Raw genomic sequence first — 128153 nt, 5'->3', positions numbered from 1 at the left:
TAATATTCTGCTCTGGTCACTCGGTGTCAGTAATGTGACTGTAATGTTCAGTGAGACACACAAGCACCAGACTTGATCGCCGGAACAACAGGCTTTTATTGCAGGTTTGAATTATCTCACAACAGGCACAATAATCTGTAACACGAGCTACTGTTTTTATATCTACTATATCGTTTTTATCAACTATATTCTGTTATACGAGTGTTAAGGTGCGTGTAGGGTGTTGTTTCATGTCTGAAGGGTTCTAATAATGTTAAAAAACGAATTTAGAAGGTTGTAAACTGGTTTTCTGTGCTCTACGGAAATACTTTATAAACAAGGAATCCTACACCATAGAAATTCACTCATCATCTGGTTGGGAACCAATTAACCGCAATAAATGAGGGATTAATGGAAAGGTTCATTTAAATATATATAATATACACGTAAAAAAATGATGGTTATTATACTGATGTATTATTATTCTAAATGATTCTATTTTATTTTACAAAAAGTTGCTGAAACAAGATTCTTGTATTATCCAAATATAATCCTGTGATGTTAACAAAATGTGTCTTATTGGTATGTAATTCAGTGTATGTTTATGGTTGTGACTGCTGCACGGTCACAGCAGGAATTAAGAAACAAGCTAACACCATATGTCACATTTGGAGTCCATACTCAGCGGATCCCGGGCGGCGCCAGAGGAATTCTGTGCATCTGTCCCAGTCCAGCTGTGAGGAGTCCCAGCGATGCCCACTGGGGGGTTGTGTGACCACTTTGGCTGCTGGCTAAACCAACAAAGTTTAAATACAGCGGCCAGCCACACAAGTCTGAAATATTTATCAGGGACTTGACAAAAAGATGAAAAATAAATGAAAGTCTTTTTTCATGGTCTTCCAGATTTGCAAAGATCATTTCATTAATATTACATGACAATTTCATTTCATGTGTGTGCACTCGATAATTGTCCCCTTCCAGAGTGGCGTGTGTGTGACCAGTGTGGCTCTCAGCTCAAAGCGCTTCATCAAATTGTGGTCATCATCACCTTCTTAAGATTGGTAGCCACAAACTGAACAGGAATCCTATCAGTCGGGGGCGCCGCCAGTAATTCTGGGCCCCATGAAAAAAAATCACCTTGGACACCCCCACGGGTAGGTGTTGTCACCACACCTTTACAACCTTAACTGACCCAACAAGAGCTTTACATAACTCCAACTCACCAAGGTTTGCAAATGTCTTGCTTCTTATTGTTATACCGTACTACCAGCGTTAATACTTAGTGCTAATGAGTTGTCTATGCAACAGTCTGCATATACCGTAGTATGCAATTCACCATTTGACTGAGAGAAGATAACAAATGTGCTGAAGGCCATCTTTTACTCACTGCAATTTTAATTGTAAAACTCCAGAATGTTTTTAACGTGTATGTTTTTAAAAACTTACTTTTACGGTACATTAACTTTTAAATCTGCCAACAAGAAAATAAAGTTTAAATTGGAAAAATAATTTGTGTTTGAAAAATAAAAGTTTGGGTTTTTTTGTAATTCCCCCAGACTCCCTGCAATGATGCTAATGACATGTCATTGAACACAGTGTTGCTCACCTTCTTCACTGGGACAGGGAAGGGTAAAGTTATGGTGAGACAAGGCTGTTATTGACTCATTTGTTGTCAAATCTGGTAAATGGGGGCGGCACAACTGATTTAAAAATACATGCGAAACATTTAACTGTGCTGATTAAATGTTGGTTAAAAAGGAGAGATGTAGGCTACCACAACATTTTAGCACTCTAGCTCAGGGGTCTCAAACACAATTTACTTGGGGGCTGCTGGAGGTAGAGTCTGAGTGAGGCTGGGCCGCATCAAGTATTGGGAGTACGGCTGGGAATCTCGGGGTACCTCACGATACGACATGCGATACATGGCTTACAATAACATCTTGATACAGTAATAGGGTGAATCAAATAAATAATTTCAATTTATATTTTGCTGCATTCAGCTGGGATAGGCTCCAGCTTACCCGTGGCCCTGATGAAGACAAGCGGTATAGAAAATGGGTGGAATTTTTTTTACCACATTTTTTAAGTGACTCACTCACTGTTAGTTCAGTGTAGGCTTACAGTATGTGTGCATACTATGAGTAACATTGCCTTGTCACAGGCCGTATTACAGTCATCTTTGAAGACAAGTCGTGGGCCGCAAAATGTGACTCTGCGGGCCACAAGTTTGAGACCCCTGCTCTAGCTGTAGCCTGGCTAGGAGACAAAAGAAAAACTGGTCATTTATTGACACCCTTTTCGTTCCCCTTTCTCTATTTCCTTTTTTCACTCCCAGATATTATTTTTGTAGGCACTGGCAGCGTAGTTTCACTCTGCTCTGCCGCAACTGCCGACTGACAGCTGCAGCTAGGAAGCAAGGTAAAGGTAGTAGTGTACCGAATCATTTCATGTAGCTATAATTGAGGTTGTCAGTCAATATATAAGTTTACTTTTGGTCAATGCGGATATTTAACTGTCATTAGCAAATACAAGAGATTGCTTTTATCGCTTCCTGACTATATATATTAAAAAAAAAATCACAGCAACTAACATTTTCCCCCTTTACGGCTTCTCTTGAGTCAGTACACAAACACTGTGGAACGCTTGCTCACTAGGATGTGTTGCAGTAACTGGTTTTCCTGTTTTGTCCACTGCTGTCTTCATCAATAACAGGAAGAGAGGAACGCAAGAAGCCAGTTTTTAGGATACTCTGTTACCCAATTTCCGTGGACATGATTAACACATGCAGCTTTTGGAGCAGTAACATGCTCCGTCACATTTAACTGTTGACACACTACACTGCAGATGAACTTGCTGAACAATTTGTTCAATAGATTGGTTTCTTCAAAATCAAATCAACTCACACGTCTTGGCTGGAAACATTTGATTTCGTTACAGAAACACTTGAAGTAAAAACACTTTTATTAATTTTACGTACTACAGAAAAAAACAAAGCACAAAAAAATCAGTGTTAATTATAAGCAAAGTATAGAAGGTGTGTTTCTTTCTTCATAAGGCCATCATCGACCACATCCAAACGTCTTATTCCAGTCGTCGTACAGCTCCAAGTCCTTTGATGACACACTCGGCCGCACGATCCTCAGAGCATCTTGGAAGTCAGCATAGAGGATTGGCCTAACCTGATCTGCCGTGATGGTGGCTATGTCATCGAGCTGAATGCTGCGAATGGGCCCTAGCGCCGCCTCGCGACACAGCTGAGTCATGTCTGCCCCAGAGAAGCCCTCTGTGGCCGACACAATGCTTTCCAGCTCCTCCGCTCTCAGCCTGTTCTTCTCTTGAGCCATGAGGTTGGTGACTATCTGCTGCCGGGCAGAGCCCTCGGGAAGGGGGATGTACAACCTCTTTGCTAGGCGTCGGCGGGCAGCCTCGTCTATCTCTTGGGGTCGGTTGGTGGCCCCCACCACCAGGATGCGGTCCTCAGCGGCTGTGGCGGCGCCATCCAGCTGAACCAGAAACTCTGTCTTGATCCTGCGTGATGAGTCATGCTCCCCATCTGTGCGCTGGGACAACAGCGAGTCAATCTCGTCAATGAAAATCACAGCGGGCTGGTGACAGCGGGCGATGGCAAACAGCGCTCGCACCATTTTTTCCCCCTCACCCACCCACTTGGATGTGAGCGATGATGCACTAATGCTGAAGAAGGTGGCACCTGACTGGCAAGCGATGCATTTGCCGATCAACGTCTTTCCGGTCCCCGGGGGTCCAAACAACAGGATGCCTTTAGGTGGACCCCTGAGGCCTGTAAAGATGTCCGGTCGCAACATGGGCCAAACAACTATCTCCTTTATGGTGGTCTTCGCGAATTCCAGGCCTGCTATGTCCTCCCAAACCACAGGAGGCCCGTGGTCCATAATCTCACTCATGATCAACTCCACTATCTTTGGCTCAAAGTTTTTAAGACGTTCATCCAAAATCTGAGGTTCCTGATCGGAGCTGGCTCTCGCCCCGCCGTCATCCTCTTCCTGCCGCGGCATAGGTGACACAAATTTTGAAAAAGCCCCTCGAGGCCTGTTGGCTCCCAGAGACTTCTTCACGGCCGCTGCCATGGTGGAAGTCGCGCCTCTTGGGGCTTGACGGGAATGTTTCTTCTGCTGATTCACAATTAGCTGCTCACGGGCCGATTTGAAGTTGCTTCCAGGTCTTGGGTCTGCCTGTGCTTGTGGCCCCCGGCCATCATCCCCTGCATCGGTGTTGTAAAAATGTTTCCGCTTTGGTGGATTGGAGTTAGGGAAAAAGCAGGGTTGATAGCTGCTGCCTGCAGGGCCCGTGTTGCTCTGAGGACCCGAGGAGGGATGACGACACACAGGCTGAGCTCTGGCACTTGGATGAGAAGATAAGTAGAAACTATCTGATATCCCTTCAGAGGTTTCTGAGCTATCTACAGTAACACTGGCTGTATTATTAACCTCAACTTTAGGCTGAGGTGGCCAAATAAGTCTGAGGGAGGTGCTCTCTGACCTGGCTGCAGCAGAAGAAGCAGGCAAGGAGCTGCTCCCGCTGCTGCTCTCTTGTCCAACAGATATGCTAACATCTGCTGTGGCCACTAGGGACCTTTCTCCCCCTGCCTTTGCTTGAATCATCTTCTGCACGCAGGGCAACTCCAGCACGCTCTCCATGGTGAGGGACGACTCCCATTTGTCACTGTGGTTCTTCTGATTACGGGCCAGATGCAGCGCGCTCTCTGCATAGTTGTTAAGCCCCGTGCGAGGGTCATCCGAGTCCAGCACTGCAGCGTAGCGCTCTGAATAGGTCCTGAGCAGGCTGTCCATGGCGGCATCTGAGAGGTGGGAACTTGCCCATGCATACTGAATGGAGAGGATGTGGGCCCGGTAGGCATCGGCCGTCTGTTCAGGTGTACAGTTGCCAGACGAAATGTCAAAGGACCTCCTCTGCCATTCATCCAGGTGTGCGCCACTCATGCCTGGGCTGTTCGAGCCTGATGAAGAAGAGGGGACAAATGTCATTAAAAATGCATCACTTCAGCAAACCCTTGATTACCTGTGGCTATAACGCTATGATTTTACAAACACAATCTGAAACCGTATCATAATGACAAGGAATGATACACGCCAGGGGCGCAACAGTACATGCATTTGCAACCAGATTTCTCAGTACGGAACCTTTGATTCGCTACAGATGCGTGGCAATTTCCCACTCGGTACACATGAAAAGCAAGGAACAGGAAGTGTTTCTTGTGTCACACATCTACTTAATAAGCAAATACAGTGCAGTCATGGGTAGCGACTGTGCCAAGGAGAAGCCAGACCTTGAAACCCTTCTTACGTCTCCCAATTCCTCCACTTCGCCCTCCCAGTGAAATCCGTAAACAGACAAAATAGTGTGCTGGTAATGTTCAGCAGAGATTGGGAAAGACTATACAAACTGGAGCTGTTTGTGCTGCACGTCAGGCAATAAGGAACTTACTTTTAATAAAAATTGGGTCTGTCTGTGTCAGAAATAGTGCCGCAACAGCGGTAACTAATTTATTTCAATAATTACGTTGAATTTTTTTTGCGTAATTAACGCATCTATCATTTGCTTTGTCACAACACCATAACACTTAAATGTCAATGTTTTGATGTACAATGGCTTGTTAGCCATATTAGCAGAAAATTAATCAAAGTAGACCCCTGCATCCGTCAATTTTTCTGTATGCCATAAGCATATTTTAATTTATTTCGGTTGTTTCGTATTGAAAAAGTCATTAAAGCTGTTTAAATAGCTAAGCAGTTTTATATGAACTGAACCGTGATTATGGCGTACAGTTACACCCCTACTACACACAATGAAAAATCTGCTTAAAAGTAAATCTGCTATAAATATCTGCTTTTAAACTGCACAGTACTGATTCCGTGTGCTACATTGTAGTATAAGAACACCTTGAAATTCAAGCCACCTTTGACTCTCTTCACAACGCAAACCGTAACACGTGACTGACACACGCCGCAAAGCTGCCAAATAAGTACTGCTGTTAAGTCACGACTTTATGACGAAATAATAACACAACCTATACCTCATTTGGAAACGTACAATATGAAACGTTGCTCTTACGTTTGCCAAACTACTTGTTTCCCGCCACCATTTACTTCCTCCACCACCACACAACTTCCTGCCGCGTTCCGTGTTGTTCTCTTAACATCTCCACACAACTTCCTGTCGATGTTCCGTGTCGTTCTCTTAACATCTGCAGTAAAGAGTCTTCACTGAAGACTGAGAAAAAGAACCATTCCGTTTAGAAATCGCTCATACGTACATCCATATTTATTTGGGTAAAATAGCTAACAAAATTTATATCCAACTTTGAACAACAAAGCAGGACGCAAGTAGGTTTGCTACAAAACTCCGTTGGGGCTCAATTCTTGCGAGCACTATAAACATCGCATTTCTGCTCAGGTATAAACATGCTTGACTTACATTTTAGAAATATAAAGTTAATATATAGCCTGATTACAACACAGAATTAATATACAAACTTACCAAAGCACTCGTAAACGTATGTTCCGGTCATATGACGTTCAACCCAAATAACTACGTAGTGAAATCTGCAGTGCCATCTGGTGGCCTTACTGCGTAACCCGTTATATTAAACGCTTAATCACCTTTGCATTCTGGGAATTGCAGTCCGTGTGATGTTAAAAGTCCACTTGGCACAGATTTCGCAACCACGAACGGCTTGAAAGTCTTTTCACGTGTGTGTGAATTGTATTACAACGTATATTAAGCGTATATGTCACATAAAACAAATAAAAATACATATTAACCCGAATATACCCACGTGAAAAACTACACTAACCACAACGCATGGCGAATTAAGCTCTCGCCCATGCAAGACAGCAGCTGAGCTTCTGGAAAATGGAAACGCGTGTTAGTAGATAAACAACGTTTTTGTTAGTCCATGCATAACTAGCTAGTCAGATGTAGTTTTAATATATTTTTGCAGAATATATTTGTATCACGAATTAACTCAGAACCCAGACAGTTACTAATGGTCGTTTTGAGCCAGACACCGGATGCGGACAGTTTGTCGGCCCATACCGGACAAGTCTCGGGATCCCAGTCACACCCTGCAGGGTCGATGGCTGCGAAATAATAATCCATTTATATACATCTAATGCTACAACCTAATGACGACATGCCTCCTTTGTCACTGATTCGGCGGTGAAGTGAACATTTGGACTGGATATGACCGTCTCATCAACACCATGGGCAGATCAGGGGAGATAACACTGGACACTGTGCTGCTCTACCCACCAGACAAGTAACTCACTAGCAACAAAGTAGTTTGAAGTCCATTCTAATAATCTCGCTTTTCCATCCGCCGTGGGACAATGGCCACTCAAATGTACACTTTTGTCACCCGGGACGACAACAGCAGCGTTTATGCAGAAGTTTCCAAAATCCTCTTGTCTACTGGGCGGTGGAAGAGGCTAAAAAGAGACAACCCCAGATTCAATCTAATGCTTGGTGAAAGGAACAGACTTCCTTTTGGACGCTTAGGTACGGTGTGTTTTTTTTCTATTTGTCATAAAGAAATCTGGATCATGTGTCCACCCACTCGGGCTGAAACATCTGCAGTGACTGTGCAGAACGTCTCGCCCCTGCGGCATCTAAATGATGAAGTTCTCCATCAGCCCCCACATAATTGCATTTTGTTGACAAAGTGTTAATTAGTACAAGTTGTACTGGTTGTTTTGAAATATTTTCACTGGGACTTTACAGGTCATGAACCAGGACTGGTGCAGCTGGTGAATTACTACAGAGGGGCAGACAAGCTTTGCAGGAAGGCATCCTTGGTCAAGTGGGTATCGGCTCATATTTTCTCTCACGTCCCTTTTTAACCTACGACCCTTTTCTACTCAGTTATGAAAAAGGGAATTGCTTTAGCTCAAACTCTCAACCACCTTTAAATCGCCAGGCTTATAAAGACTAGCCCGGAGCTCTCAGACTCCTCCAACTGGTTCCCGGAGTCTTACATCATCTATCCCACCAACCTCAACACTCCTGTGGCTCCCGCCACAAATGGCCTCAGCCATCTGAAGAGCAATCCCAAGACAGACGAGCGAGAAGTTTTCTTGGCTTCCTTTCACTCCAAGAAAGAAAGTGGGGAGGGGACAGTGTGGATTGCCAAGTCATCTGCCGGAGCTAAAGGTAGAATAACTGACACATGTTTTGTCTGGGTGTTACAATAATTAGTTAGCAAACGGCAATCAAAACAACTTTCATGGTAAATATACATATCCTAAACTTTCTTCGATCTACCATTGAGGATGTGACCGACCAGTCTACAATTCTATATTTTCTTCCAACAGGTGCTGGTATTGTGATATCGCACGATGCTAACCACCTGCTAGAGTACATCGACAACCAGGGACAGGTTCATGTCATTCAAAAGTACCTGGAGAAACCTCTACTTCTGGAACCTGGACATCGTAAGTTTGACATCAGGTCAGTCTTTCATGCCTTTGAGAAAAAAGTGACTTTGTAACATTTATATTTGAGTAAAGCGCACTAATAGTGTATAATATGGTATTGCCAGGAGCTGGGTCCTTGTGGATCACAATTACAACATCTATTTATACCGAGAAGGTGTGCTGCGGACATCCTCTGAGCCATACAACAGCTCAGACCTCCAGGACATGACAAGCCACCTAACCAACCACTGCATCCAGAAGGAGCACTCACAGAACTATGGCCGCTATGAGGAAGGGAATGAGATGTTCTTTGACGAGTTCCGTCTGTACCTGCTCAACACTCACAATGTCACCCTGGAGACCACCATATTACCTCAGATCAAGCAAATCATCAAGTAGGTGATTTTCTTTACTAGGGCTGCAGCTAACAATTATTTTCCTCGTCAATTGTTGTTTTGATTAGTCAGGTAATCGGCCCTTGGCGGACCAAATTAATATGAACGCTTAGTGGTTTGGTCCACAACATATCACTGTTTTCCAACGTCAAAGCTGATACGTGTGAATATCTTGTTTTGCTGAAAACACAAAGATAATAGGTCTCCATTCATGGATGGCTAAGGAAAGTAAAAAATATTCACATTTGATAGTTAAAATCAGAGGATATTTACGCTTAAACGATTAAGTGAATACCAAAATAGTTGTTGATTAATTGGATCATTTGTGGCGCATCACCACAAATTAATGACTGAACAGTAATCCCTCATTTATCGCAGTTCATTTGTTCCAAACCCAACCGTGATGCGTGAATTTCTTACTTGTAAATTGAATATTTTTGTAGATAGACCACAGAAAACCCGTTTACAGCCGTCTAAATACGGTTTGTAGCATTAGTAGAGCCCTCTAGACGCTCTAGTCATTTTTACACTCGCATTATCCAATATAGTACAGTAAATAAACCATTTAAGACATACGACTTGTGCTTGTGTGTGTTGCTATAAATGTGTTCCCTAGGGGAGCTGAGAGAGGGGTAGACAGGAAGTGACGTCAGGGGTTCAGAGTTGAGTTTTAGCTTGGTGTGGGTTATGGCCGCAACAGTCGTCTGTGTTTTTATTAGGGATTTGTATCAGGGATTATTGTGCCTGTTTGTGAGATAATTCAAACAAAAGCCTGTTGTTCTGGTGAAGTCTAATGTGTCTCACCAAATATTACAGTAACATTAGTGACATCTAGTGACCAGTGTAAAAGACTACAAACAACGTCTTTGAATGCATCTTTTGAATGCCTTGTATTTGTGTTTTAGTTCATTTAGCCATTTTTATGCTAGAAAATGCTTAATTCAGGGAAACAATGCGTAACATTTTCTTAAATATGCATGTTTTGACTAATAGGCCGTATTCAACCACAAAACAGCATGATTTATGAATGAATATATTTCTGAAAAACCGTGATAAAGTGAAGCTGCAAAATTCGAACCTCGAAGAAACATTGAACGCAAAGCAAAGTAACCAGCTCATATGATGTTAGCGCGATCATCAGTGCTAATAGTATTGTTTAAAAGGATGCAAGATGTATCAAGGTCATGTCAACAGGTGCCTTATACCTTTCCTACTGGTTAAGAATTTAAATGAACTTGTTCAACATGAATTATTTAATGCGTTTTTATCAGAGCACAATTTCTAATGAATAGAAGGTGCGAAGGTTTAAATGGTCCTAAGGTTCCCTTCTCGTTGCAACTTTCGCCCTTTATTGTGACAAATGTGTTGTGAAACATGTAGTGGAAAGCGCCGGAGGCTTTTCGTGACACAAATCGTTAGGTCGTTTGATGTTTGCACAGTGGGGTCAGTCAATTTTCAGTTTGGAAAGGGGTGTGGTCAATAAGGTCATGAAAGTGAAAATCGTTGTCAAATGAATGGGTGAAAACGTATCGCTAATAGCAATTGTTGTGTCCAGAAAAGTAGCTCATGCTGTTCAAACCAGGTCAATGAATAAAACGCAGTCACTTTTTTGTGTTAAATAATAGGCAGCATGGCGTGGAGTGTTTACAGTCTTCATCTGACAGTTGGTGTTTGTTACTGTTACTATTCTCAATAGAATTGTTCTTTTTTTGTCGTTTTTTTGCAGGAGCTGTCTGGCATGCATTGAACCAGCCATCAGCACCAAACATCTCTCCTACCAGAGCTTCCAGCTGTTTGGCTTTGACTTCATGGTGGACGAGAAGTTCAAAGTGTGGCTCATCGAGATCAACGGAGCGCCAGCCTGCGCACAGTCAGTATCAACATGTTCTGTCGCCATACTACTGCTTTCTTTTGCCGTCTGCTTCTTCAGTTCTAAACACTGGAGAGTCATTACGGTTATGCTGGGATGTGGCAGCTCACTGACTGTTTTATTTCTTCGTGCTTCTCCTCTAGGAAGCTGTACCCAGAGCTGTGTCAAGGTATCGTGGACGTAGCCATTTCCAGCGTCTTCACCCTGAACAATAGTGGTGACTCCTCGTCATCGTCGCCTTATTCTTCCTCTCCATCATCCCTGTTTGCCACTAACGCTTGTTCTTCACCCAAGCTGAGAGGGCCGCTTCACGTGGGCCCTTTTACTCGACTCTAAGCATGGCAAATCATTCCCGTCCCTCTCCACTGCTGGAAGAGCAACAAACGCCGTCAATTGTAACCGGAACATTGATTGTTACCTCGTCTTTCATGCATGTCTCTATGAATGCAAGCAAGGATTTACAGAGGATGTATTTGTTTATTTGAAACATGAAAGGAATTCCTCCTGTTTTTCCCATGATAGATTCTTGGGTGGCCGAAGGATGCAGAGACGCTCCTCCGAATGAGACAGTAGTGCCTTACATATCCAGCCATGTAATAACCCATCAACATTCCTCACCGTGCTCACAGTCGCAACACAAAGAGGCTAGGAATCCCAAGTTTTAGCAAAACTGCCCTTTTGCCTCTCTACGAGGACCAAGATCCAGAATTTTCTTGTCCTCGGTTCCCCCCAAGGCACATGGATGTTTTTTCATGAAAGGAGAAACACGGAGATGTTTGCATCTTCACACAAATCAATGCTGCAACTGTATCCAGTATATACAGTATCCACACACAGGCTCCGCTGTTGTTGAAAGACATCACCGGCTCACTAAGTAGTGCAGTGTTTCCCATACGGCCCGCCACAAACAAATTTGGACCGCTACATCTAGATTTGGCGCAAGCCGATCGCCCTCGCTCATAAAGACATACTAATGGGACTGTCGATGTAATTCCGTTTCTTAACACACCTTATATGAGAAGAAGATGATATAAAAGAAGATGTAGCAGGAGGGATCAGTGTTGCCAAATTAGCAACATTGTCGCTATATGTAACGAGTAGTCAGACCCTTGGATAATCCTTTTGGAAAAAAGCAACGGGCAAAAAAAATCTAATGAAGAAACTTCAGAGTGGCAAATGTGTGTTCAAGTTAAAGAGCACGGCAGTTTGTCTTCTATTTTGTGGAGTCATTAAGATGTGACAGCGTTTTACTTTTGCGTCTTGCCTAACTGTGGTGCGTTCAAGTATCGCTGAAGAAAGTACGAAATGTTAATGCTTGACGAAAAGGTTTATCAAGGAAAAAAGGCTAAAACGTAAAAATAGTGGGCTTTCTAACAGAAACACTGGCATGAAAGCACGCATCGTTCTCAACAAGCAGCAGGTGCTGCTGTTTGTCCCTCCCCCGTGCTGACGACTTGTTTGTGACATTTATAAAAAATGGGGGGGGAAAAGACAAAAAGAAGTGAGCGAAGAAAGCTCTAAACGTTGTGCTTTTCATGGTTTCACTCACTTTTTGTCGCCAACTCCCTTACAGTGTCCATTACATTTACATGCAAATGCATTATGGCCAGTTATGCAAATGAGACAGTTACGTCACATCGCCCCCACCCATCCCGTCACCACCACAAATAGATTGCAGCCCTGTGGGAAACACTGTAGCGACATGTGTTGTTGACTATTACTTCTTCCTATCGATGTCATTTTAGTTAGCCTGGCAGATGCTGCATGTTTCCCCGTTGGTTCGTAGTTTCTTCATTGTATCTCTCCAAAACTCCCTGCTTCTCAAGTTTTACTTTGTTTGTGTCATAGGTCAAAGGACAGCTTATTTATATTTTGTGTCTTTGTGTTGACGCTCAAGAATGAAGGCTCAAAAGAATCCATTGTGTGATGTATTTTAAAGGTCACCTTCCTCCTAAATTCTATGATGATCCATAGACAACACTGTGCTTCAGAAGGATCCAGCGACTGAGAAAATACAATTCCATTCTTGCATTCATTATTACAGAGCCCTCTTGTGGCTGAAAAGGAATGATTGAAAGGTCTATAATGAAAGCAGAGAAAGACTTTTTAGGCCATTGTTTTGTCAAATTAGTTACAATATTAGTATAATTTAAGTCAAAAGGAAAAAATATATATTTGTATTGCATTTTAGTGGGATTCTCTCCTCATCAAGGGGAAAGGTGCCTTGGTGGGTATTGTGTTTTTTTTCTTTTAAAAAGCATCTGTACCTTTGGTATAAATTTGCCTCATTAATCAATCGACCTCATGAGTCCTGGATGTGTTCATCCCATCCCAACCAAAGATGAAAATCATGCTGTGTGTTCTATGTTAAATAGGTTCTCAAATCACGTGTCACGGTGACTGTCATCTGAATATGAGCTCATCAATTGTATGAAATCCAGTGTGCATTCAGGGACGTATAGGTGTTTTTGTTTGCTGTGGTGTGTTCTTCAAAATGTTGCATGGTCGTTTCTCATAAAACTATTGCTGGAATAAAAACAAAGTTGACCATTATCAAGCATCTGTCATTCAAATAAGTGCAGACGAACGTAACTCATTTCTATGTCGCATCCTTTACAGTCTTTTATAGCTTTAAACCAGCGCTTCTCAGTGGTGAACTGCCAGGAGAGGCACGGAGTACTTTCAACGTTAGTGCAGACCTGCCAACATGTTCAAATTTGTCATACTCGACATGCAATTTGACTTTTGACTACGCTCGATGCTTCACAGCTCTTGTTACATTTTCCTGGTTTCAGTTTCAAGTTCAGTCTGTAAAGTACAGATAAATACATCGCTATTAGGCAGTTTATAGTATTTCAAACGGGGGTAGGCGTGAAAACATTTCTGTCCCCCAGTGGAGGCATGACAGAAAATACAAGTAATTGAGAACCACTGCTTTAAACTGACAGAAAGCTCCTACGGCATATACTTTGTAAGACCGCAAGAGGTCGCTATATCTCCTGGTGACGTCATTATGGTGCAAGACAAAAGCACTACTGGTAGTAGTAAGTCTTGCCGGGTGCGGTGGCGCGCGCCTGTAATCCAAGCTACTGGGAGGCTGAGGCTGGCGGATCGTTTGAGCTCAGGAGTTCTGAGCTGCAGCGGACTATGTCGATCGGGTGTCCGCACTAAGTTCGGTACCGATATGGTGCTCCTGGGGGAGCCCGGGACCACCAGGTCGCCTAAGGAGGGGTGCACCGGCCCAGGTCGGAAACGGAGCAGGTCAAAGCCCCCGTACCGCTCAGTAGTGGGATCGCGCCTGTGAATAGACGCTGTAGTGCAGCCTGGGCAATACAGCGAGACACAGTCTTTTTACACCTACCCACACCTCCATAAAATTATGACACTAAAACATTCGCACTGTATTTCCACTAACATTCACAGTTTTTCCGTGTTCTACACTGCCTCCTACTGGAGGAAATTGACAACTACATGTCAAGAACTGATATGTGTGTTTATATGAGTACATTGGAAAAAAAATTCAGTTCTAGTTAATTGCTGTTTTTCTCAAGGCTAGAAATCAACTTTTAGTCATAAAATGGACATGGTCTGTTTCACGATTAAACATAGCTGTGAGTTCGACTGTTACCATTTCATTTTACCACACATTTAGCTCTACAAACCCTTTCTGACCACAATTCTTTGTCAAACATGACTGTTCACCGATGTCCGTCTATGATTTATTCATGTTCTTAACAGTTTTATTTACAGTATATGATTGATGCAGTCCATTGATTTCAAGCAGAGTAACAGGAAATGTCTTCTGACAGGATAGCTAAAGAAATGCACCGTGCATGTTTAAATAACGTCTTACGATTTATACGGTCTCCCTGTTAAATTGAGATGGCCATTTTTGTTTATCGATTATGACATGACATGTAGTTGTCGCTTTCGTCCAGAAGGAGGCAGTGTAGGACGGGGAAAACTGTGTTTCGTCACGTAATGTATAAATGTTTGGTGGAGTACGTTGTAAATAGAAAAGATTGTGTCTCGCTGTATTGCTCAGGCTGCACTACAGCGACTATTCACAGGCGCAATCCCACTACTGAGCGGTACGGGGGCTTTGACCTGCTCCGTTTCCGACCTGGGCCGGTGCACCCCTCCTTAGGTGACCTGGTGGTCCCGGGCTCCCCCAGGAGCACCATATCTGTACCGAACTTAGTGCGGACACCCGATCGACATAGTCCGCTACAGCTCAGAACTCCTGAGCTCAAACGATCCTCCAACCTCAGCCTCCCAGTAGCTTGGATTACAGGCGCGCGCCACCGCACCCGGCGAGAATCAGGTGACCCGGTAGTCCTTTTCACCTGTACCATAGTGACGTCACCAGGATATATGGCGACCACTAGTGGAGAAATAGAATGCTTCCTTAAACCATTGGTTGCTATGCACAAGACCTGCCTGCGTTTCACAATTATGTCTTCATCCATACAATTATATAAAAAAAAAAAACAAGGAACAAATGACCGTTTAATGCATTACCAATTCTAGCTTTTACAAACAATAATAAACTAGTTGAAAATTGGCAAACATCTACAAAGATGACGTTTGACCTTAGCTATCTGTATATATCTGGAAGTTGACTAGGACCACATCCTGCATGTACTTCTATCACTTTATGGGGAGTACAATTACTGATATGTAACACACGATTTAAAAAGTACTACAAAGACACAGGTAATGTACAGCCTACACATTTGGAATAATTTAACCACAAATGTATGTAAATATTGAAGTAATATCAATGATTGCAGACAGTGATTACCAAACAGATGTTTTGGCAATTTTCTATCAATAAAGGATATCCAGAGAAACCAAGTTGTCTTTTGTCTATTTATTTGAAGCTTCAAAGGCCCAGTCATACACTGAGGACCCACAAGGCTGAATGCAAGGGAGTGCAAATACAAAAAAAAAAAACACACAGAGTGAAGAAACGTGGGTGGGGGTCTTCATGCAAGCAGACGCTTCTGCTCTCAAGATAAGGGATGATAAATCAGAGAAGCACCGCCAAGAGGCACCACCAGGATACCTCTGCCTCGGTGAGGTCACTACGTGACCCTGACCATCTCACAGCAGAGACAGTGGAAGAAATACAGCATCAGCCATATCAAGACTGTTACTTTAGACTATTCATTTTGCTATCACACAGATGAGAATATTGATTAGTGTATTTTCATAAGAAGATTGGTTGCATTCCATCTTAAAAGTTCCACTTGCTAGGAATATGCTTGCTTTCAAGCAAAGGCTTATTTTGTTTCTAACTGGCCGTGTATCCTGTATGCTGCTTTTTCATTTGTTGTTTATCACATTTTGACATGTGTATATGCACGGCTCAGATCAAGGGTAACCTTAAGCCTGTTCATGTTTTTATTTTGCGCTAGCACGGCTATGTTGTAAAAAAGTGTCTATATTTGGACATTGAAATGTTACATGTAAAGCATGTCTACTTTTGTTGTGAAATTAACAGTATTTTGTCTGATAAATTTTGTCATGATTTCTACTTAGAATTAAAGAATGATGTCTGAAATTGGTTTCTAATGTGTTTTATTGAAATATTCTCACTGTAAAAAAAAAATAACTGTTGTGTAATCATTAGTGAAACGTACATTACCTTCGTGTCCGCCTGACGATGAAAATTTTGAAGAAAATAATTCCATGGAAAAACAAACCCCATGATGATTACAATGGTATATATTCATGGAATAATTACTCAACTCTGCAACTAAAATGCTTTTTTGTGTATAAAAGAGTAAAATAAGATTATTTGAACAAAAATCAAACACACCCAAATTTCATGTCCGGCCCGTTATGTACGTATACTTCGAGCTCACAGCGTAAATTGCGTATTGCTAGTAAATATTGATTTAGAAAATAAAAAGTGCCTTCTTGGGCCAAACAAAACTTGTATCCTTCTGCCGGTTATTCGCCAAATACGCGCTCAGCAGGGGAATGTGTTGTCATGTCGTGTCCGCCATTTTGTGTCAGCGTTACGTACGTTCAGTCACGATTTCGGAGAAGCAGCATCATTCAATTCGACGAGCAATCGGCGGTTTAACAACCATTGTCAAGTCTAAGGTAAGATTTTTTCATTTTTGTATATATTGGAGAAGATCTTTATGCACTTTGAAATGATTTTTTTCGTCGGGTGAGTTACAAATTTTGTGTTTATCGAGCAGTGTAACTTGTTTTGACAGCCGTTGTTTTGACCTCTCGCAGGTAGCTGTTCGTGTCCTAGTTATGTACGCGCACGAAGCGGCAAAAAAACCACAAAGTTATGTAAATTACATTTAAGAAAGAGTGAACTTCGGAGGGTTGCTATGAGAAATGGAAGATGTCTCGAGCTCTGGTATGTTGGGTGTGTGTTTTGCAATGTTTAAAGTTTGTGTTTATAACATTACCAAGGTCTATCCATGAGTTTGTAATTTTATCCAAAATGTAACACTTGGGTACCCTTGATCTGAGCCATGCACATGTATGTTGTATATTGTACAGGATTTGGCATTGGGGTTTTGCATGAATTAAATGTTCCTTTGTTCCTTGTATTTTTATAAATAAGATTTTGTGTATATGTGAAAAGCATGGAGGTCATGTGGAAGACTTCCAGTTGTTTAGGCCAGGGGCCCAACCAGGGGTATGCGTACCCCTAGTGGTACGCAATCAAATTGCACAGGGTACGTGGAAACATTTGATAAATTATTTCCAAGATCAGTAAATATTCTCAGTCATTTCATATTAAGCCAGACAGTAAAATGGAATGAGTGCACTACAAGTTTGCCCCAGCAGACAATAACCTGTGGAAAACTCTGAAAGAAAGGGCCAGATTTTTTTCATTTTAATGTTGAATTAATTTGAGAAATTAAAAAAAAGAAAATGCCTTTAGAATTAAATGTCCAAAATGAGGAGTTCGAATATAATGATTTTCATTTCATAATTAGTTGTGTTACATTCTACTTTTGGAAAATTGTCAACACATTTGAGTAAGGGGACACTCATGGTGTGACAAAAAGGCTCAAAAAGGTTGGGAAACGCTGGTTTAGGCAAGCACGTTATTTTCAAAAAACACCACTAGAGGTCAACATACATACTGATGATGTCACTATGGTCCAAGTCAAAAGCACCACGGATTGCTTTGAAATGAGAAGTGAAGTGAGAATGTGACAAACATTCAAGTATTTATTTCTGATAACCAAAAATTGCTTGGAATATCTTGTTGCATGATCAGATAATATTCAAGTTAAAGAAGAACTGCACACAGTACAATTTTTCTGTCAAAATTAAAGAACAAATACATTTAGAAATAAAAAGTTGAAGTGCATTATTGACACACATACCTAGGCTTACACATACACATACACACATACATCTACCTTTCATAGGCCGCATAAAATCATGGGGCAGGCAACATCTGGCCCCGGGCCTTGAATTTGACACCTGCTCTATAATATCTTTCCTTATACCAATCAATCCATTTTCTATACCACTTCTCCTGGACTGGTATTTACTTTCCTTTTACTATCTTTTACTTTCTCCTGGAGGAGAGTAACAACATTGTAATTGTTCTGGGTGCGCACCTTAAAGCCTTGCTTTCATTGGCTGAAACGTATGTCAATCAAGTTGTAGCGCTCTCCTCCCATTGGCCCGACCATACGCGAATCAAACACTTCTTGATGAGGTCCCCTAATAGCGATGGGAAACTCGATTCCTTTTACTGACTCGAATTTGTATAAGTCACTCACTCACGTGAATTGGGTACTTGATTGCTCAAGTCTTCCGCACATGTGGAACAAGTTGTGAATCGGGTACACCCATCAAAATTGGAATCAACCATCACAGAGCGCATGCACACCATGTTGCGCCCCCCGCCCCGACTTGTGTCGCATTTAATCACCCTCTGACATGTTGCCTGATTTCTTTTTTTTTATTTAGCTAGCGCTAGCAGGGGTGAGTAAGTGAACGAGTTAACAGAGACGAGTACCCGTTCGTCCCAATTCAGTGACACACTCATGAGTTTTGAACGACTCGTTCAATACTCGCACATCGCTTATGTCCAGCTGTCGCGTGTGTGTCACTTGATTCTCGGTACCTTAACGTAAAGACAACCATGGCGAGCCGACTTCTCTTCCGAACGTGCTCAACGACGTTGCAGTTAAGGAGCAGAATGTTGTTACAGCGCTCCATGACCACCGTGAAAGGTAAAAGTCGAGGCACACAGACCTAGCATGTTTAAGACGGGGCATTTTCAAGTGGTTGCAGCCTTAAATGCCATTTCCTGATAAATCCACCTGCATACAATCCTGGATGTAACGTCCGCCAACTTCCCTCCAAACGTTACCATTTTGTATTATAAAGTGCACTAACGAAGGTCATTTGGACTAAACTTGAGGTTAGGCCTCTGGTAAGAGTGCCCTCCTTTAGGCAGGCGTGTTTTGGTTGGGTGCCAGTGACCTGGTAGAGGTGGCATTCAAAAACAAAGTCACACTGCATTTGACACAGTAGTGTTTTCCATTGCACAATAAATCTGTATGAAATGCATTCTTGTACAATTTCCAGGAATACCAACCGATGAAGAACAAGCCACTGGACTGGAACGCCGTGCCCTCCAAGCCCTCAAACTGGGGAAGGTATGTTGTTTATTTGAAAATATTGTTTTAAACTGTACTCTTTTGTACTCATGTCTGGTTTAATGTACATTAAAAGGATCCCTACAGTATATTGAAACCTAAAGAGTACGCTGGAACCAAAGAAGACCCTCACATTGTGCCTTGTATTGGAAATAAGAGGCTGGTGGGCTGTCTTTGTAAGTGATATATATCACATATATAAAACATACATATATGTATATTGAATGAATGACTGTGTAGATTGATTAATAAAATTATGTGCAGGTGAGGAAGACAACACTGCCATTGTGTGGTTCTGGCTCCATGAGGGAGATGCCCAGCGCTGCCCCTCTTGTGGGTCCCATTACAAGCTGGTCCATCATGAGTTGCCCCATTAAATGATCACTTTTATGTCTTTGAAGCCACAAATAAATGATCACAAAGGAACTCAAATCTGCAGTTACACTGTCTCCTGACATGTCAGTGGCTAGCACTTTTATTTGTTGACCATTTTAAGACTCAGAGCCAAGATAATGCACTCCAAAGCGCAACTCTATCAAACACACGTGAAGTAAAAAGGTTAATACTGTCTCTATCACACATCATGCGCACTGTGTTAGCTCCTGCATTTAGCAGTGTGATTCACTCTGCCAACACTGATGCTTGTTTTTTTTTTTTTTTTTTTTTGCTGAAGACAATCAGTGTTGTTAGTGTGAAAGTCTTATACATACCAGCAGTTTGCTTCCTTGTAGTTGCCATATCCAAACATGACTGAAAGCACATTGTTGCAATATCAAATGTAAGTCCCCTTGTAATAAGGCATCAAACGCTATGGGAGCTTAATAAAATGCTAAAAATAACCCAAGGTAACACAAAAGAGTTTATGATGCTAAGTCTTAATGACCTCTAGTGTCTTGTGAACTCTTTCCAACCAGTGCTCAGTTCAAACAGTCTGCAAAGCGAGACATTTGGGAATGTGGAGACCTGTCGACAGTCTGGACATGGACGTCCAGACCTTTCCCAGTGAACTTATGCCAGATTGAAGCCTTGATAGTGATCTATTGCTTGAAGAAGTTTCTCCCGGAGTGACTCGGCACTGGTGTACTTCGGCAGGTCCAGAAGGTTGAAACAGGTGTGGGCGACGGGCAAGTAATGTTCTCCCCCACCGGTTGGCTGAATCACCAGTTTAAGGCTTTTCATGCCCAAAATGGGAATACGATCACTTCCGGTCAGGAACACTGAGAAGACAAATGACATCCATTTCATGTTGTGCATCTTCACTCTGCTTAAGTACTGGCTTACTACAGAGACCAATACTTACAGAGGAACTGTTTCTTCTTCTCCAAAGGAAGGTTGTGGAAGACGTCCCAGAATATCCTAATGGTGGGATGGTCTGCCCAGTACTCTCCCTTATATTCAGTGCTCTGAGGGGAAAAAAATACATGACGTTTTCCCTACCAAACTCAGACAACTGTTGTTTTTACATCTTACAATATATTTAAATGAACAAATGATTCCAAACCTTTTCAAGCTCAGTCCAGTCATAGTTGGTGTTGCCAATCACCATGCCCTGCAGTTCGTTGGGTTGGAACAACTCCAGAACTTTGCCTCCACATACCTTGTGGAAGCCTGCATAGAAGCACTCAAAGAGCGGTGCCACCGAGGTGTTGAATATGTACTCTACGTACGCACTGACAAAGTCTTGCCTGGACAGAAAAATGGTAACATCACATAATTTATATATGATTGTATACGGTACAGTACAGTAGAACTATGCATCATGGCACTGTTAGGTTTACTTTTCCATTTTGTAAAAAGGCAAAAAAAAGTGGTATATATAATGAAATCTTTGTGGTATTATATCAACATTTATTTTTTCTAATTTATAACCCTTAATGTTATACATTTTCTTTACATTGTCTCTCTGTTAAAATAAAAACGGCAAGTCAATAGTTCTAAAAATATTTACAATCAGGAAGAAATCAGATTGTTATATTTCACACCAATTCCTAAACAAGCAGAAAAAATTACCTGTTTGATTTATTAACATTGATGTTTTCACCATTAGGTACAAGTTCCAAGACCTCTGTGGCACCATAGTTTTCCTCTGTGATCTGAAAAGAAAGGGAATGTTGATTTGATATAGACACTAAGCACTAATTCCCTTACAAACACTAATTCCCTGTGAAATTACTGAGCGATGCTGTCATTGAGGTGCCAAAGAAAGAAACTAATGCACAACATATATCAATCTCTGGAGCAGTGAACTACGGTAGTGGCCCCCGAGCACCGCCAGAGCTTTCCATCAGGCCCCCAAAATAAAATTACTTAGTTCAGAATCGAGTCATGGGCTATAAAATAAGCAAAAATATGCTGTTGTAAAATCCCGGGTACTGGTAAAGGCAACACTAAATAAAACTGAATCTATTGTAAATTTCTCTTGGAAATTAATAAAGTATCAATCCACAATAATACCGGCCGATAACATAGGCTGACCGATATTACAGGACATCCTTACTTAGGATACAATATTCATTTCATTTTATTTTACAATAGCATCTGGACCTCACAGTGTCTGCTGAGAAAAAGACACATGTGCGGTCGTTTGACCCCCACTTGTGGCTGTGAACGGTATACAGTAGGGCTGACTAAACTACGTTCACTTTACAGGCAAAAGTCATGCGATTCCGATTGTTTTGCCCCTATGTGACACATCCTATGTAATCCTAGATCCGATACAGTTCATGCACTCCTGATCAAAATCTTAAGACCAGTTGAAAAATTGCCAGAATTTGAATTTTGCACATTTGGATAAGTAGACCTACAATATGCAAAAGCAAGAAGGGAGAGTGAGACAAAAAGCCCTTTGAAAAAGTAATTTATTGAAAACAACAATTAAACTGAAATAGGCTGTTTATCAGCTAATCAAAAGTTTAAGACTATCACTCAAAAAAATAACTAAAACATAATATGAACCACACAAATAAGCAGATATGAGCAAATAATCTTGATTTGAGCATTACGACCTGCAGTGTGAATGCAGCCTGCTGAATGCATCATTGCTTGCAAAAATCACATTTGTTAATGTATTCTTTCCTACATTTCATGTTTGACAATGTAAAATAGTACTTACTGTGAAGTTCAAGCAGAAGGTTTCCTCAAGGTCGTCCTCTGGGTAGTCCAGTAACAGTTGGAGACTCCTAGTTAAAAGCAAACAGATTTTTGGTATTAAGTGTGACAACAGGGCCGCACGGTGGTCTAGTGGTTAGCACGTTGGCCAACACAGTAACAGCCTGGATATCGGGAATCGGGTTCGATTCTCCCCTGGGCATTTCTGTGTGGAGTTTGCATGTTCTCCCCGTGTGCGCGTGGGTTTTCTCCGGGTACTCCGGCTTCCTCCCACATTCCAAAAACATGCAGGTGAGGTTAATTGGTGACTCTAAATTGTCCATAGGTATGAATGTGAGCATGAATGGTTGTTTGTCTATATGTGCCCTGCGATTGGCTGGCGACCAGTCCAGGGTGTACCCCGCCTGTCGCCCGAAGTCAGCTGGGATAGGCTCCAGCATACCCCCGCGACCCTAATGAGGAAGAAGCGGTATAGAAAATGGATGGATGGAAGTGTGACAACAGTCTCATATTTGAATGTATTTTTGAGGTGATGATGGAGGTCAGCCTGTACTGATGTAAAAATGTGTTTAATGCAGAGATACTGAATGACTATGTTCTTTGACCTAACCTCCCAACATCAGGCATGAGCTCCTTCAGATCATCTAACGTGGGTTCCCTCTTCAGAAGTTTCTTGTAAAGCGCCACAGGGAAGTTGAGCTCCACAATGGTGAGGTTGTAGATGGCGAGGCCACAGATAACTCCGATCAGGTTGAACAAGTCAGTGTCCTCAAAGGTCTGGAAGGAACATTTGTTGACGGTTAGTATATACGTAGATCGTCAACTACAGATGACTACTTATAACACTTTAAATGTTGTTAGTGTTATTATCATTATTATTATGATCCTGGCGGGTAGGGCTGGGCGATATGGACCAAAACTCATATCCCAATATATTTATTTTGAATATTGATATACGATATATATCCTGATATTTTTTCCTCAAAGTCAGTTTAGACAAAGTCAAATATGCATACATTTCATTAAAATTAGAAAAAATCTTATAGAAAAATAGTTGCTAAAATAAAAGTCAATTCTCTTTTTGAAATAAATTTGGAAAAACTCAAATAAAATCATCAATCTTTTGTATAACAAACCTTTAGATATGCTCAAATCCTCAGCTAATACCAACAGCACAAAAGAACAACAGATGAAATGAAGTGCCCCGATTATGAGGAAATTTCTAAATGTCAGCAGCAACTCAACATTTTTTTTTAGAAAGCAGAACCTTCTCAATCCCACTGACATATCTTCCATAGAGGAAGCACAGTCTGAGGACACAAACGCGGACAGTTCCATCACCGTGGCTGAGGTATCCGGGGTAGTCAAAACACTCTTCAATGGCAAAGCTCCGGGAGTTTTGCCCTGAATTCCTCAAGGCTCTGGATGTTGAGGGATTGTCTTGGCTGACACGTCTCTTCAACATTGCGTGGAAGTCGGGAACAGTACCTCTGGATTGGCAGACAGGTACTTTGTAGACTTGGAAAAGGCATTCGACCGTGTCCCTCGCAGTGTCCTGTGGGGGGTGCTCCGGGAGTACGGGATTGGTGGTGCGCTACTACGTGCCATTCGGTCCTCGTACAACCGGAGCAGGAGCCTGGATTTGCATTGCCAGTAGTAAATCAAGCCTGTTTCCGGTCAACGTTGGCCTCCGTCAAGGCTGCCCTTTGTCACCGATTCTGTTCATAATTTTCATGGACAGCCAAGGCGTCGAGGGAGTCGAGGGCGTCGATGGAGTCCAGTTCAGTGGCCTTAGGATCTCATCTCTGCTATTTGCAGATGATGTGGTCCTGATGGCCTCATCGGGCTGTGACCTGCAGTGTTTACTGGGGTGGTTTGCATCTGAGTGTGAAGCTTCTGGGATGAGACTCAGCACCTCCAAACCAGAGGCCATGGTTCTCAGTCAGAAAAGGGTGGATTGGTCCCTCCGGGTTGGGAATGCCCCAGGTGGAGGAGGACAAGTATCTCGGGGTCTTGTTCACGAGTGAGGGAAGGTTGGTGCGTGAGGTCGATAGGCGGATCGCCGCAGCGTCTGCAGTAATGCGGTTGCTGTGCTGGACCGTAGTGCTGAAGAGAGAGCCGAGCCGGAAAGCAATGCTCTCAATTTACCGATCCATCTATGTTCCCACCCTCACCTGTGGTCATGAGCTTTGGGTTGTGACTGAAAGAACGAGATTGCGGATACAAGCAGCTGAAATTAGTTTCCTCCGTAGGGTAGCTGGACTCACCCTAATTAAATAATTTTAATATTTTATCTTGGCTAGCGCCTCTCGAAGTCTAGACAGCGTCATAATTACATCCGGACTCACCTCCAGCCTCCACCTTTTATCTTGTAGTTATGACTATTTGTTGAACTTATCACACATCGTTCTTCCATCTCACGTTCTGACACACTGACAGGTAAGTGACCGAGTCCGAATGAGGCTTGAGTCTAATGAGTAGCCATTTAATGAAGATTAAGAAACATTTTTGCATCTCGCCCTGTTTTACAGAGCGGGATCGAACCCGGTGCCAATATGCCTAAAGGTTGCATGGAGCTCCTCTATACAGTGTACAGCGGGGCTTTACTTTCACTCATGTTCCCAAATACCTGCAGAAAACTCTCCAACTACACCAGAAAAAGTAGCCAGATTTGTCGCTAGTCGTTTTTGAGAAAATATGTCGCCAAGAGGGTTTGGAATGCCACTAGATCTAGCACGGAGGGGGGCGGGGCAGCAGACGGAAAGATACAAAGAGAACAGCGAAAATCCGGTCCATATCGATACGGACGATTTGTTTGTTTTGATATTGTACTTAAAAGAAATATTGATATTTTAAAAATATTGATATATCACCCAGCCCTACAAGTGGTATATACATTTTCCTCAATTTTGGAGGTTGCCTGGTCAAAACATCACATGATTCATGTGGGGTGTCTTAGAAGAGTCAACTATTCGACAATTTGATTCGAAGGAGTCTGATTCGACTAACTTGCCGTCGAATCATAAAGATGAGATCAAGATTGTACCATTCTGACGACATGTGGGGTGCCCACGGCTGCTGCTGAGTACACATTTTTCCAAAGAATGTTTTTGTTTTTCTTATAAATAGCCTATTTTGATAAAAAAAAAAAATAGAATTGAAACTGACGTGTGTTTAATAGAAGACCTCTACTTGGCACGCATTAATAAAATCACCCACTTCAGTGGCACAATCCATAGGAGATGAGATGAGCGCTCGCTTTGAAAGCTAGAAGACTGTCAACATCCACTGACTGGTTGGCTCATAATGGCTACTAAAAAAACATCATACAAAGTGTGGAAGTATTTTGAAAAGGTTAAAGATGACTCGAGAAAGTGGAGTGCAACTTGTGTCAGGAGCTTCTTACATATCACACAACCAACAGCATATCATTTAAAACAGGTAATGCTGTTCCACCAACTTCATTTTATATCTGGACGGTGAATTTTAATGCAAGAAATTAGGCTGTTAACTGACATTTTTGGCAAGTTGTGTTTTTTCAAGCCATGCTGTTTCTAGTCTATGTGCACTTTTCTGATGTGTGTCAACAGCGACCGTGTTTGGGGTTTGTTTGTCTTGCTCTCTGTCACTAAATACTGTAAATTCATGTATTGTTGTTGCACACCTTCCATGTTTGCTTATCTGAGAGTTTTAGCCTTTTTCTTTGCGGTGGAAAAAGTTGCAAATTAGATTTGTTTTTTGGGATCGCCATTAATCTGACTCTTCAATCAGTGTCGACTATTACAGAGAAAAATCCAATCGATACCTTGCGTGAGAACCAGATGAGCCTGGACTCCTCGTGGTAACGGAACATGCCATACTTTGGGTCCAACAGCTCTTTCATGATCAGGAGAAAGAATTCCTTTCTCACACCTCCTGCATCGACCGCCTCTTCTCCAACAAAGATAACCTGCCCAGGATTGTCACCACAACATGTTTCACAAACACTCTCAGGTTTCTCTTAATTGTTTGCAATAGATAAAAAAAAATAAACCTTTAGTGGCTTCTTGTAGTCAACATTCTTGGATTTCCTGAGAACTTCCATCGTGTCTCCGACTATATTTTCCCTCCGGACAATGAGGATGAGGCAGGGGTTTACAGATTCCACGGCAGGCAAGAACATGGAACTCAAGTTTTGCATTTGAGCCTGATCCACTGCCATCTATCCATACAGAAAATACTCATTAGATTCCATTGTGCACAATTGTAATGTTTGTAAATAAAAATGGCAGTACCTGCATTTGTAAGACAGCATCAGTCTGTAGCAGAGTTGTCTTTGCTGGTGCATCGAATACAAAGGGATACCTGCACAAAGTTACTACACCGTCATGACCCTAAGGACAGAGAGTCACAAATGAATGAGTCACAGAACACTGACTAAGTTCAGACCAGCTTTCTGACTTCAAATAAAGTGGTGGCTATAGGCTTAAGAACTCACCCCTGGATACATTTGTCCCTGAATCCAAGTGATGTAGTCATTTCTGATGTCTATCAAGTCATCCAACTCATGAATGTAGAATTTATCGTACTGTATAATGTGTGCGGCTCTTTCATTCACCTGTGGTGATAGGAAGGTGGAGATGATCAATAAGTTATGAAAAATGTAGACCAGTGGTTCTCAACTGGTTTGGCAGAGAGACCCACCATCGCCCCGTAATGACAAGCGCTGACCGAAATTACAGACATTTTTCAACTCAGATTGTTCAAATACAGTCACCCCTCGCCACTTCAAATGTTGTGGCTTCATTCTATCATGGTTTTTATTCATTAATAAATCATGCTGTTTTGTGGTTGAATACGGTCTATTAGTAAAAAAGAATATTTTAGCAAATGTCACATATTTTTACCTAAATTAAGTATTTTCAAGCATAAAAATGGCTAAATGAAACTACAAATAGAAGCCATAAGCCTGGTCTACGAGGTAACCCCTTGAACACACACAGACAGATAGGTCAGTGACACGGGTGTGGCTGCACCCCTGCCAAGATGAACGGGCTATTGTTGCAGGTATAATCCACGTCAAGCTAAAGCTCAACTCTGAACCCCTCGAGAGGTCAAGAGTCAGGCATCAGCCCTTGAGAGCAAGAGGGACACCAACTCCTTGCCCTTGAGAGCTGCCAATTCTATCTCTGTGCCAACATTTGCTCGAGAGGGACAGAAACAGCCTCACCACCCAGCTACCAAACCAGAAACTGGACAGCTAGCCATTGCCCGGGATTGGAAGATGCTAGTTGATATTGGCAACTCATCTTTCCCCCAGAGATTGCAACCACCACCCTCAGGCCAGACTTGGTGCTATGGTCCCCTTCACTAAAGGTGGTCTACATCATAGAGCTCACGGTCCCATGGGAGGATTCCACAGAAGTGGCCTATGAGCGAAACTGCACTACACAGATCTGGCAGCAGATGCACAACAACGAGGATGGAAGTCCAAGGTCTATCCAGCTGAAGTAGGATGCAGAAGTTTTGTGGCTTCTTCTACCATCAGGCTAATGAAAGACCTTGGCATTCATGGACATGCTCTGGAACAGACAATAAGATCAGTCTCTGAAGCGGCCGAAAGAAGCAGCAAGTGGCTATTGATCAAGCGCAAGGACACTTGTTGGGCTCAAAGCAGAGGGGGACACACACCTGGGACGCCAGGTGTTGCCGATGAGCTCTCTGGAGGTGTCATGGGCCTATCATCGAAACACCAATGAAGGAGGGTACCCACCTGACGACCCTAAAGAAGTTTTAAACCCACCCCTTATTCAAGTGTGTGCCGTGGGAGGAAGGGGGGAGGCTGAGCGAGGACCCGGTGGGCGGGGCAGTTTTTTTTTTTAATCCCAGGTCGGGACCTTACTGCCTAGCTCATCTACTGATTAACTCATTAGGTAAGTTTAATTATAGCAGGAGAGCCATTTATTCTGTGGACAATCTCCTTGCATGAGCCAATAGTTCAAATTGGGCATGAAACTCCTCCCAGTCCACTTTCCTGTCATACCTGGGAGTCTTCATTGAAGGCAAAATTCCCCCATGCTACACAACATTTTTTTTCCCACATTCTCCATTATTTTTTGCCCTGGCAAAGACCCTCAACCCAATGAAAACAGGTCCGTGACCCTAAAGTGGGTCGTAGTCCCACAAGTTGAGAATCACTGATGTAGACTATTACACAGTGACAAATTTCTCACCATGTGCAGGATTTCCATCAATCGCAGCGATGTGTCCAGGAAACAGGTGAAAATTCTCTGCTCTGTCGATGGGATGCCCACCTTGTGCATCTGAAGCAGATACACCACCACCCCTTTGTACAGCTCTACCAGCCGCTGGAAGACTGGGGGTTCTAAAGTAGACCACCACTTTCCTAAGGCAAACAAAATACAAGAAATAATCTGTGTCCATCAAGCAGTGCAGTTTGGTACAGTTGAGTAGTCAAAGACTTGTCACTGGTGTGCATTTTCTCTATTAAAGCATTCCTTTTGTTTGTAACACAACATAACAGTGTCAAGCTGAAGTTGTATAGCTGATGCAGCTATCACCATCCGACCAACACAAGGTCAGTGTTTTAATGTTCCACACTGCACTACAGCAAGCTGAATTTAACAGAACCACTTAGTAGAAACATAGCTAAAACATGCTTCAAGATGTCTGTAGTCCTTCCTCTTACCGAGTACCTTCAGAGGAGCTTCTTTCAGGCTGAGGAGTGATTTTGCAAACGGGATAGTGATTGTCACATAATTGTTTGGATCACTGAAGAGAGGGCATTCTGGAAGAGTGAGGTAGAGTCTCAGTGCTTCTATGTCTGGAGGGGAGTTGCTCAGTCTGGGAATAAGGTGCTTCTCCATACTAGCAGCAATCTGACAATGATGAAGAAAGTAAAGAGGTCTGCAAGCTCTGCACCAATTACCATAAATGATGTATTGATGCCTGACCTGTTGAGCAATCTCAGGGTGATCTTGTGTAATCAGTCTGTGAAACAGGAGACGGGCCATGTTCATATCTGTCCCTGACCATTTACTGCTGGTACAGTAGTGATCTGGATGACTGAGAACAGGAGAAGCACAATTAAGATGTGACTGAATAGACTAGAATATGTGGTTCTATTTTATACTGAACATACTGTACATGCTGAATAAACAGTTCCCCATTCGTAATCAATTATACAATTCAACAGTTCCCCAATCCCCATTCGTAATCAATTATAGTGGAACCTGGGTTATCATCCAACCCGGTTAACGTGTTTTTCAGTTAACGTCAAATATTTCCGCCAAACATTTGCCTCGGATTGCGTACATTTCCGGTTAGCGTACAATATGGCGCAAGTCCAAATGTGTTCTTAATCTATTTTTATCACAAGTGTCATTTTTAGCATTCTTAGCTTGCTAATGTTTTTCTAATTTTACAATTACAGTTTTACATGGGAGAGATGAACAACCTTCTTTATCAAAATGCTGGCACTTGCAACTTTCTGTGGCTCCATTTTGGGTTATTCAGGCGAGAAACACTATTGAATTCAAGAAATATAGTAACTCTTGGCAAGACAGGAAGGTGGTGTTAAAGAGGGATGTGTTGATCTCGCTGCCAAATCATGTCTTTGGGAACTGTCACATTCTCAATGAAGGTAATAGTACCCTTAAATGTTCATTTATCCCTTTCATTCATCATTTATATATATTTTTATGCATTTCAAATTGTTTTTTTACATGTACAACTATAATTGTAAAACTATAAATGTGTTTTGCGTTAACATTTTTGGTGTTCTGGAATGGATGAATTGGATTTGGCGGCCAAAGCAAGTCAACTGCATGAGTAGTTTTGGCTTAGATGCCAGATGCCCTTCCTTTCTCCTTGTCACTTCCTGAGGACGGACTGAAAAGAGCTCTGCATTGATTTCAAAGTTTCAGAATATTTTGGCACTTTTTCCATACACAGGCCTCAACCATAATTACAACCAACTGCAAAATCTACATCAAGTTAAATGGAGGATTGGAGGAAGCCTACGTACTTGCCAAAGATATCAAGAAACTGGACAAAATATTGAAAATAATACACATCTCACAAAGACGTATGCAGCTGAAGTCATCCCAAAACATGCATGTTAGGCTTTACTGGAGACTCTAAATTGTCCATGGGTGTGAATGTGAGTATAAATGTTGGTCTACATGTGCCCTGTGATTGACTGACAACCAGTCCAACCCTGCCTCTCGCTTGAAGTCATTGGGAGAAGCTTGAGCTCACATGTGACCCTGAACAGGCTAAGCGGTTGACAATAAATGAATGTTTATGACACTAATAACAAAGTACGCCACAAAGGAACATACGCCACAAAGCTGCATCTAGTCTTCATATGAAGCACGAGTTGTAATCGCCCTCGACCACCTGTGAAAGAAAACAACTTCCCTTCAAAACCTAATTACCTTGTAGATAAGAAGGATCCATTGAGGCAGCTTGCTGATGAAAATACCAGGTCTATCTCACTGAGGGAAACACAAGAGGGGAACAATCAGTGTGACTTTTCACGACCACACATCCACAAAGAAATGACTGCACCATGTTGTCCTAAGGACGAGAAGACTTTACTTGGTGATTTCTTGTGGGAGTCTTCCTGGTGAGTGGTCTAGCCATTTTTGTATCGTTTCCTCATTCAAGGTACAAACTCTTGGCTGGGGGTCTGGTATTGACACATTATCAATGTTTTGCAGGTTCTACAAACACAAAACAGAAGAGAAAATAACACATTTCCTGTCATGCAAAAATTCCATCGGCAAAAAAGTAAGTTGTTACTGAATGCTGAACTTACATTGGCAGTACAGTAGTGAGCAAAGCTTTGGTCTCCTCCAGCATAAATCCTCTTCACACAAACACTCTGATGCATACCTGTGAAGGTAAACTATGTAAATAAGTAGCATTCATTTTATAAATAAAGGATAGAATGACGCTAACACATTTTGAGAGTGAGTTGTCATGTATACCATAATTTCCAGTGTAAAAGCCTCTACTTTTTCTCACACTTTGAACCCTGCATCTTAGCAAGTGATGCGGCCAATTTATGGTCACGTTCTAATCTCACGTCATCTCCTATACTTCAGAACTGCCATTTTGCGCTTTATACACACACCCTCATAATAGAAAACGCACAAGGAAATGCATATGGTGCAGCTTTCAAGTTAAAGCAATCGATCTGGCAACTTTTCCTCAAGTCTGCCAGTGTATCCTGACAGTGTGGAGCAGTGGAAAAAAAAAAACACTATCAATGGGCTTCGACAGGCTGGATTACTGCATGATGAAGTGGACAGCAAGGGCTAATTTGCATCGAGACCAAAGTGACACAGAGCGACAAAGAGAGGGAGAGAGATGACAGCACAACACAGTGTGTGACGAAGGAGTTGAGAGACTGTTCAGTTCCTGCAGGGCAGATGAAGACAGCAACCAACCGTGTTATACTCACTGTTTGGCAAAAAAAAGCATTTATTTAATTAAAAGTTAAAAAAATCTTTCAGTGTGCTAAATATCCCACGCTACGACGTGGGCACCTGTGGTTTTTAGGCAGGTGCAGCCAATACATGTACAAATCTTTTTTTCTCTTTAAATTTAGTGGGTGCAGCTTATATTCAAGTGTGCTCAATAGTCCGGAAATGAAGTTGCTAACTCAGTTAGCGTTTGTAAATAAGTTGTGGTGTACACCATCACAAGCATACTTTTTTGCCAGACACAGCTGATTGCAGTTTTACCCTTTCAAACTCAACTATCTGTAAAACAACACAAATACTGTAGCTGTTTCCTGAGGAGACAGTTTTTCATCACAGAATTTTTCTATTGTAACTAGATGACTCACATGTATCATCGGGACTACTGGAGGGTATCCAGGGGCCTTTGACGGGGCCAGGGCTTTTTCTGTTGCAGGTAGACCGTGTTCCAAGTTGTCCATTACCTCCAAGACCAAATGAGTCCATCTTTTCGCACGAGGGTGTGAAAGCCAACGTGTGCTGCCTTTAATTGCAAAAACAAGTTGTTTTTTAATTTATATATAAAGTATGAAAAACATGTCTTTCCAACAGAGAAGTCTTACCTTCCACATGCAATTTGTGTGACTACATTTCCCATAAGCTCAAACACTTTCCTTGGATTGATTTCATGGTTTGTAGAGTTATGCCCCAGCTGGCCATATCCTCCTGCTCCGAATGTAAAGACGCCTCCTTCCTGTAGAATAAGCAACACAAGTTGTTGATGACTTTCTTATGCACAAGCTTCCTGCTAAGCTACAGTCAGTAACACCATGGTTACAGTGCAGGGACACACGTGGATTACTCAGATAACAGATTTTTAAACAAGTTATGTATGCACAGTTGGCATCTGAAAGTCATCTTTAAAATATGAATCATAAAAAGTAGTGTACAGACACACAGTGACTCAAAATTATTGTAGCTACAAACGCAACATTTTAAGATTTGGGATCTTAAACTCTCTAGAGGTTGGAGGTTTCCAGGTTAGACTTTGAACAGCAGCACAGTAATTGTATCAGTTCTACTGTCAGATAGGTCAGAAAAGATAAGATTCAAATGAGACGATTATTACATTTGCAGACTCTGACGTTGTCCAAAAACACTAACAGACGCGGTTTATCAGACTCGATCAAAACATAAAAAACTATTAGGCCCACATTGAAAAGAAAACAATTTTATAAAGTTCTAAATTTATGATAAAAACTCATAATTTCTGAGCATTAAGTCATATTATTACAAGAAAAAAGTAAAAAATAGCACAGGGAAAAAAGTCATAGAGTTACAAGAAAAAAAACTGTAATTTTGAGGAAGTAAGTCCTAATTTTAAGGGATGTCTTAGAATAATGGCCTATTTGATTCAGAGGAGTCCGATTCGACCACCAATCGCAGCTTGTAGCAAAGGGTGTACAGTATTGAACAAAAGAAACAACATACGACAATTACGTAGTCGACTCTGAACAAAATCTAACGAATCAGACTATGAAGATCTTTAGTCGAAGGCAGCCCTACTAATTTTGCAAGAAAAAACTGTAATATTCCATGTCTGAATCAAGGAAAGCTATCAGGAGGTGCAGTTTGTCATCTGAAATCCTTCAAAACATCCAAATATCACCAGTGTGAGCTGTTTTACGTTTTTAAATGTGTCTTTTCCTGAAAAAAAAAAAAAAAACTACACAAAATCGCCTCTTTGGTCGAGTTTGGTGCATCATCGTCCAGTAGTTTTTTTCAAAACATATTTAATGATATTACCTGATGAATAAATAGAACGTCTCTGTAATACGAATTCTCCGATCAGGGTTTTATGCTGCCAATTCCGATCATCCATGAGTGAAATTGGCCAATCCCGATACAATGTAAATTTTTAAATTTACTATTGGCTATATGATATGAAAAAGGGAACCATAAAATCAACTTCATTTAGACAAAAACATATTTAACTTACTTTTTCAAGAGAACATATATCACGGGTGAAACTTACAGAGGATGAGAAGCATTCTTTAAAGAGACTTTGGATACGAGATCGAGTACATTGGTGGAGCTCTAGCAGGACTTCCAGTAGTATGAAGGTGGGTTTCAAGTGAGAGAGCAGCCAGTGAACCCAGTGTCTTCCACCGCTGATGAAGGATGGTCAACTCGGCCGATGAATTCAATTATTATTTGGGTAATTTACTTTAGACTTTTGACTGTCACGTACATACGGGCGCAACATTAGCTGCCGTTTGAATGATGATCACATCGTGAGCCTCGAAAACTCACCATACTGCGTCAAGTGTTTGTTCTTCAAATGGCGTATTAAATTAAAGCTTTTTAACGTACCAGCCCGGTGAGATATTTGTCATGGCAATTTATATCACATAACAGGTAAGTCCCACACAGCAGACATGATTGTTTTGGTTTTGGCACGCCTTCGCAGTGTGATGCAAATTGGGCGGGAGACACTGGCTACAGGCTGCATGCTGCAAGAGTACGAGCCAGAGGTGATCGGCGTTGAAAGGCATTTATTGGCAAATGCCGATCACGTGCTTTTTCACGGAAATCGGCTGATTTTGGCCGATCAATCTGAGCATCCCTACTCAGCAATATTATACCTTTTCCTGAAAAAATACAACTTTATTGTATTCTCATAATACAACTTTTTTCCTCAGATTCACGTAACAATTATTTTTATTAGTCCTCTCTTCTATTTTTTTTTTCTTCCATGTCAAGAATTCCGCATGTCAGAAGACCCTACATTATACAAACTGTACTAACAATGAATTCACTACTGCTGCAGCATATTGCTTACAGTAAAGACTATATAAGTATATAACTTACCTTGGTCAGAGCTGCTGTGTGATCTTCTCCACAGGAGATGAAAATTACTCTCTGCGATCTAAGTGACTTCAGTAGGGTTGGAAAACATCGGTCTGAGAGGGAAAAAAAAAGGCTCTGTCATGTCTGATATATGAATATATTATTCATAGTGCGCTACAAAAATAGAGAGTGCCAACGGAGAAGAACAGACATGTTAAAATGGTCCTTTAACTGAATTTGCTGCCAAAAGTGTCTTAAGATTTATAAACTTCCTCACCATTGCTGTCATTGAGACCCAGCTGACCAAACTTGTTCCGCCCCCAACCAAACACGGCTCCTGAGATAGTGAGGGCAAAGCTGTGAGCTCCACCTGCTGATATCTGAGCAAAAGGAACACCCTGCAGAGACTGAATGATTTGGGGGGTGGAAATGCTTTGTCCATTTGCTCCCAGCCCAAGTTGCCCATATCGATTTTGACCCCAGGAGAAAACCTGGCCCGCTGGGAAAAAAAATTAATACAGCCCGTCATGAAGATCATCATTTAAAGCAATATAATGTATATATTGCATCAACCATCCTCACCTTTTGAAAGTGCAAGGGAGTGCCAGTAACCACAGGCTACCTGAGCGATTTGAACATCACTCAAAGTCTTGATGTTTCTGCCATTTTCAGAAAGAGAACGAATAAGAATGCTTATATTGCAGTCACGACTGGTAGATAATATATTAGCATACAAGAAAGTTTTACCTAGGCACACGAACACATTCCTCAAAGTTATTTAAGCCCAGCTGGCCATCAGAGCCCAGGCCCCATGAGAAAACCTGCCCGTTGTCATTCAAGGCAAGTGTATGCGACTCTCCACAAGACACTGCTGTTATGATCTGAGCATCAAGAGCCACAACCTGTTCTAATAGAGGACATTAAATGGATTAGTCAGTTCATCAAACATCTTTAAGACCATGTTTTTAAAATCCCCAACCTGGTTTCTTCCTGGACTTCTCATGGCCCAGCTGACCCAGATCATTGCAGCCACAAGTGTAGACAGTGCCATCATCCAACAGGAAAACGGTGTGCTTGCGTCCACAGCCCACATCACGCACTTCCTTCCCATGGAAAAAGTCACATTTCCTTGGTTCAACAACTATCTCTTCATCAATGCCACCCAGACCCAGCTGTCCATAGGAAGCATTGCCCCAACACAGCATTGTAGTCCTTCTGTGTGGCTAAATAAGCCAGTAGGGGCCTGAGCAAAAGATGACACAGGCAGACAGCATTCAGGTTAAACTCAGAAAATAACTACATACACAAAACTATTTATACTAGGGTTACCTAGCAAGGTAGCTAAATAGCGTTATAGAGCGCAATAACGTCACGCCAATACAAAACTAGGTTCGTGGGCGTGGTTAGCTTCACAACTGTATTTTGCATTTAGCAGCATTAACATGTGTAACTACTCTAGGCTCTTTGGGTAGCACGTATACAGATTAGCAAAGAAGCATACAGTAAGAATTATGATTGTAAAGCACTACAATTTAACACAGCTAAAATGACACTTCCGGATTATGTTCCAAATTAAAAGGCAACCGTCAGCGCTATTATCGGCGCTCTGTAACGAGTTTTCTGTAATGAGTTCGTTAAATTTGTATTTGATGGTCTTTATCTCAAACATGTTTGTGGTAGTCAGTTTTTTTTAGCGTTAATCCAGAAATAACCCCGGGTTAGCAAAATAATAGCAGATTGGCTTTTGGAGTAAGCATGGTTACCTTGACGCACTTGGCACGATGGCGTGAACGTTAGAATAAAATGTTCGTATTTTACAACTGCTTTTGGTATGGCATGGCTTTGAAAGGCCGCTGAACACAGTAACTGAAACAAAATACATTGTACAATTCATTTAGGTGGACGTATCGTCGCTTAACACACCACTATCTTCTTTATCCCTTAGGCATGCGTGCGTACTTTTTTAGTTGAAGGACTCGGAATTCACAATAAAATGTTGCATTTTAAAAACGAGGCGGTAAAAGGAGCACACGGCGAATCTTACGAATGGCGACGTATCTGACGACGATATTGTTGTTCTAATAGCGCCGCCAGTCGCTGTCAAAAACATAAGTAGATACCCACAGTCGTTTCACTCCACTATCCTACACTTTTGCTATATATGTCAACAACTACTCTGGGGCTGGCGCTACATGTATACGTCAAGTTGGACATGTTTATCTACTGCCGGTGTTACCTTTGGGAATAAAGGTAGTCATGTACCAGTGAGTCGCGACCAGACACGACAGTGGACTCAAGCATTCCACTTTTACGCAATACTGAACATACACACTATCTGACATTATTATTTGTTCTTTTGAATGAGTGTGTTTGACTCTGCTCGTAAAAGCATGTATACCTTTAATGTGAAGGTACACGCGCGGTAGTGCCTTTACTGACGTATTCAAGATGGGAGGAGATGTCGAGAAGTATCGACACTGTTCTAGGGGGCTGAGCAATCTGCGCATGCGCAATGTACTGCACTCTACTCTTGTGTTCAACACACACACACGCCCACAAATGAACACTGTATATGCGCGTGTGAAAAACAATGTAAATTTCTTACTTAAACCTAGTATCACAAAGTTGTTCCATAAGTATTGAGCCAGAACCCATGAACATGAACATGACGTTTTGGGATATAAAAAATACATTTTGGAATTGTGTGTACGCATTGACACACGAAAAAATGAATGGCATGGTATTGGCTCCGTTTGATCACAGCATTAAAAAGTGAAGATGATTAATAGTCACAGCATATTATGAGGCAAAACTTCCACAAGTAGCAAAATCATGAACCATTATAAGTTCATTTATTTAAATTCAACTGTACCATAAAGTCTTCATGTTCATTTTTACACAATAAAACGATTAAAAAATGAAATGACATATGCAACAAGTAGTATTACTCAAAAAAGGCAAATCCGAGCTCCAAAAATATTTGTAGATTGTGAAGCTCTGGTGCGGACAAAGATATTGTTGTCACTCTTTGACACTATTGCAACAGCCCACCACCAACAATCATTATGGCGCCACGCCCTGTTTGTCATCATCAATGAACCAGGAAGTAGTCTGCCCAAATACAAATAATACTCCACAATGGTGGAAGAATATTCTGTTATGACACCACCTAAAAAATATAATGTTGGCCTAAGACGTTTGAATAGTACTTCTGAGTTTAGCATGCTGTGTGAATTACTGTTTACACACTTCATTACACACACATCAGGAAAGCATACACAAACTAAGGGGATCCAATACAAGAGATGTAGGAAAACAATAGAACTGCATTGCATTAAACTGCCATATATGGCGAAACATTAGAAACACCTCTTACTATGAGCTGGGATAGGTGGCACCCTGGCCCCATGTAACCAGGATATACAGTATTATTTATTTATTTCATTCATTGATATAAACAACAATTTCAATTTGTTAATTTGTGTCACCACTCTGATATTGTATTCTCTCATTTTTTTATGAACAATCATTTCTTAAGGTCTTAAAGCAAACAATAACCTGCTACCCAAAAATGTTATACAATTATTTTCAACAAGAGAGGAGAAATATGACCTTAAGGAAAAAGTACATTTAAAACACTTACTGTATACGCACGAACAACACAAAAAACCTTCAGTATGTCAGTATGTGGAATGGAATTGTGGAACGGATTGAGCAAAGAACTCAAACAATGCACTAAAATGAGCCATTTGAAGAAACAGGACACGCAGTTGATGTTTACAAAGTACAAGGAGGAAGAATCACGAGCCAAAGAAGAATGACAGTGTATGCACAATGCTAATTCAAATGACAACTGCACTACTCTTCATTAATTACATTGTCTGTATTCACTCATGATCCAAGTGTGCTACTGTCACCTATAAACTTCTTCATCAGTCACTATATAATCATTATTTATTATTATTATGGTAGTTATATAGATATACTGTATCATTTATAATTTATTTATATTGATTTGCAACTTTGACCCCTACTGCAATGCATCGTTACAATGTCTTTTCTCTTATGTTGTTCAGAGTCGGCAAAGGGTACACGTTGAATACAGGAAGTGAACAAATGGATTAGCTATTGATGTGAAACGGATGGGGGTAGGATCAAATAAGCTTTGCTTCTTCCGACTCCTTTTTGTACATGTGGAATTGTGAATCGTGATATCTGATGTATTCCACTGTAATGTGCATGCATGTTCAAAATAAATCAAACCATCACCATCACCATAAGGTCAACAAAAATATTTCAAAATTATTTTTTTTACTGTTGAATGCTGTGAAAATGAATTATTGATTTACTTTGCATAAAGTATTACATTTGTCATGGAAATGGTCTAATCTCGTTACAAACCATTTCTCTCAAACATTTGAAAATAGTGGCAGCAAGGATACTAATTGGAAAAAAACATGTTCGTCGCTATTTTTGTATAGGGCAATGATATAGTTTTTACAATGTCCAAATTTGTATACTTCATCATGGAAAATGTGAAAATGGGAAAGGGGCAGGATCAAATAAACTCTGCTTCTTCCTCCTTTTCGAACACGTTGAATTGTGCAAAACGATGCGATGTTCCTCGCTGTAACTTGTTGGGCTTGTTTGAAAGAAATAAACCACAACCATCGAAAGAACACAATGGATTGGGTACATAATATAGATGGATAGATAGACGAAACAAAAAAAATGATACACAGTGAGGAAGAAATCAAAAATAGAAATGGTACACAGACACAGACATATACTGTATATATACATACATGCATACACGATTTGATGTTTGTATTATGGTTGTTTTTTTGGATAAAAGGTGCAATAAAGGTGTGATTAAAAAATTAATGCAAACGTCAATGCAACATTTGCATTCATGAGGCTGTGAAATCATAGGTCGGGTTTTCGCTCACTTCAATGCAATTGCTGGCAATCATTAAGGAAAGGAATCCCCGTCTGGAAAACAAGTGACACCCATTTGACGCAGTCAATTGCGTAAAACGTGTTTTGTCGCAGTCACATGACTGGAAAATGTAGTGTGTCCTGTTGGGCAGGTTCTCTCATTTAGTTCAAGCCTTATAGTTTGGTTCACACTGAAAGCAGATACTACTTTCTTTGCTACTTGACAATTCAGCACACAGCCAAGAGGAACAGAGATGTTGCACCTTCTTGGAGTAAGTACGAACGCTGACTTTATTCCTGTCTAATAAGATCTGATACGTCTGATATTGACGGGTAATATTCTTCCTCAATCCACATAGGTTGTTGCTGGCCTTCTCATCATCATTATGTGCTTCTCAAAAGGACTCACAGAGGCAAGTAAACCATAACAGTGTTCAAGGAGAGTTCAAATTGAACCATTGGAGTCATTCCACTGAATCGGTGCCGTTTGCTTGTTGCGACTCTCTCAAAATAAATTTAAATTTCTCTCTTTTTTTTCCAACTCTAAATCTGACACTGCACATACTGAACTATCCAAAATGTGTAATGGCCTATCTCAGGCAACTTTATTTAATTTTTGTATAAAATTTCCTAAGCCAAGATGACACATTAAACAGGACTGTCAGTAACAGGAGTGATTTTTTTGGATCATAGAATTAGCAAATACATAAAATAGCATGCTGACAGCAAGTTACAGTGATTGACCAAAAACATGTATTTTAAAAATAAACAAATTACATCAAAAACGGTACCAAATATGTAACATTTCTGAATAATTTAAATTGTATTTTATGGTAAAGTCTAATTTTAGGAATAAAGGAAGGCAACAAATGCTATTTCTCCAATGTTCAAGGTAGTTTAAATTTATCTTTTAAAATGTGTTTATTAAGTGTGCAGTCAAAATCAATGTGCAGGAAACTTTGCTTAATAAAAAATGTTTTTATAGTCAATTTCATTGTGCATGAAATTTTTCTCCGCGATTCATTATGCCATTTTATTTTATTTTAGTTGTGTGATGGTTTTGTCTGTTTTTTGCTGTACAGTGTCCTCGGGTTTCTTGAAAGGCGCTTACAAATAATATATTAATATTATTATATTAATATTATTATAATATATAATATATAATATAATATATTAATATTATTTCTTGGGGATGCAAATAACACTGACTCTGTGGAATGGCATATTAGAGTTTTGCAAATGATTGGCTGACATCGTAATCGTGCCACAAGAAAATGTGACTAACGCTGTAGCCATTTGAGGACATGTCTAATGTGGGATTTTGAAAGTGAATTATTGTCTTCAATAGGGGAAAAAAACTCCAAAATCACAACTTCCTGAATCCTACGCCAACAACAACAAGGTCAGCACTCATCATAATGCTCATGATAAATGCTCTGAGTGCTTATAACAACAAAGAGAGAATGAAGAATCGCCTGTTTGTGCTTCAACAGAGAGACCTGAGTGAAGCAGATCTGCACTTATTGGCCAGGATCCTTTCAGTTGGACTGGTGGACGCAGATCCAAATTACCTCCACCACCTAAAAGGCTACAGGGATTTGAGAGGTGTATGACCTGGACATGTACTAAAGGACGCCTGCTGTTGGTGGAGAGATTCACAGAATGGTGAATACATCAGCCTGTTTATTATGGTGCTAACAGGCCAAAAATGCTCCTACTGTACATGAATCACCCTGCACTGAGGCTCATTTTTCAAATGCTTTTTGACTGTTGTGATGTTCAGCTGTTAAAATGCCACATTTGAAATCCACCACTGCATGGAGAAAAAAGCTGTGTTAAAAAGTAAAGTGCAGACACAGGATGTCGCCAACACTTGCTTTAATAGCATACAGGATCATGGCAACACTTCTCAAGTCATCTTGTAATGTTTAACACAGCAATGCTGACATTTGCATATCTGTGGATCTGTCAATTTTGTGATTATGGTAACTGCTTTGCAGTGCAAAAAGTCCAAAATCCCTGACGGATGTTTAGCAATTTGTTTTACAACAGTCTCTGTAAGGGACAAGAAGTATTTTGCATGAACAGTTTTTACATTTGCAAAGCACTGTCACTGTACTGACTTGTTTTTTTTTGTTGCAAATGAAAAGTAATTGAGTCTAGGTGACTTTCATCTGTTAGTGCGGATTAAGGGTTTTCTTCCAAATATGGCTGTTGAGTTTGTGTCCAAGAAGGTAGAGCAAGGTCACCACTGACATGTTAAAACAAAAAAAGACCACCAGACCGACACTGCTGAAGTGCCCAAGTAGGGGATACACCCAAATCCCGACTGAGAAGTACACCCAAAGAATCCTGCAGAACATGTAGAAAGAAAAAGAGACTTCAATATCACTGCATTGACCAGATTATTTTACAATATTTAGTTTCAAATGTGAGAAACGCTAATACTGTATTCATAGGCTCTAGCCAACTAATTATTGATGCACATTTTATGTAACACAGCACCACTGTCTCAAGTGTTAAACAGTTCACATCTGTCTATGGTCTATGGTCAATTGGTCATAGATGGCGAACCCAATAGAACAACGTGTTGTGTGTATTAAAGCTGTAAGAATCACAAAACAGTTCTTTGTTGTCGTTTCACTTTACTGTATGTCAGGGGTGGCCAAACTTCTCCCACCACGAAAAAATCAAAGAATGCTGTGGTCAATTTGATATTTTACATGATTTCGTAAACCGACCAATGTAGATATGCTAAAAAGATTTAATATATTAAAGAAAACACAGCCTCCTTGTGAAGCTGTGTGTTATAGGTGACAAATTGTATTGTTAATATGAACTTTTTTTTCTTGTAATATGACTTCATCCCAAAAATATTTAGACTTCTTGCAATACTATAACTTTTTTTTCCCCAACCAAGCTGCACATTTATTTGAGTTTGAATTTTTTCCCATATTACAACTTCTGAAAAAAAATAACGACCTGTTTTTTCTTTAATATTTCAACTTTATGCTTCTAAAATATTTTTCCCCTCATAATAGGATGACTTTATGTTTTGTAAGATATGTAAAATTACAAGTTTGAGCTCTTATTTTTTAATAACTTTATTCTCTTAATATTTTGACAATATTGTCATAACATTACAGCTCTTTTCTTCGATTCTTTTAGTTTTTTTATTTTTAGAATGTGCCGAGGGCCATTGAAAAAACAGCTGTGGCCCGCAAATGCCCCCCGGGGCCACACTTTGAACACCCCTACAGTATGTGCTGGCTTGCCACTTACCAGAATAGGTAAACCAATCCCACTACACCCAGAGTAACCAGTGCATGTGTTGTTTGTGGGTAGACATGTGGCTCCACCACAACTTCTCCAAGTAAAATAGGAAGGACCAATGTATGCTGATAGAAGAGTGAAAAAATAAATTAAAAGGGAATTAATGATACAATTTGGCATGGTGTGTTACAAAATACTCATTTCCAGACCATCGCGTGGTTTATCCAAGGTGGGAAGAAGGCGTCAATTGTTGCCGGGTAGACTAACTCTCTGTCATAGGCAAAGATGGTCCAGAAGAGCAGAACAACAAACTAAACCACAGATGTAATGTAAAGCGTATTAATTTGTTGTTTAATGTAAGATATATTCAAAATGTACTTCTCACCATGCCCACAGGGAAGGCAAAAACTGAGAAAAGGACATCTTTACATCTGTTTAGCGGCGTTTCACTGTTTTTCCCACACTGGAGATCATTCACTGCAGCCAGTCCAAAAAAACCCATTTGTAGTAACTGAAAAATAGCAAGTAAAATTACTTTTTTTTTCAGTGCCATATTGTCCCAGTTTCATGCAGCATACCATACTCACTAGATTCAAAAAAGTGAGGTACTTCCAAGGTCCCCCATACACAAAGATGCCAGGTGGTAACTGCTCTCCATCCTTAGCAGCGAGGCTCTTCACAACAAAAGCATACCAGCTAAATGTTGTGATGTGGTATATTCTCTTCAGGGTTGACGTCATTGTATTTGATAGTGATACTGATTTCCACTACGCAAAATCTATCAAAATTCAAGACTACTAAGCATGAAAACTGCAACCAGTAAAGGTTGTCTAAAGATTAGCGTGACTGTGTAGCAACTCAATGCACACACAAGAGGCCCACTGTTCATTATGAAGTACAGGAGTGTGGATTTCATAAGCAGCGCTGTGCAGCATGTGACTTGATGGTCATTTCACTCTCAGTGAGCATAATCGCTTTTGCAGTTTTGTAAGAGAAGACTGATGTAAGTGTGAGGTCAAATGTTTAGTTATAAGTTGGACCACAAAGTTCAACAAATTCAAATTGTTACTTTATTTTCGCAAATTTATGTCCAACTTGAACATCTTGTTCTTGCTATTTACCTTTTTTGTGTTTACAAAGCAATGCAATTCATTCATATTAACATGTGATGGTCAATGTCCCAAATGTGTTTTTATGGCATTATCAAAAATCCAGGCTGTGATACATGTCATTCCGTCTGAAGAAGCGATTTAATATTCTTGTTAAACAATATCAGAAATTCTAAATTAATGTCCATGCAATGTCAGGAAATGTGCAATTATAATTTAAAAAACAAATCACACAAAGATTGAAAAATGACATTATAAGAGTTTTTATTTTTCATCAAGTGGTTTAGAAGAACCGTTATCTTTCAAATGTCTCTTAAAAACACAAAGTGTAATTTTGTTAGTTTCATTTGACAGTTTCTATGAAAATGCATATTTTCTGAAAAATACAAAGGCACTTTTCCAAGGACCAAAAAGCTAAGATCCTCTAAATTAAAAAATACAACCAGCATTCACTCATTTACCTCTCCATGGTCAGGCTTTGAGGTCCCTTAAGAAAAATGTCAAAAATAAAATAGGTTTTACTTCTTTTTGTGTTGTTGTGACAGGAATACGACTCAAAATGTGTACAAATAAACCCACAATGAGACAAAAGCAGTTAAGACATGAAATGAAGTCCATAGAAAACAACTGAAATAAGGTTGGCATGTGACATTTCCAGAGCTTGAAAAGATTAAATATTTTTTGTGTGTAACTTGGTGATGGTTTGGAGCTTATTTGTCAGAGATGCTTTTATTGCATTTATATATTAGTCAGCTAAAAAAAAAAATATATATATATATATATATACATATACAGTATATATATATATTTATATATATATATATATATATATATATATACACACACACACACACACACACACACACACACACACACACATAAAGGTCTATGGTGCGCTGTTCACTAATATACATCATGATTCAGTTGTCTTTATCAGGTACAGTCCTCCTGTAACTGTGTAACTGATATTGTTAAATACCTATTGTAAATTTTAACAACGATGAATACATATATAGTCACACACAAACTAATGGTATTATAATTTCAATTACAACTTCTAATTGCAAGCAGCCTTACAAGTCGCAGTATTTTCCTTCTCCTCAATGCATGCTCAGGGCAAAAACAACATGCTTTCACACATCACCACTATCTCTGCTGAAATATCATATGATGGAGTGCTTTAAGTAGAACTTGATCATTCTTCCGCTAGTGTCACCAATGTGGTAACATTTTGTTATAAGCTATGACTCATGAAAGCAACAATGTACAAGGAGTGAGCATTGGAGTTAAAATAAGACCCACTACATGGCAGAAGATACTTGACAACAAGTTCGGTTCCTACCCTTTCTATTGCTCACAACTATAGCATTAACTTGAATTAATTTGTACATAGACTTTTCACAGTTGGCCAATTAGAAATGAGAAACATGATTACATTAATATATTTTAATAAAAAAAAAATCATAAATCTAGGATCTTGCGATCATTGATCTTTAGGAATATAACTCCATTTGGCTGATTTATTTTCAGAGCTTATAATCATTACTGAATGTGACGTAATTTGATCAATCATTACACCTGACTTTTAAACACTAATGGATGTGGGCACACCTAATGACCAAATAGACACTTTTTAAAATTAATTTTAAATGAACTAACATTATGTAATGGATGTCCCTGTAGTAAAAAAGGCAAGTATACAGGGCACCTCAAACAGCTGGAACAATTGCACTTTACCCATCCGTGTCAGTAAAAACATGTTATTCCATACTAACATACATATGCACATGCACATACTTGACTGTCAGTCCATGCACGTCACACTGATAAAACATGATGGTGATTCCAAAATAACAATCCTACCCTATTTTGTTTTAGTGATCATGTACATGTCTTAGTCAGTGTACCAGGTTTCTACTGTATTTCAGTCTCTAATCTTTTGTCTCATCCTTCTCAGTTTCCCAGCTAAGGAGCCATCTGTGAAGAGGAAAGAGATAACATTTGTTGTCACAGAGGTCAAAAATCCAGCACATGTTAATGTCTGAAACATACTATAGGAATACTTTTACCCACCTCAAAGCGACTGTAAACTTTTCTCTCCTTCCTCATGCTTTGGAGTTTCTGGAGCAACTTATCACGGTCCTGAGTTGCCTGGCTGCTGCTTAGTGAGCCGATCTCCCTTTCTTTGTCCCTTTTAGCATTTTTGTCTGCTTCATCTTCTTTCTCATCATCGGTGACAGGCAACTCCTTAGTAGACTCATTCCTGCTTTGGCTATTTGCTGAAATTTGCTCAAGCAGCAGCTTTGTATCATCTCTGAGGTTGCTGCTGGAAAGCACGTTGGCTGTTGAAGAGTGGTAGCGAGACTGGCTGGACTTTGGCAGCTTGGACTGTTGTTGTGACGACAATACACCTTCATCTACCGTAACCTCTGGACATTTAGTTTGTCCTGTCTGTTCATTTATTCTTTCGCTGCAGCCAGATTCTAGTGCAGTACTCTTCTTTACTGTATTTGTGGCATCACTATCCTCAGTCTTATTCTCACAAGGCACAGACAATTTTGATTCTTGGCTGACATCAATCTGGCTGCACATATTAATATCTGCAAGGGGTGCAGCTAAATATGGCTGGCAAACTTCAGAATTATCAGCATCTGGCTTTTTGCTGGCCAGACCAGGCTCTGTAGTAACAGATGTAACAACTGAGGTAGACTGCATTGGCGCTTTGACATGAGCTAAAGTCCCATTGGTTAAAAGGGTAACATTAGAGGAACCATGCAATGTTGGCATTAAACCTTCCGTTTGGGAGGGTGCTGTAACTGACTCCGACAGAGACAAACATGAATCTGTTTCAGCAGAAGTTCTTGATTCTGTTGGGTTAGGTTCACAGAGGGAATTTGCTTGTCTTAGTGGCTCTATAAATGGGTCTGCTAGGGTGAGTGTTAGAATACTGGGTTCATGTGATGTAGAGCTAAGGCTATGAGTTAAGATGTCACCTTTGATGTCTTTTATGGGCGATGGAACATCAATAGATGACACCCAAGACTCCTCTGTTACTGGATTTTGTCCAGAGACATTTTCTAATGCAGAAGCCTTTTGGGTGAGGGGATAATGTGAAAGAGAACTTGATTTGTCAGTGTTTGTCTTTGGGATATGTTGTAATGAGGATGGGTTTGGCTCTGAATCAGAGGCATAGTTTTTGTGAGAAACATCAGAATGCTCCTGAACAGTGTCATCTACAGAAGCACTTAAAAGTGTCTGTGACTGTGAAATAGAATCGATCTGGTCTTGTGCAGACTGTGATTCTCTTTTCCTGACAGAGGTGCTAGATTTTTGTGATGTTTCTTCAGTAGACTGGGATGATCTCTGAGGGGAGACACTGACAGGTTTCTCTGTGCCTATTTTGTCACATGTTAAGGACAGTATGCTAGGTGCCGAGTTGATGTTAGAGTCATGAGGACTGGATGTAGTTTGAAGACCAGAAATGGATAGAGAGTGTTCAGAGTTAGGGATTTTTGCATCTGATTGTGTTACTATGCTAGATTCTAATGACGGGGAAGGAGATGTCACAGTGTTTTCTAATTGTGATGACTCTCGAGTTTGAATGTTAGAATTAAGCCTGGACGATGCAGAAGATGATGAATCCCCCAAACTGGGAGCAGCTAAAGTGGACTCATTAGAGGTAGACTCAAGAACTGGTGATACGCTTGCATCAGTACTAAGCTCAAGCGATGGAAGATTAGCATGTTTTTCTTGTGTTACAATGGCTTGTAGACCAGAGCTACACTCACTTAAGGCAGATTTTTGAAGCTCTGGATCTTCTGAATCACACTGAAGGCCTTCTGTTTCTGCAGAAACAGATAAAGATGCTGCTGTTTGGCTGTTCCTCATTTCTACCTCGTTCGAATTATTTGAAACTCTAGGTAGTTCACTCATTGCGCTATGAGGGATAACTGATACATTACTGACCTGGCCCTCGTGCTCGTTAATCTCATCACTGCCATCAAAAGGTGGTTCTGTGGATTTGGTTTTACTTAAATCCTTTGTGGCGACATCTGACGATAATGAGATCAGGGCTTCGGGCTTTTGGGCAGAGGTATCGCCTGTCATTCCATCATTTGAAAGAGTGCCCTCTTTTTTAACAGTAACATTAGGATCAGTTGGTGTTTTCATGTGAACCTTCTGTGTGCTCTTTTCAGCTTCTGCAGCCATAGCAGCTTTACGTTTAGCTGCTAGCTCTTTAAAAAACATCAGTCTCTTATCAGGATCACTCATATCTACAGACAATGGATTGGTGACCAAAGTCTTGGGTGGGTGGTCAGTTTTTGCCATATCAGATTCTGAGGGCATCAGTCTGGACATTGATGGAGAGAGTTTTCCTTGTTCAATATTTGGCAGTTTTAATGGCTCCTGTACCTCAAGGTGTTCTGTGGAACTCTTTGAATCTTCATTTGAGGAGTCTTTATCGTCTGGTTTATTGCTTCCTTCTTGTTTGGAAGCTTCTGGTACAGCGCTATCAAATGTAGCTGACTTTAAGTAACGACTCCATCCATAGGATTCTCTTGCGCCTGATCTTCTTTGTCCCAAAGCTTGAGAAACAAAGGGTAGTTTTGCCTGCTCTGTCTCATTTTTGTCACCTTCCTCATCTTGTTGCCCTGCTGTATGCTGCTCTAAAGAGCTAAATATCAGAGAAGATCTTAACCTCGAGCTCCTTGGTATTGCTGCGTTGTATTTCCTCCGAAATGACTCCTCCTTTCGAACAGCAGTGTTTGGTTCTCTTTGTTCTGCCTCCTCTGGTTTATCCCCCTCAGTTGTTGATGATGATTCTGAGGGTGTTGGCGTAGTTTTGGTTTCAGTTGACACAGTTTCTTCACTCTTCACACTTTCTTCAGGCAACTTCTTTGCCTGCTCTAGATCTAGTGTGAAAGCTTTGGCATAACTTGGCAACTGACTTGCTCGCGGTAGGGCAGGAATCTTAAACTCTCGGACGTTTGGAATTTTAGGAATAGATAACTCTATCACTGGTTGTGTTTGCTGTACAGGGTTGGAGGGATCCTCAAAAGGATCTGGTGCCTGAGGTGGTATCACTGGCAGGCCTTCATCTGGATTATCAAATGCACTGAGGTAAGAGTTAATTCTCCAGTTTCTCAACCCTCGTTTTACCATGGGGTCTTTGCGGTCAGTGTTAGGCTCTTGGAAAAACTGCTTGTCATCCACTGTATTTGGAGGGGTGGGAGATGCTGAGTACTTCAACCTTTGATGCTGGGATGAACTTAATGGTAAATCTGCAGGAGGTTGTAATTTCTCTGAGACCTGCTCAAAGTCCACGTTCCTGGTAGATGATAAATAGTTAAGCACAGGGTCAAAGTTATCAAATGGCTCCATCTCTTGTGGCAAGCCTGGTTCAGAATACTGATCCGCAGAATGATATTGTTGGCTCCAAAATTTCTCAGGGCCACTATAATCGACTTCTGGACCTGGCCCCACATTTGGCGGCTGACCCCTGTGAAACAGCCTTCCCCTGGCCTCAAACTCTGTTGTGGGTTGTGCAAGGAATGGATAATTGTACCTGCCATGAGCACCTTCAACATAACTGTGACGTTTCAGGACAGGGCTTTCCATCATGGGAAACTTTGAGTGCCCTTGATTAAAATGCGGCTCCATTCCTGACTGCTGAGCTGGAAATCGACTGTACACATCAACAGGACCATGTAAAGTCCTATTAGGTAGCATTCTCCAATCTGTTTCAATTTGTTCATCATATGAGGTTTTAGTCCAGTCCTCTGCATGAGTGCCAATGTCCATTGGTAGCAATTTTCTGGGCTCTCTGTACGTGAGAGAGGTTCTTTTACTTGGGTATGGCCTCCTTTGTAAGAGGCCAACATCTTCCATTGGAACAGGAACATCAGGCAAGAGTGGTTGTGACTGAGCAAAAAGGATCCGAAACTCTTCATCAAAAGTTGATACAAGCTGTCCAAGGAAAAGGTGTGCCATACAACGGTGTAGTTTCTCAAAAGACCACATAAAGCTGGATAAAAACAATGAACAGTTAGTGACACATGCTGACTGTTTGCACACTAAGTGAGGCATCAATATGTTTGTCACAATGTAAACTCCTTCTTTCTTTTTCTTAAATGTTTGCCACAGCTAGGAATGTCACCTGTAGTTTCCACTGAGTACAGCCCTGCAGTCTGTCAGCAAGAAGCGATCCATCATTTGACCTTTGAAGGATTTCCCTGAGCGGCAGTGATATGTGATGCCAGACACAGTTCTTACTCGTAGCAGCTGCAAACAAAGCATTGAATCAGAAAGACTTCAGGTAATGGCTGCACGGGTGGCCACACAGTCAGGAGATCGGGAAGGTCTGGGTTCGAATCTCCGTTGGGCATATCTGTGTGGAGTTTGCATGTTCTCCCCGTGTGTGGGTTTTCTCCGGGTACTCTGGTTTCCTCCCACATTCCAAAAACATGTATGTTAGGTTAATTGGCGACTCTAAATTGTTCATAGGTATGAATTTGAGAGTGAATGATTGTTTGTTTATGTGCCCTGCAATTGGCTGGCGACCAGTACAGCGTGTACCCTGCCTCTCGCCCGAAGTCAGCTGGGGTAGGCTCCAGCATACCCGCGACCCTTGTGAGGATAAGCGGCATAGAAGATGGATGGATGGATGGAATTCAGATAATTAACATCAAAGCTAGGGGGCAGTATTGCACCACTTGTAACAGCTCTTACGCAAAGCTTGAGAAAATGGTAGAAATTTTCTGGGTTCTCTGTACTGAGAGAGGTTCTTTGTAAGAGGTCAACATCTTCCATTGGAACAGGAACATCAGGCAAGAATTCACCTGTACCTGTACACTGTACACTACTGAAAACCTGCTCAAGTTCACCTGTACAATACTGAACAGGACTGAGAAGTAAAAAATATTAACCACTGCCCACAAGGTTATCACATTTAAGCAGACAGCCACTACATAAAGTTAATAATAATACTAAAAGTGTGACTCCAACACGAGGTGCATAATGTAATAATGGGGGGGGGGGTGCAAAATATATTTTAGTAATAGGTCAAATAGGTCAACAGGGGTCGTCATACTCCTGAATAACTTTCCTGGGAAAGTAATCAGCACTAAAAAAAGATTCTTTAGGTCACTGGATAATTTGGGTTTTTGAGATGAACTAAAGATTTCTGATATTATTATAATACAGTGGTGTGAATTTTTTTTGCCCCCTTCCTGATTTCTTATTTTTTGCATATTTAAATGTTTCAGATCATAAAACAAATTTAAATATTAGTCAATGACAACACAACTGAACACAAAATGCAGTTTTTTTTAATTAAACTTTTTATTACTAAGGTAGAAAAAAATCCAAACCTACATGGCCCTGTGTGAAAAGGTGATTGCCCCCAAATCTAAAGCTGGCTGCAGCTGGCTGCTGGGCCACCAGAGGGTGCTCAGGGAGCTCAGCATGACAGTCACTGGCCAATTAACTACTCTGCTCAGATGAAATGCATTATGGGGATGAGGTCAAAATAGTTTGATCATTTTAAACTCGTATTTATAATATTGTATACTTCTTAGGTATACTTTTTGAGTGTTAAGTTGCTGTGTGATAATTTTTGCCTTCTATCTAAGATGAAACAGTGAGTCACACTGTCATATTGAGTAATGACCTCCTGTGATTTCCAGTGGGTTGGCAAGCTCGTTATGTTTTCTCATTCCTCATGATTTGCTCCAAGTAATGAGCTGCCTGGTCCTCACGGACTTGTGAGCGGCACAGTAGTTAAACAATTAGTAGTAGTTCTGCAGGATAGGAGATGTCACGAGATTAGAACATGACCACATATTAGCCGCACCACTGTGTAAATCGCAGGGTTCAAAGTTTGAGAAAAAAGTAGCGGCTTCTACACTGGAAAGTACGGTTCTTTATAAAGCCATCTTTTTGTAAAATATGAATCAATTTCAATTAAATACCTCAAAGTGAGCGTTTTTCTCAGCAATTTTTGGGTGAGATTAAAAAACAGATTGATCAATTAATTACAGATCCAAATTAATTAATCTCTCCTTTTTTAAATCTCTTGACAGCACTATTAATAACAAGACACGACGCGTGCCATATTGTACTCTAACTGGGAAATATACATGATCGAAGGCAAAATTTTGTATAAATTTTCAACGTAAACCAACAATATGATAACTGGGGCCAACGCTAACCTAGGTTCCCACTCTATATTAATCAATATTTTATGACCAAATGAATATGCACCAGCTTACTCACCTCATAAAGCTATTTCAGTAATTTTGCTGTTTTGCTCCTGCTTTGCTATTGTTTTGGGACTTTTACAACCACAATTAAAGTCTTCTTTCTTCTTTCTGACAAGCAGGAAAGGCCTGGCTTTAATTAGCAAATGGTGAAGCTGGCTATAGGACATTGAATTGGTGGAGCAGATTTTTTTTTTAACAAATTGAAGTCATAAACTAAATGTTTTTCTTCTATTTTGGATAACACAAAGTCATTTGCTAAAAAAAAAATCTGTGTTTTTTTCTGTCTTAAAATTGAGCAACCGCAATCCAAAAAGGGGATCGTTTAGCAACTTAGCAAGTAAGCGAAATGAATAATGACATTAGGTTCAACAGTCTGGGCCTTTGGAATAGCACTAAGGATAAGGCCTGATTAAATTTTAACTAGTGTTGAGGAGAGCTGTGATGACGAAATATTCACGACACCTAGTATACAGCATGGCTCAAGAATGTCTTGCAAAATTTAAAGGACTCACTTGGATACTCTGGAGATTTACTCTGCAGTTGGACACCATGTTCATGAAGTGATGTGCATTCTGCTCATCTAAAAGAATATAGACGGCCACGTTCCTCATAGCAGCATTCAAAATATCAGCAAACACGTCGACATCAGTAAACATGTCCATCACTATGGCAATCACCTGTAGAGATAAAAACCACACGTGTGAAAACACTGTGAGGGTCATGTACTCTGCCTCCATGAAAGAACGAAGACTGACCTGCTGAGCATTCTTGATAAGTCGCCGGGCCTGCTCCTTAATACTTGGCATGTCTGGCTCAGGAGGATTAACCAGAGTGGTGACCTCTGTAGGTCCACCAAAAAGATGTAGCTGAGGCCAGCCAAGGTCCAGGCCGGGAGCGTCCAAGTCTGAGTGGATGGGCCAGTATGTGTCAGAGGAGCTTTCACCTCCAGTCTCTATGAAAGTTTGCTCTTGGTAGTTGCTCTGTTGAGGAACGTGGACCGAACTCTGAATATATTGAATCTCAGGTGAGGACAGGAAGTCCACGACATCTGCTCTTTGGAGAAACTCATAATATCCCTCCAGGTCTTCCTCAACCAGCGCGTCAATTGCCAAACGGTACTCTTCCCGATAGTGAGGAGGAAGGTAATTGGGGTGGCGGGGGTTGTCCCCTGCAGAAGAACATTGAGAGCGACGTGCCATGTTGCCGGCTGAGGACATGGTGAGGGCGAAAAAAAGCACATCAATTGAAATTCTGAACATCTTTTTTTTTTTTAACATCAAAATAAATACGAAATAATTTTAACTGCTACTCAAATTTCTAAGAGTAAAAAAATAATAATTTATGCAGCTTGTCTTCTGTTCAGGGGACAACTATACATTTTACAAGTGTCACTTTGGACGGTGAAATACAACAACATATAATTAAAGGGAAAATGACTAATTGACTACAAAGTCAACTACACAGCACAGTAGAGCATACAGTATGTCACTGCCTATTACACATTTATTGCAAAAGTCTGCCTTTAAAAAATAACAATATGGCATTTATTCCAACACTGTCACTCAACAGCATATTTTTAAAGGTGAGCGAGACAGTTGAGAACTTTATGGCAAGTTTTTTCACCCTACTTTCCTACAAATGGGGGTTAAATGAATGGGGGAGAAGTGGAATTCCAGTACAGGAGAAATCATGTTAATTTGAGGCAATGCAGTTGTACAATAACAAAATAACATATTATTAAAACAACACTCCTAGAGCAGTGTCAATGAAAATGTATCATTATTGTACGCTACCTGGCCAAAACAAATCACCCCCTGGATTTCACTAAGCAAATACAGTTCCACAGGACTGCAATCTGCTTGTGGCAGTGGTAGGTTGCGCAATCATCAAATTTGCATGGCACATGAAACGCAAAACAATATGTGTAGAACTACTAATTAACTTTTTTCTGTTGCTTCTTTTTGTTGTTTTTTCAATGTCATAAAGACAGAATTGCCAGTTAGTGCTTTCAGATGGCAGAGGGGCCCACAGCAGCACTTGTTGCTTGCTGCTCGTTACGAAGAGCGAGGCATGCTTTCATGTAAGAGTCGCCAAAAGTCCCTTCAGTAGATTTGTCACTCGTTGGTTTTTTGAACGTGAGTATCTAGAGGAGTCTGATTACTTGCCAAATATAGCAACAAAATCGTTACACAGTTGGCAACACTGATCCCTCCAGCTCTGTCTTCTTAGGTAGACTAGGTGCATTATAATGTGTTTATAAGCAAGGGTGAACAGGTAGCACCAAAACTACAAGTATTTGTGGCGGTACACCACAAATAAATGAATGGATGGGAAAGCCAGAAATTGGGGTTGCTGCAGTAAGGTCTAGGTTCAGAAACACCAGAACCTGACTACACTGAATAACCAGGTTATTCCATCAATGGGTGTCATTGCTAGGATTCATTGGGCTCAAATTGTGAGTGGGAGCATCAGACATCACTTTTTAAATATTGATTGGCCACCACAGAGTCCACACCTGGATTCCATTGAGAATATTTGGGATGCGCTGGAGAACACTTGTGCACAGTGGTCCGATCAATACAATACAAGTCATCATTACAAGATCTTGGCAAAAAAATTACTGACACTTTGAATAGAAATAAATGTGACATTACAGAAGATTGTGGAAACATTGCCACGGTCCAAGAAAATATTGTGACGTGTATTTGCCAGGCAGTGTATTTGTAAAGCAGGATTTTTTGATTCGTCTCTTGTAAATATATTATTAAAATATTATATATATTATTAAATATTGTTAGATTGTCCAGATGTACCCAATGCTTTTGGGTGTATATACACAGGCCATAATAGTCCAATTTCAAACATGTATACTCTTTCAGAACAAATGTTTTTATTATTGTCATTATGTTTGTACATGTTTATTCACGAGTCTGCAGTTACTTATTCCTACACTTTTACCCAATAACATATTTTCAAACGAGAGAGAGACAGTATTGAACTTTATGGCAAGTTTATTCGTCCTACTTTGCTGCAAATGGGGGTTAAAAGGCAAATGAATGAGGGGAGATGGAATTCCAGTACAGGACAGAGTTATGGGTGCGGCTCCTCCCTCTGGCCAAAAACACAAAGTCTCCATTCGGGAGTTGACGAAAAAAAACACATTTCAGTGTCTGCCTGAAAGAAAACAACTCTGAAAACTATAAAACTCGGGGGCTAAGAACATATGTAAAAACTGAAGCGGTACTGTAATGGCGATTGTGAGCCTCGATATTCACAACTTATGTTAGTGTTATATATTATGACAACAGGTAACAAGGTACTACTCTTGGCTAAAATGGCTTGAGACATATGTTACACTTCATGTGCATACACACGCGCACGCACACACCCACACAAAACACGCACATATAACACACACTTTGGCGTTATTAGCTGAACTTACCCCGCTAACGTAACGTTGTCTTCACGGTTCCCGTCGTTTAAACCCTAAATGGGCCATTTTGCCTTCCTCGAAGTGTTCCCTGTAGCTGCATTTCTAGTCGCGCCTCTAATTCGAGTGGGACCTGCTGAGAGAGTTGTGACACATTGTTTTTTTCTCTGAAACCCAGCTAAACCAGTTTGGTGTCAGCCTTCTGGCATGTTGACGAGGATGTTTGAAAGCTAGCAGGGAGAAGAAGAAGTCAAGGGTTTAGCAATGAAGCCCCGCCCCCAACCACTTCCTCTTTTTCAAGCTCGTCTCGTGCGTCGAGTGAACTCAGCGCGAGACCCAGCTGTTAGCTTGACAAACATCTGGAAAAAAAACAATGGTATGCTTGTACATTATTATTTTGACACTTCCAAACAATTATTATCAACTCGACTTCATTATGATAAGCATATCTAGCAGACAGCAAGACTACTAAATGATTAATAATTACTTAATTCATCATGTCATAAATTAGCATGTTGTGTGTCCACACTACAGCCTAGGTTCCCAAAGTGTACGTAGCCACAGTTATGAACATGTTGTTAAGTTGGCACCCCTTCCGCAGTGTCAATCAAAATGTATCATCATTACACTTGTAAAGGCACTATTTTTGATACATCTCTTGTATTAAATATTGTTAGATTGTACAGATGCACATAGAGTCAGTGTTTTGTAGAGAGCAGAAAGCTGTGTGAGAAATTTCAAGTCAATGGGGTCAAACTTGGGGTTTAATGACACCGTCACCATTTGGTGTATTTGTCGGAAAAATAATATCACAGCCAACGCAGTAGGGGTGCCTGTTTTGTCAAATTATCACCCTTTTGTGTGCAGCGGTGCAGGAGTAGATGAGTTTGCTGTCACAAAAAATTCAATTCTAATTCTAAAAATTAGGACACATCATTTTTCCACAACTGTAGATTAGCCTTCCTCTTTCACTTCCAATGTGATAAAGAGATGAAGCCCCCTCAGAGATTGTTTTTATGATATCGGTGTTCTTTCCTATGATTATGTCCAGCAGTGTCTATCAGGGGTCACCAACGTGGTGCCCGCGGGCACCAGGTAGCCCCCCACGACCACGTGAGGTGCCCGCAAGCCTGCTTTTCATTCAGGTTTTCAGTTAATAATGAAAGAACAGTAGAAAGAAATGCATTCTGAAATACAAAATGTGAGTTGTGCACACCAGCATTTTATTCACGTTCTGGTAAAACAAGCATATTCGCTTTGTTTGGGTTTAAAATAAGCTCTGAAAACAAATGTTACAAAAATGAGTAGCTCTTGGCCTTTTTCATTTTGTAAAAGTAGCTCTCACAAGGAAAAACGTTGGTGACCCCTGGTGTATATCAGTATCACAAAAGAGCTATACTTACTCATGCAACTTCTATACAGCAAAATCCAAACCATTTTTCCTCCTCCGGAAAGTGAATTTCACATAGAGCGAATGGGCGGTTGGTTGCCAGGGTAACTTTAGCATGCACTAGTGCACGCCTTTTCACAAAAGCAATTAATTAGCACAGCAATGCTGCACTTTTAAAGTGTTACAGTGCTGGTACACTCACAGCCTTCTTTTTCATTCAAAGCGCCATCTCGCAACGACTTTGGGGAAAGATGATCTGGTTGTGCAGTTGTATATATGCATGCAAAGCAATTGAAGTTTAGAAGACGCCAGAAAACATAAAGCACATCACATTTACTGCAGTTAAGATATGTCAGCCTTTCAGAGGCTTCCAGCAGACTTTAAGGTAGATTAATGCAAATGTGCATACTGGGGTTTTCTGGTACGTATCATAGAAATCTAAAAACTGTTTAAACATTACTAGACAATGGACTAGAGAAGAAGCAACACTGTCTTGTCTTATAGTAAAGTTGCTATATAAACAACACAGGGGAATTACTTCAAGTGGTAGTCTTCTGACAGCTTTGAATCTTTATTGTCTTTTCATGCTACATAAACAATGCCGGATATTGCTGGAATATCATATGTGACTGGCTGTGATGCATCTTCACTGATTAAACAGAAGACCATCTCGGAATCCAAACAAGAACCTTGTCTGCATGTTTAGTTGAAACCATAGAAGGAGAAGAAGGGGGAAACTAAATGTCGTGATATTCTCTCTAAGGTTCGGTTTGCACCACACTCTGACCCAAAATAGCCCTGCCTTGTGATGGAATATGATGTAACTAAAGTAAAGGAAGTGATGAAACCTAGCTGCTCGAGTGCAGATTTGAAGACAATTCCTCATTGTTCCCTTCAGGCACCACCCAGAGCACAGAACAGCTAGGTATGGCGAGAAAGATACAGTATCATGAATGTTGGAACTGTTGTTACACTACATACCACAGGACGCCATTCACCATGGCACTCTTTTAACTCCTGTGGCTCACACAAACATGCATTTGGTATTCTGTCTATTGCTTTGTGACTGACAGCTTTGCTTATGGAACATGAAACACTGAGAGTGTTTCATGTTCCATGAAAAATCTCTGGGAATGTTTAACTTCAACAGACTGGCTGGCTTACAAGGCACTGTTATTGTTATAGCTGAGTAAAGACACGGTATCGCTTGAAAAGCACACAAGTGAGATTTACTAAAAGTATATGGAGATGTGATTCACAGTGAGCACAGCGTGCATGTCTGCTGCATGGGCCCATACTGCAAAGGGGCTTCCCAAATAAGCCATTTGAAACGTGTGTTAGATAACATACAATACTGTGCAAAGTAACAGAGTGGTATAGGCAGTTGGACCCAAATGCAGGAAACTGACTTCCAGGCAAAAACTGAAAAAGGGTTTATTTAGATTTTATTAACTCTGCAACAACATGATCCAACATCCAAAAAACGGCAAATCCAAAAATACTGAGTCACAAGGAGCATGGAAGGCACGAGGGAACAGACTCACCACAAACGATGACAACCAGACAAAGCAGGAACCAGGAAAGTAAATACACAGACAGGAACGAGCCAACAAGGCACAGCTGTAAGGTCTTCATAAAATGTTGTGTCTATCTACAGTATGTAATTTGTGTTTATCACAACCTTTTTTTTCGATTCTTCATAAAGAGGAAAGTACTTTACGTCTCTCTATGTGTTCCTTAGAGAGGCCATAACAAATTCCACAGATGTTTGCATTTCCACAATATTGAGTGTGTGATAAGATATATGTAAGAGTACTACTGTAAGATACAAAAGTGAATACATTCCTCATATTACATCTTTTCAAGGGACAAAACTACAGAAATTAAACTTGGTTTAGAGCCATTGTTATCTAGCGCTGCCTCAATCCTATGGAATTCACCAGAGCTGCACAGGTTGTTAGAATAGAATCTTCTTCCACTCTTCCATGAGGACATCACAAAATTGGTGAATGTTAGACACCGTGGCCACTCAATCACCTTCAGCTTCCTGAGCAAGACAGTTGTCATCTTTGTGGTGTGTTCGGACTCAATATCATGTTGGAAAAGGTCCATGTTGGACCAGTTTCCAAAGAAATGGGATCATGCTCTGCTTGAGAATGTCACAGTTCATGTTGGAATTCATGTTTCCCTCAGTGAACCGCAGCATCCACAGCACTCATGCAGCCCCAGACCATGACACTGCTACCACCGTGCTTGACTGTAGGTGAGACACATATACTGTAGAGTGTCAGAGTGTCATTCATGTAATTTATTCATTTGATTAGACACTAGAAAATGTGGCACAGCGGGACAGGACGTGTGGAAGACGAGAGCTGATTGGGGGAGACACGAGAGGCAGGGCGGACGCAAGAGAACCATGATCGGACACAGGTGATACGAGACACAGTCAGACAAACAAAGCCAACAAAAAAATGTCAAAATCCAAGATGAGAAACCTTAACAGAATAATAACAGGGAAAGGATATGGTGTAGAATTCTTTTCTAGTCAATCCCTAATTGGTTTTGGCAAGTCTTTTTATTGGCCACAACAGAGCTAACCATTATTTGCATAGCAGATGCGGTATTTTGGATGGATGGAAGTTGGGCCAAAAAAAAGGATGTATTTGTGTCCATGTATGCATGTAGGGCACATATGCAAGATGTTTTTTTAATGCAAAGTAGGACCAGATGTTGGAAAAATGCTAGTCAGCTTCCTCTGTATTTTTTAGGTGCCCTTGTGCAAAGCACGAAGTTCCTAAACTGCATGAATGACTAATTTCTGGTACAAATGTACAAGTATTAAACATGCAAGGAGCTCTATGGCCTTGGAAAAAGTCTTATAGCACAATAATATCTAAAGACTTATTTCAATCATTTGACAACATGCTTCCAGAACATTATGGTTCCTAGGAGTAGGAGAATCCTCACAACTTTTAACTGAGCTGCACTACACAGATGGAATTGAATGATTTAGAATACAGTGAAATCACAAAAGCTGAATGGCCTAAAAGTCATACAACTCAGAGTTCTACCCAATTTTACAAGGCTAAACTTCAAACCATCATCGTGCATGATGTCACTTGAGACAAATCTGCTCAGTGAACTTCTAAAGGATTAACTCCAGAAGTTTGTTTTGCTTTTTCTTTGGGTTTTCTGTGGATGCCACCACCATGTTTTTGTAGTCGAGTGGTTTGGTTAGATAGCTGCCAAGATATTTACCATATGTTGGAACATTATGAAAACTGGCAGCTTGTTTTTTTTAATGAACACATTAAGCAGTATGTCTGGTAAAACCAAATACCCCATAGCTGTTATCTTAAATCATTGTCCCAAAGTATTACAAAAATATCATAATGTTTGGTCAGGTGACTTACTGTTGTAACTGGAAGGAAAGTATACGCTGTACTGTCATCATACAGTATACTATATGTGACATATTTCTGGTGTGGCTAGAGACAACAGAAAGCGCGACAACAAAAGGAAAAGGAAGAGCAGCAGCTGAGAGATTAATTAGTGGATGTGACATTTCATCCAGCAGCAAAGGAAGTCTCAGCATTTCTGAAGTAAGTGAGGATGTGTTTGTGTTGTACAGAGATGAACAACCTACACATGTACATACACAATAGCCACAAATGGAGGGTGACCATATTGTGATTACCAAAAACCAGGACTGAGATACTCAGATAAGACTCTTTCTCAAATGTACCTTATCATTTCAGTACATTTAAAGTGTCCCTGTATGGATACAAAATCACAAAATACTATCTATAAGCAAAGATAGGTTTCTCAGCGGTTACCCAACATGTTTTATTATGCCTAAAATAATATTTCTTTGAAGTTTGAATGGTGCAAAAATAAGTGATATTAAATAAGGATAGAAACAACGTTTCTCTGTTATAGAAAAATCGGCCTGTAAGAAAATAATAGCTCTTCATTAAGTTTTACTGGACAAGAAATAATAACATATGAAATAATATCAGATATATAAATCCAACAGAAGAACAATGAAAATCTCCTGCCTCTTAAAAAAACCCCAGGACAGCCAGGACAGGATGTGAAAATAGGACATGTCTTCGGAAAACAGGATGTTTGGTCACCATACACAAACGTGATGTAATGTTCTTAATTATTTTGTAAGTAATGTCTTCAATTCAGTGGCATCCAATGCTTAGAGGTATATGTATACAGTACTTCTGGAATGATACTGTGTAGAATAGTAAAATTATATCTTAATAAGATGTACTTCAGTGCTTCTCCACCATCGCTATATTGTTTTATACATTTACTCATGAAAAGGAAAGACATGCACTTCTACTGTATATGTATCATAACAAATACCAGGAATAATTGTGTGTAAAATACCATGAAATATAACTGAATTCGTCTTACTGTCATTAGATGTGATGGGGCTGACCGCTCCACAGATGAGGCTGGAGGTGTCTTCCTTATAAAACCACCTCACTCATTAGTAGAGAAAAAAGAAGCATGCACACGTGAAACCATACCACACTGTGTGGGCTGGCGTCAGTGTGGAATGTATGTCTACCATGTATTAGTCACAGTAGCAAGAAGGTGTGGAATGGTTGCAAGTTCATTCTTTTCATATCTGATTATTTTTTTTTAATCGGCAGTACGTTTGGAGCCAAATGGTCAAGGATTTCATTCTGCCTTGAATATCAGCTGCTGAACTACATCACATTTTCAGCATCCCCTCAAAAACTTTAGTTTCTGTTGCATGCGTGCACCTGTGAAAGTGTGCAATCGCATTAACACGCGTGCTTCTGAGTGCCTGTCATCACATGTGGCGGCCCGTTGAAGGTGTGGCCTTTAAACAGCTTTGTACAACCACATTAGAAAGAGGAAAAACACAAATTTGGCTTTACACACATTTTCCTTCAACATTCCATAATAAATTGTTTGCTTATTCATCCTTTGAAAAAGCACTGTCGCACCAACTAGATGGAGAAAAGCCTTACGTCATAATGGTTGTCATCCATCCATCCATTTTCTTTGAGAGTAATGTCAAATAAGCAAAAGAAGAATAACCAGCCATGGATGACAAAAGGTCTGCAAAATGCTTGTAAGAAGAAAAACACATTATACAGGAGATTTATAATTCAACAAACTAAAGAGGCAGAAAAAATGAGAAGATATATAAAAATAAGTTAACAAACATTTTGAGAGCGTGTAAGAAGGAATATTATTATTAGGATATCACTGTATTATTAGGAATGGTACTAAGAAAGCAGATTACCCTCATTATTTCACAGATGGAAATGCTAATAACGATGATATGAATGAGGTAGTTGAAAGGTTCAATAACTGCTTTGTAAATATTGGACCAAAACTGGAAGAAAAGATCCTAAAATTCTGGTCAGTGGAGGAATGGAATGAAAGTACAGTATATGTAGAGCAAAAACATCAACTGAATGTAATGGAACTGAAATGGAAACAATAAAACATCTGTACCTTATCACTCCAGACTAGTACATTTCCCGACAAAATGAAAACAGCTAAAGTATTACTATTTCAAATACTGAAACCAACACCAGTTCATGAAATACCGACTGTTTTCCTTATCACCACAATTTTCCAAAATCATTGAAAAGCTATTTAACAACATCCATCCATCCATTTATTTTCTGTGCTGCTTATCCTCATTAGGGTCGCAGGGGTGTGCTGGAGCCTATCCCAGCTGACTATGGCCGAGAGGCGGGGTACCCCTGGACTGTGGTTGCCAGCCAATTGCAGGACACATATTATTCAACAACAGGTAAGACAAATTTATAAATGAGAATGAATTCCTTGCGGACAGCCAATATGGATACAGAGCTAACATTTCAACTTCCATGACAGCTTCAGTATTTATGGATCTGACAAAAGCCTTTAATACAATGAATCACAACATCCTAATTAAAAAAATAGAAAGGCATGGAATCAGAGGGTTAGTTTTGAACTGGGTTAAATGCTACCTACCCAACAGGAAGCAATATGTGCAGCTAGGGGAACACACATCTGCAAGGTTAAACGTAACGTGTGGTGTACCACAGGGGTCAATACTGGGACCAAAACTGTTCAACCTATACATTTATGATGTCTGTAAAGTTACGAAAGACCTAAAACTAGTATTATTTGCCGACGAGACAATGCATTTTGTTCTGCAGAAAGCACACAAGAGCTAATAAAACGAAGTCACAGATGAAATGAATATACTAAAAAGATAGTTTGATAAAAATAGACTATCCCTGAACCTAAGTAAAACTAAGATAGTGCTATTTGGTAATAGCAGAAAGGATACTTATGGGCAAATACAAATTGATGGACTTGACTTTGAAAGGGTGAACGAAAATACATTTCTGGGTGTCATAATAGATGAAAATATGAGCTGGAAATTTCACATTAAAAATATAGAACATAAAATAGTGCAAAATACCTCAATACTGAATAAAGCAAAATTTGTCCTGGACCAAAAATCAATCCATGCTTTCTACTGTATTGCTATTTTCAAACAACTAAAATTATGCATAAAGCAAACAATAACCTGCTACCCAAAAAGTAATACGACTCTTCTCAACAAGAGAGGAGAAGTATGACCTCAGGGAAAAATTAAACTTAAAACACTTACATGCAAGAACAACGCTAAAAACCTTCAGCATTTCCGTATGTGGAATTAAATTATGGAACAGATTGAGTAAGGTAAATTTAGCATTACCATTACCATTACCATTCTATGCCGCTTATCCTCACGAGTGTTGCGGGGGTATGGCGTAGCCTATCCCAGCTGACTTCGGGCGAGAGGCGGGGTACACCCTGAATTGGTCACCAGCCAATAGCAGGGCACATATAGACAAACAAGCATTCACACTCACATTCATACCTATGGACAATATAGCGTCGCCAATAAACCTAACATAATGGTTGCCTGAAAGCATAAACAGTCCATAGCAACTATATGCATTATATTTAGCAATGATGACTTATTTCCGTTTTACTTGATTCTTTCTATTGTACTGTTTCCTGTGGTGCATCCTGTGGTTCATCACTGGAACGTTCCTCCGAGCACTGTGCCAAAGACAGGTTAAGGATATACATCATTTCCGTCCAACGCATGTTGGATGCAAAGGCATAACAATTGCTGACTTACCCGTGTCCCAAATAAGTGAAGTGCATGTTGCATACTGTACGTCATAACTGATGAGTGTACATCTGGAATCAATCAAAAGACTTAATTCTTGACATCATGCTGCTGACACACCTTCTTCAGTTGCAACAAAAGTCGGCCCAGAGCTGAGCAAGCAGAACAAAAGCATTAACATTTGATACAGTATAGAACTGTTCCTCTCATACTTACAGTGACGTTTCAGGTTATGCAGAGTGTCTGCCAGAGGCTTGTTTATTGATGGTACGGAAACGAAAGCTCATAAAGCAGCAAGGCGAGCTGCTGAAGTAGTCACCTGTGCCAAGTTGGCACTCAAAGTCATCCTTTGGAATGCTTACAGTGTTTCGATGAAATAAACCTATAAAATAGCCCTCGTGCAGAGGCCGACCTGGAATGTAACAGGGTAATAAATTAACAGCATACTTTAGGTATGATGTTAATGAGAGCACTTAAACTTTGTATAGGTTAAGTGTTCTTCACGCAGCAGAGTTGCAAAAGTGACACGCTCTATTAAGAGCAATTAGACTTAAAAGCATTTGGGTGACCCCTCCACTTCTCTGCCCTCAGCACATGTACTATGGTGTTAAAGCTGTTGAATATTTGTGTCAAATACTGAAAATGAATTACAATCATTTATCTTAACTAAATATTATAAATGCTAGCAATACCACTATGAAGCCAGCTTCTGTCATTTCTACACTTTGGCTTGTTTGATGTTTTTCGACCCTCATAAAACTGGACCAAAGTTCATGTTGAACAGAAGAAAATCTATAAAGCCCTGCCTGATATGATTTCTCAACAAGGAACATCCTCACAGAGTTTTATTCTGATGAATCATCCTGCCTGATGACAAAGTTCAACAATTCCTTAGTACAGTAGCTATGGTAATCAGACAAACACACATTATATTACCATAGGCAAACATTGTAACCTTTAAAGATATGTTTACAGCATTGCAGGAAGTAAATTTGCTGTAGTTCATAATTATTTGATCACCATTTATGTTGCAGACTGCAAAATCAAGCTTAGCATTGTGGCTAAAGACTAAATTTTTGTAGATACAACTACTGTATACAGTACTGTATATAATCCCTTGTTTATCGCAGTTAATTGGTTACAGATCCGACCATGGTAAGTGAATTTCCGTGAAGTAGGATTCCTTATTTCTACATATTTCGACAATATTTTTGTAGTTAGAGTTAGAAAACCTGTTTATGACCATCTAAATACAGTTTTTAACATCATTAAAGCCCTCTAGACATACACGTGTGGTCACCTTTACACTCTTATTTCCCAACATAGTAGACATAATAACAGAAAATAAGCCATTTAAGACATAAATAAGACTCGTGCTCGTGTGTGTTGCTATAAATGTGTTCCCTAGGAAAGCAGAGTGGCGGGCAGACAGGAAGTGATGTTGGGGGATCAGAGTTGAGTTTTAGCTTGGCATGGGTTACTGCAGCAACAGTAGCCCCTGCTTTTTATTAGGGTTTTTTATTATGAATTATTGTGCCTGCTGTGAGATAATTCAAACCTGCAACAAAAGCCTGTTGTTCCCACAATCAAGTCTGGGGTTTGTGTGTCTCACCGAACGCTACTGATACCTATTCACCAGTACAGAATACTACATATCATTCACAGTGTCCCTTATATTTATATTTTAGTTCATTTAGCCATTTTTATGCTCGAAAATGCTTAATTTAGGCAAAAAATAAGTCAAATTTGCTTCAATATGCATATATTTTTTTACTTATAATATGCCGTATTCAACTACAAAACAGCATGATTTCTTACAGTAAAGTCTTCTCTGCTGACCTAAACAATGACCAACTCAAATTCTAGTATTTGGTCCATGAAATTGTATTAATTTATTCCCAACAGTCTATTATCTTCATTTCATAGCCTGTCTCTTTGCTGCACTGCTTTCAGTACATGCATGTGTATGTTAGATTTTTTTTTTGTCTAATCAGATTTCAGTTTGTGTGTGTTTCCCCGGGCCTTCAGAATCAGTAGTGCTGGTCCATGTCACTTGAACACCATTAACAACTGGGCAGATTCCAGATTCGCTTCACAGGGCCACCAGCTGGCCTCCTATAATGTCAGAATCTGATTGGATGATCAGAGCAAAACTGTTTGACAAGTCAAGTTACGCCAACAGTGGCTGACTGGTGAGTAGATGTATTTTATTTTAAAGTTTTATATGTTTGTCATGCTTTGAGATAAATATTGATTCTAAACTGCTCCAGATAAAGTTGTAGTATTGAGGTTTGGAGTTGTCTGAATCCTTTTTACCTTTGTGAAAGAATGATTCATGAGATATATTCCATTGTAACCTTCATGTTCAAATAAACTAAACTAAACCAAAACAAACCAAACCAAACGTTTGGCCGAGCGTCAAATTAACAAACAACGCAGATCAGTGGTGGTAGTTACAAATGCTCAAAGTTACTAGCAGAAATGAAAGTCAGGTGTATTGGTGACGATGTATGAGAGGATAAAGGGTTAAGTGGGTGTCTTGATTTATTAATAATGGCATTGTGGTGATCTGGCAGTTATGTAAAATGTTAGAACCCATTTTGGAAGCAACAGGATGGCGCAGTGGGTATGACACAGGGAACTGGGGTTGGAATCCCAGTCAGGGTGAAGAGCAACGTAGAGTAGTATATACTATTATGATTATCATTATTTTTAAACAATACTGGCCATCACAATGTCTGCCAAGAGAAATTCTGGCCAGTGAAGTCCCCACTGAAGGCCCAGGTACCAAAAGCACCGCCCGCTATTGGCGTACAATACAAATTACAAACTTGTATCGAATGTAAAGAGCAAAACAATTGATGTGCTTGTCAAAATTAATTTCAAGTGCATAGTGAACAAGGCAAAACCTAAAGTCAAAGTGCGGGTCTGGAGCCATGTGCAGCCTGCAGTTAATTTTTTTTATTGGCACCCAGCACATTGTACAACTAAAATCAAAAAAGAAAATAGGAAAAAATATAGAAAGAAGCATAATGTCAAGAGAAAATATTTACACTAAGAAGTAATGATAACACAAAGCTTTGTCTTGAAATATCCATCCATCCATCCATCCATCTTCTATACCGCTTCTCCTCTTTTAGGGTCGCGGGGGCATGCTGGAGCCTATCCCAGCTGACTCAGGGCGTCAGGCAGGGTACACCCTGGACTGGTCGCCAGCCAATCGCAGGGCATGTCTTGAAATATATCTAGCTTTTTTTTTTTAGCCTTTTTACAAAATTTTAAAAATATAGATAACAATATCAAAGCGGCCCCCCGCATCCTTTGATTTTTCAGGATGTCACCTTCAGTGGAAAAATTTTGGACACGCCTGTGCTAAATAACACAAAAGGGAGTTGACTGAAACATTCAGACACACCTGTTGGTAGCGCTGTGGACACTTTGGAGCATCAAGCTACAATAATTAGCAAAAGAAGAGGACGAGAACTGACGTGATGACGTTTTTGTAATGCGACGTAGACACCTCTCCATTTTTTTCCCGCGTGCTGTATTTTCAAAGATCGTGTATTCATAAGTTAAAGCCGCTCATGACTATTGAGACGTGTTAAAATGACCCCCACCCCCAGTGTAGCCCAAAATGCATTATATCGTTACAAAGTGTTTGTATTAAAGAATAACTAAATATAAAATACTTATACTTCAAACGGTGTATGTGTGAGGGAAAAACATTTTTGCGTACGAGTAAGACGTCGTCCTATATATATATGTGTGAGTTCCTGCTTCCTACTTGGTAATATGTAAACAAACACAGCTTTCAATATACACGGGCAGATTTCACTATAGGTTGTTAGCCACCCTTAAATTTAAGGCGGACTGCTGTAAAACGCAAACCATGGCGGGGGTTATCCGGAGGCTCGACGAGACAGTTGTTAACCGGATAGCCGCAGGAGAGGTTATCCAACGACCTGCTAACGCTGTCAAAGAAATGATTGAAAATTGGTAACTGATGGGCAGCTGAACTTCAAGTTACGTTACACGACAATCTACACAACATCTAAATAAGTAACCATAGTGTGTTTTCAAATGTGCAGTCTGGATGCAAAGTCCACTAACATCCAGGTGACGGTAAAAGACGGCGGACTGAAGCTGCTCCAGATTCAGGACAACGGCACCGGTATCAGGGTAGGAACAAACATACCAACACAAGCTAATGCAAACTTAATCGCTTTATTTCTTTGTGCATCGCCTCATATTGGATGTCAATATGGTGGCAAAAGGAAGCCCACGTGATGACATTTGCACAATTCAACGTGTGAAAAGGAGTAGGGAGATGGCTTAATTCATCTTAATTAATCAGACCCTTCTCTGTATCTATTACTGACAATTCATTCATACCATATCTGTTACGGGTCGACACTTACAATATATCATGTTCTTTGGTTAGTTAATCCCATCGTTAAAGAGGACCAATAGAGTAAAAATCAGTGTATTCATGTGAAAAGAGCTGACTGCTTCCAAAAAGGCTCTGAGCATAACCTATTTGTGATGCAGAAAGAAGATATGGAAATAGTGTGTGAGCGATTTACCACCAGCAAGTTGCAGACATTTGAGGACCTCTCTGCCATTGCAACATATGGATTCAGAGGAGAGGTGGCCACCAACACTTAAAATCCCACACAAGCATACTGTACACACTAATACCTCAGCCTCATCACTCTTGTCTATGTTTGCAGGCCCTGGCCAGTATAAGCCACGTTGCCCATGTGACCATAACAACAAAGACAGCTGATGCCAAATGTGCCTACAGGTATGATCACATGTTAAATGTACCTTGTATGATGACATCACTTATTTTCCTTGCAGGGCCAGCTACAGTGATGGTAAACTAAAAGGTCCTCCAAAACCCTGCGCTGGAAACCAGGGAACACAAATACTTGTGAGTTTGTGGGTTCCTACACACCCAGGGAAAGGCATGAGCAATCTTGCTGTTAAATGTTGTTTTTCAACATCTCTGTCGATGTAATCAAAGATGTGAGGGCGTAGGTGATGCAGGGACACATTTGATTGGTTAGACCAGTGATTGTCAAGTGGTGGGTTGCAACCCAAAAGTGGGTTCATTAGGTTGGGGGGTGCACTGAAAATCTTTACACGCTTAAAAAAAAAATAATAATAATAATTTTTTTTTAAATTTGTGGATAAAAACTTATTGTTGCTGAACTGATCAAGAAACTTATTTTGTGCTGGCACACCGTGTTATTTTGCACTACCTCAAATTCAAATTAAACTTTTCATGTCTTTTCATCATCAAAATGACACTGCCAGCGCTTAGCAATGGCTCCTGTGCATGTGTGTGTTAGCTGGGGCGCAAGTTACATGCTCGGAGCAGGACGAGGGCGGGATATAATGCTTGCAACATGTTCAAAAGTTAGCTAGGCAGCCCTGTAACCACTGCAATCTTTTTTTTTTTTTTTTTATACATTTAAGATTTGAATAAATAATTTATTAAAATTAAATAAGATATTTGAAAAGGTTATGTTAAAAAAAAAAAATCTGCCATTTGGGTCGCCGCTTGTCACTGAAGAGTGATGGTGGGTCCCACAGGCAAACCAGTTGAGAACCACTGGGTTAGACAGTTGACGTGCGCGTGTGAGCGCTACCCAGGGAAAAATTTGATAGAAATGATGATGATTGGCTAAAATTGGACAAAGTTGCGAGGCCGCACATACTAATTCACGGGGATTGTTTGAATTTGCATGAATTGGCGTGATCACAACAGTGCGAAATCCTTGAGGGTCTGAGTTTGGAGACCATTTTCAAGCAAAAAACTGTTTTTTGGTCATTATGTCATCATATGTTGGTATATTGACAAAATTATTACAGATCCGAAAAACTCACTAAATTTGAGGTATGACTTGATGTGGTTTTGTTGCAAATTCTTACTAGTGAACTTCGAATTTAAGGCATTTCCAATTTGCGCTAAAAACAAATTAGCTGAGTGGCCATCTGCCTTTGTTACTGACAAACACAAACAAATGAAGGTGCTCACTTCGGCAAGAAAACAGTATAGTTAATATATCCAAGACCTTGTCAATCAGAGTATGACAGTATTTCAAAAGGCAACATTATTGTATACGAGTGTGCTGATAGTTTATTCTTTCTGTCTTCAGGTGGAGGATCTCTTCTATAATGTGTCCACTAGGAGGAAAGCTTTAAAAAGCCACAGTGATGAGTACTCCAGGATTGTAGAGGTGGTTAGCAGGTGTGTGTGTGTTGGTTTGGTAATAAGCAGGATTACACAAAAACTACAGCACAGATTTCTATGAAGCTTTGTGGACAGATGGTACGTGTTCCTCGAAATAATCCTGTAAATGGTAATCATTTTTTCTTGTCGCCGATTCTGATTTGACCCATCAACCTCCTGTCCCTGGATACAAATGATACAGTGTCTTCACTTTCTGCCACACTGTCCAATACGATAGACAAAGACTTCTTGTGACTTTGTGGATCTGCTTATAGCAAGGAGTCATATTGTTACATTTTGGTGAGGAGGGGTGTATGAAGGTGAGGATATATTAATTTATTAGCACATTTTATGTTAGCCCCCGTTGATACAGCCAAGTTGGCGCACTCCTCTCTGGTTGCCTGCAGAGGATGTACAGTATAATCAGTGCAGTTACCACTTTTAATGATAACCGCCACTATAGCCACGCCGCAAAAACTGAAATCTTAAAGATTGTACAGTATATCTGAAATCAAGGTAAAAAGACCAGATTGTCGTTTCCCAAAGGACTGCAATCTATTTGTGGTGTGGTGGAGGGATGACGTAATTGTAAAATGTGCATAATTGGCTATGATGCATTTGCAAAAAGACAAACAAATAAGTTAAGAACTACAAATTGACTTTTCTGCTGTCGCTAAACAAGACGGAGCCACCTGTGAGTTCTTTTAGATGCAGGAGGGGTTCACAAGAGCACTCGGTGCTCGTTGAGAAGAGTTATATGTGCTTTCATGTCAGACTCTCCTAAAGTCTTTCCACTAGATTTGTCGCATTTTTGAAAAGGAGTATCCAGGGAGGTCTGATCGTTTTACCATGCACATGACAATAAAACTCTCTTGAATCTTGAATCTTGAATCCTTCCTGCTACGTGTTCTTATTCTCTGGCAGACCAGGCGCGTTGTAATGTGTTTATGAGCCGGGGCGAATAGGTGACGCCAAATTTATATGTGTCGGTCCAAATGAATGCACGGGAAACACTGAAGATATCTTTGCTTAACAGGCACTTTTTATGTCAGACCAATTTGCTGATCTCTGGGTTGTCCAAAGTGCAACCTGGGGGCCATTTGCAGCCTGCAGAACATTCAAAAAATTCAATTCCCCCCCCCAAAAAAGGCAAAAACAGGGGGGACAAAAAGCATAAGGTAAGGATAAAAAGTTGAAAATTTATGCTAATAACATAAAGCTGACATACAGGTTGTCTTTTCTTTAAATATATATCACATCTTAGCATACACGATTGGTTCTAGCCTCTTTTTACAAATTGAAAAATATCAAAATGGATCCCCGCAGCCTTTGTATTTTCAGTCGGCCCTGGGTTGGAAAAAGTTTTGACACCCCTGGGCTATTTTTAGTAAGTAATACTTTGTAAAATCTCAGATACATAACATAAACTAATATAAATCTGCAAAACGCAGAACTGCAAATCTGACTTTCCAAACACAAGTCAAATGATGTTTTGGCAAGTCAAATGTTGTCTTGTGGTGTGGGCAGATATTTTAAGAACAATGTCAGATGTTAGTACATACAGCCTAAGATAAATTGTTCGAACTTAGTAAGAAAATATCCATACATTTTCACCTTTATTTTAGATCTTATGTTTTTGCAGTGCATATAACCAGAAGAACCAAGACAAAGCAAATGGGTGTGTCATTCCAACTATTGTGATCGCTCCTCCTACCTGTCATTAATGGTAATTGCTATTGCGAACAATACAAATGAACTCGGCGACTTTAAATCCAACAAATGCATTAATGAATGGTTGTGTTACTAAGTGATGAACTGGATGAGAGCATGTGTGCAACAACCTTTATACATAAAGTGTAACAATGTAAAATACACTTTCTGGAATCCTTTGTGTTGATACGATGCCGTTCTAAGTTTAGTTTGGTGTATTAACAGTTTGGTGTGTTTTGTTTGTCAGGTATGCCATACACAATTCAGGAAAAAGCTTTTCTGTCAAGAAGGTGAGAGCAACCGCCTCAAGAGAAAAAGTTTAGGCTTTCTTCATATACGTCCTTCTCTGGCTGTCGTCCCCCAGCAAGGAGAGACCGTTGCAGATGTGAGGACTCTACCCAATGCCTCTGTGGTGGATAATATTCGAGGAGTTTTTGGCAATGCAGTCAGCAGGTATTAGACACGTCTGCACTTTATCGCCCACGCTGCTGACATCTTGGAGCGTTCCCAGGGAGCTGATTGAGGTTGGCTGCGAGGACCAAAAGCTCGCCTACAAGATGAAGGGCTACATCTCCAACGCAAACTACTCCGTCAAGAAGTGCATCATGATCCTCTTCATCAACCGTATGTAGCAAACAAACACTCATTAGGATTATGAAATAATGACTAACTGGAGCGTCTTCAGATCGCCTGGTGGAGTCAAGTGCTTTGAAGAAAGCGGCGGAGACCGTTTATGCTGCGTACCTGCCCAAGAACACACACCCTTTCCTTTATCTCAGGTAATGACCTTGTTGGAAAGGAATTTTCTGCCATTCAATCATGGTGGCACTTAGGCCCAAAACGATGCATAGCCTGGCTGCATGTGGTGTTAAAGAGAATTTTAATTTGTTGAATGGTTATCCTTTAGCTGGGAGTGCAGCGTTTCCCACGGTTGTTGTGTTTTGGTCTCTTGTCCACATGCAAATCTAGGTTTTGTACTTAAAAACTGAGCTTTTGGAAAACTTCGACCAGAGTGGAGATTTAGCATTTGTGTGTTTGCGGGTTAAAACGGAGCTTTTTGGTTCGTGTCATAAGAAATGTGCGACCTTATCTCATGTTTTTAAACCTTATTTAACAACAGAACATGAATTTTATTCACTTACAGGCGTGAGTGTGCTTTATAACACGCACGGGCGATGAGTATAAACAGTTTTGTTTCCTTCATGTAAGTGTGCACTGAACGATAACGTACACATCACTGTGTATTCTCCAGATCACATTGTTGATGAACAGAGGTGTTGCAATGCACGACCAAGTCAGTTGTGGTGACTTTTTCAGGCTCCTGATTGGCCAAAATGCTCATGAATGTGTTTTTATGCGGTGTGTTAAGAAGCAGAGTCACGATGCCATCTACTGTGCGGAGTTGGAACGACAAGCAACACCAGAGGTGTGAAATGAGTCACGCGACTTGGACTCAAATCAGACTAGAGCCACAATTTTGATCACTTTGGTGTCGACTTGACAATAATATCAACCATGACTTGCAACTTGACTTGGACTTGGACATCAGTGACTCGGAACTTGACTCGGACTTTTTTAGTCTGATGACTTTGAAAATACTTGCGATTTTCAGTGAATGTGTTGAGTAAAATGTGTCCCCATTCAATGCATTCTAAGGTGATGTTTATGGAATTTCCAGCAAGACAACATATTTTCCCTTTTGAGTCTGCATCGTTGAACGCATCTTTTAACGTACAAAAGGGTTTCAGAACAAAAAAAGGAATGTGTGGATTACATAAATCCCAAATGCGATGTGAGCACTCTTTTTCTGACTAAAGTCTTATCACACTGGTCTTATTTTATTTAAAAAAAAAACACAATTCAAAATGTATACATTGTATTTGTCAAATTGAATAAACTGTCACGTTGTTAAAATGTTGACTTGAGACTTATGAAGACTTGCAAAACACGGACTTGGTCCCACCTCTGAGCAACACAGGCGGTCCTTTTTCATAATGTGTTCATGAGTAAGGGTGAACAGGTGACCAAAACACTGACACAAGAACTTAGCAAAATACTATAATAAGTTGTGTATACTGTATGTACCTTTTATTAACTGATGCAGTAAGTTCATTTGTGTGTGGAACAGAACAGACGTGAAAAATGGTTTTATACCGTGTTTCAGTACTGGGGTACTTCAAGCCTATGGGTTAAGAACTGTCAAAGTCTTTAAAGTTAGCTGAGGAGGAAAACATTCTAGGTACGTCAGCAATGGGTCATTTTTCGCCTAATGACGAGCATATTCCATTGCACTAGCCTACCATCACTGCACGTTAATCAAATCTAACGAAATATTCTTGTTTCTTGATCCATACAGTTTAGAGATCGCCCCTCAGAACGTCGACGTGAACGTGCATCCAACAAAGCATGAGGTGCATTTCCTGCATGAGGACAGCGTCATCGAGAGCGTTCAGAAACACATCGAGGGCAAACTGCTGGGCTCCAACTCCTCGCGCACGTATTTCACTCAGGTGCTACGTGATGTGCGTCAATAGTGGTGCATCTTAAAAAAAATAATCAGTAGTTCATGAATAATGAACTGAATATAACCCCATGGAACCTGTGTGTTGGCCTTTCAAAGCCACAGCGTGCATCACCTCGTCAATTGTCTACTCGATGGCAGTGTTGGTTTACCCACTCTCTCTGCATCCAGACTGCCTGTAAGGGTTTGATCGATGACAAGCTTTTTCCCCACCGATAGGAAGGTGGTATCATGTTTCATTGCCTGCTTCACTAGAGCTTTCAAAGCAACACTCTGACATAATTATGGCGAATATTAATGACCATAAGTCTGTTTTTAACGCGACCGATTTACACCATTTAAAGACGCGTATGCAGTGTTAAGTCTGTAGTTTCGAGGTGTGTTGGATGTCGTGGACTCCTGAGAGTTAAGGAAATTATTCAGCATCAGCAGTACCTTTGCAGCACAATACCCTCGCCTCCATAATAAGTTAACATCATAAAAATGGTTAAGGCTCAGATGACCTCATGGATGTATATAAGACAATATTTAATGGGGCAGCGATTACCAACAAATGGGGGAATTGTGTGTATTTACTTGAAGCACATTACCTTTGTGTATGAAATGGACTACAGTAGTAGAATACAGTATAGATCAACTTGCCTTGCCTTCTGTTGTGCAGACGTTGCTCCCCGGGCTGTCTGTCTGTAGTGGAGGTGAGGCCAAGTCGTCCAGCGCCACGTCCGAGTCCACTGAGCGGGTTTACGCCCATCAGATGGTGAGGACGGACTGTCGCGCTCAGAAGCTGGACGCCTTTCTCCAGCCAAAAGAGAAGCCACTTCCTGGGCCCGAGCCTGCCGGGCCGAACAGCGCGGCTCCAGACGACAACCCGGGCCGGTCTGACAGTGCAGAGCCGGATGACATAGACATGCTGGAGGCCCTAGACCAGGTGGAGGCTGGCGTATCAACAAACGAGGAGGAGAGCAGCATCAAAGTCCGTGATGTCCAAAGGTAAATTATATATGTTGATGAAGAGGTCTTAGTAGTTTTAGTGTTGGGTTTTACATTTAGGGTAAAGTTTGGGCTAAAGTGCTTAAAACTGAAAAAAAATAAAATAAAAACAACGTTAACAGAAAATCTTAATGGCATACTACATTTTGAAATGTTCTCTACCCTTTGTTAGTATGAAACTATTTTATTTACAGCATAATATTGTCTCTAAATTGATAAAACATAACCATTTTCAGTATGTATATATTATTTGAGTATATTATATATACTCTATATATAGGTATAACTCAAATATATAAAAGTAATTTAACAAATGGTATTATAGATGACATTTGGTATCAAAAACTAGCGCGTTTTCCTTGAATATTCTTTCTTTATTATAAACAATTGTATTTGCAGCATTATACTTTCTTTTAATGATAGCTTTGAATATATACACTAATAATGTTGCGTATGTTATATAGTATTAAACATTTATATGATTAAAATATCAGTCAGGTGGCTGATATTTTTTTGTTTTGATATTGTATGTTTTGAAACATTTTCCATGATCTACTTTTGAAGCAATTTTATTTGTGTTGCAGAGTACACAATTTTCTTTTCATGTGATTTTAATGCCAATTTTAAGTAGATAGATAGTTAAAATGCATACAAAAAAAATTGGAATGGCAGCCTCATTTTGTAACAAAATGTGCATTTTCTTGTAATATCTTCTCACTGGTATGAAACATAAGTTTTAGGTAATAGAATAAAAAAAAATAAAAATTTATACCAATTATTTTATTTTTAATGTTTTTAGAAAAAAATTTAATTGCTCTAATTTGACTTACTGACATTACATTTTTATAATAATTATTTCTTTTCATATTTTTAGAAAAATAAACAAATTGTAATTTGACCTACTGTACGTATAATAATTTCTAGTATTTTACATGTGGTTAAAAATAGACAGTTTTTGGGGGAAAAAATGAATTCGCTCTAATTTGACCTTGATGAATCCAGTACCTTAGTGGAATGCAATATACAGCAAGTTATAGTAGTGCCTCGGCTCCCAAAGTGGGGTACGCCAATTGTCATGGGGGAACGTGAATAAAAATGGAAAAACCACGAGCACTTGACGCTCACAATCACGAGCGCACCGTCATAGCAGAAAGAAGGAAGGAGACACGGTATGAAGTTCTTCATTGCTCTGTGTGAGTTATATGAATAAGTAAGTTTGATGATTATGTTGTGTAGTAAGAGTGTTTAATCTTGAAGGTTTGACGTATATTGGTGCTCCAATCCCCGCACCGTGAAAACAAAATGGTTTATGTTTTTAAGTGTGCAGCAGTAGGGGGACATGGCTTCAAGTGAAATGTCTGAAGGGGTTTGGGAACCACTGTATTAGTGGATTACTTCCGCCCCCTAGTGGACAAAATTGTTTATGAATTAACCGAAGTCGTGAAAGTGCATGTGTTATCTACCAGGAAACGACCCAGGAAGGAGCAGGAGCAGCAAGAGATGGTTGAGGAGGAGGAAGCGGCAGTAGAGGAGGACTTGACGGCTGCGGCCACACCAAAGAGGCGAGTCATCAAACTGAGCAGCATGAAAGATCTGAGAGGGGAGATCAGCGAGAACACACACAAAGGTAACACACTTGTCATTCATCTGGGAGCAGACAGTCTCCTCCTTGTCTTCCATGTGCCTCCAGGTCTTCAGGAGATGTTGCAGAATCACTCGTTTGTGGGCTGCGTCAACCCCCAGTGGACTCTCATCCAGCATCACACCAAACTCTACCTGCTCGACACCACCAGGCTCAGGTCGGAGACACACTAAAAGAAAAGACACTAGCTGGCTGGGGGGAAGACACTTGTTTACTCCTCTCTCTTTGCTGCAGTCAGGAGCTCTTCTACCAAATCCTCATCTATGACTTTGGCAACTTTGGTGTACTGAGACTATCTGTAAGTTGTGTCTGCTCTATGTAGAAATATGGCACTGAGGATTTAAAATGTGCTCTTTTGGGAATTTAGACCCCAGCTCCTATTTATGACCTGGCCATGTTGGCTCTGGACTTGGAGGAGAGTGGCTGGACTGAAGAGGATGGCCCCAAAGAAGGCTTGGCTCAGTATATTGTGGACTTCCTGAAGAAGAAAGCAGAGATGCTGGATGACTACTTCTCCATGGAAATAGATCAAGTCAGGGTTCATTTCATTTCTTATTACTTATTTCTTCTCATTGACTTCACTGAAGTTTGTGTGTTCCAGGAGGGAAATCTTAGAGGACTGCCCTTGCTGCTTGACAAGTACACGCCTATCATGGAGGGCCTGCCCATGTTTATCCTCCGCCTGGCAACTGAGGTGATGGGTTTTATCAGGGGTGTCCAAACTTTTTCCACTGGGGGACAAATACTGAAAAATCAACATGATGCAGGGCCATTTTGATATTTACAAGTTATTTGTAGGTGATGTGTAGAAATATTTTCTCATGATTTTCGGCCTTTTGGCTTTCTTTTGTGTTTGTTTAATTTAAATAGAGATATATCTATATATATAGATATCTATATATATCTATAGATATATGTCTATAGATATATGTCTATATATCTGTAGATATCTATATATACACACACACACACACGGTATTTACAATGTGGCCACTACAAAACAAGCTGCGCGCTGCAAATTTGGACATCCTTAACGACAGCTCCTCCAGGCTCTCACTTTTGGCGTTTTGCAGGTGAACTGGGACAATGAAAAGGAATGCTTCCGAGACTTCAGCAAAGAGTGCAGCATGTTCTACTCCATCAGGAAGCGATACATCCTGGAGGCGGAGCCCGGAGAGGAGCAGGTGGGAGAGGATGCCCGGTCAGCAGATGTCCGGCTTAGAGAACCTCACTATTAAAGAATGTCTCGCCATTTTGTCACGTCAGGATCCAGAGCTGAACTCATGGCGTTGGAAAGTTGAGCACGTCATCTGTAAGGCGCTCCGTACTCTCATCAGTCCTCCCAAGCACTACAGTGAGGACGGCACAGTGCTGCAGATCGCCAACTTACCGGATCTCTACAAAGTGTTCGAGAGGTGTTAGATGATCAACAGAACCATTAGCCACACATTGCTGCTCTTTTATATTCCATGTAGTGTTGAAATTAAATTCCTAATTTGTTCATTGCTGTTCCTGGCTCAAGTGCTTTTCAGTGTGTGAGCAGAGAGGCTGGTTCTGAACAGCCACAATTTAAACCAGGCCACAAGTCCGTGAACGACACCTAAAATGCGTCAGCATGAACCACATCATCATTTCCCCCCTGAGAGTGGCAAGCAGAGTGGATGGAACGTATGCCCTCACTCATGGTTTGAATGCCAACATAAGTGGGGAGAAATCAAGGACTGACCAAAGTTTCCACAGGAGAGGACTGAAAAACCAACATTTTCCAAGAATATACATGACGATAAAGAGGCATGAAACAAAAAATAGTCATTCAAAATAAAACGCACAGTTCTGTAAATTACACATTTATTTTCAAGAATCTTTTAAATATTGAAAAAAAAAAAAGTCAAGGAAACTGCAGCAGTTGGTTGTGTGTATATATATATGTTCCATCTGCACCTCTTTAAATACATCATGTACCAGTTGAAACAGTTATTGTTCGATGGAGCAGTGGGACTGCTAGTGTGAGAAGGCACTTTGACTGTGAGGGAAGCTGGAAGGTGCAGGGCCAGAGCAGCCGTGACAGTCTTTTAAAAGCATCATGATACTCATTCATGCAACTTAACAAAACAACAAAACAGCCAAGCTCCCAGCCAGAATCAAGTAAAATCTTGCCAATAACGTGTTGCAGAACAAAAAATGAAAGTAGAAATTTCCTCACATGTATCTCCCAAGTTATGTTTGAACCTTGGCAACTGCCGGCCAGAACAAACCAAAACTTCTGGCAGCTCTGCTCTCTTTTGTTTTTTTTGTCCATGCTTGAAGTTCTCAAGTGTTTTTGGTGAGCTACACATGTTGAAGTGTTAGAGCTGGACAGCACATGTTCTCAGGGCGCTACATGGCAGTCTGAGGTGTGAGTTTTAAGGGCTTTGTGGTGATGCTGGCTGGGCCTCACTGCTGCGAGAGGAGAGCGTTCCTGTTGGCCTTCATCTTTTCCAGACGCTTTACTAGGTGGTTGTTGGTCATCTCCAACTCCTCTATCTTGTCGAGAGCCGTGCGCAGCTGCCAAGCAACAGAAGTGCAACGTTACTGGACAGTATGAGCAATGATGTTGTGTTTGACTAGTTTTCTGCCAAAGAAAAGTCTGGTGCAAGACATTTCACCTGGTGTTAGCATTATTGCAATATGCTACCACCGTACGAGCTGCACTGTCGTTGGCTCGCTCTCCCTGTTCCCGAGTTGGCTCCGCTGTCCTGGTTCTACCCACTGATGGCCAACGCCACCATTGGTTAAAATCTATCATTCATCAACTCACGGGAGGTGCGATCACATCAACTGACTTTTCTCTTGATCTGTCTTAATTATGCGCATGATTACATTGGCGAGTGTGCCAAGTTATTGACTTGATAGATTCTTGAGGGATGGGGGGTGCGGGCCGCATGGCTGCGGCTGACAGTAGCCTGTTTTGGTTTTGCAATACAGAGATTGTCAATCGACCACCTCCTCGTCCTCCTAACATCTGGGCCGACGTTACAATGCGATCTTTATCCTGAATGATGGTCAAGACAGCCAAGCGATTGAGACAAGTGCTGCCAATAGTGAATTTCTCTCTCAATATTGAGTGCATGGTGTATTCTTCCGCTGCCACGTTATCTAACTAGTTCTCGACCGTGTTTGCAACCACAAAACATTGTCACACTGTAAAAACAGTAGTAAACAGAGGGCCACCTGTACTGCTACTAGAATAATAATAATAAACAATAGAATTTCTGAACATGGTGTGTGTGGAAAAAATAGTCCCAGAGAATCATAATCTCTATTCTGAGGAACAAAATCTCTTTTTCCATCTTTGTTTATTTGTTTTGTTTCTGCAGTGATGCAATAACAAATTAGCCACGGTCCGCAGGTGGCTCCTGGGCCGCACTTTGGGCACCCCTACTTTTGTGGATCTTCGTCAGGGATGTTTGTCGGCTCTACGCGCAAACTACAAATCTATTTGGCTTGTTGGGTCAGTGTCGTGGGTGAGCAAAGTGATGGTGGGTGAGGGGCTGCGTTACAACCGTCAGTCCTAATGAGCAGTGTCTTTTGGAGGTGCACATCTATGGGGTTATATTAGTGCCTTCAATTTGAGGTAGCAAAGGATGATTTTGAGCCACAACGTGCAATAATTACTGTTGCGTGAACAGACACATCGCTGCACGCTGGCACTCTCCCTCTCTTGTTGCTCAACCTGTGAGCACGATGCAAGCCGGTGTACGTGTGTGTGTGTGCTCAAGGGACCTCCGGTCAGGATTTGGGGACTGGGCTCCTGGCTGGAGCTTGCGAGTTGCGTGCCTGGAGAGCGGCAAGGCGTACTGGCATGTTCAGTGGTCAATATGCGCGCCTGTTGGTCACTCTCCGGAAGGGAAGGGCACTGGTGTAATAATACATTCATTTCCTAATAGTCTCGCGATCGACAGGCAAAGTCTCAAAGATCGACTAGTGACCAATGAGCAACTGACATAACACATTGCTGACATGGCCAACAAGGCACGCAACTTAGGAAGCACTTGGAGCAACAACAGCAAAGTACTTCTGGTCAAAGACATCATGTAGACTATAAGGAAATACTAAGTGTATTTATTCCCCTTCCTTAACACTGCACAAGGTTTATAGTGCTGATATATATATTTTTAATACCGTCCTTTCCTTTCATAGAGGACGTGAAAAAAAATGTAAACAACAAATGTAGTAAAGTGAAATAAAAGTTATGGTGTGAATGAATAATCAGTAATAGACATGGTGAAGGGGTAGGATTAAATACAAGCTCTGCCTCTTCCTACTCCTCTTCAGACATGTTGGATTGTACAAATGTAACCATGTGATGTTCCTTCATGTAACGTGTCGCGCACGTCTGAAACAAACCATACCACACTGAGCATGCCAACCATGCGGCCCTACTCTACTGCGTCTACTACAACACTAACAAATGGAAAGTGATACGAGTGAAGTTCAAAGAGAGTATCAGTATGTCTGCATTCCGACAACTTTGGTATGTTGTGTGCAGGTGTTTCCAGCGTCACTAGACTGGTTTCGCCATGTTGCTGATGGTTAAACTCTCTGCCCATCCCTAGGTTCACACGTTAAAGTCAAACGTTGTACGTACCTCTCTCTGGAGTTTGCGCTTTTCTGCTTTAAGCTCATCTTCTATTTTCTCTGAGTTGTCAGCTGATGCCTTGTACCTGGACACTTGTCCTTCAAGTCTGTTTATCTGTGGGGACGAGCGGTGAGCAGATAAGGGAATTGAGTTGTTTCCTTATTTCGGAATCATCATCATCATCATCATCAATCCATTACTTACATTTTGTTCCATCGTACCCATTTCTTGTTCTGCCTTTGAAAGCTTGAATTTGTATTCACTAATCTGCCTATTGGCATCTCCTGAAGATAAAAACAGTTTTCACACGTAAGAAGAAGACAGGGTGATGCATTTAAATTCATATTGACGCGCTCAACTTACTCTGCATCTCAATGAAGTGGAGGTCTGTACCGTTCTCCATCTTCTCGCCGTCGGTGTACACACTGTCCACCTTTGAGTGCTTCTGTCGCTCCTCTTCTAGCTGATTCTTCAACTTCCTGATCTGAGATAACAGCTCATCCTTCTCCTCAGCTAACTTCCGTAGCCTGACATCTAGAGGGAAGAAACGCACAGCTATTAATAAGATAGGAGCCAAATCCCCATTTCCACTACACCGTATACAGTAGCAGCTGCTGCATCAGTCAGAATGAGACATGCAAACAACAAGCTCATGCTGGGACGTTAAAACCACAGTAAAAGCACTATTTGTCTGCAACCGTGTTATTGTGGAAGCACTATGCAGTAATTGCTCCTCTTTTAGCAGAAACTAGTAGGGTAAGTAATGACTTGTTTATTATTGAGGCACACATCACGGTCTAAAGGTGCTTCGCTTGGACTGCATGTACGTCACAGGGTGGTTTTGCTTTACTACTGAAACAAGTTTGTACTTTCACCGTGAGCAGGAACACTGCCTTGCTCGAGGGCACCTTACACTCGACAGCAGCACAGAAGCAGAAGGATCTCTTTTTTGTGTCACATTTGGGCTAATAATGTGCACAGGGCACATAACCTATTGTGTACTTACACATGGGGTGTCAATAATTAAACTGGTTTTATCATGGGTGGTGATCATGTGACACATTTTTGTCTTTTTTATTTTGTGATTAAATTCATTACGACATTTTTACAGAGCTGCAGGAAATGTGAATTTCTCTTGGAAATTAATAGAAGTATCTACCTCTCTATCGACAATGGAAATCTGTCAATTGGAGGAGTTACTTAGATTGGAAGCTTCATTCGCACCCAAGAGAAGTACGCTTGCTCATGTGTCTGCCTGAGGAATTGGGCGGTCCTTGCCTCACAGGCTGAATCTCAAGTAGGGATGCGTACCTAAACTCTGTATGCCACCTGCAACATGTGCTTGAAGGTGATAATGTGCAAGTAACGTCTCTGTCGCTCTCCACATTGACACACACTTCCTCATTATCCACCAAGCACGGTCACGGAAAAGTGCATTCACCAACACGGGAATTCTGAACATCAACATCAACATTACAACACAAGCAGCGGTAGTCTAGCATCGGCACATCTGTATATCAATGACGAATTTCTGCTTAGGTTGTGTGGAATGGATGTCACCCCCCTGGTCCAGCCAGCCCCGCGTTCTAACTGGGTCTCAACCTGGGTCGAGTCGAGAGCGATAGGCATCAAGCTAAAAGCGGCAAGCTGTCAACTTGATGTCGACCATGACTCTTAAGGCGTCAGAGAGTGAGGATTACCAACGTACTTGCCCAGCCACAGTGGTTTGCATCCCTAACATGTCAGCACTCAAAGTACTGTAACATTTTGCACATTCCATGTGTTCTATATTGCTGCTTGTTTTGCTGTGATAATTCTGACATTTTGTTGTGGGTTTTATTTCATGTTGTTGAATTTATTAATTAGTTAGCACTTTATTCAAGTATTTCAATTACTATGCTCTTCAACTTCCATGTCACAAAAAGGCATGGTTTTTGGACAACATTTCTTTGTTTTCCTTTTTTAAGTACCAATTTGGGAACCGTTTAAGCGCCAGCACCATTTCAAAAGTACCAATTTCGCACCGGTATTGGATAATGTGTAACTGATACCCAACCCAACCCCCAAGTTCCGTCATAAGTCACTTGGACTTGTCCATCATGGCAAACACCAGTTGTCATGCCATCCTAGCATGCAATACAACAGTGACAACCAGGCCTGAACAAACACGAGTCGTTAAAAATCCGTTGATGGGACTCACCAAGCGGGCCCTCTCCAGCAGACTCCAGCACCTGAGCGGCCTCCTGTGAGACCACAGTGATCCCTGAGGACACAGGGTCATGGTTGATATCTCCGTTTGGTGTGCCATCTGGAATGATGACCAGCCCATGTTTCTGTCAGAAAATAACAGAGGAGAGTGAGGTGATTTGTAACACCCTAATAAATATTCTGTACCCAACTAAACCAATCAGGCTGCTTGAATGAACACACCAGTGACGCCACAATTCCACAATCAAAGACAGAAGCTTTTAGAAGTGCTTTAGTGGCGATTTATAATAAAACCTAAATAACAACTAAGAACAACACTTAACCTTCTAATTATAGAAAATATCATTTTGGGCCAGCAACTCACATCTCTGCTTTATTGGCACCAGGGTGTAGGATGACCTACCTCTACTGGTTTGGCCTTCCCCTTGAGGTCTGCAAGCTCATCTCTGAGCTCGTCTCTCTCATTCCTAATGCAATCAAAGTACTCTTTCTGCCTCTCTAGGGCCTGGCCGCACAGACGAGAGAAGACAAGAATGGACAAGAGGCAGAGAAGTTGGACAGCGGACAGACATGCAACAGCACATGCTGCAGTGCATCATGCACAAACATGCGCTGTGCATGCCAAACCAACAATGAGAATGTAGAAAGGAGCAATACAGAAAGATGAGGATACAGATACATTCTCACACAAAGGAAGCTCGTGGGAAAGATGTATAGAGAGGGAGGAATGACAGTGGATGGAAGGAGGGAAAAACTAACACTTCATGGCCTGTGAAACTGATTCATAAGTGAAATGTGCACATCATGCTAGATTATATTAAACTCTCCTTTGCACTAGCAAACATTGTGGAAGTTTAAATAACTCTAGGCATGTTTTTATTCAGCAGTGTGTCCACAGCAACAACACCTAAACCACAAGGTTTTCACTGTTTGCTGTAAAATCAAACCTAAAAACCTTGTTATTCTGACATGCACAAACTGCTACATGTGAGTATGGTTCGGTTCAGATGCACTAGAATTTATAACACAAGGGTCCATTATGCAGCGAGCACAAGAGACAAAAGATCAGTGTGGTTTCAAATGGCTAGAAAGCCCAACCATCTTTTGTCTCTCGGTCTGTCGCGGGATCTTTGTGGGACCTCCTACCCCAATCTTTTTGTCCTTCCAGTTTATCGTTTCCTGCAGGTCAAACACCTCTCTGGTGAGAGCATCTAACTTTGTCTGCACTTGCTGGTTCTCCTGGAGATGTGATGAACAGTAACACAATGGCAAGTACAAGATAGGAAGGAAAATGGAAAAGGCAGAATAAGCAAAATGCGCATACAGACAGTACGACAGGGTGAGAATGCGTTTTTTTGTGATAACTGACTAAACTAAATATACATGACTGAAGGGGCCAATGACTGTCAACCCTTATCAAGTTCCTTCACAGTCTCTCGACAGGGGCCTGCACAGAGCCACTAGCACCTTTCATGGTGCTGACAAAATTGCAGACTGATGTGGTCACAGGAAAACATACCTCAATAAGTTCATCTCTCTGGCGGATTCCCTCTTTCAGTTCTTCTTGCTTATGCTGCAGGACAGTACATGAGTGCTTTTGCCTTTCTAGTTCCTGAAATAAAGAGGAGAATGTTTAATGACCCAAAACATACATGTCGTCCCTCACCACACTGCGGTTTGAATTTTGCTGCTTCAATCTCTTACGGCTTTTCAAAAATATATTCATATACCAGGCTGTTTCATTGAATACGGCCCATTGGTAAAAAAAAAAAAGAAAAGAAAAGAAAAGCTCATTTAAGCAAATTGTATGTATTTTTTGCCTGAATTAAGCATTTTCAATGTACGGTCAGGCACACAAGCATCAGATTTGATCACTGGAACAACAGGTTGCAGGTTTGAATGATCTCACAACAGGCAAAATTAGGCCTGTCACGATAACAAATTTTGCTGGACGATAATTGTCCGACAAATGTTATATTTTGAGACCATTTTTTTTTATTAATGTCATGATAATATATGGCATAATAATGCAAGTACACCATATCAAAAGCAATAAACTTTAATTTTTCAAGAGTATTTAAGATCGCAATTGGAAAGGTCAGGAATTTTTAAATAAAATAAATTAAGCAAACAAAATAATACATCAAAAAACAATAAAAAACCCAATGAAAATAAAATGGACTGTCTCTTTAAGCAAAAATTGCGCTTACGATAAAAATCATAACCAACAACAATAAAAAAAAAAAGACCCCGTCGCTGTTCAGAAAAAAGGTACTCAAAATAAAAACAGTATCAAGTCTCTGTAAACATAATTGCACTTCAATAAATAATGAACATCGGGTATTATACCTTAACAGGAGGGCTTAACATGTAGTGATCGACACTTCCTGTGAGCGTACACCATTTTGCGCTGTTTTGTTTATATTTACTTTGCCGACAAAACGCCTCAGTAAGCGCTGACTGTCGGGACGAAGACTCCGCTGCACCTCCAGTTTTTTTTCCCCAGCTGGGAAAACTGGACAGGATGGTTGTGTTTGAGGTGTGCATGCACATTGGTCGTATTCCCCTTCTTCGTCGTCGCTACTCACCTTGTTAATTCTGTTTAAAACCAAAATATCCTCACACTGGGGCTGTGGCATTCGCCTTAGAAACCATCGCTTTTGTGCCTTCATTCGTATTTGCGTTTGCTCACTTGCAGGCTGCAGCACTCGCTAGCAGCCCCGACTCCACTCACTGAGACAAAGAGACTGAATGACTGACAGGAGGGTTCACTCACTCCGTTCATTCCACTATAGAACCAACGCGCCTAGGTGTTGAGACAGAGGCACAGAGTGAACCCTCTTGTCATCCAGCCTATTTGGTGGCGAGAGAGGAGGAAAACAAACACACATGCACATGTCAATTTTTCGAGGCCGGCAAAATTATCAAGTCTGTTTTTATTTACTGTATCGTGTAAATAATTGATTTATTGATTATCGTGACAGGCCTAGGCACAAATAATAATAATACCTAATAGTAATAATAACTTAATAATTATAATAATAATCACCATAATAATAACACAGGCTGTTGCGACTGTAATCCACTCCAAGACAAAACTCAACTCGACATCACTTCCTGTCCTCCACACGCCCGGAACACATTTATTGCAACACACACAAGCACGAGCCTTATTTATGTCTTAAGTGGCATATTTTGTCTGATTAGGTCTACTATATTGGGTAATACGAGTGTAAAGGTGACTACAGGGGTGTTATTTAGTGTCTAGAGGGCTCTGATAATGTTCAAAAAACGTATTCACAAAGTCGTAAACAGGTTTTCTATGCTCTAAATACAAAAATATTTTTGTTATAAATGCAAATTCCCTTATCACGGTCGGGTTCGGAACCAATTAACCACAATAAACAAGGGATTACTTTATTCCTATTTCCAGCTGGTGATTTAACACAATAATTAATTTACACTATTTTACCTTTGACTTCTCTTCCAGCTCCCGCTTCATCTCCGACATTTGCTCCTCCATCTCTTCAATGACGTCTTTTAATGTGTCCACTTGATAGATGAGGTTTCCTTTGTCATTGTCCAGCTGCGCATTCGATACCATTGCTTTCTTATACTTCTCCTCCACCTCTACAAGGGACTCCTGACATGAATTGGAGCATGTTAATAACAAAGCGATGACGTTAAAAGCAAACTACTAAACTACATGTATAAAATCTGGTCAAAAAATTTTAAGTGTGGGCAGCAGAGAGGCAAGTATTTCCAGATTAGATTTGGCATACGGATTTTCCAATTCCAGTCTATTTTGAAGCCATTTGTATCAGAGCTGCAATACACAGTACCAAAAAGACAGTAATTACTGGTGAACTAGGAAAGAAGATGACAAAAGGTCATCTACTTCAAATATGTCAGCTATGACCAAGCCTCAAGTCAGTCAAAGCTTGGTTTGATACAGCCAGAAATTCAAAGCATGGCTACCAGGAGCATGTCACTCTGCTTTTTATGAGCAGAAATGTGGGAGTGTCTTCATTTCTGACCAAAGACAATAACTTGAATAAACAACAAGGAAGTGTGGGGAGATCATGCAAAAGAAATGTCATTCCAATTCAGGCAGGGAGCACGCAAATGGCTGTGGTGTTAGGAGGTACGGGGGTACGAGGGGAGACGCAGGGGGTTAGTGATGCCATACTGCTCCCAGAGGACAAGAGAAGGCATGCTGTGAGCTCAAGCCCCTCTACCTTCAGCTCTTTAAGCCCTTGCATGTATCGCCCTTCTACATCCTGAATCTGGTCCTTTAGCTCATAGATATCCTGTGGAGCAGATGGAGGGAATGGTTGAACCGGGGCATCAGAGGGTAGGGATGATCAAGGAGAGATAACAAAGCACTCGTGCTGCCATCTCAAAGACAATCCAGTTGGAATGCACAGGACCAGCACACCCAGATATAGGGAACACAGTTTTACAGGACACATGGCACATCCCGGTCTCCCGTGCACACAAAGGAAAAATTGGTAAAGTAAATGCTAAGATCAGCACAGTGAGGCAAAAAGAGACAATGCTTAGGGGAGATTTAAAGCCAGAGACAAGTTACAATCATATTTAATATATAGCATTTATTCTATACTTTTTCCAATGTTTCAAACTATTTGACTGCATAAGGTCAATGCTGTTTGTTTTCCTTACCCTAAGTTCACTCAGACTGGTGTCTGGGTCATAAATACTGCCGGTGTCTGTGCTTCCCCGTCGCGATGAGGTGCCACCCAGTGATGCCAGGGTGGCTGCTGATAGACCTGGGGTGGCACAGCGGGAAGATGGCTGGAAGCACAACATGTAGACAAATGGTCAAAAAAAAAAAAATAAAAATAACATAAAAGTCACAAGGAATTCGTCACCTAACAAGCACACAACAGTCAAATCCTTCTGTGTGTGGCATTGTCACTGTGGCTTGCTTGCTTTCTACAGCGTGCTTTGATAAACCTGATAAACCTGCTCGTAAGATTCCAAAAGGTGTGCACATGTACAAAATCCAGGTTTTGCTTTTTGTTTAGTTTGAGGAGCTGCAAAGCTCAATGGAAACTTACCATATTTTATTGTATTGTATTGTATTGTATGTACTTTATTTATCCCACATTTATGGACTATAAAGTGCACTTGTTTTCCCTTGTTTCGCTGATCAGGTACGACCTATACGTCAATATATCTCCATATATCTCTATATATCTATAATTAAACAATTTAACATGTTTTCAAATTTCTACTGACTAACATGAACCAAGGAGTGAACATTATAACTGACAGTCGCAAGAGGGCGCTCTACGTTTGTGGATTCAGGAATGTGAAATGAGATTGGAAGTTTGGTGAACTTGGTTACCCGTAACTTGCTTGTTGAACTTGCTTGCCGATTATGTCAATTAAGCCTGTTCAGCCTCCCAGGTATATTCTTTATACTATTGTGTAGCTGAATAACTGTTAATGTGTTACGTTAATTATACCGTACACCTATTCGGCCTGCTGTTCTGTGTGCTATTGTGTACCTGAATAACTTGCCTTTCCAGATTAAATGTCTGTTCTTGGTCTTGAATTTGGTGAAATAAATTTCTAAATCAATACAACATTTTTTTTTTCCAGAATTTTTTTCCAGAATTCATAATACTTTGGTGTTGCTGAGGGAAATATACATTTAATATGCAAATTAGAGAGAGAGAGAACTTACCCGACTGTAATCTGAATACTGCTTGTCACATTTTTCGTCCAGCTGAAAAAAAATACAGAAATATTATTAAAGATGCTGACTATTTTAAGAAGGGAGAGACAATTAGTGATCATGCTCGGAGCGGTTCTCCCCTCTGAAAATTGAGGTAGTTAGTCCAAGTGAGTCAGTATAAGTGCTGAGTGTTCCCTAAGGATGTCAAGAGATTGGGTCGATGAGAACAAAATGAGACGAGATTAATTTTCAGATAAGTACCATAAAAAATATGACTGGGCAGAGTTTATTCAACCGAATAACAAAACATTGCAGGTGCGTTTTCAAATGTTTTTTGTCCTACAAATTTATGCTAATGATATTGTTACTTTTTTTTTTTTAACCAAATAATGCTAAGACTAGAGCTGCAACAATTCACCGATGAATCAATGATTAATCGATTATCCAATTAATGGACAACTATTTTGGTAATAATTAATCGTTTCATTTAAAAATGTAATGTTATTTCCTTAGTCATCCATGAAAGCAGACCTGTTATCTTTGTGTTTCAGGCAAAACAAGACAGTCACACACACCAGCTTTCACTTTGGAAAAGAGCAATCAACATTTTTGCCTCTTTCTGATATGTTATGAAGCAAACCCCTGCAGAGATGTGTGCGTAGAGTGTGCGTAAGAAAGTAAAGTATGGGATTTATCTACGTGTACTTAAGAGTAGGAAAATGGGTACGTTTATGCACAACTCTAACAACGCGTACACACAAAACCTAGTGGCAGAACAGTGAAACAACAAATAGCTAATTCAACAGAAGGCACAATTTATGACATTTAATAAAACAAAATTGCACTGCAACCACTTCCACTTATTAGCTACTCAAACTTCTTAATGTGATACACTCACCCATTCACAAGATAGTCATTTACAATCATCAACTGTGCGATTAATCTTTAAAACCAAATGTTAGTTTCAAACCATGCATCATTTATAAGAAATCATTCCATCACTCTGCGTTGGGAACTGAATTGGCCACTTACAGTATCCAGATCTGGAATACTCAAATCATCCAGATCAGACACAATACTGCCCCTTCTGTTGGAGCGGCTGAAATAATCAGCTGCTGACTCACTAATGTCCGAGAAGTCAGACGACTACTTTCAACACACACAGGATTAAAGGTGGAGACAGAAACAGAGGAAAACATACAGAAATCAGTATGTGGTACTGAGACCAAAACAGGAAAAGCAAAAGCTGACATTATAACAGTGACAAGTGAAGAGTTCGGCTCAGTCCCTCAAGCTCACCGCACTGTCCCTGCGGCCTCTGCTGAAGCGTTCCTGGGACACGCTGCTCACAGTGTCATCATCTGAAGAAGACTGACATGGGCACGCACACACAAGCACACACCAAAACACACGCCATGAGGATCCTCAGTCATGTCGGGAGAACGGACAAGGTGTTTACTACACACTTCTTGTTCAAACTGCAATGCATAGATATCAGTGTATCAAAACTACATTTTGTCTTCTCCAATAATAATCCTATGAACAATAACTCATGCAGTGAGTAATTCCATTTTATCAAAGTCATTCTTGACTCACACATGTCAAGGCTAATGATGGCATCCCTAAAAGTTAGCCAGATAAAAGACGAGATGGCTGATCAAAAAGTTAGGTAGCCCTGCAGCAGGGATATCTGTGTGTGATGGATATCATGCGGGTGGAGTTTGATTAGAGTGCTCACCGCAGGGCTGCTGCGAGTGGAGCTGGCTCCAGAGGAGTACCAGCTATATTCAGAGGGCTGTGGGGAAGGGGGTCAGGGTAGGCAATGTGGCAGAGAACGGGATTAAGATGAATGCAGAAATTGAGTCAAAGACATAACAGAGACTGCCGTGGTGGTCGGTTCACATTCACAAGACTTACAGCTCTTGAACTGTGGCTTGAGCCGTAAAGAGCGGTGTCGTCATAAATAGAGGCCTGAGGGCACACATGGGAGACAATGCAGGACTCAGCAAAACATGAGAAGGAACACAGCTATGCTGCTAGCTACTGGTTAGAGGGGGACATGCAATAAGCAGAGGTGCTGTGTTCCATTATTTAATGTAGTTACTTATTAAATAATTTTTAAGTAGTATATACTGTCTAACAGGGCATTAGTCGAACAAACAAACTGAATGATATAAACTTTATTATACACCTGAAACTACATTACATTATTGGTAGGAAGCTAGTGCTAATTTTTGAGGGTAAGAAAAGCAGCGAGAATGGAAAGTACTTTTTTACGCCATGGTTTCTCAAAAGTCCATTTTTTTTTTTTTTACAGTGGCTTTAAATATAAAACAGACTGCAATACTGTATAAAAAGGAATGATTGCCACTATATATAGGTCACAAACAGCCTACAGTTTAATAACACGACAAGATATATGATCTTTTGGCTTGATCAAACATACCTAATCTGTCTAAGGCATAAATCTGTGGCCTCTGCTAAGAGCTGAGATTGTCCAGGACCTAAAAATAAACAGACTGAGTCACCCTGCTTGGACATCCTAGCACATGTACTGTATATGGCCCAAAGCGAGGGGAAGGTTAGGGAACTTCTTAAGGTCTCTAAATGCATGCAGTGAGATGGTGTCCAAACAGTAGACAGAAACTGACCATGCTATAGCTACGCGGCAGCCCTGTGCCAGTGGTAGAGGAAGAGGAGGAAGTGGTGGCCTGTGAATAGAGTAGGTAGGGGAACAGTGAAATGTCTGTTCAGAAGACAAGAGAAAAGCTGTAACATGAATGTGAGAAGGAGAGTGGCTTAAGACACAAACAGGATGAATGTTTTGCTGAACTTACAAAATCGATCAACATGGCCCACAACCAAAAGCTTTGCTATGCAAAATGCTTAATGCTGATGGAGGTCTTCTGTTGCAAGTATTTAAATGATCAAAACTATTTTATTTTTACAGCAACACAACTGGTTAACATTAGGCTAATCAAACACTGATTCTACATAATTATAAAACACAAACAATATCTCGCAAACACTTTGGTAATTTAATTAAAAATGGGACATCCACAAACAATAACAGGCTTTAGTTCAATTCTCAGGCATAAAACCCCAACATTCCGCATATAAAATGGCAAGACTTGGAGAGGAGACAGACCCGTGGCTGATATGAGGTGGTGGACGGAGGAGGCGGAAGTTTGGTCTTCGTTAGGCTGGTGTAATTTCTTTTATCATGGTACAGTCCAGTCTGGAGGGGCAGCAAAATGATATAACCCCAAGTAACAGGCAATAGAAACATAAACAACCATGTGTCAGAATGCCATTTCAGATCCATGTCAACATGCTGTATAAAAACGCTTGGGTTTCAATGTTTAGGTCTGACTTTAAGTGTGCAACAGTGAATTATGTTGCCCTTTGTGAGGATTCTTATTTAACTGTGAGTCTTGCTTTTCTGCTTTTTCTGTTTTTGTACTTGTATCATGTGTATGCATACTGTATATGCATTTAATGTAGTCAATTCCACCAATCACATCTTTTCTGATGTATCTGTTCTCTGGGGATCATAAATTGTTGCCTTCTTAAAAGGCCTGTTGAGCTCCAGAGCCTAAGGTATACCTACATAGTTTAGAAAATCTGCTACCGTACTCTGCACCAGTCCTTTGACGGCCAAACTCCAACTGTATATCTTAATGCAGCATCATTAAAAGCTAAAGCACAAATGCATCTGGGAGACAGACACAAGAGTGGGCTATGATGGCTGTGAACAAGTCTTGGAACTGCAATGGAATCAAGGCAAAACACTTAACTAAGCAACAGATTATTAACTTATCAGGTTTAAATCAAATATAAAATCACTAATAGCCATTGAATATTTGTCTATATTTATAGAAAACATATTTATATGTATTATTACCTCCATGTTATGAGTTAGGGCTGGGCAATATGGACCAAAACTCATACCTGGTATATTTATGTTGAATATCGATATAGGATATACATACAATATTTTTTCCACAAAGTGAGTTAAGACAAAGTCAAAATAAAATACGCGGGTAAAGTTGTTTCATTAAAATTTTTAAACTCTGACAGAAAAATTGCGGCTAAAATAAAATACCTATATACCTAAATAAAATACGTACTCCATTCTCTTTGTGAAATAAATATAGAACAAGTGAAATATAATCATCAATCTTCCTTATAACAAACCTTTAGCTATGCTCAAATCTTCAACTAATACCAAAAGCACAAACAAAAAAACCATGAAATAAAGTGCCCCGTTCAAGAGGAAATTTTTAAATATCACTAACAACTCAAAAATATTTTACTTTGAACAGTATTTTTTTTTTTTTTTTTTTTAGAAAGGACAACCTCGTAGGAGAGACAAAAAAGTGAGTAAAAACACCTTATTTACGTTTAGAACTACAAATAAACTTGATTCTTAGTTTGTTAATTTAAAATTGGCCATTCCTTCATCAAAATAAAATAATAGTAATATTTTATCTTGCCTAGCGCCTCTTAAAGTCTAAACAGCGTAATAATTATATCCGGACTCGCCTCCAGCCTCCACCTTTTATCTTGTAGTTATGACTGCTTGTTGAACTTATCACATCGTTTTTCCATCTCACGTTCTGACACTGACAGGTAAGTGACGAAGTCCGAATGAGGCTTGAGTGTAATGAGTAGTCATTTAATGCTTTTTAAAACAGCGCACGATCCACCCCAATGGCATCAAGCCTCGAGAATGTGTGGATCTCCACTGCAATATGCAGCGGGAGCTTTATTTTCACTTTTATGTTCCCAAATACCAGCAAACTCTCAAACGACGCCAGAAAAAGTAGCTAGATTTGTTGCTAGTCGCTTTTGAGAAAACATGTTGCCAAGAGGGTTTGGAGTGTCGTCAGATCTAGCACGAAGCACGGGGGGGGGGGCAGCCTCGGTAAGGAGCGCTGATGCACACAGCAGAGTGAAATAGAACAGCACAAATCCAGTCTATATCGATATGAACCATATGTTTGTTTTTGATATTGTGCTTAAAAGAAAAATACTGTAGATATTTAAAAAATATCAATATATCACCCAGCCCTACTATGAGTCACAGCAGATATAATTAAACGAAGTATTACTGACCAGCAGATCTTTCCTGGAGGAGCTAGAAGACTTTTTATGGCCGTGTAGATCATTGTATACAGAACTCTGTTTCACCCAAAGAAAAAAAAGTCACATAATGTCAATGAGTCAAAAATTATTAATCAGAAAAGTATGTGGGAGCGATAAATGGGAAGGTCAACACACTAAGTACATACAGTAGAACGTGAGCTCTTGAGAGTGGAGCTATTGGTCACACCATCAGACTGAAGAAAGAACAGGAGCGAGGTCAGAGGGAGGGGGGAATTAAAGGTATAGTTTGGATTTTTTAACATGAAGTTGTATGACATCTCCATCAGCAGTGTAGTATATCAACAGGGATTTACCCCCCCATTTGGGGAGGCATTTTTGTGATGCAAATGTATTACTCTTTTGAACGCATACTGTTTTGAGATGCCATACTCCTTACTTGTGTAACCTCAGAGACTACCTGGAACTACGTTCTTCATAATATAAATCTGACCAGAACTGGACTTAAGAAAGACTTACAGCCCGAAGTACGTGTTACCACACGCACGGGCTCCGCAATTTTTGGGAAAATTTGTTGGCTGCGGCCAGAACGTAGAGGAAATAGGGTATCAGAGGGGTTGCATGTGTGTCGTACTTATGGAGCAAGTGATTCATGACATCCGCGTGTTTGCCGCAACTCGTGCGTAATAAGTGTGCTTCATGTAAGCCTCTCGTACATTTCACTCACTGGGGACGTACCGTGTGTGGGCATCATACAAGGCTCGTGAAGCCTACTCACTTTGATTGCAAGATGGGCGTACTGGCTTCACGGCACCTACGGCTATCGTGACCAGGAGAACCAGAGCGTACAGTGGGAAGACCCGTGCGCCGTAGCCGGGTAAGGTGCATTAATGTCGGATACGCTATGGCAGCAGCCGCTGTGCATCCACGGAGGTCGGGAGAACCAGAGTGTTGGCCAGGAGAAGCCGCTCACCGTGGCTGGACAAAGCGGGCGACACACACACACACTCCTCTTCTGCCTTACCCTTGTGACCTGGCCGTGTGCAAGGTTTTCCCGCGCCCACACAGAAAATAATTTGCATCCCAATTTTCTTCCTACGGGCTTTTCGTGCTGTCTGCGGGTTTGAAAATCCGTGCGAGCAATGTGCGTGTGTCTTGCAATTTTCCCCATTTTTACAAGTAGCCAGCACGTAGGAGCACATACATTGGGATGTAAGTCTCGCTTTAGGAGACAAAGTGGGGGGTAAGTCACTGTTGATGGACTACAATGCTGATGGGGATATCTTACTAACTTCATGTCAAAAAATCCAAACTATCCCTTTAAATAGGTGGTGAAAAAACTTATTGAACCCCACCAAATGTCTCATTTACTAATCAATTAATATCCAAAACCAGACAAAAGTATGTAATTAACACAAAACGCACCAAGATGTCTTTTCTACGGGAAGTGGATCGACTCCTGTTTGAGGCCAAGTCACGGATGGATGATGAGGTTGACTTAAAATGCAGTACATCACAAACATTAGTATATATCCACAATAAAAAACAAACAAATAAAACTATTTAGCAAACACTTTCCTATCAATTAATCAGGTGCCACTGTAAGGCCAGTATCTTAATAGTGATAGCAGGGGTGCAACATGTACGCACCCTGTAGCTGCGGACAGACATGACATCATCATCCTGGCCCTGTTGATGTTGAAACATCGAGTCACAACAGAAAAGCAGACAGAGACAAGAGGAAAGGAAATGCAGGAAGAAAAAAAAAGGAAGCAGGAGGGGGAAAATATACACACCCGATGACGGCTGCTTGATCTACTACTACTAGTGGCTCTAGCTTTTTCTGTGTCAGCCTGGAGTAAAGAAGGAAAGTAGATCAGGTTTAGAGAGGAAAAGAGGCCCATTTACAGGGGTGAATAAGCCCACACAGTTGCTATGCAAAGCCCAAACAATGCAAAACAATCATCCAGTTTATGACCAAATTGATATGATACAGTAAGTATGTATCTTCATTTAATACTCCTTACAGAAATAAGTATTAATAGGCTTTCATTTTAACAAACAATTTTATTGTACCACTCATTCATTTGTATATCAACTACTAAAACAAGTCTCAGATTAATACCGTGCAAAGATGGTTCATTAACATGCAAGGGAAATAAAGATCAAGAAAATAGAAGCTTAAACTGAACAACTTGCTTTGTCCAAATTAACATCTTGCATGCATTCACCACAAATCAAGTCAAAAGGAGCACTGTAAAGTTGACAATAATCTGTAGTTTACGGACTCTCCAAAGCAAATACACTAAATACCAGTGAGGTTCATCGTGGTCAGTAACTGTAGTGTAGTGTACTAAGGGTCAGGAGTGACTGCAATGAAACACCACACACCAGGCTATGTTAGTGGAGTGAGTGTACTGCAACACTCTCACTCGCCTACCATCCACTGGTGGATCTGACCCCATTTTTTGCTGCTACTGCTGCTGGATGAGCGGTAAGAAAGCTGGACAGAGGAAAGGAAGTGCCAGGAAAAACATACAATCATACTACACCCAAAACTGCTGAAATGTCAAAACTGGCCAGTGACTATTTTCAGAATAGACATGTTGGTGTTCCTGTGGATATGCAGCATGTTTTTCTTTCTGAGATTGTTGCTTATGAATAGAACACATGTTTTGAACCTCAAAGCCAAACAAGTCGTCTGCATCAGGCAAAGGATGTGAACAAGTTGTCATGTAGACGATAATGAAGGTTACAGCCAGTTGACCCACCCAAAAAACACACTGTACAGTACATGAACGCTACAGAGTTCATACATACTGTGAACGTGCAAGTGACAACAAATGTATGGAGCTGTGGTAGTTGCAGATGTAGCCATTGCTGCTATGCCACACTGCACTAAGCACCTTGACCAAAGCAAACCATTTTCAATTCAATATCAGATCAGTGGTGGACGATATAACCTCAAAATTATGCTACATCACCATATTTCTTGGCAATATTACAATATTTGACATTATTCTAAAAATCAGGGGTGTTCCTATACAAGTTTTTTTTCCGTCTGATACGATACAGATATTGCAACCTCGAATATCGTCCGATACCGATACTGATCAACACAAACCACATACTTGTATTATTCACTTTGTAGTGTAGAGTGTTAGAAAAGGCTTGATCAAGTGATATTACTCAAACAGAAAACCATAGTCCACAACAGTAGGTATGAGAAAAACTCACCCATTTACTTATTTATACATGTGACGTATAGTTTGCTCCACAATGTAGTGGCAGCTAGGCATAATATAGCGAGGTTGGAAGTGCTCAATGCAACGTTTAAACCCAACATTACTCACCATTGACAGGGGCTCGCTCTTTTCTGTTATAGCTAATGACTTTTTGCCATCCCGTGGAAGTTTCCCGTGTGATGCCACTTCATATGCACGATGAGGATGGTTGTATTAAACGTCCACAGTTCTGTGCCACCACGGGAAACTTGTGTATGAAGTTTTGTACTCAGCTGCAACGTCATTTTACTGCCACACTGCTGACATCACTCGTGCTCCTTGATACTTTGTTAGCACGCTAGCAAACACTGCTGTTGTCATTACATGGGCTCTATCGAGTCGCTGCTGGGTAGATGTGCTGGGGCAGAGTTTGAAATCGACTGCTTTTATCGGATTGCCAATATTGAAGATTTGAGATGCTGGGATATAATCCGATATTGTTGGGGAGGTTTTTTGCTGATACCGGCCCAATATCCAATATCAATATTGAATCGGGACATCCCTACTAAAAATGTTGCATTGATTGCGGCTTGCAGATATTCATTACATCTCATTTAATATTCAAACACTAAATGCACATGTTCTGTAACAATATTTAACAACACATATCCCAGTCTAAAGAAACATACTTTTTATGATATAACAGCTTTGCTTAGCTCGGCCGTATTTTTTAGTGTGATTTGGCTTGTGTAGTTAAACAAGTTTGTATTTCCATCTTTAACAGTAACATTGTACATGTTGCTCGCTCTCCCTCTTTCTCTCATGCTTGACCACGTAATGTGCACGTATGATGGAACATATGTGTCAGTGACTAAACGGTCTATATGGAGTGCAACATTGCTTCAACACAACACTAAGGAGGAGAGTGAGTGTAGAATATGAAATCTCACACCACTGAACCAACGTTACAGCTTCCCGTTTTACACAAGATGGCTCTGGCTCTGACAGTACCTCCGAAAGTGGAATATTGGCTGAGTGACGACCCACCCCATTTTATGTCACTGTTGTTATGCCAAACAGCAAGGCGGAAAAAAGCTGCACACTCGACATGAACAGGCTCTGTAAAAGGGGCTAAAGCTAATAACAGTTTCATCATAACACCTGTAGTTTTTCATCATTTCCTATGGGGAAAATTCATGATTTGAAATTCAAACGCATTGGAGGTCATTATGAACTGCAGCTCAGGACCTTTGGTCGGATTACTTTTAGGTTAAATGAGGCTCACATGGCATCCTGGACAGAGCATATGTAGACATATAAAAGTATACACACCTCTTTCTGCTGCCGCTCAAGTTCTCTCATTCGAATATCCCTGGCCTCTGCCCGAGCTGCTCTTTTTGCTGCAAGCCTGGCCTGTGCCTGTGGGACACAACATGAACACACTTGTTAGCCACAGAAGGAATTGAAATAACTCGAAAACAAAGACAGGCCATCAACACATACACTAAGAATGTGTTCGGGTAACATACAAAAAAAGGCAGTACTCCATAGAGCAAAAGCCAAGCCAAAACCAACCATAATCCCAACAATAGATTATGCTATAGTATAATAATGCATTACAACACATATAGATACACAAAGCGTTTGAAATCATGACACCATTGTTTCTTTTATATCCACAATACTCATGGTTTCTGCTACATGTAATTGATTGTGGCGGTGCTCCACTACAAAATAAAAGCTGCCACACCTTAAAAATGATTTTTTTAAAACTTGAAAACTATTTTAAGTAATACATTGTATGAATGGATATGTATGCTATATAGATACATATATAGATTATTATTTACACACATATTGACGAGGGGTGGGAATCTCTGGCCACCTCACGATTCGATGCGATGATAAAACGATTATTGATGCATCTTTTTTTGCGATCAATAGTTTTAGTTTTTTAGTTTAGTTTAGTTTTTTTCATGCATAATTTTTGTATATATGTAATTTTATTTTACTCACTGTGTACTACTAAAACAAAGCATATTTGTAATGATCCACAATTAAAATAAAGATGAAACATTAAATAACTGGAAGGTTACATCTACCAACATATTTCCCATTGTACAGAACTAGCAGGAAAAGTAAAGTGCACCAGCAGCATGTATAAAATTAACAAACCTCAGCATATTCTGAGTAACCAATGAAAAAAAAAAAAATCTGCCATTATTCACAAATAAATAATAGACTTCTGAATTCAAACCCGAGAATAGAATCGCTGACAAAATAATATTTTTGCTGTACAGCAAAAATAAATTCAAAATCAAGTCAAAAGTCAAAAACAGCTTTCATACAAAATATAGATTTCTGTACCAACGGCTCTCATACAAGAATAATGCTTGCAGACGTCAGTGTATTAAGAATAACCAAAAAAACTAGGCTACCCTTATTCACAATTGCAGTGTCAGTGAAATAATGTTACGATGGGACGTTGTATCTGGGTTCCAAAGTGCGCAACAAAGCGCAAAAGCCCTGCTTGTCAACAATCAAATACGGTCACAAATCCTAATCCTAAAAGTTGCGAATGACTTTGTGATTCGCTTTGCCTTTTCCGAGTTAGGTGGAAAAAAAGTTATCACCTGCTGGATGGTTCTCTGCAGCAACTTCAGCTGGCTGTTTTTCCTCCTGGTTCGAGTGGAAACGTGCTATGTGGTTTCGCATATTTGTTGTGTTCCCAAAATAGTTTAAGCTTGTATGACAAAGCTTCCATATTGGTCTCTTTTACCTCCAACTACGTGAAAACCAAAGTGCTTCCAGAGGCTCGCTTTAAATCCAGCAGGTTTGGGTCGGAGTTTACACTCAACCATTTTGGTAGCATCTTCCACTTAGGTACACCACCATAAAGTGTCCGGGCGGCACTTCCACTTTCTGTCTTTTTGTTCTGTTTTTTGTTTCTGTTAGCGTCGATTATTGACATTCATGAATCGATTAATAATCGTCAATGTCCGCATCATGATGCATCTAAGAATCGATTAGTTCCCCCACCTCTAATTTTGACCACAATTAGTTTGAAAATGATTTAAAATATCATTACATTTTTTTACTGCACTTTATTTTGATAAGCATGCGGCGTAATCTCCTGTCTGCCTTGCTGGCACTTGCGCATGTGTGACCACATCACACGTCTTGTGTTGACTTTCTTATAACAGGGAGAATGACCAATAGCCCGTAAAATGTGTAGTCAATTGACGACAACTTGTGTAATTACTCACGTTTCAATCTCATTGGACTTTCTGGCATTTTTGTTCACACATATTGGCCGGATGGCAGCATCTAGCTAGTAACAACTTACTTTTTTAAAGTGTCACTTAACAATCTTGCTCTCTCGTTATCATTATAATACTTATGGCCTGTCTTGAAAACACTACTGTAGTTGTGTGTCGAAGTTGTGCAATAGAAACACATAATGTGTACAGCTTTACAGTGAGGCAATATTTGCTTCACCTCTTAGTATTTTTATAAGTGTTCTACTTAAACATGACACCTGTATTTAATGACAAATGAGCACATAGAGTGGAGATGTGCTTTGTAAAAAAGTGCAAATTAAATGTTGGCAGTCACATAATACACAAATAGCTAACCTCTCCTTTCTTTTTGTCAAAGTAGTTTTAATAGTGCTGCAAGTTGGATACACCTGTGCTATCATGGACTCTGGACTGTGGATTTATACTGTTTATACAGGACAGATTTCTATAACAAAAATATTTAAATAGTTGTTTTGTTAATTGTGTTATTTTAAACTAAATATATTATTGAACAATTCATTTCCCATGTATTCGTGTTAGGGATGTCCCGATCCACATTTTTTGGTTTCCGATTCAATTTTTTTTAACAGTCTTGCCGATCCAATCCGATACAGTTAAAATATATACATATATATGCTTTTGTTAAAAACATGAATTTGTGGAATTGAATATGGTTATGAAAATAGCTCTTCAAAGCATCAAAAAGAAGCATTAAAAATGCTTAATTTACTTTTTTATGACACAGCATGACCAACAATATTGCTTGGCTTTTGTAACAAACCTCAGGTCAGGTCCCTAATCCAATAAAGAACCAATAAAATTGGAAAATATGGACAAACAAAATACTCAGTTGTTTAACTTTTCCACTTATTTTACCAGCATAGAGTGTGCACTATTTGGGTTAGTGAATAAAATGGCCATAAATGAAATAAAAAAAATATATATATTTTTATTGGCCCATTTTATCCAGTAATTCAGAAATGGATGTAGCTTGGCTACATACACTTTGTATGGGACATCAGCCTCAGCACATATGGCTAAAAAATCTCAACAAACTATAATGCCCATGCTTGTGATTAAGGAAGATGTAGTCACAGATGTAATTCCAGTCGCATTATTAATGTAAGATATTTTTGACACCCTTATTTTGTTTACATAATTACACAAATGTGACGTTGATACAAACTGGGTGCAAGAATAAACGTGCCTCTGTCTTTTTTCACTCAGAACCTGCAAGTCATCAGTGGGCATTGTAAAATGGTCCTTACATTAATGTTGTAAAACACAACGGTGAAATTATACTCATCCAGCCTGTACATGCTGCTGCACTGCTAAACTAAGCTAACCCCGGTAGCTTCCATTCACACTCCGTAACAGAAGAGCTGCGGAGCCAAATATCCAATGTCCAAAGTGAAAGTAACTTCACGACACACCGTGGACTTGTCTGCACTGTGGTGTTGCGTCTTCTTCTTTTTGTGGGTGGCGGGAGTCGAGTTTTGAGGCACCAACTTTGAGGCACATTACTGCACCTACCATGTTGGAGTGTGGCTCAGAGTGTGATACAGCAACCGGATCAGCCCGATCTTACAGCGGAAGCCAACATTATCCGATCTTCAAAATACAGTAGATCTGCAGCCAATCCTGATCCCGAAGATCTGATCTGGACATCCCTAATTCGTATTACTCTAAGACAGGCATCAAATTAAATTTAGGTTTGTGTCAAATAATACAAAATTGCTATTTGTCATTTTAAAAAAAAATTGCAGACACTGCAGCGGCATGACAGTGGCAGCAGTCCACCACACCACCAGTCCACAGCTTCAAAAAATTATAGGGGGAATTGACTTTTTTTTTTTAATTTTACTTCAACTATAAACCTTAGATTTGAATGTAACTCAAGCTACTTGAGGGTTTCAGAAGAACTAACAGTGTGTAGGGAACTACACACCAACTAACTACATAGTGTGTTGCCGTTATCCAGGTCATGTGATGACAGTTGGTTTCAGAAATGCTAAGTTTAGAGCCTTCTTGGGCAGATTCCAATAGAGCATTAACACACTAATATGCAACAGGACAAAACAAAAATGTGAGTCATAATAGGCCTTGCACTGCCCAGTTTAAACATGTGGAGAATTTTTTTTTTATTTTTTTTTAAATGGAAGAAAAAACAAAACACAACACAATTTGCCCACATCTTAACAGCAGGCCTGCCAGACTGTTTTGGCCTTTCAAAGACCTGATGAGTCACACGCAGGTAACTATGCAGACGAGCCTTTCTAATGCGTCATTGCAATTACACAAACAAATACATTTCATATTGCTGCTGGAACTGAAATCCTCCCACTAAAGTAGAAAAAATACAGTCTTAAAAAACATTAATGTATACATCATCTCAATGCAGACAGCGTGCCAGGAATTTCTTATCTACTATCCCAGAGTACTACGCCTGTGGGCATTGACTGTTTCCTACTATATTTTCTACTAGGGGTGCCCCAATACAACGATTTCACTTCTGATACGATATCGATATTGCACCCTTGAATATTGGCCGATGCCACTATTGATCCGATAGCAACACGAAACATACATATGTTTATTACAAATGATACATACTCTTACTACTTATTTTGTAGGGTGGAATGTTAGAAAAGGCTTGATCAAGTGATATTACTCAAACAGAACAATAGTCCACAACAGTAGGTATGAGAAAAACTCACCCAAGAAACAGTCATTTAACTAAGCTTTAGTACATTTTGGTAAAACAATAGAATAAGTCTTAAGTTGGTCTATCGCTTTAATTAAAGAAAAAAATTATTTATAGTTGTAATTTTACCGTGCAAAACACTGACAAGATGCTAGAACCATTACATCTATTAGTTGGTTACATATGCTTGGATTTTATTCAGCAAATATTGGCTCTGAAAGGGATGTTGATCCCAACATTGTTGTGTTCCCAAACCTCCAGTGCGGCCCTCGTACAGTTTGTACGATTACAGTGATAACGATGAGTAAAGAAACGTGGAACTCATGTTTCCGAATGCTTGTTTTCAAGCAATGTAGAAGGCATTTCTTGCAGATTGTCAAAATGAAAACCTGAATTGCGCAAAGTGAAGACAAAATAATGAGGAAAGACCAATGGGAATCTGTCTGAAAGACAGCAGGCCCTCTGCATTGCACCTGTTGGTCTGTCTCGTCTGTCTGATGACCAGCTGAGCTCTCTGCCTCTGTCCTATCTATAGCCCATGCTCTCTGACTAGCATGTCATAGGACTGCTCTTGCAACCAGAACAGAAGTTCAAGCATCAACCAAACTGTGCTATAACATGGGCTGCTCTGAGAATGATACATCAGAACACTTGTCGCTGAAGCAAATAAGTTAAACTCGGCTGTATATTGTAAGCATTATGTAAGTGACATATTGACGTATCAACTTAAGATATGAAGCGTAAATCACTCATCTGTGCAGTAACAATAAGATGAAATGATGCTTCTTTATTCAGGTTGTAATTCTAACAAGAAAAAAATGTGTGGAATGTCCCTATCACTGGTGAAAACTACAATATAATACCTATGAAACACGGGGGGGTGGGAACTACATGGTGGTCACTTTAGTGAGGTTCAGTTAGCATTCACATTTGAATTTGGGTCAGCAGACCAAATGATGTTCAGTAAAGCAAATGCAGAAAATCACACCTCGATTGGAAGACGTATGCGATAGGTACATCTTCCGGCAAAATAACCTTCAAAATAACATGACTTCTTACGGGGCACACACGATTATAGGACCTTTGTTTCTATGGCAGAATTTTGATGTAACAAAGAGGTTCAAAATTACATGAAGACATCCAAAAAGTTCCCAGAGATGTGCTGCAAAAAGACATTCCGACGACTTCACCGAACTATGAGCAACATAACTACAGTATGTTTAACGACTGTATTTACACTTCTGTGCTTACATTTAACTCTTTTTTTTCATGATTTTCACTCAGCTTTCTGTTAGGTTTTGCTAACCATTGTCTGGCTTGAGATTAAAACATGACGAGATTTCTGCAAATTTATCGAGGCCGCTGAAAATGATCAAAGGTTTTTTTTAATCATTCGGTTAATCGATTTATCGTGACAGACCTAGACACGGTCGATACATTTATCAAGTAAGGGTATGCATTTAAGTGTTTTTCGCATCATGCATTTATTCTGTAATTAAATACAACCCATCAACAAAGGCAAAGAGTCCGCCAAGCAGGCAAGCGGGAGTGAGCTCCACCTCTGTTGGTGTGATAACTAAAACACTGAAAAAATGCAAGACAACAGTCAACCGCCCTCACAATGGAGCCCCATACAAGATCTCAGCCTTGAATTACACGTGAGGAGTTTGACAATGATCTCAAGGGAGCTGGGACCACAGTCAACAAGAAAACCATTGGTAACACACTCTGCTGTAATGGACTGAGATCCTGCAGTGCTCGCAAGATCCCCCGGCTCAAGACGGGACATCTGAAGTTTGCCTGGAAACACTACAATGACTGAGAGAGCGTGTGGGAGAATGTGATGTGGTCAGATGAGACCAAAATTAATGTCTCTGGCATCAACTCAACTAGGGGTGTCTCGATCAAATACTGATATCGGTTCGACATCAACAAAAAATTAAAAAAAAAAAACAGTCTTGGATTATAAGAATATAAGAAGTATCCAGCATGGAGTCTGCATGCTGGATACTCACAACAACATTGCCAAAAAAGTGCTAACAAAAGGAGCTGGACGACGTCAGCCGTGTGACAGCACCGCTCGCCAAAGTTCAAAAAACATGTTGCGGTCCTCAGTGAAAAAAGTTTGAACGTCCCTTCCTTAAATTGAACTTATTGGATTTTAGACTTTTTAAGATCTTGCGGATTCCCTGCAAAACAACCAATGCCGTCCCAAAACTCTGCCAAGCGTGACAACGTGAGTTTTTCCTCATACCTACTGTATGAATACTGACAATTGTTCTCTGAATAATATCACTTAATCAAGCCTTTTCGAACATTCCTTTTCAATACCACAAAATAAGTAATAAAAGTACGTATGATTCGTGAAGTTCTAATTATTAATTTCTAATTTGCGATGTGTTGGAGATTATTACAACCTTAATTTATCGTTTTTTTTGGTTGATATTCAGTCTCGCTCTGTTACAATAAAGCGAACTGTACAAGTCTTTGTAAGAGAATCAACTTAGAAAATTAGTAGAGGATCCAATAATTACAGTATGTCCCCAACTGCAAATAAGCACTCTAAACCACAGCGCAGATGCTGCTGTGTAATGAGGCTTTGTAGAACACAAGGCCAACTGCAGGCTGAATACACTTGAACACTGACCTCCTGAACTCCCCCCAGAGTTGATCTAATCACTGTTTTGTTGCAAAGAGATTCAAATTTAGAACCTGGCTGGGAGGGTGAGATGACTCATGCTTCTATGATTGGCCTACATGACTATAAAGAAAGCAAATGGAGCCTTGTGCTTAATGCCCAAGAATGGGAGCCTGGACGGCTTTCAGACAGGCCCGTCATTCTTAAAACAGATCAAGGAAGGCAAATGGACGTGGAAAAACACACTAGTGTAAAGGTATAAAATGCTTGCCAAACCTTTGCAAGAGGTGACAAATTGGCTAATTTGTGTACTTGTAACTCTCCCTCACACTCACACACACTCAAAAAGAACAGTGACGGTATTCTAGGGGAAAAGAACTAAAAGAATGGCAGCGCTGCAGTGGAACAAAGTGGAGTCATCCCCAGGCAAGTTGTTACAAGCCAGGTACCTTCCCTGAGACAAAAACATCATCAAGCCAACCTCTATGGCACAAACCAGCTGTCCCTTGCAGAACCTGAATATCCACATAAGTAGCATGAACATAAAGGGCCCATTTGATGACACATTTTTTACCTCTACACTTCAATGCACAATTTTTTCTCCATAAATTGTCTGAATAAAATAACTTGCTATTTCCTGAAAAAAAATTAGAAAGCCTGCTTTTACAAACCTAAATAATGTTGAGCTTTGAATCAGGGATGCAAAACCAGTGGTTCTTACGGATTTGTCATTTCAAAACTCCAAACTTTTTCCAGACTCAGTAAATAGATATGTATCATTTGAGCTGCAACAATTAATCGACGAATCAATGACTAATTATCTAATTAGTCAGAGATATCCAATTAAACAACAACTTAGTCATAAATGAAAGCCAACCTATCTTCGCTGTGTTTTAGGCAGAACAAGATATTCACACACATCAGCTTTGACTTTGGAAAACAATGAATGGACATTTTTGCCTCTTTTCTAATATGTTGCAGACCAAACCACTAACTGTATGTGTTTGGTTCATGTTTGTTCATGATTTGGTCTGTCTCAGGTAGGGGTCAGCGACCCTCACTATCAAAAAAAAACATTTTGCCCTCTCGCCCTCTAAAGAAAAGTAGTCTGGAGCCGCAAAACCTAACAGCTTGTAAACGTTTAAAAGTTTTGATCTTTCTTAATTTTTCCTGTTACAACAAACAGAAGTGCAGTGTGCATGTGTAACTTGTGAATGCCAACTTGTGGAGTTGTGATAGTATGTTGGTCAAAGCTCACTAGCTGACGCCTTAAGAAGTGTGCGGCACATGGAGTTGACAGCCTGTTTCTTTTAGCTTGCTGGCTAATGCTGCTCAACCTAACGCTCAATCACTGTTACACGTGTAGGTCTACTTTGAATTAAAGAACTATTTTTCAGAAAATATTGAGCGATTGTTTTGAAAATGCATGTTTTTCAACGCTTTTTGAGGTTTGCTAATTTCTCGCCACATATCGAACATTCAGGAATCAGTCCCTGCAGAATTAAAAACTCTTTTGTTCTGGGATGTTTCTTTTTTGGGTAGATATTTATTATTATCTTACCGCAGGGGAAAAGGCATCTCTGTCACGTCTCAACAAACACAGGCACCCTAACACCGTTTCCTACGCCCTTCCTCGTGCTCATCCAAATACCAGTCAGAACTCAGCCAGGATGCATTCGCGGCCTTACAAAAAGTCTGATATTTACCTGCACCAAGTGCAGCGCAGAAGTTATGTTTTTGCCGGCGTTTGTTTGTGTTCCAAATAACTTGAAAACTTCCGAATGGATTTGGATGAAATTTCCAGGAATTGTCGGAAATGAAATGTAGAATAACTGATCAAGTTTTGGGGGTGATATGGACCACCGTCTGGATCCACGATTTTTTTTAAAAGGGTCACTGACATGATTCATCAACTTTGCTTAAGTATGTTCTATATTTTTTGTAATTATGTTCTACGCTGTTTGTTTTATGAACACAAACGGTAAATTCGCAAAAATTACATTTATTGTTCATGGCTGGAGCCATGACGAACTCCAGTCACAGAAAAGGGCCGTTTCCCAAGTGACATCAGCACAGTCGGCCCTCTCAGCGAAAGCGGTGTAAAGCAAACGCTTGTCGAGGTTGCTCGTCGACAGACCCCATTACGCTCATTAAGATACCTCCGCATCATACATGCTAGTTTCATTGTCGGTGGTTCGAATAAATACGACTTAATTCCCTGTTCTGCAAGTACTCTATTTCATCTCCAGATGTTTCTTCCTCCTTTAAAACTATTGACACATCGCTCAAATTTTGCTATAATCACTCTAAACATCCTCTAGTTCAACTGCGCTGACGTCACTTGGGAAACGCCCCTTTTCTGCGACTTTAGTTCGTCATGGCTCCTGCCATGAACAATAAATGGGATTTTTGAAAATGTACCATTCGCTTTCATAATACAAACAACGTAGAACATAATTATAAACAATATAGAACATATTTAAGCAAAGTTGCTCAATAATGTCAGTGACCCTTCAACATTGCGCGATAGGACCATTTTCGGCATTTGTGCAGGACAACTTTCCAAAAGGTTCTACAAAATATCAAAGACTCATCCAAACAATGTAGGATTATTATTTTGTTTTGGTGTAAATCACAATATGAGGAGAACTATGGCACTTGGCAGAGGTCTGCGCTCTCTGAGTGCTTTTCTAGTTATGAGTCTTTTTAAAAAAAAAAAAAAAAAAAAAACGCACATTTTCCCCACTCAGGTGTTAAAATATTTAAGCATTGCGAAGGGCGCCACAACAAGGAGGCTGAAGAGCCGCGTGCAGCTCCAGAGCCGTGGGTTGCTGACCCCTGATCTAAGGCCTAACCGATTACTCTATTAATCAAAACAACAAGCTTCAGATTACAGTAATCCCTTATTCATCACGGTTAATTGGGTCCAGACCTGACCGCGATAAGTGAATTTCAGCGAAGTAGGCTTCAATATTAATAAACAGAATATTTACGTAGTTAGGGTTTATTGCTTTGTAAATATTACTTTTACCATTATTAGAGGCCACTAGACATGAAATAACACCCCTATAGTCACCTTTACACAGATATTACCCAATATAGTACATATTAGTAACATTTGCGAAAATATGTTTTTTTTTGGGACTAACAATAGGCCATAGTCAACCACAAAACAGCAGTTATTTATTAATTAGTTGATTTTTGAAAAAACGCACTTGAGTGAGGGAGGGATTTTCAAACCGCGATGGAGCGAAGTAAGACTACTCGACTAAGAAAAAAATCGTCAGTTGCAGCTCTAATAACATGTAAATAAATTATGGAATCAAGCATTTGTTTTCATTACTCTGAACATGTATGCCATTATGTCACCACATAATTTCCAGGAGATTATAGCTAGGTAATGTAGCTCATAAAAAGGCTTGGAGGGGATAAGAAGGCTGGCCATTCAACTTGTCAATTTTCCTAGATGTTTTTCAGGATGCAAGTGCCTTTGAAAAACAGATCAACCCATTTCTGTTTTATATTGTAGTTATTCATAATTGTATCTTTTAAAAAAAACACAACAGTGCTAACAGTCTTAGAAACCTCAATATTTTCCCATATTTGGGTTTCCATTTTCTATACTTTTCCAGACCTGGAAATGTATAAAATCAAAGTCCATTCTTGTGTGGGAACCGTGAATACCTGTACATTTTTAGAGGCCATTAACAATGTTGAGTTTGTTTTATAACTATACAAAGATGCACATAATCTGAAAGCCTAAAATATTATATATATATATATATATATACCTGTAGTACCTGTAACCTGTAGTAAGGACTTTGATATTCACCTGCGTTATCATTTAAGTCGTAGATCAATGTCCAAAAATGTTGATCAAAGTGCTGATAAAGACTACAGGAGTATTTTAGATAAACTAATAAATAAATCATCTACATGTGCATGAAGAGGAAATTGTAATTGATATGAACGGCGCGCTGAATGCAACAATACAGTGGAACCCCTGTTTTCAAAAGGTCACACGAAAAGCGAAACGTACGAAAACCGAATCAATCTCTCCCATATCAAATCATGTAAATCCAATTAATCGGTTCCGGACACCCATTTACACATAGCACAAAACACATTTTTATAGAGAATAGTTATAGATTTACATGCAAAAACCCAAGCAAAAATACATAGACATGACAAATGAAATTGATAAATGAACCTTTACAATCAATTTTACCTTTTTTGAAGATTTGTTAGTGAACACGGTGATGAGTGGAGGGGGAGCGGGGGGAGAGAAGAGCCACACGGACGCTGTCTCATTCTAGTCAGTATATTTTATTTTGTATTTATTTTTAAACTTCCACAGTAGGTACAATCATCATTACGCACACTGGCCCCACTCACTTTCTGTTATTTGTCTTCGTTAAACCATTCCCCAGGCAACCTGTGCAACTTCGTACTTTGCTAATAATTCATTAGTGTTTAGTGTCAATAGTGGTTCTCACATTCTTCAAAGTTCTGGCACCTGCAAGTTTTTATGCAGCTGTATTTAATAATATATATATATTTTTTTTAAAAGCACAGATTCATCTAACACTTACAAATATGCAGCGCACCTCAATACCTCATCTGCCATCAGCGTACTGTGCTTATTAGGAGGAAGGAAGGAGTCAGATACAAGTTGCTCATCATACTGTGTGTTCTATGAACAAATACACCACCCATGCACACATGCAGGTATCATGAAGATGATTAAGGATTTCCTGGTCGGAATCTGTCCATAGTGTCCCAACTCTAAAAGAACTCCTGTCCATTCTTCTGAGTTACCAATTTGCGGATGCTTTCTTTGGGTACTTGATTCCTCGGACTAGTTTGTTAGGTGCCCTGTTTGGCTGTACAATAACTGAGACAGTGTACAAAAGCAGAGATATACAGTATTTTTAGCAATAATCTTCATTAAAGTCTGAATCCTACGAAATTTCCACTGTGTTTACATACACAATGTGAAATGAACAATGTAGACATAAAGCAGATCTTTCAATCGTAATATAAACCAGGTAAACTTACCTCTCGGGCAATGCTGCTCAAGGCCTCATCCTCTGCAGAGAACCTATCTTTTAGAGGGGCACGCTTCCTACCAGAGCCTTGTGTGCCCATGTTGCCTCACCAACTGTTGCTCCTCCAGTAATGTGCAAGGCTCTGACGGGAATTTAAACAGTAGGTAAAAAACCTAGAGGGAAAACAGAAGACAATTCTTACACACAAAGATATCTGATCAATGTGATTGAGACTCGGTATCACTGTGGGGCTCATAGAGTCTTATCTCTAACATGCATTCCTGCTAAAATACATCGCTCATCTATGCAACAACAAGGGCTTTGGATAACAGTAACATCTGACATATCAGTGACAGTAATAATAACGACGCCAAACTGGTTAGACTGTGGCTGACTGTTTTGACTACAGTCTCCGCTTCACCATCAACACCGTGACGCCCGACTGATGGACATTTCATATAGTTGTCAGATCATATTTACGTAAAGAAGGGCACAAAAGTAGGAAATACGCCTAAATTAGGACGTGTGTCCATTTGCGTCATACAGTGGATAGTGTTTGATGGCCTAAACTAGTTAAAATCCGGCAATATTTGTTTCAACAGTCACACAATGGATCATGCAAGAGTTAACCTACCAAATTCAAATTGCTAACGTCACTGAAGCCTTACATTCAAGGATTTACACAATTCCCCACTCACAAACAAAGAGGAAACATATAGAATCTATAAAACGAATCGTTTGTGTTTACAAATTGTGTGTAAATGTCTTGCAAAAGACTGCGGGCTAACGCTAATGGAAAGGTTACGTTAGCCAGCTTACTGGTATGCTAGCTAGACTTGCTAACTAGCGCCTGTCCTCCAATAACTGTAACAAATGAACATGAATCTGACGGGTGTTTTTAAACATCTTCTACTAATTATACACAAACCGTGAAGTGTTCTACCACATTGTCCCTCCCTGCCCAATACGAAGAATGTTTACAGAATGGATAGATTTAGCTGGGGTTAGCTTTGGCTAGCACTGAAGCTATCACCAGACTTCCAAGAGATAGACAGGGCAACCTGGCACTGCTCTTCCACTCCGAAGAGTAAAGTTACCTTTGCGACGTCTTGAAATACCTGGCGACTCAGCAAATGAGTTGTCCTTTCCCCGTTGAGATTTAAGGGTCCGACATTAGTACAGTCTTCGTAATTTGAAAGTGTTTTTGTCCACAGTGACAGCTGTCATCAGTCCGCCTTTCCACCACTGCCCTCCTTTCCTTACCCAGCCTCCACACTGGTTAGCTCAAAAGTTCCCGGATGTTGGGAAATGAGGGCGTGATGGCGCTAGCAGACATACCAAATGTGGACGAGTTTCAAGACACAGCGAGGACAAGTTCTTACACGAATTTAAAACATGAACCAGCTATTACAACATTAAGTCAGCCACCAATGCCGTTTTCTTTTCTCATAGTCAACGTCATTCAAATAAATTAGGTTCCGAATATAACAACATGACACTGGGCGAGGATGCTCGTGTTTTCTTTCATTTTTAATTTTACTGTATTTAAATTTCAGGCCTTTAAAAATAAAAAAAAAAAATGATGAACATAAAACGTCTTCATAGGTGAGCTCCCTTACTAAATTGTACAGTTTACTTAAAGCCACAAGGGGGCAGTAGAGGATTATTTCTTCTTGCTTGTTCAGTAGGGGTGGACGATACTGCAAATTTTGGCATCGGTCCAACACTATGTAGCTAGACGCAGGGTTAGCATTGCCAATACTTTTTACGTGAACATTTTCAAGATCCTTGAATAATTTTGTGATTTTGCCTTTAATGTTTATTATGATTATAATCACAATGAAAAAACACAACAAAGATTTTAAGCAAACAAATGTTGTTTTTATTGCTATTATTTATTTGTGAACAATACATGAATGCAGTCATATAAGACAATGTAACAATGTCAACATAATACTAAAATTAGCATATAGCACATAGCACAAAATAAGTAAACAAAACAAAAAGTACTAACGGCTCTCATTCAAGTCGTTGGACTTTTTGTCCATTGGCTTATTGCCTGAGTTAGTAAACAATATAACAATATATGACTATAACAATATCAATAATGTAACAATATGAACAACACAACAACAACAAGCACACAGGTTTTTGTGTAAGGATAGAAAAATATTGATATCATCACTCTAGTATTGATCCAACACTGATATTATTCTTGTATCGATACCATACATATTGGGATCGACCAAGGTCCTACATCAGGTAATGTAACCAGCTCCAAGAGCCCTACCAGCTGCAATGTCTTCATAAAGATGCCCTTCAAACAACTAGCACGGTTGTAGTTTGGGTTCCAAGACAGCCTCAAAGTCAGGAGATCCAGGTTTGACTTTCCATTCTAACTTTGTGTAGAGTTATCATGTTCGCCCAGTGCTTGTGTGGGTTTTCTCCTGGGTCCAGCTCTGTCCCACATTCCATAAATTATGCATGTTAGGCTAATTGGAGACTCTAAATAAGCTGTCCATAGGAGTTGTATGCGATTGACTGCTGTCCAGTCCACAGTGTACCCCACCTCTGCCCCAAAGTCGGCTGGGATAGGCTCCATCTTAACTGTGACCCTAATGAGGACAAGATATAGAACATGGATGAATGGTTTTATTCTGCAGTGTTATACATGAACGCATCGCATCCTATCATCATTTTCGATTTCTGTATGTCACATCAGAGCACCTGAAGGTTATATTTCAATCCAGGTGACTTCTAGGAACCCTTCGATTGACACTAATTAGCTCAGGTTAAGTGCACTTACACACATGGTACTATCGTCCCTCATTAGACAAAGCTAATGACTGGTTTGTCTCTAATCTGTCTTTTCTACTACAATGCAGACAAGGCCTACAGGAGTCATAACCCAAAGGCATCCTCCTCCATGCTACTACTCCCTCTGAACTTTTCCATTTAGTCACAGTGTTTCAAGCGCTGATTATCTAGCTGTCGTGGATATTGTGATAGTGTTTCACCAAAATAGGCACCAGATGTGCAACATTGGATTCTACTATGTAGCTGCTGACCCAACATGATGACAATCCCAACTGTGTGCTATTTTTCAATCTCAATGCTGACAGATAAACAAATTAAAATGCCCTTTGTGTACTTGAATACCTGCCCGAATTAGGGACAAACATTCATAAATACAACAGGACATGCGAGGATATTATGAGATGAGCACTAGATGTAAGCAAGGGAGAAAAACAAAATAGCCAAAGACTGCCAGACAGTGTTGTTTGCTGTGTTTGTCTAGTTTATGACCCTTTTAACTGTGAAACACCCAAACACTTGGCTGGTTGTCCAGGGACAGACAGCCGTGTACTCAGCTGCACCAAACATGGAAAGTCTCCATGTGTTTTCAGTTGTTGTTTTTTCTCATCTCCTGCGCTCTCTTAGTAACCGCTGTGCTTCAGCATACAGTATGTGTGCATGACTGTGGTCTACATGCATCAGCAGTCGGGGAACAGTGGTTGCACGAGCTTCCCGCTGCACTAACAGGACTCGTTCAATTGTTAACTGGACTGTCTTTAAGCTCTCCCTTGAAAAGGAGACGAAATCACTGTGCCCCAACTTGTAATTACCCCATGGAGGGCAATGGTTCTCCCTCTCCATATCCTCAGGAGCCCTTTGAAGATGCCCCATAGGGAGTTAGTTGTAATCAGGACACATGACTCATTGATTACTTCTTTGCAAGCTTCCAGGAACATAGCATGGAGTGGATGCTGCAGGGGGAGGGTCGTGTTTAACTGTGCACATATAATGTGATGGTAGCGATTCAGGGTGGACAGCATGACCAGGACCTTGAAAGCACAAATTACATGTTGTAAACTACCAGATGTGTATTGTTGTGTGGTGGTTATCTTAGCTGGCTTGTTAAGCAGAGATGAACAAACATATGCCTAACAGGAGCACAACTCTTGTGGGCTATTTGCATTTAAACCAACCCCATTAATGAATTGATTAGTATTTGCGGGGGTTTCATTCTGAGCCCTCTCTTCAACAGCAAAAAAACACAAACAATGGACGTACGCCTATTTTTGACACACCTTCAAATATACCGCACACACATATTAAACACATTTTAAATTGTAAAATGTATAGATACTCACCATTCATAAATGAAAATGAAAGATAATCGATAGGAGAAAAGTGGAGTTCTCGTGTTTCCTGTGGCGCAGCAGCCATCTCCCTTTAATTAAGGAGTGGTCGTACGCGGCTTGCCTGCTCCGCAGAATGCTGATGTAGGTGTTCCTCCAATGCCGCGTCTACATAATCCACACTGTTTACCTTAATATATTAACTTGTGTTCACCTCGCTGCTTTGAGTTTTGAGGCCATAACAAAGTTGAGTGTCAAAAGCCAGTCCGGTCGTACCCACAGACCTCACACCTACATCATATTGTTACCGTACTTACATGTCTGCTGTACGTTTTATGCTTTAGTATCACATATTCATAAATTATCACCAACTTAGGGTGATCGAGATGGGTTTTCTGCAAAGAAACGGTCAGTTTTCAGAGGGCAATAGCACGAATGAGTGGGTTTTCTCAGAAAGAAATGCACCAGTGCTGGTTCGCGATTAGGTGGGGTTCTACTGTCATGTGAACTGGGGAGTAAAATAACTTATTTTGCATGTGGCGCTGCATGTGGTGGGTTGTTGCATATGGTGTAATCATGTCATATATAATGTGTAATTTGAACATTACAGTTTGATGCCACATAATTATAGAATAAACATGCAGTCAAAGAAGGGTAATGCAAAGATGATAAATCTCCGTGGGAAAATGTTGCATGGCCCAGCATTCACTTCTCTGCTTGCGTTCTCATTTTTGACTCGGTTGGAGAAAAACGTCTTAAATTGGGCTTAATTTTAAGCAGAAATAAGTCTTTGTATTCACATAGTTGTTAGAAGATGCTTCGTTTAACACTGAGCAAGACATCACAAGCAAGGAGAATAGCCAAAGCAAGTGGATCATAAACAATGGCTTTTGATGTTTCGATGCTTGCACTCTGGACACCTGTCGGGGTGAACCTAGTGACTGGCTCGCCAATGAGAATAAACTGAGTAGAGATAGCCTCAAGCGTCTGAATTAAAGCATAAAGCAGGAATTATGACAGTGAAAATAATCCAAGCAAGACTACGCCATTCGTGGAAAAGTATACTTGGGGTAAAGAACACGACTTGTGACCGAAGCTTGATTCTACTGACTGGCTCTACTGAGTGGCTGACTCATGTCTTGAGTTGCCTTTCAGCAAGGCATCCAATTCTTCTTTTTGCTCCACTGGCCCTGGAAACATGCCTCTGGATATTCTCATTCATCCAGGTCATTGTATTCTCAGGACACTGAATTCATTGCAACTGGACTGGATCAGTTCGTTCTCAAAGACTGGATAGGACAGCTCAAGTCATGCTATCCAGGTTGTCTTAGAAGGCGTTTACCTCTCATTTGAGCAGACTTCATCAGTTCATGCTGAAACTAGATAGGACAGCTGCAGTCATCCTTTGTAGCAGGGTTCACCATGCTCAAACTAGAAAGGACAGCTCTGGTCATCCTATGTAGTCTAGCCTGCTCGGATGAGAGGCAAATCATCTTCTAAGACAACCCGAAGAGCGATTGATTCATTGCCCTGGAAAGCGGCCCCCTGCGCCAATGAGCCACCAATGTTGCCTTTGCTTGCCTTGCTGTATTCAGCATTTTTTCATCTGCTTTCCCTCATCTTTTACCATAGAATTGTAATTTTAACTAGCTTTCATGTATACTACATGCATTTTTTGTACAGAATTGTGCTGTTTTCCCAAATCAGGTCTCTGCCAGGTGTCCCCAGCCTTCCCCGAAGAGAACTTCATTTATGTCGGCGTGTGTCGTTCGGACCTGTTCAGACAGACACAAGAACCAGAGGAGCTACATGCACGCTCAAGGACAATGGAGCTCTCGAAGGAACTGAAAAGCCTTGCAGCAAAAAAGAAGGTTCAAAAGCCGACAAAGGAATGTCGTCGACTTACCAGGGGCTTGCGGTGAGTGACCTTATCTTGTCAGAGATGAGGACCTTTTGTGCTGCAGAGGATTTGTTAGCATATTTCAGCTGCCTGTTTGTCTCCATTCATATTGTGATTGAGTGATAATGGCGTCATTTCAAGCATCCAAAGTGTGTGTCAAAAGCAAAGCATAAATAAGACAACTGTCATGCAGATAGCGGCTGTTTCTTTACCTTGTGTATTTGTGTGTTTGCAGGATTTCAAATGATTCCCACTATGTGAGCTTGCCTCCATTTAAAGGTCTATAATACTCTATTTACCCACATTTAGCGTCTCCTTGCCTCCCAGCCTGTCTAAAGAGAATTGGTAGCTTAATCGGGATCTTCTCTGGGTGTGGGCTCCGCTTTATTTGCCAATTGACATTTGGTAAAAGGGTGTTACATGAAAAAAGCGCCTCACAGCAAGAGGTAGAAGGCCCAAACCGAAACTCATTTCAGACATGTTGCGTTTGTGTGAGAAGAGAAGAGCAATCGAAGCCACTTTACATTTTGATCTAAATATAGCTCAAATCATTTTGCCGTTCTTTTTTTTTGTTCAGTTTTATTGTTTTGGCAGCATAATGGATGTAATTATGTGACGATAACCTGTACTTGGGAGCTGTTAGCCAGGCATTATCATTACAATAGCACAGAGTGATTCCCTTACTTTCTCTTTAATTACCTCGGTGGGACTGGATGAGGGTTACAATCATGCAATATCCATCCACCATCCAAGCACAGGTTAGGTCATTTTTGCATTAAACAAAAGACTCAAGCGAACAATTTAAAAAATACTTTAATACAGTGCAATACAGGTACACTACAGCATGATAAAAAATGAAAAGGTGACGTTTTGAAAAGATGGTGTGTCAAGTTTCTCCTGTACATTTGTATTAAAAGCAAATCAATCCCAATCAGTCACAAAGTCGGTTCAGTGTTATAGCCCATCTTTAATCACAGTATGTGTGACTACAGTGAAGCCCATTGTGCAGACGAGATGACTCCCTCACAGGCTTTATGCTCAACGCACTTTCAGTAAACACACGTAATTATGGAGCTTGGCCTCCACACAGTTCCCACAGCGTTCACTTTAAAAAGCACGTTGAACGGTAAAGCAGAGAGAAGACGAGTGCAGATAGGCAGTAGCTGAACCACACGATGGCAAAGCCAAGGCACTGCATAGTGAAGTAATGGCTCTAAGCCCCTCATTAGGCAGCAGACTCACTGAAGGATGAAGGACGCCACTCTGCGGGGGGCTGCAATTGTCAGTTTTGCTATGAGAAATGGAAGAACACTTGGAATGTGTAGTGAAGTACAAGTCAGCTGACAGCAATTCAATCTGACTCTCTTTGGTTCGTAAATCACTTTTGCACTGCATGCTTTTAAAAGCCCCAGGGTTTGACTATTGTTTCTATTTTATAATTATTTTGTGGTATTATGAAGTATTGGATCAAATCTAAATGTTTTAGCTCTTCGTGTGGTCGAGTGAAATTCAACACAGAACGACCATAACTGTTAAAAATAATTTCACAAAAGAGCAAGCGTATAAGTGACTATAGGGGTGTTATTTAATGTCTACATGGCTCTAATAATGTTAAGAAACGTATTTGGAAAGTCATAAAGAGGTTTTCTATGATCTAACTACAAAAATATTTTGTTTACGGGGGATAGGTTCCCAAAATAGCTCGCAATAAGTGAAATCCGTGAATTTTTTTTACAATTATTATATATGTTTTAAGTTTGTATGTTTCTCAGACAGGCAGTAACATTTTCTCACATTTGTCTCTTGTTTAAAAACTCTCAAAAAACTTCAAACCTTCGTTTGCATTTTAATGATCAACCTTAATGAACAACACAGAAAATGATTAAGTTGCTCACACGTATTTCACTCCTGTCACCGTGCCTTTTCGTCCTGGCGCTGTTTTGCTGTACCGTAGTGTTTTTGTATCTGTGTTAAAACATATTGCTGCAGACGAATTGGAGAGTCATTTATAAGCTAGCAAGCAAGCAAGCTGACGATGCCACAAGAGACATGGCAGGGCGGGACGAAATAGATTGATTGACAAAGGTCTACAGCCAATCAGAACACAGAAAACAATGGGCGGTACAGACAGATGAGAGAGGGAAGAGATAGACACTCAACTTCCCACAATACAACTGTTCTTAAAGGGCCAGGCCCGGCCTGTAACAGCGTTAGTACACTGTAAACAAAAAAAAAGAGGCACTAAAAAATTATGTGAAACAGCAAATCCGCGAAAGGGGAACCGCAATAGAGCGAGGGAACACTTATTAATAATGAATCCTACTTCACAGAAAATTCACTTATCGCGGTCGGGTGTGGAGCCAATTAACCGCGATAGACAAGGGACAGCTGTACTTCAATCTAACTTGCGGAAGTAATTCCATTTCGTCATAAGTCTAGACAAGCTGGACAAGGGGAAGAGGACGGAACTTGTGCACATGTGTTCTTTCTTTAAATTAATGGAATTAACAACCAGAAATTGTTAAAGGGCCTTGCGACCCTAATTAGGATAAGCGCCTCAGAAAATAGATTATTTGAACTGAAGTTGTATGACACCCCCATCAGCATTGTAGTCCAATAACAGCGACCCCCCACTTCGTCTTCTAGTCCAGTTCTGGTCAGATTTCCGTGATGACTTAGTTGCATGGGACAATTAAGTACAGTAAAGACTTTGGCTTGTCAAAACAATATGCGTTCAAAAGATGAAAACATTTGCATCAGAAAAATGCCTTCTCAAAAACTCAAACATCACAAAACGCTCTGCGTTATATTTGTTTCCCGCCGTATCCCTGCGCACTGTCGCCTGTGTGTTTGTGTGTGTGATGAAGACGCTCGCATCTACTTCTGCGACGGAGTGCCGCGGCCATCTTGTTTATGTATGTGCTCCACAGCGGAAGAAGATGCGAGTGTCTTCGTCACACACACATGAACGCACAGGCGACAGTGCGCAGGGAAGTGGACTAAGGAGACCAAGTGGGGGGTAAGTCGCTGTTATTGGACTACACACTGATGGGGATGTCATACAACTTCATGTCAAAAAATCAGAACTATCCCTTTAACATATTGTTAAAAGGGCCGAATTTTACAAATAATAAATGCACTGAAGGGGCTCTCTTTACTTTACAAGTGAAATTAATTAGAATTTTTTATGCTGGAACCTATCCCAGCTGACTTTGAGCGAGAGGTAGGGTAAACCCTGGACTGATCACATACTTAAGTGAATAATGTCACATTGTGGTCACTTTATATTGAATTTGTCAACACTTCTTTGTAAAAAAATATATTTTTTTAATAAAACCACACCAAATTATTTAGGGGGCCTTAAGAATATTTGAAATTCCGAAGGAATTACTTTCAATTAAAACTTTTGTATAACAAAAGATATTTCATGTAAAGCTATTGAATATAGGCCATCACATTCCTTTAAACTCTATAGTGCCACTAAAAGACAAATCGAGCAATTAGAAAAGTCATCACAATTCAACATCCTCTGCACAACAAGAATCTTTGTTCCAACATAAAATATTAATTTAATTAATGTTAAGGTGAAGTTAGATCAAAATAGTGGGAGTACCAAGCTGATGACCATGCTAAACCAATATGGATATCTGTTCTGACACTTTTGTGTTTTTATCAAGTTTTTAATCTATAGTTGTGCAAAAAGAACAAATAAATAACATACAATATCAAAAATGTACAACTGCTCAACAAAGCTTACTTCTTCTCAACCTCACCATTTCTATAAGTGTCGTGCGGTGAGGGAGGCAGGTGATGAAAAATACAAAAATGCATAACATAAATACACTAAGTCCCCAACTTACGAACACCCGACTAGCGAACACTCGCGGATACGAACACAAGCCGACTGGTCTATATTTTATTTTATTTTGCCTTGTAGTCACTCAATCAGTATTTATACTGCTACTGTACATGCTTGACCAGTAGAGGGCACTGTGACACTGCTAATGCAGCCTTGGAGCTAATGAGACCAACAGAGGAAGAGTTAGACACTGGGGAGATACAGTATAAAGCTAAATGGAAAGCTAAATTGTACAACCCGGACGGAGCGTATGATTAAAGTTTCTGAAGAGTTAATAGGCCTGCTTAATTCTACACCACCCATAGAACACTACCTCTTTTAGAAGAGTCTAACGACGACTTTTTTTCAATATCTCCTCCTCCAACTCCTCCACAACGACGTATGCTCGACCACTCCTCTTCAAAGGTAAATAACATTTATCATTACGTATTATTATATCACTCTTATTATTGTTATTTCATTAATTATCCTCGTTTAATATTACTACTACATCTAAACTCATATTTACATACATACACATATACTGTATATATGTATACACGTATATGTAGTACCTATATCATTGGTAACATTACCTTTTACCCGACTTAAGAACAATTCAACATAAGAACGGTCGTCTGAAACCAATTGTGTTTGTTAGTTGGGGACTTATAAATGTATTTTCTGCATGATTCCAATGGTTTTTAACATTTTCTTAAGTTAAACTCACTGAATTTGCAGATTTCCTGATCAAATACAGAGAAGAATCCTAATTTGTGGCCACCTTGAGCGTGGTATCGTCTTAGTGCGCAAGCCCCGCCTTCTGTCTGAGTGCACAATTATACGGCATGACCTTCTACAGCCTGTGTAATGTCTTTAATTTAAGTGTGACGTCATTATTCTTGTTAATCAGGCAATAAAATACATAGAAATGTAATACAGAGGCACTTGCAGTCCAGCCTTTACCGTTTTTTCTTCTTTCTTTTTCTTTCAATGCAAACCAAATGCATTCAGTGTATATTTATGCTCTGCTGAATGAATGAATGAATTTGACTGCCAAATTAGAGGATTATTTACCCAAACTCAAGGTGATCAGACTTCTGCAACAAAGTATCAGAACTTTTGCTGGAGAAGGAAAGGCTTGTTTTTCAGCCTATAAATAAATTATAAACAAGGTTTATAAAAAGATTATTTTAAAAAAAGTAAATAATAATAACACCCTTTTTTTTTGGTTATCCTCTTAATGAAACTTGTATGACATAAAAAAAAATACAAAGGAGTCAGTGCCTCACCAGCCATGAACCTCACCAGTCACCCCACATCACTGGTTTCTATTGTGTTAGATGTAACCTCACAGTAAAGAGCTTTTATTGGCTTTCCATTATGACAAACAGCAGAATACATCAGCGCATAATTGATCTGATCTTTACAAAAGCAAACTGATGACACTTATTCTCCTGCCACCACTACTGCTGGGGGTTTAAGGATTTACAGTAGTCCATTACTGGTGCTTATTGCTCGGTGAAAAGAAACAACGTCTGGTATATTGATCTCACACCTGGAAAAGCCACTTACATCTCCAACCCAAATGGCGGTTTGCTATATTAGTTAATGTCAAGCTAAAAACAGGTCAGATTACAGTTCTCTGACCTTTACTTAGATCCTTCTCTAAATACAGGCTGGTTTCCTGTTTGACAAATCCACTTATGACTCACAGGGATCTCCAAGCCTCTGTGTAAGAACGCACCAAATGTTGGGATGTTGGGCTGAGGTAAGACGTGATGAGGGGAATGATAAGTGCACAGAGGATGTCTGTTATTAGCATTCTAGCCAGCACCACGGAAAGGTGACATAACAGCTCATCCGTTACACCCTATTGTCATCTTGGATTAGCTTCCCTTCTCTGCCTGTGTGTGTGCTGGTCCTCCATGGAGGACCCATCGACCATCGCTGCCATTGTGGAGAAGGCATCCTTTGCCTCGCTGCAGGATTGCCCAAGACGCTTGGTAAACACAGAAAATACAAAGCTCCTAAATGCATCCCTGCTGTGTTTGGAGGACTGCCATGACAACATGCAGGAGATCTCCTGGAGAGCTGGGCTGTTTGTTAGCTGGAGACACACTGAGATATGTCCAAGCTGTGCCCTCCTGTGCAATTGGGTGTAACTTTATCTTGTAGGCTGTCTGTCAAAGTAAGAAGTCTTTCACTGCATTTGGCCGAGTCTCTGCATATCTAATTGTGAAAGAAAAGAAAATAACCACATATAAACACTCTAATCTTAAGGTCGGAGTCTTGAGATAAGGCTGCATCAACAGCATATGCTCTGGCATTTGTTTTTGTACATGACCATGCATGTCCAGTCAGATTTAGATGATCCCTTCTTCAAGGCTATGCCCTGAAATCAAAGGTCATCCTGTAACATCCAAGCCTCGTTGGTAATATGCACAGTTTAGTATACAGAGTTATGCTCCAAGGCTACCAGCAATTGCTAAAAATCTGCGAGTAATTGATACGTCCATAAAAAGTGCGCTTTGTCCGGACATATGGTGATGATAAAATAATCACTCTGCAACACTTTTGTCAAAAAGCTTATTGCTGTAAAGTATTTTTCTCTTGGGGGTGGACATGGGGGGCCTTTCCAACCTGGGGGTTGCTGTTGTTGGAGAGATGCTAGTCTACTTCCTGACCCTGAGCAAGGCACCTAACTTTCCCAAAACCCAGCTCAAGCCTTCTGTATGCACCATCACTCTGACATCTTTCCCTGCATGTGTGTGGTCTGCTTCTCTGTGTGTCCAAAAAAATAAGAAACTGAATTTCCCTTGAGAGATTATAATCAGTACAATAAAGAACGATCTAAGTACGGGTTTAAAGTAATGAAAAAGTCATATGGTTGAGTCCCGTGGTTCATCAGAACTTGGTCCTTCTTTTGAGAAGAACCTGCTGTTTAAGATATTCCACCACATGTTCATCAAAGAGGTGGATGCTCCTGTGCAGGGCTGCGCACACAAATCCCGCTCTCTGACACGCTGTCGCCACTCATTTGTTTCTCATTAATCCACATACTGTATTTTTTTTCTATTTCTTCTATTGCATCAGCTCTTCTCCTGCAAAGGCTTTTAACCCTTTAGCCACATTGACATCTTTGATAGCTTTTTGTTTTTTCATACGGTTGATATGAGGCATGCTATGCTGAGCAGCAGAAGCTGATACTGGTGCGTTTTCGTTTTCGTTTTCGTTTTCGTTTTTGGCTTGCAGTCATCCCTGTGCATGCATTTGGGAAAAAAAAACGTTCAAAGCAAAATACACATTTAAGTTCATTGTTTTTAGCAGTTTACTTTGCTCAAGTCTCATGAGATTTGCTAAAATCTTGTGAGACTACAAAATAATAATAATATTTGCCTGTGATGACATGTGTGATGATGGTTCAAACTCCCAAAATGTTTGAACTTTGAGGGATTTTTTTTTTTTTTATCAGGTCAGACAACATTTGGGGTGTTGGAACATCAAGGTATCGTTGTACTGTACACTGCAGTGACACCCCCCCCCACCCCCCACCCCCACCCACTGTACAGCAGTTTATTACTACCCTCACTCTCCTCTAAGACCATGTCCATATTTTGCTACGGTTTTTGGCCTCTCATATGTTAGATATTATTATTATTATTATTATTATTATTATTATTATTATTATTGTTACATTTTCCGATTCGGTCTAATAGCTCAGTGCATTGTGAATCTAATCGCTTCTAATAGGGTCCTTCAGGACACACACACACACCCACACCCTCCATGACACACACACCCACATACAAAATCAGAGTTGCACAACACATATTACTGATGGAAAAATACCGGGAGACACAAAATAGATGCATTGTTCTCACTCACAGAAGCTTAACTCTCACTTATACACAAACTTGACCTTCACTTTCTAGAGGGGAGGGGGGACTGCTATATACTGTAAACTCTGTGCTTTCATTCTGGGCTGTTTCCCAGATCATTGATGATAGAGTCCAGCACTGTAACTAAAAATACGTTGCTTTTATTTTTAATACAGTTTGAAAAAATTCTATGTAATGTTATTATGTTAAATGTTATAATGCATGGCCAAGGCAGCTGTGGCTGCTTTTCCAGGCTTCTGATTGTCCAAAGGGCTGCACATGACAGCCAGTGACACACACATTCACACAGCACAATCAGAGTTGCACAACTGTTAAATATGACTGATGGAAAATATTAGAAGAGGCGGACACACAATAGATGCATTGCTCTCATTCACACAAGCTTAACTCTCACTTCTACACAAGCTCAACTTTCACTTTCACATTAGTTTATTCATTAGAGGGGTGCAGCAAATGTTACAAATACTCTGTGTACATTAATTCTGGGCTCATTCATCTTCCTTGTCGATGTAGAGTCCAGCGGTGTAACCAAATATATTACCCTTTTTTTAATACAATTTGAAAACCTTTTAAATTATGTGATCATGGACTATTTCTCAGATAATGCTGTCCCAAGAACCAGGAAGACACGCTACAGAAAATAAAAAATAGCTGTTGCAAGCCACATCCCAAGAAGCAAATACAGGATACCCGCCTTCTTCTCCTGAAACTGTTAGCACATCTTGTTCTAATTAATATTTTCCTACTTTCCTGCAGTACTGATATGAAATGAAAAATCGACGGCCCCAAACCGAGGCAAGTAGAGTTGAGATGATACCGGTGCTGTGCAAGGAAAACCGGCCTCAGCTGCCCCATCATTTCCTTTTACCTTTTCGACGTTTCATATATTCATCCTGCAGCGGATGTCTCAGCTTTTATAGATCACACAGAGGGACTATATGCCGGTGAAAATCGTTACGAGCCGAGCAATAAAAAGGGCATTGATCCAGCTAAAGTGCACACAACCCTAATCAATAGGATAGATCTGTCAGAGAACTATGGGTGTGTGGGTGTCAACCTTTATTAAATGACGCCCCCTCCGGATGCTGGTAAACAGCCTGGCTGGAGCCTGTAAGACTCATGTCACCCTGTCTGATTTATTTATTTTATGATTACGGTATTTACAAAGTGGCGCCAGTCTCATAATCCCAGATGAGGTCATACAGTGCATGAGTTCTAAGTGACACTTTGAACATCTAAGGAGCACAGAGATGCTTTGTAATGATCACTTTAGATAGAAACGTTGTGCTGATGTGCAGAACATTTGTTTTATCATGATATATTGGGTATTTGCTGTGAGATCTGATTGTGAACAGTAGAGACAGTCAAGGCCTTTCACCAAAGAGCATGTGGTTCTCAAAGATCCTTTGATGTTCAGTCTTGACCTCATCCAGATCTGTGGAAACTCACTCACCAGCAATATTTCCTCTCAGGGGAAACATGTTGCAGTGCAAGTGAAGCTCATCTGTTTTGATTTTAATATCAGAAATGCTTCATTCAAAAAGATGAGAGAGCTCAATTGCAAGCTGTCCTCTGAGATTCTTTAAATCCTCTGTCCTTCATGTGTAAATCCCTCAACAAACTGGCCTAGAGTGTCACCCTGGGTTGTCCTGTTCAAAGGAACTTTGAGGTCAAACCTGCTGGGTCAACCTCCCTAAAAGTAACAGAGTTTACCCCCAAACTAACCCCATTTTCTCTAAAAACACATGGGGCCCCAGTTAGACTGTCATCCTACCTTACACTCCAAGCCTTTGTGATTTACTGCATGGGTACACAGCCCATATAAACATATCATCCACATGTCATCATGCAGCCCTCTGGGGGGCCTTTTCACCGAGCCGTTGTACCAAATTGTAAAGATTTATCCATCTCTGTTCTTACCATCACGCAACGTCAGCCATGACGAGCACACAAAATGTTCTTCACAGAGATCCCCTCATCTGTGCCGCTAGCATAATAAATCAAAACGCCGAGCTTGGTTTATCTTAAAGCACATTGACTGTCAGGTGTTAATGTTTATCTTAACAGCCGTAAAGGGAAGCTCAGTTGCCACCCTTTTATTTAACTTATTTATGCCAGGAAGCAGCGGTGCTAACTGGCAGGAAAAGATAAAGGAAGATCCACCATATGTTGCCTTTGGGTACCACTTTGAAATACCTGTCTTGTCCAGAATCACAATGATGAATGAGAAACTCATGTTTTGCATTGCCTCCTACTGGATTATCCAATCTTCAGACCGCTTTCTCTTGCTTACAACGAGACATTTCTTTCTACACCCAGTACAAAAGGTTCAGGCCAGCCCTCCCC

The 128153-nt window shown here is 40.3% G+C and overlaps 9 protein-coding genes across 22 annotated transcripts; 3 read left to right on the top strand and 6 right to left on the bottom strand.

The window, feature by feature from the left end:
• Nucleotides 1-2957: 2957 nt before the first annotated feature.
• fignl1 (fidgetin-like 1) lies at nt 2958-6574 on the bottom strand. 3 transcript variants are annotated; one of them, XM_054799583.1, is made up of 3 exons: nt 6517-6553; nt 6070-6249; nt 2958-4975 (listed from the first exon to the last, which is right to left on the bottom strand). In XM_054799583.1, exon 3 carries the CDS (start codon nt 4956-4958, stop codon nt 3039-3041), a length of 1920 nt encoding a protein of 639 aa, XP_054655558.1. In that variant the 5' UTR covers nt 4959-4975; nt 6070-6249; nt 6517-6553; the 3' UTR covers nt 2958-3038. The 3 variants fall into 3 exon arrangements, with proteins under 3 accessions (XP_054655558.1, XP_054655557.1, XP_054655556.1); XM_054799582.1 differs by having other exon boundaries at nt 6091-6249; XM_054799581.1 differs by lacking the exon at nt 6070-6249 and having other exon boundaries at nt 6517-6574.
• A 279-nt stretch (nt 6575-6853) lies between these two features.
• Nucleotides 6854-13258, top strand: ttl (tubulin tyrosine ligase). The gene is made up of 7 exons (XM_054799584.1): nt 6854-7536; nt 7759-7837; nt 7955-8187; nt 8349-8484; nt 8576-8845; nt 10572-10715; nt 10859-13258. The coding sequence occupies exons 1-7, from the start codon at nt 7368-7370 to the stop codon at nt 11049-11051; spliced, it is 1224 nt and encodes a 407-aa protein (XP_054655559.1). The 5' UTR covers nt 6854-7367; the 3' UTR covers nt 11052-13258.
• A 5508-nt stretch (nt 13259-18766) lies between these two features.
• LOC129194195 (cytochrome c oxidase subunit 5B, mitochondrial) lies at nt 18767-19797 on the top strand. The gene is made up of 4 exons (XM_054799228.1): nt 18767-18946; nt 19305-19375; nt 19452-19551; nt 19640-19797. Exons 1-4 carry the CDS (start codon nt 18856-18858, stop codon nt 19750-19752), a joined length of 375 nt encoding a protein of 124 aa, XP_054655203.1. The 5' UTR covers nt 18767-18855; the 3' UTR covers nt 19753-19797.
• Nucleotides 19798-19809: 12 nt separating this feature from the next.
• Nucleotides 19810-37006, bottom strand: herc4 (HECT and RLD domain containing E3 ubiquitin protein ligase 4). The gene is made up of 24 exons (XM_054799227.1): nt 36845-37006; nt 35780-36043; nt 35548-35707; nt 35383-35459; nt 35078-35299; nt 34822-34913; nt 32574-32704; nt 32340-32494; nt 31305-31381; nt 31085-31209; nt 30922-30981; nt 29437-29548; nt 29172-29361; nt 28696-28868; nt 26961-27080; nt 26758-26856; nt 26517-26684; nt 26289-26432; nt 23094-23260; nt 22488-22554; nt 21386-21468; nt 20877-21060; nt 20676-20778; nt 19810-20592 (listed from the first exon to the last, which is right to left on the bottom strand). The coding sequence occupies exons 2-24, from the start codon at nt 36003-36005 to the stop codon at nt 20384-20386; spliced, it is 3144 nt and encodes a 1047-aa protein (XP_054655202.1). The 5' UTR covers nt 36006-36043; nt 36845-37006; the 3' UTR covers nt 19810-20383.
• Nucleotides 37007-41652: 4646 nt separating this feature from the next.
• On the bottom strand, nt 41653-44040 carry LOC129193994 (androgen-dependent TFPI-regulating protein). The gene is made up of 5 exons (XM_054798862.1): nt 43599-44040; nt 43397-43522; nt 43221-43322; nt 43021-43136; nt 41653-42090 (listed from the first exon to the last, which is right to left on the bottom strand). Exons 1-5 carry the CDS (start codon nt 43749-43751, stop codon nt 41916-41918), a joined length of 672 nt encoding a protein of 223 aa, XP_054654837.1. The 5' UTR covers nt 43752-44040; the 3' UTR covers nt 41653-41915.
• Nucleotides 44041-44359: 319 nt separating this feature from the next.
• Nucleotides 44360-56078, bottom strand: LOC129193704 (protein FAM83H-like). The gene is made up of 6 exons (XM_054798235.1): nt 55824-56078; nt 53137-53588; nt 52894-53058; nt 50278-50402; nt 46194-50145; nt 44360-46097 (listed from the first exon to the last, which is right to left on the bottom strand). Exons 2-6 carry the CDS (start codon nt 53578-53580, stop codon nt 46086-46088), a joined length of 4698 nt encoding a protein of 1565 aa, XP_054654210.1. The 5' UTR covers nt 53581-53588; nt 55824-56078; the 3' UTR covers nt 44360-46085.
• A 32-nt stretch (nt 56079-56110) lies between these two features.
• Nucleotides 56111-78977, top strand: mlh1 (mutL homolog 1, colon cancer, nonpolyposis type 2 (E. coli)). 6 transcript variants are annotated; one of them, XM_054798240.1, is made up of 23 exons: nt 56111-56187; nt 59395-59460; nt 59526-59631; nt 60694-60803; nt 62905-63013; nt 66404-66567; nt 68464-68554; nt 68924-69022; nt 69106-69179; nt 69236-69308; nt 70540-70631; nt 72571-72613; nt 72688-72776; nt 72835-72947; nt 73009-73102; nt 74680-74833; nt 75506-75834; nt 77301-77633; nt 77711-77774; nt 77844-78008; nt 78078-78170; nt 78550-78660; nt 78743-78977. In XM_054798240.1, exons 8-23 carry the CDS (start codon nt 68933-68935, stop codon nt 78896-78898), a joined length of 2073 nt encoding a protein of 690 aa, XP_054654215.1. In that variant the 5' UTR covers nt 56111-56187; nt 59395-59460; nt 59526-59631; nt 60694-60803; nt 62905-63013; nt 66404-66567; nt 68464-68554; nt 68924-68932; the 3' UTR covers nt 78899-78977. The 6 variants fall into 6 exon arrangements, with proteins under 6 accessions (XP_054654215.1, XP_054654213.1, XP_054654216.1 ...); XM_054798238.1 differs by having other exon boundaries at nt 66377-66567; XM_054798241.1 differs by lacking the exon at nt 60694-60803 and having other exon boundaries at nt 66377-66567.
• A 326-nt stretch (nt 78978-79303) lies between these two features.
• lrrfip2 (leucine rich repeat (in FLII) interacting protein 2) lies at nt 79304-113349 on the bottom strand. Of its 7 annotated transcripts, none has more exons than XM_054798244.1 (15): nt 113144-113349; nt 112036-112198; nt 99669-99755; nt 90016-90057; nt 88986-89117; nt 88541-88612; nt 87775-87945; nt 85822-85914; nt 85449-85541; nt 84706-84807; nt 84295-84427; nt 82458-82628; nt 82299-82378; nt 82104-82208; nt 79304-80020 (listed from the first exon to the last, which is right to left on the bottom strand). In XM_054798244.1, the coding sequence occupies exons 2-15, from the start codon at nt 112123-112125 to the stop codon at nt 79910-79912; spliced, it is 1482 nt and encodes a 493-aa protein (XP_054654219.1). In that variant the 5' UTR covers nt 112126-112198; nt 113144-113349; the 3' UTR covers nt 79304-79909. The 7 variants fall into 7 exon arrangements, with proteins under 7 accessions (XP_054654219.1, XP_054654218.1, XP_054654221.1 ...); XM_054798243.1 differs by having other exon boundaries at nt 113123-113346; XM_054798246.1 differs by lacking the exon at nt 85449-85541 and having other exon boundaries at nt 79305-80020; nt 113123-113344.
• Nucleotides 90089-99656, bottom strand: LOC129193708 (leucine-rich repeat flightless-interacting protein 2-like). Its single transcript, XM_054798250.1, has 12 exons — nt 97553-99656; nt 96909-96965; nt 96763-96801; nt 96538-96609; nt 95301-95348; nt 95125-95190; nt 93155-93244; nt 92658-92717; nt 91924-91977; nt 91745-91801; nt 91306-91377; nt 90089-91152 (listed from the first exon to the last, which is right to left on the bottom strand). Exons 1-12 carry the CDS (start codon nt 97655-97657, stop codon nt 90997-90999), a joined length of 876 nt encoding a protein of 291 aa, XP_054654225.1. The 5' UTR covers nt 97658-99656; the 3' UTR covers nt 90089-90996.
• Nucleotides 113350-128153: the final 14804 nt, after the last annotated feature.

This window comes from Dunckerocampus dactyliophorus, chromosome 14, assembly GCF_027744805.1.
Source record: "Dunckerocampus dactyliophorus isolate RoL2022-P2 chromosome 14, RoL_Ddac_1.1, whole genome shotgun sequence".
NCBI classification, from domain to species: domain Eukaryota; kingdom Metazoa; phylum Chordata; class Actinopteri; order Syngnathiformes; family Syngnathidae; genus Dunckerocampus; species Dunckerocampus dactyliophorus.
The sequence above is the reverse complement of the archived record's forward strand: the minus strand, read 5'-3'. Positions and strand labels throughout refer to the sequence as shown.

What these genes read in the sequence shown, in the direction of transcription:
- LOC129194195 (XM_054799228.1), top strand. Translation starts at nt 18,856, where the DNA reads ATGGCGAGCCGACTTCTCTTCCGAACGTGCTCAACGACGTTGCAGTTA. An exon ending in CTCCATGACCACCGTGAAAG is followed by an intron (nt 18,947 to 19,304) that starts GTAAAAGTCGAG and finishes TACAATTTCCAG; the next exon opens with GAATACCAACCGATGAAGAA. An exon ending in GAGGCTGGTGGGCTGTCTTT is followed by an intron (nt 19,552 to 19,639) that starts GTAAGTGATATA and finishes AATTATGTGCAG; the next exon opens with GTGAGGAAGACAACACTGCC.
- LOC129193994 (XM_054798862.1), bottom strand. Translation starts at nt 43,751, where the DNA reads ATGACGTCAACCCTGAAGAGAATATACCACATCACAACATTTAGCTGG. An exon ending in ACCTCACTTTTTTGAATCTA is followed by an intron (nt 43,523 to 43,598) that starts GTGAGTATGGTA and finishes GCTATTTTTCAG; the next exon opens with TTACTACAAATGGGTTTTTT. An exon ending in CTTGGATAAACCACGCGATG is followed by an intron (nt 43,137 to 43,220) that starts GTCTGGAAATGA and finishes CTCTTCTATCAG; the next exon opens with CATACATTGGTCCTTCCTAT.
- LOC129193708 (XM_054798250.1), bottom strand. Translation starts at nt 97,657, where the DNA reads ATGATTGTATGTTTTTCCTGGCACTTCCTTTCCTCTGTCCAGCTTTCT. An exon ending in GTCAGATCCACCAGTGGATG is followed by an intron (nt 96,966 to 97,552) that starts GTAGGCGAGTGA and finishes TCTTTACTCCAG; the next exon opens with GCTGACACAGAAAAAGCTAG. An exon ending in CCTCCAGGAAAGATCTGCTG is followed by an intron (nt 93,245 to 95,124) that starts GTCAGTAATACT and finishes CTGCCCCTCCAG; the next exon opens with ACTGGACTGTACCATGATAA.
- LOC129193704 (XM_054798235.1), bottom strand. Translation starts at nt 53,580, where the DNA reads ATGGCACGTCGCTCTCAATGTTCTTCTGCAGGGGACAACCCCCGCCAC. An exon ending in TTATCAAGAATGCTCAGCAG is followed by an intron (nt 53,059 to 53,136) that starts GTCAGTCTTCGT and finishes TTATCTCTACAG; the next exon opens with GTGATTGCCATAGTGATGGA. An exon ending in TAAATCTCCAGAGTATCCAA is followed by an intron (nt 50,403 to 52,893) that starts GTGAGTCCTTTA and finishes CTTTGTTTGCAG; the next exon opens with CTGCTACGAGTAAGAACTGT.
- fignl1 (XM_054799581.1), bottom strand. Translation starts at nt 6,547, where the DNA reads ATGACCGGAACATACGTTTACGAGTGCTTTG. An exon ending in ATACGTTTACGAGTGCTTTG is followed by an intron (nt 4,976 to 6,516) that starts GTAAGTTTGTAT and finishes CTTCTTCATCAG; the next exon opens with GCTCGAACAGCCCAGGCATG.
- lrrfip2 (XM_054798244.1), bottom strand. Translation starts at nt 112,125, where the DNA reads ATGGGCACACAAGGCTCTGGTAGGAAGCGTGCCCCTCTAAAAGATAGG. An exon ending in AGAGAGATGAACTTATTGAG is followed by an intron (nt 85,542 to 85,821) that starts GTATGTTTTCCT and finishes TCACATCTCCAG; the next exon opens with GAGAACCAGCAAGTGCAGAC. An exon ending in TGCTGGAGAGGGCCCGCTTG is followed by an intron (nt 82,629 to 84,294) that starts GTGAGTCCCATC and finishes TCTTCCCTCTAG; the next exon opens with ATGTCAGGCTACGGAAGTTA.
- ttl (XM_054799584.1), top strand. Translation starts at nt 7,368, where the DNA reads ATGGCCACTCAAATGTACACTTTTGTCACCCGGGACGACAACAGCAGC. An exon ending in CATCGTAAGTTTGACATCAG is followed by an intron (nt 8,485 to 8,575) that starts GTCAGTCTTTCA and finishes TGGTATTGCCAG; the next exon opens with GAGCTGGGTCCTTGTGGATC. An exon ending in CAGATCAAGCAAATCATCAA is followed by an intron (nt 8,846 to 10,571) that starts GTAGGTGATTTT and finishes GTTTTTTTGCAG; the next exon opens with GAGCTGTCTGGCATGCATTG.
- mlh1 (XM_054798236.1), top strand. Translation starts at nt 68,265, where the DNA reads ATGGCGGGGGTTATCCGGAGGCTCGACGAGACAGTTGTTAACCGGATA. An exon ending in CACCCTTTCCTTTATCTCAG is followed by an intron (nt 73,103 to 74,679) that starts GTAATGACCTTG and finishes TGATCCATACAG; the next exon opens with TTTAGAGATCGCCCCTCAGA. An exon ending in CGGAGCCCGGAGAGGAGCAG is followed by an intron (nt 78,661 to 78,742) that starts GTGGGAGAGGAT and finishes TTGTCACGTCAG; the next exon opens with GATCCAGAGCTGAACTCATG.
- herc4 (XM_054799227.1), bottom strand. Translation starts at nt 36,005, where the DNA reads ATGCTGTGTTGGGGCAATGCTTCCTATGGACAGCTGGGTCTGGGTGGC. An exon ending in ACACAGCAGCTCTGACCAAG is followed by an intron (nt 32,705 to 34,821) that starts GTAAGTTATATA and finishes CTTATTCTACAG; the next exon opens with GAAGGAGGCGTCTTTACATT. An exon ending in ACTACAAGAAGCCACTAAAG is followed by an intron (nt 26,433 to 26,516) that starts GTTTATTTTTTT and finishes AATCCTGGGCAG; the next exon opens with GTTATCTTTGTTGGAGAAGA.